Raw genomic sequence first — 103,598 nt, forward strand, 5'->3', positions numbered from 1 at the left:
GCAAAAAAAAAAGATAGCTACAGTACATATATTATATTATAATATAATATAATTATAATAATAATATAATTATAATAATAATAAAATTAAAAAATATGGGAAAGCTACACTATTTTCTCCACGCTTTTTAAAGTATGTTATAATAATTATAATATAATATATATATATATATATACAGAAAAAAGATTAAACGCATTGAATAAACAACATGGATCCTTGGAGTGGCTGTTTGTCCAGGCCCTGGTGAGGTGGTGCAGGTAAATGATTTAAATGGACCGAATCCAGCCCAAACACGAATTAAGGCAAGACTTTAAAAAAAAGAAGACCACTTATATATGCGCGGGAGACGAATTGTTACGGTTAAATTTCGCGCGAAAAGAATTTCGCCTAAAACCCTCCTCTGCCTTCTATTTATCCATCAACGCCTCACTATCTCTTCGTAAAATTATTTTTCAGTCTCTCTAAATCCTAAGAAGCACTTAAATTCAGTTAGTGATGCCGTCAATCGCAGGCTGCAGCTCTTCAATCATGGCCGTCAAATCGGACGAGATCTCTCGATCCAACGGTGAAACTACTCCTCAGAAACGGAGATTAAGATCTAACGCAGATCTAGTGATGCACGAGAGTCCGATTTCTTCTCCTTTGAAGCGGAAATCGCCTCGCCGATGCGTCGATTCGAGCCCTAACACTCCTACTAATGTGAGCTTTTGATTATTATTATAGATCTTAATTTCACTGTTAACGAATTGTTATATGCGTTTTCTGTTTTTGTTTGTAAGTGGTTAAAGTGTTTGATAATTTGCTAATTTTCAGGGAATTGAGAAACTAGAAAAGAAATGCAAATCGCCTGTGAAGAAAGAATTGTCAAATAATCTCAGCGAGAAACCAAATTGGAATCCAAGAGGTTTTTGCTTGATTAATTACCCACTTTTGGACAATAAATTTAAATTAATGTTTAGTTGAGCTTAATTTTGTTGTGGTTTAATTGTAGATGTAAAGCAAGTAAGCGTTGTGAAGGAGGTGTTGCATGTGTCGACAGCACCATCTAGTGCTGTGTGCCGTGAAGATGAGCAGAAAAGGGTCTTTGATTTCTGTAAGGCGTGTATAGAGCAGGAAAAGGCTGGGAGTTTGTATGTGTGTGGGTGCCCGGGGACTGGGAAATCATTGTCGATGGAAAAAGTGAAGCAGTGTTTAGTTGATTGGGCAAAAGAGGTAAGTAGAACTGAATTTATTGTTTTTAGAATAAATGATTTGGTTTCTTTTGAATAGATGTTGTGAATTTATTGAGTTAGGGTTGATTTTCTGTATATTGACATAAGAAAACAACATGGATGCTTGTAATCTCCCCTTTGTGCTGTGGTCTTTCCTTGCCTTTTTGACCTTTATACACCAATGAATTACGGTGCTTTTTACGCCAGTTTATTATTGTTTGTAGAAATGAACGAGTGGAAGAACTTAGGTCACTTAGTTTCTTGAACTCAATAACCGAATTATAGTAATTAATCGCCTTATAATGTGCGCTCCCAATGCTTTTCTTATTTTTTGCTTGTTGCTGTGCGTTTGCTTTTTCCTAATTGTCAATGCTCATCAAGTTATTATCCTATCAGGCTGGGTTTCAGCCTCCGGATGTACTGACCATGAATTGCACTTCATTAACAAAAACATCTGAAATCTTCAAGAAGGTATGGACGGACAGTTCTTTCCACTGAATGCAGTATAATAGCATATAGATGCTACCATGTTCGCTTATTAGCTGATTTGTCTTCTCAGGTGATGGAGAAAAACCAGCCGGGGAAGAAAATCAATGGATCTACCTCACCTCTACAACATCTCCAGAACTTGTATTCGCAGCAACAAAAGTCACTGGGCTCCAAAATGATGTAAGAATCATGTCATCGACACATAGGCTAATAAATTGCCATCTTTTTCTCAATTAAATGGGGGAGTGCAATTCACTGTCAAATGTACAGAATATACTGGTCTCAGTTATCCTCATGGACATGTAAAATGGGCCATGACGCATGCAAAATCTATTTGAATTAATGCGTTTTGCTGCATAATTTATTGGATTATACATGACTAAACTTCACCTGTTGCAGGCTTATAATTGCTGATGAGTTGGATTATTTAATAACCAAGGACCGTGCTGTCCTCTATGATCTTTTCATGCTTACAACTTTCCCATTTTCTAGATGCATATTGATAGGTAATATTCGTCACAAATTACTTATCTAATGGTTCTTCGCTTGGTCTTTTGGGTTTTAAGTCTGCTTACCACATTCAAACCAGAATTAACTCTTTAACCTTTGCTTTTGCAGGAGTAGCAAATGCCATTGACCTAGCAGATCGCTTTCTTCCGAGACTTAAGTCATTGAATTGTGAGTTCATTGGTTGCTTTCTTCAAGTTGATGAATTTTTTCTACATCCTCGTGCAGATGCTTATCCTTGATTCAATGTCATGAAATTAAGTTATTAGCATTTTTCATTTCAGCATTGATTGTTGTTCTGTTCACTCACTTGTCACTTACTAAGCATGAATTTGGGTTTGGTACTTACTGGTGGGTTCAAATGTGCATTCTTTCCTGTGGCAGGCAAACCTATGGTTATAACTTTCAGGGCCTATTCCAAGGATCAAATCCTCAGAATACTTCAGGAGAGGCTACTGGTAATTTACATCCTTGTGTTTCACTTTTCCTATATGCATGAGCCTGCTTTGTGTAACTCACAACAATACCTGCGAAATTTATAGTTTTTTAAATTATATGGATACATTGCTGACATGTAATAACTGTTGCTCTGCATCAACAGGCAGTGCCACACACGGTTTTTCACCCACATGCAATGGAACTTTGTGCCAGAGTAAGTCCCTTTTTTTTGGGTGCACTTTTGATGAATTGGTTTGCTTTTATACAATAGATCAATAGCCTTTCTTGACTTCTAACAGAAAGTTGCAGCTGCATCTGGAGACATGCGTAAAGCCCTTTGTGTTTGCAGGTCATTTTTTTCTCTCTTTTATCTATTTATTTAATAGTCTTCTTTTGCATTTATATTTCATGGCATAAGGCTTACCCTAATTCAAATTTCTGATGCATGCTTTTCCCAGTCGGGGCTTTGGAAGTGGCAGTGTGTATAACCTTTTTTAATTCTTTTTTTCAGGAGTGCAATTGAGATTCTAGAAGCAGAACTTAGAGAATCTACGAGCATTCTACCTTCTGATAAAGAATTGTCTCAACAAAAGACAGCTCCAGCTTGTATTAAAACACATGAAAATGACATCGTAAGTGCTTGCTCATATTGTCAATACTCTTGCATCAATTTTCAAGCATTAATTTTCATACATAATGCTATTAACTTATTGCAAGGCCACCTCATATTGTCAATACTCTTGCATTTCACTATGTAAAAGACTGTTGTGTTCTTTTCCAGTCTAATCATGCTATTGACTTGATAGTTCCAAATTAAATTAAGAAATTATCTTCTTAAAATTTTTTTCATGCTAAATGTCTCCCTGAACTTGTTATAGGTGAGGATTGATCATATGGCTGTTGCTTTATCAAAAGCTTTTAGGTCACCAACAGTGGACACCATACAGTCCCTCCCTCAGCATCAACAAGTAAGTTTGGGCCAGTAACTTTGTAATTATTGATTTGCAGATATCACTTGCATGATATATATGAATTTAACATGATGATTCTTTACCCGCTTTAGTACAGTGTAGTTCCTTTTGATTCTCATATAAAAAATGCAACCCATTTAGATTTCCTCTTTTCTTTGGGGGACCTGTTCTATTGTTCAAGTGTCAAGATTCCAGTGTTTAATGACATATGAACTGCAGATGATACTGTGCGCTGCTGTGAAGTTTTTCCGTGGAGGAAAGAAGGATACTACTGTAGGAGAGGTGTGCTTTCTTTACTTAAAATAATGATTAAGGAACTTCTAGCAGTTGTCACTGGTATTGAACTTGTCACATGGATACAGCTAAACAAATCTTACATGGAGATCTGCAAATCAACAATCATACCACCGGTTGGGATTTTGGAATTCTTGAGCATGTGCAGAGTTGTAGCTGACCAGGTACAGACAGAAAAATGCGTGTCAAGTTTTAGTTCATTCCTGAGTATTTTATTTACGTGAAGCAAAATCATCACTCATATAAAAGTGTGAATAGCAGAAAGGAACTAAAGCACATCATTTTTACTGAATAATGAGATTCACCAACAATGGCATGATATTGAGAACATTGTGCAGGGGCTTCTTAAACTAGGGCAGTCTCGTGATGATAAATTAAAGAGAGTAACCTTAAAAGTAGATGAAGCAGACATCACATTTGCATTGCAGGTATGGATTAAAAAAGAGAAGCTATTTATTTTTATTAGCTTATGCCCCCCCTAATCTTCATTTGGATTCTTATCATCTTAGCATGTGTGTTTGGTCAGGGAGTCCGAGTCTTCCGGAATTGCCTTCAGTGATGCTAATAATTGACGAGTACAAGGATTCTCTCTCTCTCTCTCTTCAACTTCATATTTGGTCGCTATTTATCAGAGGACTCCACCTATTCCAAGGTATGTAGCTGTTGATTTTGCGAACGTGATTTTGTAGTTCATTGTTTCTATAAGTTTTCATCGTGTATTTTTCTTTCAGAATCATGTTAAGGTGAATGCATGACTGGAGACATGCAAAGAGCTAAGAGAGATAGCAGACCTGGATTGCGTAAACCGTTTTATTTTCAACCAAAATGAGAGTTGCCATTTACAGGAATATCGACAGGAAAAGGACTGATTCAGTACAGATTTATAGTAGTATGTAAATTAAGTCACTGCTTTTACAATAGCTGTATTACATTTTATGACGTTAGTGGAAAGATTTTTTGATTCTGACCCCCCCCCCCTGCAATAACGAAGGGAAAAGCTTCTTTTTTTGTTTTATTGTACATATAATATAATTTGTTTTAAAGGAATTAAAATATTTAACCAAATACATTTCATTATTTAATAAAGAAATTCTAGATTAAAAGAAATCTGTTTTAAAAATACCATGACATGCTACGATCATCATCACAAATACTAACTCAGATTAAAGGGTTTGAAACAGATAAAGGCAAGTTTGTATTTAAGTCTTAAAAGTATTTTAAAAAAAAAATTAATTTTTTTTCATTTTAAATTAATATTTTTTTTATGTTTTTATATTATTTTGATGTGTTGATGTTAAAGATATGTTTTTAAAAAATATATTTTTTTAATGTATTTTTAAATAAAAAACATTTTAAAAAACAATTACAACCACACTTCCAAACTCTATGAAATAATTAACTTTCAAGGAAAAAAAAGTTGTTTGTTCAATATTTTATTTTTCTTTTCCTTACATGAATAAGCTCTAGCTTAATTTTAAAAAAGAATATCAATTAAATATAGGAGTATAAAAACTTCAAAAAACTCAATAAACTTCAAATTAAGGTTGCGTTTGTTTTTCATAAGCTTGTGTTTCGTAAAATTTTGTTTGTTTTTGTAATTCAAAAGCACTTTTGAAAAAATTTAAAATTTTTTTATTTTTTTTTGCTTCAAATTGATATATTTTTGGTGTTTTAAATCATTTTGATACGCTGATATCAAAAATAATTTTTAAAAAATAAAAAAAATATTATTTTAATGTATTTTCAAGTAAAAAACACTTTAAAAAACAACCGTAACCACACTTTCACCGAATATTTTATACATATTTTTTGCTATACATAAACTTTAATTATAATTTTTACCAAACAAATATCTAAATCTAACTAACTATAACTAATCATATTTTTTTTAAAATTTATTTTTCTAAAATTATAATTATAAAAAATACCTAAAAAAACAAACAAATATCTATTTTAGCTTGCACGGAATTTTATTTCTGTAACATATACATAAAAAAATATTAAAACTCTCAAGTTAAAATCATTGTTTTTACCATAATTCAGTGTAAACTTTACCGTATCTAGCTCATTAGCTTTTTAGGCGAGGCATTTTAGTAATTTACCATAAGGTTCTTATCGAGGAACAATAACATCTGTCAATTAATTCAAACTTGCAAAGAAAAGAAAGACAAGACGCCCTGCTTTGAATTCTCTGCCGCCATGGGCGAAGTCTCTCGGTTTACCTTTTCTCTCTCTGACAAATGCTCTTTGAAGCCCGTGGACAAAACCCTTGCTGTTACTCATCGTCTGCTTCCGCTAAATCTCCGCTTGCCTGCAACTTCCCCCGTTAATCTCAACGTTAGACTCTCAATCTCAAGCTCAAGCTCGCGTGGCTGTACGCTCAAATGCTCAGCTTCAACACCTGGTACCTAATTCTCACTTTCACTCTCTAAATTGCTTTGTTTTGCTTGTAGTTATTTTTGTGGCTTTTGATGAAATGATGGAAAAGACAATGAATTGTACTGTTTGGTTGTCAAGAAATGGAGGGAAAGGAAACGAAATTTAGCAAATTTGGCGGGGCCTGAACTCAGATGGTGGGAAAATCTATGGCCTTCAGTGAAGACACCCTGTAATCCAGAAAAAAGATGGTGGCTTGGGGTGCAGTGACTTGGAAACTTTTGATTTGAGTCTTTTAGCCAAGCAGGAGAGGAGGATTTGACAACCCTTCTTCATTGTCTGTTTGGGTTTGAAAGAGAATACCCTTCCTTATGCGTCGTTGTTGATTGAAAATTTTGGATGTAAACTATCTTTTACTTGGGCAAATTTTGGGATTCGCAGCTGCCTAACAAAATCAAACTTTTTTGTTCTGTCACGATATTCTCCCAACAGCACAAGCTTTATGCAGGAGGGGTATTAGTGTTAATTGTTGTTGCAGCTTGCGTGGAAGATCAGACGAGTACCATGTGCATGCGTCTTTTGAATGTGTTCATGGAAGAGTTACTTGATTGGTTTCATCTCTGAGGATGGTGCCTGCTTATTTTTATGCTCTTAATGTAATGCAACTTTTCCTTCAGAATCGGGATTTCTTAGATCATAATTGTTTGGAATTTTTTTTTGTTACCTTTCGGTTTATTTGGGTGAAACAAAATAATCTACTCCATGCCAAACCTGTCAAAAATCTCCCATCCAACAGGAATTTTATGGGTTCTCATGCTTCTGAGTTTCATGCAATGGTTCTGTTTCACTCTCAACCAAGTAAGTAATCATGTATCTGCTGTCAATGATTGGCAGCCGCCTTCAGATCCTTATATGAAGATGAGTGTTGATATTTTCAAGCCTGACAGGAGGAGGTGCTGGGGTGTTTTTTTTTTCCTTTCTTTTTGGAAAGTACAAATGTGAACTTATGGCAAGAAGGTCACTTCATGAAGCCTCTGTCTTGGATCCAGCAATTATTGATGCTTATTCTGTGAAGGAGGATTTGGTTTTGCTGCTGATTGTGGTTTTCAAGATCCAATCATCTGGAATCTCATTCAAGTGATCCATGCAATGCAATAAAGGCTCATTCATTGGAAGATTTTCTGATCTCTCTGTGATTTATAAGGATATTAGTGCTATTCTCAGTAGGTTTCTTCATTCGCACTTTATCCTTTCTCCTCCTTCTAGCAGTAGAGCTGCTCATCTTTGGGTTAGACATGCTAACACTGTAACCGATTGTATTAATTGGATGGAAGTTTTGTCCAATGTTCCTTACCTCTACGGTGTACTATCTTCTGACTGTACTAGTTATTTATTAATTTTATGATGTGGTCATCGTTTTTCTTCTTCTTCTTCTTCTTCTTAAAAAAGAAGAAGAAGAAGTGAGTGCTAATCGTTATGTTTGAACTCTTTCCAGATAACCAGGTAGCAAGATTTCAAGAAGCTTCAATGAATGGGAATTTAATTCCTCTATACCGATGTATATTCTCAGATCACTCAACTCCAGTGCTTGCTTACAGATGTCTGGTTAGGGAAGATGATAGGGATGCTCCAAGCTTTCTGTTTGAATCGGTTGAGCCTGGCTTGGATGCTTCAACAATTGTATGGCCTTCAACTTTCACTGTTGTTATATTTGTGAAAATGCATGTTTATGTAATGTGTTGCTTTTGGTCAACATGTTAGGGGCGATATAGTGTCATAGGAGCTCAACCAAGTATGGAAATTGTGGCCAAAGAAAACATGGTTACAATAATGGACCATTATGAAGGTCGTCGGAGGGAGGAGATTGTGGAGGATCCAATGGAGGTTCCTAGAAGAATCACGGAGGGCTGGAAACCACAATTTATTGATGAGCTTTTTAATTGCATTTTAAAAGTTTGTTCAACTTAAAATATAATTAAAATGTTGTTTTTTTTAGTACTTTCTAATAATTTTGATATATTTATTTAAAAAAATAAAAAAACATTTTAATATATTATCAAATAAAAATACCTTTTTTAAAAAATCATCATCACAGTCCTAAAAACACACTAATTTTTTCGAACCATAGCAAATGAATTGCGAAAGCATAAAAACAGTGGACTAATTTGTAAAATTAGTGAAGATGAAAATCCCTTGGATGCAATTTGAATTTAAAGAAGGGAAAAAATTATAAACGACCTCGTTTTAACCCTCGATGACAGAGTTAAACAAAATTAAACAGAATCGCGTCTCTCCTTCTCCTGTTTTTCTCTTCTCTCTTCGATCCTGTCACCTCCAATCCCAGAAAAGAAAAGAAAAAAAAAATGGAGTCCCTCTTGCGATCCTTAACGGGTCAAGACCCAAACCCGGACGACTACAGAAACATCGACTTCTGGTCAGACCCAGAACGTTCAGGCTGGCTAACAAAGCAAGGAGACTACATAAAAACCTGGCGTCGCCGCTGGTTCGTTCTCAAACAAGGGAAACTTGTGTGGTTCAAGGATCGAAACGTGACACGGGGGTCAATTCCCCGTGGGGCGATCCCCGTGGGCAAGTGCTTGACCGTGAAAGGTGCAGAAGATGTGCTTAACAAACCTTATGCGTTTGAGCTTTCGACGAGCCAAGAAACAATGTTTTTTATAGCAGATTCGGAGAAAGAAAAAGAAGAGTGGATCAATTCGATTGGGAGGTCAATTGTTCAACAATCTCGGTCTGTTACTGATTCTGAGGTTGTTGATTACGACAGCACTCGCTGCTGATTACTTTGTTTTTGTTGTATCAAATAAAAAAAAATTAGTTAGCTAAACTCTATACCATGTTTGTTTTTGTTGTTCCTACTGTTGTGTATGTAATAATAAATCTTGGGGTATTTCTTTAGTTTAATTTGAAGGGTTTGCATGATTGATTGTGGTGTTTCCTTTAATTTTTTTGCAATTGAATTTGGATACTTATTTTGTGACTCAACTTCGTTGTTTGATTGTCATTATTGAGTGCATAGGTGATTTCATGAGTGTTAGAAATTCAGTCAAAAAGGAACTACTGGGATTTGGATCTTGTTGATTTGTTTTTAAAAAATTTATTTGTTTACTTGAGAATGAGTGCCTGTGTTCTCTGTTAATTCATTAAAAAGAGCCTGCATTTCTAGTTAGTTTATGATGTCGGTGCTATTCTTTGGTGGGTGATTTTGTGAAGGGATTTGTTTAGAATTCATGGTATATTATTATGCACATGAAGACTGTAGGGCTTTGGTGAGATTTTTGTTTACAATTGGAAGAAATTGAAATACATTACTAGAGATTGGAGTTTGGTTCCTGACAACAACTTTTTTCTGGACAAGTAGGTCAGATTATGCAGACTGATGATGAACTTCTTAGTTCTTCAAAATGCAGTTGAACACTCAAGTACATTATATTACTGATTCTGTTAAATCATTGAAATTCTTTATGTAGGTGTCATGAGGATCCGGTGGGAGTTTAGATTCCTGAAAAGGGTTTAGGAAACCGTGATGATCTAATATACTAAGCTTTATGTGAAAAAAACTGATATTGGAAACATATGCTTTGATCCAGTATGTTTTACAGCTGAACTCATCATCTACCCGCAAACTCTGATGTCCTAGCTCAGACCATAGCAGCAAGAACAACCTCAACTTTCAAGCACGGCAGTTTTGCTAGTTGATTGAATTCAGTTTCAGTCCCAGTAAGCCTGTTACCTGATTGAATCCAACTGGCCTTGCTTGATTCAACTTTGGACTTGATAGGCTTGGGTTTCTGCTGGTAATTTTAGTCCTCTTCTACACTAGCTCTACGCACAAGTTGTGGATCTTTTGTTTGAAAGTACTTGTTCTGCCTTAGCCTTTCTGACATGCCATCGCTGGATGTCCTGGGTAGAGGACTCTGCCGCAGCCATACACAATAAGCATTTGCAACTTTTGTTACCGTGAGGACGTGCAATTTTACCATGGGATTATAACTTGACTTGCATTTTTGCTGATTCATTAAGGCTTTAAGGAGTTAGCAAGCTAGATTGTTGCCAAAAGCTAAATGATTGTTTTTGCCTCCAGATTCTTTGAAGGTAGTTCAAATTTCTTGATCACGTTTGTCCTTCCAAGTGCAGCCACATCTCAAAGCTCCCATTAGGAAGCTCAATGCAGTTGGAAGGTTCAGTAACTAAACTGCAATAGTTTCTTCACCAGGACCATTACTTACTTTATATATACTGTTGAAAGTAGTTGAAGTTTTAAAGAGAACCCAGTATCCAGCAACATGAAACGAGATTGATCTGATAGATGAAGTGCCGTCTATCCAAATTCAAGGTTTCTTAGTAATGGACGATATGTCTACAAAAAAAATACCCTAGGAAAAAACATAAACCCCTACTACCCAGCAATTGAAGTTTTTTTTTTTTTTTTCCCATATTCTGAACCCTAAGATTCTTTACCAAGCACCAAAACAAGGAAAGATCAAGCTAAAAATCCTGGTAAAGATCCTTCAAACTCTCAAGCCCGTTAAGATTAACAGAAAATCAAACCAACAAGCTCTGCTTGATATGCCACGTGTCAAAAACCCACCACTTGATGTTAGATCCGCAACCTTCTCATTCCTTAGCCTTCCCAAATTGAATATAATACAGCCTCCGCGCTCTTTACAGATACTAAACGTCTCTTCTAGTTCAACAAGACCCAAGCTTGTGTTAGCAATGGAGACTTTAACTAGCTTGTCCGCTAAGGTCTTTACAAAAAAACAATAAAACAACTCTATCACCATCAAGATCAGCTCTGCTTGGTCGACATGATTTTGGTTTTTCTCCGTCTCCAAATCTAAAGAGACTACATTTTAATCATTTGATTTTGTTTTGACGCAGAGATGCTCCATTGTTGGTCCTGAAATCTAACCCTGCAACTGATGCAGAGGTACCTTATTTCTTTAATGATTTCTTTTATTTTCATTTCATTGTGTATTTATATTTTTATTTATATCATTTTTTCCTCTGAACAATAAACAGAATTCGTGTGTGTGATAAAAAACAAAACTCATAACTTTCATATATGAGCATGCATGAATGCATAAAAATCTATAGTTAATCATGGATCACTTCCGTTTCCTGGATTATAAATTATCAAGAGGAAACATGACAGGATCTCTTAGTCCGATTTCCCTCTAAAGATACTCACAGATTCAATGTTAACGAAGAGTACTCGCTATAATAGTCTTATAGAAGAGTCAGCTGATGTGAAGAACTTGAAAGTCATAATTGTGATTATCAAATAAAGAAAAGGTGCACTAAATTCTACGTTCCCAAGTGGTATCAAGGGTCCAACAATGCAGTAGTATAAGATCACCCTTCAAGTTTTGTTCCAAATTTGTAAATGAGCCTTGCTCTTGCTCCAGAGAGGTCACTTTTAAGATCAAGATAAGGCTGGAGTTCTTTTTATCATAGCTTAGGAGCTTAATTGAGTTCATTCAAAAAGCTTCATCTCGATTGATTTAAATTTTCAAATAGGTCTTGAATGGCTTCGACACTGCAGTATCCTGGAACCAAAAAATAAGTAAGTTACACTGTTCCATATTCTTCGATCCAAGTTTGTGCTTACTGTGATTTCAAAACAATGATTGTAGCTTCTCTGCTTCTCAGCACCGGCAAAAACTGTTCATGTGAAGTTCTAGTTGCAGAAGGAGTGTGTATTCGGTGAGCAATTTCTCCTAGTTGGGGAAGATCGAATGGTTGGTCTGTGGGATCCATCAAGTGCCATACCACTCAACGGGTCAGAGGGACACACATGGAGTGTTGAGCTGGTAAGGAGGAACTATCAAAAAAGCTATTATACTGGTATTCGATAAGATATACAGAATCTGGATTCTGGCAGGATGTACGCGTCAATTTGACGATGCAATACAGGTTTATTCTTAAAAGAAGCACAGGAGAAATCGCTTGGCAGCCTGGCCCAGACAGAACTTTCAAGACATGGGAAAGCAATAACAGTATGGTGATTGCTGAGGATTGGGAAAATGCTGGAGCTCAAAAAGTTATTGAGGAGCGAGTTATCAATACTCCAGATTTGGAGCCTGTTGTTGCTGTAAATGTTTCCCATAGAGGGGAGGAAGTTACACCTGATTTCAACAAGGATATAATGCTTTCAGGGCTGTTGAATCCTATAACAGATTGTGCAGAACAAAACGTAAAGAAAGACAAGTCGTGTGGAAGATTGAATTTTATTGATTGCATAACCCTAGAGTTTTTGTTTAACAGAAAAACAATCAAATCTGCTGATCACATAACAAAATTCTAATAACAAAACAAGAAAATAATAACATAATTTACTCTTAAAGACTTGGTCTTCATGTAGAAATATTCCAACTAATCTTCTCCTCAGCAACCCTCCTAATCTTTTGCAGCTTTTAAGATATTTTTTCAACACTCCTTATCTAATGGCAGCGGCAGACACCTAGCTTACTTTTTAATTCTTCAAAATTCGCTTTTGAAAGAGCTTTAGTTAACACATCTACAATTTGATCATTAGTTCGACAAGAAAGCTGAATAACATCACCTTCTTTCTGGACTTCTCTAAAAAAATACAATTTGATTTTAAAATGCCTAATCTTGCAATGGAAAACATGATTATTTGCAAAAGAAATTGCAGTCTGGTTGTCAACATAAATCCGTGTTGGCTCAAGTTGATCCATATGCAAATCTACAAGTATTTTCTTGATCTAAATTGCTTGATTTACAGCAGTAATAGCTGCTATATATTCAATCTCAGCTGTGCTTTGAGCAATAACGTCTTGCTTTCTTAAACACCAAGAGAACATTCTTGATCCAAAGCTGAAACAATAGCTTGTAGTACTTTTTATATCATCCACAAATCCTGCCCAGTTATTGTCAAAATAGTCATGAAGCATAAAATTATGAAGATGAGAAAATTTTATACTACAGTTTATAGCACCCTTGATATATCTTACAATCTTTTTGGTAGCTTGAAAATGTAATTCACTAGCATAATGCATGAATCGTGAGAGCAAATTTACTGCAAAAGTAATATTAGATCTTGTTGCTCTAAAATACATCAAACACCCCATTAAGCTCTTGTATTAACCTTCATTAACTTTGTTTGCTCCATCATCCTTGATGAATTTTTCCTTCAGATTCATAGGAGTGCTTGTGCTTTTGCATTTATCCATGTGAAACTTTTTCAGTATCTCCCTAACATATTTCTTTTGACATATGAAGATTCCATCATCGCTTTGCTTCACCTCCATTCCTAGAAAATAGGACATCAAACCAAGGTCTGTCATCTCAAATACTTTGAGCATTTCAACCTTGAACTTTTCTATCAGTTTCTCATCACTTCATGTTACAAGCAAATCATCAACATAAATAATACAATAATTAAATTTGTATATGTTCCCTTTACATATAAAGTGGCCTCACTTAGACTTTTAACAAAGCCAAATTTATGAAAATATTCATCAATTCTGCTATACCATATCCTGGGAGCATGTTTAAGACCATATAATGTCTTATTTAACAATTATACTTTTTGCTCTTGCCTCTTGGCTTTAAAACCTTCTGGTTGCTCTATAAAAATATCCTTTTACAGATAATCATTGAAAAAAAAAAAGATTTTACATCTAACTGATAAACTTTCCAACCTTTCTGTGTTGACAATGCAAATAGCATTCTGATTGTATCAAGCCGTGCTACAGGTGCAAAAGTTTTTGAGAAGTCCACTCCAAATACTTGAGCATAACCCTTCACAACCAATCTAGCCTTGTATTTGTTTATAAAACCATCTACATTAAGTTTGGTTTTATAAACCCACTTCAATATTAGGCCTTTTCTATAGAGGTTTGTCCACCAACACTTAGGTATCATTCTTTTCAATCATTTTAAGCTCCTATTTCATTGGTTTAATCCATTCATCATTCTTTACTGCCTCTTCAAACTCTGCAGGCTCACAAACAACAATGTTACTTCTTTCATAAACATCAGATAAATATCTTGTACCTTTGTTTGGCTCATCATCAATACTGTCAACAACTTTCCAAGTTGATGATTCCTCCTTCTCTTCTGGTTCCTTCCATTTCCATTGTTTGTCTTCCATAAAGTTACTAGAATTTTTCCATTTTATGGTTGGAAAATTCTGTAGGCTTTGGATGGATTTCTGTATCCAATGAATACTTCTAGTTTAGCCTTTATATCCAGCTTATCTCTTTTAACTTGTACATAAGTAAAACAAAGGCAACCAAAAGCTTTAAAATGTTGCAGGTTTGGTTTGTATCTACACCAAGCTTCAAATGAGGTTCTTTTTTGCAAAGCATTGGTTAACATCCTATTCAGTAGATACACTGTTGTGTTTGCAACCTCAACCCACAGTTTATTTGGTAGCTCTTTTTCATGCATAATGCATCTAGTCATCTCCATGATGCTCATGTTTTTTCTTTCATTCACACCATTCTATTGTGGTGTGTATGGTGTTGTAAGTTGGTGTTCAATGCTAGATTCATCATAAAATTATTGAAATCTTTCACCAATATATTCCTTCCCATTGTTAGACCTTATAGTCTGTATCCTGTGGTCACTTTGATTTTCCACCCATGTTTTATACTTCCAGAATACATTAGCAAACTCATATTTTAAATTTAAGAAAATAAATCCAACAAAATTAGGAATAATCATCTATAAAGATTTTATAGTATCTACTACCATTTAGTGAAGCTGTTTATATGTTGCTCTTTATGTACTTTGAGGAAAAGGTTTTCTAGCCTGCTTTCCATATTGACAAGCTGCAAAATTTGTTAATCTATTCTCCAGCCAAGGAACACCTCTCACAAGATTATATCTCTGCATGTATATCGGTCCAGCATGATGAAAATGCCTAAGCCTTCGATGCCACAATTCTTCATTGTCTGTATTTATGGCAAAAGCAATCTGCTCCTCCTTTATAAGGTTTAGAGCAAAACCTTTTTGTCCCATTTTCACCTTGAATACATTGTTGACTTGTTGTCTTTGATCAAGCACAATTTGTCTTCAAATATGACTTTGTAACCCTTCTCCATAAGTTGTCCAAATATGAATTTGAAACCCTTCTTTATAAGTTATCCAACACTTAGCAAACTCTAATCAATGTTAGGTATATATAAAACATCTGAAATGTATTTCAAACTTGACAGGCTGTTTATAGCAACAATTCCTTTGCATTTGACTGAAATATAATCACCATTTCTAATTTTGACTTTGGAAATAATAGTTTTTTCAAGCTTCTTGAACAACTTCTGATTATTTGTCATATGGTTTGTGCAACCACTATCAATCAGCCATGAATCACATGATCTACTGCTTGTTGCAAAGCATGTTGTAACAAACAATTGTTCCTCTTCATGTTGTTCAGCAACATGATTTGTTTTTTCTTTATGTTGTTGTGATCTGCAGATTATTTCCACATTTCCTACATTTAATATCTGGTCTCTACCAACACTTTCTCTGCTATATATATATATATATATATATATAGTAAGGACATGGTGGATATGATTTCACCTTGATTCTGTCATTTCAACTTCTTTTTTTTCTTGTTGAATCTCTTGTCTTTTTCTCCTGAGTGTTGAGCCCTTGCACAAATTCCTCATGTCTCATCAATTTTCTTTGCCTTTATGCCTGTAATGCATTTACCAATTCTCCTAGGGATATATCGGTTAAGTCTTTTGACTTTTCTAATGAAGAAATCCTTTACTTATATTTTTCAGGCATGGTTACCAATATTTTTTGCACAATTCAGTCATCAGGAAATTCCTTTCTTAGCAATCTCACCTTGTTTATTATGCTTAGTAACTTGTCAAAATAGTCTTTGATGCTTTCTGTCTCCTTCATCTTTTGCATTTCTAATTCTCTGATTAAGTTGAGTATTGCATACTTTTAGTTCTTTCATTGCTCTGGTATTTCTTTTTAAGATAGTCCCATATATCCTTTGCAGACTCCAAATTCATGATTTTTGTGAATATTGTGTTTGACACAGCAGCATATATGCAGGCTTTAACTTTGAACTTCCTTATCTTCTTTTCCTTGTCAATCTTTAGTTGAGCTACTGTTGGATTTGCAGATAAATCAGGAACAATATAATTTTCTTCTACAACCTCCTAAAGATCCAATGCTTCAAGATGAATTGTCATTCTAATAGCCGCAACTTCATAGTTTTCACCATCAAACAATGGTGGTGAACCATGTGAGATGGTTGAATTAATTTTCATTGCTTTAGTGTTTTTTTTGGTTTTGTATTTGTGGTTTGGTTTGTATTTTTAGGTTCTCTTAATTCACAAGTCCCTCAAGATGATTTAAGCTTTGATACCAATTTGTTGAATCCTATAACATATTGTGCAGAACAAAACGTAAAGAAAGACAAGTTGTGTGGAAGATTGAATTTTATTAATTGCATAACAAATTATTAATAACAAAACAAGAAAATAATAAAGAATTTATTTTTAAAGACATGGTCTTCAAGTAGAAACTTTCTAGCTAATCTTCCAGCTAATCTTCTAGTCAGCAACCCTCTTGATCTTCTGCAGCTTTTAATTAAGGCATTCTTTCAACAAGGTCAAATTGCCTCAGCAGAAGATCAATCAAACGGTAAGTATGTGGTCGGCAATGGTTTTTCTTATCCAGGGGAGGGCACATCGTTAAAGCAAACATAAAACGTGAGGCACCAGCAGACAACAATAAATGCACAACTCTTACTAGCAAGAACACAGTAACAATGGAGGACAAAGAAGCCTTGTTGACTTATGAACAAGGAACTGTTTTTGTACCTGGTTTGAATTCCTTCACAAGCAGTTTCTACTGAAGAAGCACTTTCCAAGGAACTGGCTCCAATCTTTTCTGAAACCTTCATTGGAATCTTACAAGCTAACCCTAGAATGTGCCTGGGGTAACTTTTGGACGAACCAAAATTTTATCATTCCCCCCCAAACCCCTGCTTTTGGGAGCGATAATCCATGCATTCTCCCTTTTTATCGGGACTGAATTATGTAAATATGACATTTGTTTGAATTGTGATCATATTGAATAATGCACTTGCCACCCCTCATTAAAGCAGCATGATTGCTGTATGATGTGTTAACTGTTATGCTACTGAATTTGCTGCTCGATGGACACATGTTAAGGTTGTGGACATCTTGCTGCTGAGATCCAGTCAGCAATTCGTTAACTGGCCATTCCAGAATTTTCAAGAAATTGAACTCCTGTTTTTAGGGAGTCCACCTAAATTTATGTCGTCCTATATTCTAAAAGATCTAGCTCTATGACCCAAGGACTTGACTTCCTATCCAGGGAGGGAGTTCATATGCTTCAACAACAGCTGCGTGCCTAAACGGCTTGAAAAAACTTCCTATCATTTCATGCACCGGAATATCCCTTTCTCCTGTACTTCTAGGAGAACATTTCAAAATGTTCCGGCTGCTGGAATATGAATGCTTTCTGTTATGAAACATGATCTTCAGTCAGTACTGCTCCACTCTGGATCAAGTTCAAATCTTAAGGTTGATCGAAGAGGGCTTAGCTCTGTGCATCGCTATCAAATCGAGGGGCAGACTATTGCACCACTTTCATTTGTCATTTGCAGAATAACACAACCCATTCAACAAATTGCCCGAGGGTTTGCTCATTGATTTCGAGCAACTCTCTACTCATAAGCAAATTAAGAGACAGATAATTAAGGTGAAACGTGATATAACAATATTAATCTGATGAAGGCATATGAGCCTGTATAGAGCAATATCAGACGCGGGAAGTCAGTTTTCTAGTCCCCTTTAGTGACCTCCTGGAATCTTCTGATTGTTGAGATCTATTCACGTAACACGGATTATGAAGTCTACAAGCGATGCAGTTCATCAGCAGATCCTTGATGTCCTCTAACCAACATCCTAGATGAAGGTTGCACTCGGTCAAAAGGATTGTACCCACAAGCGTGCGTACTGAGAGCTTAACGGTAAGTAGTGTCATGGCAGTCAGTGAGGCCAAACTTTATTGGCCATTTGGTGGCCTGTGGAACACAATGAAATGGTACAGATACATGGTACATACAAGTCATCCATATCTTGCATGTCGATCCAAAATTACCTGTCAGTGTCGTGTATGCCTCTGAAAATTTTGAACCCATCATAGCACAAGTATCTATGGTAATTTTCACCCGAGAAATGATAAATAAAAATAAAACCTCCAAGAAAATTATGAGTCATCCAATCCTGATCTTAATGTAGGATCCAATAATGGACTGACCATCGGGTGGTTCAATTTTAAGCACTTGGAACTTGCAATAACTACACCAGCATGTTAACAGTAGCAAAAAGGGATCGAATGCCACCTTAATACAATGAACCAAAGTCAATTTACTTTCTACCTATCATAGATAAGAGAGATTGCCTTTTCCCTAAATGATGTTAAACTGTTTTACAAATCCATCCTTTTGAAACAATATATCATCAGACATTCTGTTCTGTCAAGCTGCAACGACTCAGATTTTGATGCAAAATCTCACAATAAAGTCCAGGATCAACCCTAGCACCCAAAACAAAAGCCATTCCCAGTCTCAGAAACCATTATAAGAATGACCTGGTTGCATACTAGCAGGAAAATTATCTCTCTGATTTACACCTGTGATCATCTCTTTCTCTTTGACAGTCAGAGGCAGGCAATTTGTCCGCTCGTCTCTTATCTTGCTCTTCTCTGAATTAGGACTTTGATTTATTCCTTCTTGATCTGTTTTCTTCCCTCGTATCATCATCTTCTCTTGACCTTGGTTCAATTTCATCACGATCATGCCTCCTCTATCTCTTTTCCTCCCTTCTGTAATTATCTTCTCTCAGACTTTGGCTCAGGTAAATCATCCTTGTGCCTTTTCAATCTAGTTTCATCTCTCTTATAATCATCTTCTCTTGGCTTTGACTCAAATTCATCATCTTCGAGCCTTCTTAATTTCTTGTCTTCCCTTCTGATATAAACTTCTCTCGGCTTTGTGCAATTTCATTATCATCATGCTTTCTTGGTCTCTTTTCCTCTCTCCTATCACTTTGTGTAGGGTGGCTCTCTTACTCTGAGGGCCTATCGTAGCTAGATCCTTCCTCGCTCTTCCTTGGGCCACCAAACATTTCATGTCCCCATTTAGAACTTTTATCTTGAGAACCCCAACCTGTGTTTGCAGCTCTCTAGATACAAAAGGGAAGGAAAGCATAAATACGTGAGCCAGCTATTTTAAAAAGCAAAATGAGTTGCAAGAACCTAATCTGCACAGCAAATTCAATGACCGCATCCCACAAAGTAATTTACACCAGTAATATTTTTTGGGTCCAAAAATGAACTAAAATCACAAATAATAAAGCAGATAAGAGGATCGAGCGATAAGTTCCAAATCAAATAAACAAATACCCAGCCAATAAAGAAGGTATGCAAACAGGAAGCAACTACAACTTGAAAAATTAAGATTAAAATTTTTATTAAAGGATAAAATTAAAATTTTATAAAAGAGGCAAGAAAAAAATGAAGAAAAACAATCAAGATCAAATTTGAAAAATTAAAAAAAAAGGAAAAAATTTTAGATTAAATGATGCAATTAAAAAAAACTTATAAAAGGACCCATGACAAAAATTAAAGAATCAAAAGAATGAAAATTGATACTCAAATATGAGGATTGTCTTGAAATTTTAAATATCATGCATGAATTCCGAGGGAGAAGAAAGAAAAAAGATAAAGAAAATAGCTCCACGACAATCCATCCAACACAATACAACACGTGCTACCTATGGAGGAAGGGGATGCCGCGGGCAATCAACTGACATGGTGGAAGTAGATTTTCAACCACCGAATTACTCTTCACACACCTTCAAAACTCCTTGGCACCTTTCACGCACTTCCATGGGGTGGGCATGCGCCTGACATGCTTGAATTTTTAATATTTTTTTAATTACTGTAAAAATCAATTTATCCCTCTACTTTTCTGATTATAATAAAAAATCTCAGATAAAAATACAAAAATACCCCCCAAAAAAACCTAAATTAATTTTGTCACCAAAAATAATTTAGTAAATTTATTGTGCTAAAAATATAAAATATCTCACTTCATATATATAAATTAAAAAAATTATTTTAATGCATTCTCAAACGAAAAACATTTTGAGAATAATCTTCACCACTGTCCTAAATACCCCAAGGGAGTTTAAGAAGAATTCAAAAAAACTTCGGCTGATAATTGTTGCTCGTGGCGCAGTCAACTAGTGATGCCTCCAATGAGTGTTTAAGATTATGGTGCAGGGTATTTTTTTAAAAATAATTTTTTTCTTGAAAATACATAAAAATAAATGTTTTTATTTTTTTTATTTTTAACATCAGCACATTATAAACAACTAAACAAAACATTAATTTAATATTTTTCAAGTCAAAAAAACTTTTAAAAAACATTTAAAAACATAAACAAAAATCATGTCAAACACTCATTTAAATCCAAGACATCAATAACATTTCTCCTACTTGTGTCCCTAAAAAAGATATTTTTAGTTTTTTTTTTAAATGGCTAGATTAGAATTTATCCATAAGTGGGGTATTTCTGTTTTTCGTTTTCTTTTCAATTTCAACTTAAAAATATTATCAAACTAGGTTACATGTAATGAATTCAGATTTTTGATGATGAATTTAGAATTAGAGGAATGGAGCAAAACTCTTTCATTTACTTTCTCATGTCTCGCCATAAATTTAGGCCTAGCTTTAATTGATTTGGATCATGTATGGATACTACGGAGGATCAATTTACTTAGGCTCGAGAACATGGATTCTCACGACTCTGACCCTCTATAGACCATTTAAAGGTTAAATCAAATCAATTAAAATTTTATGGATGTTCTTGTGATGCACAGATCAAATATGTGCGTGCAAACTAGTACACTACACTAAAGCTTGTTACCCCTATGATTTTTATTTTTTAAAAGAATTTATTTTTTATTTTTTAATTGATATTTATTTTATTTTTATTTTTATTTTTATTTTTATTTTTTTCATTAAATTGCATCATGTTTTTAGAGATTTTATCCTCATTTTATCTTTATTGTTTTTACATGTTTTTTTATTAATTTGTTTTCTATTGATCTTATCCTTAGAACATAAATTGGTTGAGAATTATGTTTCTTAATTGAATCTGGATAACAAAATTTATGGAATATGACTTTTAGAGATTAAACTAAGTTTGAGAGGTTAGCCGAGTTTGCCTTGTTTTTTTTTAAATTGATTTTTTTATTTTTATTTTTTTTAACTTTTGTTTTATATTTTTGGCTTAATTCACTTTTTCTAACTTTTGTTTTCTATTGTTTTTCGTTTTGATTCTATTGGATTAGCCCTTAACAATTTTTTTCTATTTCACCCCTACTATTTTTTTAATCTATAAATTAATCTATCATATTACAAATAATTTTCAATTCACTTCTACGATTTTTTTAATCTTTCAAGTTTGGTCATAATTCTTTTAATTGTAATTTTTTTTGTTGGGGATATTTTTGACTTTTTTTTTTATCCTCGTTGGGTTTTGTCCTGTAAGATTTTAAGCTCATTCTTTTTTTTTTGTTATTCCTTTTTTTTTTACAAGTTTTTTTATTAATAATTTTTTTTAAAGATTCCATCATTTCAAAATTAAATTGAATGACATTTAAGTTTTTTCATTGAACTCGGATCCATGATTTAACAAGTTGCAAGTTTTTTTATATTAAACTAGGTTTATAAAGTTTTTTTTTTTTTAAGGTGATGTTTTATGTTTTTTTTTTAAGTTTGACTTTTTTTTTCATTTTGTTTTTAATAAGGTTAGATTGTTTGATAATTCGAAGAGGCTCGAGAGTATGATTTTTTTTATCAGTATATTATTATTATTATTATTTTCTGCATTATTTAAATTGTTATTTTAACCGATGATTTAGGAATAATTTTTTTTTTAACATGTTGGTTTTTTACAAAGCGCTGAGAAGATATATAGTATATATTTTAAATGCGCATAATGTTTTGTTACTGTTTTCCGGCAAGAGGACAGGACAAAGAAAAACAAAGATTCAGTAACTGGCCACAGAAAAAGCTGAAAAGTAAATTCTTGTCACCAACGCATAATCCAAAAAAAAAAAACACTTAAAAATCCAAGAAATACTGTGGGACGTGGCAATTTCTCAGCGTACTATTTCCTATCCGTTTATTAAAATCCAAACCTTTAGAAAAGAACAGGCGTACAACTACTATCCGTTATTTATAAATCTGTCTCACCCGTGATCATCATCATCATCGGTTTAGATTTGGGTTCACCACACTTAAAAGGAAAGTCAAGCATATTACTATTATTCTCTCCTTTCCAAGGCATATACCCTCCTCTCCTCTGCTCTGCTTCATAAATAGCAATCTACTTTCCTGTCGGCTACTCCATTATTATTATTAGTATTATACCTCTCACCCAAATGCACACTTTCCTGTCCTAGATAGGACTTTCCTTTCCCTGACTGATCACTGGAATTTTCCAGTTCCCGTTCACCGGAAATGACTTCTCGTCGACTATCGCTCACCTCTTTGCTCTTTCTTTATCTAGTAGTTTCCTCTCAGTCCCTAGACTTTGATGATTTACACAAAAGACACAAACCCAAAATCAAAGGCCCCATCAAGACCCTAGTAGTTCTCGTCATGGAGAATCGCTCCTTTGACCACGTTCTCGGCTGGCTCAAGTCAACCCGACCCGACATCGACGGCTTATCTGGTTCCGAATCGAATCGAATCTCTGCTTCCGACCGTAACTCCGACGAAGTCTTTGTCTCCGACGACGCGGTCTTCATCGACTCGGACCCTGGCCACTCGTTCCAGGCGATCCGAGAACAGATATTTGGGTCAAACGATAGTTTCGCTGACCCGGCTCCAATGAACGGGTTCGTGCAACAAGCGAAGAGCATGGGTGAAACCATGTCGAAAACCGTCATGAGCGGGTTCAAACCGAGTCTTTTACCGGTTTACACCGAGTTAGCGAATGAGTTCGCCGTTTTTGACCGGTGGTTCGCGTCGGTTCCCGCGTCAACTCAGCCGAACCGGTTCTATGTCCACTCAGCAACGTCACACGGAGCCATGAGTAACGTGCGGAAAGACCTTATCCATGGATTCCCTCAAAGAACGATATTCGATTCACTTGACGATAATGGCCTCAGTTTCGGGATATATTACCAAAACATCCCTGCAACCCTGTTTTTCAAATCGTTGAGGAAATTAAAGCACTTGTTGAAGTTTCACAGTTACGAACTGAAGTTCAAATTGCATGCGAAGCTAGGGAAGTTACCTAATTATGTGGTGGTGGAGCAGAGGTACTTTGACGTGGAGTTATTTCCAGCCAATGATGATCACCCATCACATGACGTGGCAAGAGGACAGAGGTTTGTGAAGGAGGTGTATGAGATATTGAGGAGCAGTCCGCAGTGGAAAGAGATGGCTCTTCTGATTACTTATGATGAGCATGGTGGATTTTATGATCACGTACCTACGCCCGTCAGAGGGGTACCGAATCCGGATGGGATTATCGGGCCTGACCCTTATTATTTCCAGTTTGACCGCTTGGGTATTCGGGTTCCGACCTTTTTGATCTCTCCTTGGATTGACAAGGGTACTGGTAAGTGTTGAGTTCTTTGTTGTCTTGTTCTATTGTTTATTTTGTTGCTATTAATCTTGTTGTTTAAGGATTTTTTTGTTTGTTTGTTCACAAGAAGTAGTAAATAATAGGGTGGTTTGGATTGATTATTGCTGTTGATGTGCAGTGATACACGAGCCAGATGGGCCAAGACCAGATTCACAATTTGAGCATTCTTCAATCCCTGCAACGGTGAAGAAGCTGTTTAACTTGAACTCGAATTTCTTGACAAGGAGGGATACATGGGCTGGTAGTTTTGAGAATTACTTTTACCTTCGTGACACTCCGCGTGATGATTGTCCAGGTTTGGCATCGATATCCTTGTCTTTAAATAATTAGTAATGTTTTGTCTTTCTTTTGAACAACCAAGTTACTTTGTCTTGTAGTCAATGAAGCGTTACTGCGCTTAATTTGATTGCTTGAGGCTTCAAGTAGGATGCGGCCATTCACCCCTGTTTAATTTGGCAGTATTTGTATTTGATTTGGTGCTATACTGCTTTTGTTTGATTTGCCTATTTCAACGTTTAATGGGATTCCCACTTATTTTATCTGCGAATTAGTTTTCTCTCCATGAAATCCATGGTAGTATTCTTCTGACAGACAGAGTCAAGCGACGTGCAAATATGAGAGTACACAGTCTTCTGTTGTTTTCTTCATTTTTTTTTAAGCGGATCCTTCTTAACTTTTATGTCTATAGCAATAATAGAGGTTGGAGACTGAAGATTAAAGCCTTTAGGTTAACTGTTCCATTTAGGCTTGTAGAGATAGAACCCAGTCAAGAGTGAAGAGACGACCCTGTTATCTGTTTCAGGCTATGTAGATGGTCCAAAGATGTCGACACACATCTCCACTGTGGCATTTCAAGGACCATTGGTTCATACAGAAAATCTCTTCTCAAAAAAACATTATCTGGAATTCTTGGTGTGTTATCTTACATCATATGATTCAAAATTAATCCTGAAATCTGTACACAGAAACCCTGCCAGACGTGACAACATCATTGAGGCCATGGGGACCAAAAGAAGATGCAAGCCTCTCTGAGTTTCAAGTTGAGATGATCCAGCTTGCATCACAGCTCAATGGCGATCATGTACTGAATGCTTACCCGGATATTGGCAAAAGCATGACAGTGGGTGAAGCCAACAGATATGCTGAGGATGCAGTTAGGAGGTTCCTTGAAGCTGGCAGGGCTGCTCTTAGAGCTGGAGCAAATGAATCTGCTATTGTCACAATGAAACCTTCCCTCACCAGCCGAGTTCCAGCGGGGGATAATGGTCGCTACCAGAAAGCCTATTAATTCGGTTCAAAAGCACCATTTTAGATATGAATTTAAATACAAATACACAATTACTGTGTCTGTAAGCATTTATCACTGTGTGATATAGAAGAAAGCTGAAGTATATAGTCTCAGATGTATTATTTCGTGTAATTATAGTTTTAGTAGATGCTCATGGAACTCTAGTATTGTTCCTATCTACATTTGGTATTATAGTTGGTTTTATATCATAAAAGCATCAATTTGATGCGTTTTTAAATTAGAAAAAAGGGTACTTTGCACACTCAATTTTCTCTTTGTTTTCCAGTCGAATCCGATTATCAGTTTTCTCAAGAATGACAACTGTGTGCCTTGATGACTAAGTGGTCACGAGTTCGAATCTCATAATTCCTATTATTTGATAAAATTAAGCACAATGTAATGTGAGTCTGTGCAAGTTTCAAGCCCAAAAAGCTTTTACTTGAGGGGTATGTTAGAGAATAATATAAATCATATTATAAGACATCACATAATAGCTTAAACTATTGGATTGAGATGGTTCTTTAACAATTATTTGGTATTAACAACTGAGGTGATGATCATATTACGGCTTTCACTTCAATGGACTTGCAGCATGTCATATAACTCTACATTTCTCTAGCTGAAACCGCAGACGAGTCTTTGAAGTATAATGCGCAGCCACTCGGCAATCCACTCCAAATATGGTCCTACCAGAAAATAAAAAGAAAGAGAAATGAAAAGAACTGGCCACAGGAGTAGCTACCATTCAACATGCTGTCTATACGCAACTAGCAAACTACTAGCAGTCTTTATCTTTCATCTCCTGCTTGCACCAGCCAACCCTTTCTCCCAAAATACTAATGGAGGTCTCATGGGAACAAAGTGTTAGACTCTATCAACACCATTGACCTACTTTTCTCGGCTTACTTGGTCTTTGCGATGCAACTTGGCTTTGCCATGCTATGTGCTGGCTCAGTCAGGGCCAAGAATTCCATGAACATTATGAAGAAAATTATTTCAAAAAGCTATTATATTGAAAAAACACAACTTATTTATTGTTATTGTTGTGAATATAAAGTATATATAATATATAAGACTTTCTATTCCATATTAAAAAAATTAGACCTTTATCTAGTGTTTATATAATAAACTTTGATATAGAATTGTAATCAACAAGGAAAAGATAGTGGGCTCACGCGCATAAGGTTGAGTCGAGCAAAAAAAAAAAACCTCTAATAGCCTCCTTGCGCGCGAGGCAACACCTGTACTTTTCAAATCTTTTATCTCCGGCAATAATTTATTTTTGGCCCTTGAATTATTTCCTAACAATCATAGTTTTAGTTTAAAATTTTTTTAGCAACTACAACTCTTTAATTTCTTAACACTTTTTTTATTTTTTAAATTGTTGTAACAGCTTTTTAATTTTCTAATTTATTTTCTACCTAACTGTTATATGCTAGCAGCCTATATATACCATGTACTTTTATAATCAAGGTGTGCTGTAAAAACCATAGTATTTTCATGTGTTTGCAAAGTTTAGAAAATATAATTAAAGGCAATATCTATATACACCACAAGTTTTATTTTGTTTTTATTCTCAGTGTATTTTATTATAACACTTATTACCTCTTTGTCTTTGCTTTTGCATTTGGCGATGGAACTAATTCTAACCCTTTCATAGGGACACCCTTCTTTGCTATCAAATATATTCCCAATACCTCTTACGACTATAGTTACTTTCTCTACCAATGGGCTTTTACTATAGCATTTGGTAAGCCAGTGCCAATACGTGTGCACAATGCAACTCTTGTGGTGCTTGGGACATTGTTACTGTGGTTTGGCTGGTTTGGGCTCAACCCTGGTTCATTTGGTAAGATTCTTGTGGCCTACCCCAACACAAACAATCAAGGTAACGGGACCAGTGTTGGCCGGGCTGCATTAACAACTACATTGGCATGTTCGCGCGCCGGAATCACAACCCTATTTGGCCGGCGATTACTAGTAGGCCATTGGGATGCATTAGATGTTTGCAATGGATTGCTTGGTGGTTTTATTGCAATTACTTCAGGATTTTCAGTTGTGGAGCCATGGGCCGCAATTGTATGTGGGTTCTGTGCAGCTCGGGTCTTGATTGGGCTAAACATCGTGACTCTAAAGCTGCAATTTGATGACCCCTTAGAGGCAACTCAGCTGCATGACGGATGTGGTGTGGTGAGACCCTATGGCCTTTTTTTAGGTGGTGGATGGGGTCTGACTGGATGCCAAGTGATTGAGGTGTTGGTGATTGCAGCCTGGGTTAGCCTAACAATGGGACCTGTTTTCTTTGCACTTGACAAGCTTAAGATGCTGAGGATATCAATTGATGAAGAAGTAGCAGGCCTTGATATCTCTAGTCATGGAGGCTATGCCTATCCTGCGCACCCGGAAGAGAGCCATCCTCGCTTCTGCGCAGATTATATGCGTATCCAAGATCAAAATCATTCATGATTCAATAACACTTCTCCACTGCATCATTGGCTCTTTGGTTTGTTGTTTTTCTTTTTCTTCCTTTTTGGGTGAAGTCGAGTGTTTCTGCTCATCGATTCCTTTTCCATTTAAATTGTTTCTCCTTTAGGAAAGACAGCCTACATTTTCCTTTTGCAGGTATAGCTTTGTCGAAACTTTCCCGAGCACCTACTTGTTTACTTGAAAATCAATCTGCAGCGTCGTATGCTCCCTGACGCTTGCCCTTATTTAGGGACGGCAGCAGTAACTAGGACGGCATCCAAAACGGAAGAAATAATTAGAACACTAAATAACCTTTCTAAAAGAGAAGTAGAATAGCTATTAAACCCGGCCAATGAGAAATAATTAGAACACTACATAACCTTTTTTAAAAGAGATGTGGACCTAGAAAACATTAATTATAAACTAAAAGGGGAGGGATTAGGTAGTGTTCAAATTATTTATATAACATTATTTAATAGTGCTTTATTTTTATTTTTTTTATCAATGTTTTTTTTATTTAAATTTATTCTTTAATATTAGATTTTTTTTCTATTTAGTTATTATACTCTTATAACATGAATTTTAGGTTTAACGAGTTAACTCGGTTGACTCAATTTTTTTTCTTAATTGTTTTTTTCCTTTTAATTTCATCCTTTAATATTGATTTGATTGTGAATTAAATTTCATAATTTATTTTGTTTACTTTTTATTAGGTTATCTTGATCTCATGATCCAAGAATAATGCTTAACGGATTAACCCGAGTTGACTCAAGTTGTTTTTTGTGTCTTTTATTTAATTGATTTTTTTTCAATTTTATCATTCAACATTGGGTCGATTGAGAATTAAGCTTCATAATCTGTTTTCATTTGTTTTTTATGAGAATATCTTCATGAGCTAGTCGGGGATTAGAATTTATAATTTGTTTCGATTTGTTTTTCATGGAGTTATCTCAGTCTTATGATCTAGGTTGCAAGTTTGACATGTTAACTTGGATCATTTTTTTAGGTCTTTCTTTAATTGATTTTTTTTCAATTTTATTATTTAATATTGAGTTAATTGGGAATTAGGCTTCATAATTTATTTTGATTTGCTTTCTATAGGGTTATCATAGTCTCATAACTCGGGTCATAATTTTGACATGTTAACCTGGGTTGTCTCAGGTTAATTCAATATATTGTTATTTTAATATTAAGAAAACATCATCTTGAAATTTTATTAGTCAAATATTGTTTTCATAAGTTGTATAAGTTGTTTTTTGAGTAGTAAAGTCAAGTGAGTTGTATCAGATAAACTGTCACGTAATTTTTTTTCTACTAGAAAAAAAAACATTAGTAACATTTAAAATTTTTTTTTGATGTTCAAGAAAAATTTAACTTGATCCACAACGAGCAAGAATCATTCATCTAGTAGTTACTTAACTCGGACAAACTTGGTGAGTTAATCCAAGAGGTCAAACCTGAATTGAATTTCAAATTAAATCTATTTTATTATTAATATGACAAAACCTGATTGACCTCCGGCCAATAAAAATGATAAACTACTCTCAAGTTACCCAACAACTTAATACCCAACCCCCTTTTACAAGTTAGACTCTCAGGTCAGTCTGAAAACCATGTCAGAGAATAACATGTATACAAAAATAATATCTATTAAAATATATATAAAGGTAGAGATTGTTAATACCGTTACATTCCCAAACAGCTCGGTTTGACACGCACCCACTAGAAAAAAGGAACATGAAGTATCCAATTTCATTAGTAAAATCTCGAATCGTCTCGTAAATAGCTCTAGTCTCTGGTTTGATGATCCTGTTTTTTCTACATTTAACACATGTATGATATCAACTGGGTTGCATCGTACACCATCTTATTTTCTGGCAATGCGGATCTGTTATTAATGAGAGGATTTGATTACAAAAATCTTGTTTTCAGAGCTCTAAATTGGTATAATCGTTCATTCAATATTACATCTCGGAGGTGTCTGAACTCGAAGCAGTTAAAGACATCTAAACAAAACTTTTGGGCAAGGCCACAAGTCAATGAACAAAATCATAAAATTACTAATATAACATTTCGCTCCACCAAAGTGTTACTTGCTGATATCGATCTGGCTAATACCTTGCAAATTGTCGCTTTTCATCTCCATCACTCTGCCTTCCGTAAGGATTGCTCTCATTGAAACCATTTCGGCTTCCTTTGTGTGTTTTCTTCCTAAACTTGGAAGCATTGCTTTCCATGTTTAGATTCACCTTCGGTGGAGAAGAAAAGCAAAATGAAGCAGCAACAGCCTGCAGATACCCAACATTAGCCATTTCATTGCTCCAAAAAATAAATAAAATTGTTCGTGCATGTAATCGCCCTTCTAGAATGTGAGTGACAAGAATGGTACCTGCAGATCGAGTCGGTGGACATTAAAGATGTCCTTCATAGAATGTGAATTATAGGCTAACATGTAAGATCTATATGCATCTTTAGCTGACTTGTTCAAATAGTAGTTGTTGGCCACCAACTTCTCCTGAAACAATCCAGTAGTTCTATTTAAGTTCTTTATAACTTTAGTTACCGGGATGAAACATGCAACTGTGAAGAAGTAGGACAGTACCAGCTGAGACTGAACATTTGCCAGCTTCTTCTGATCAAATTCATACTCTTTGACAGGGACTTTTGCTGCCTAGAAGAGAGATGGTAAGTTAAGAGTACACAAAAGGTGATTACAAAAGCAACGTTTAATCTTTATGAACACTCTTTTTCAATCTGATAGAAGATTTCAAGTATTCTTGCTTTTCAAAATTCTAATGCTGTGCATCCTACTGCATGATGAAACAAAACCAATTATTTATTGCACTGAGGTGGTGCCCTCTTCATAAAATAGAAGAATTGGAGATGTGTAAGATAAGCAGCTGTGATGAATCTCCTACATACCTTCAGATAGCGCAAAAACTGTAGCTCTTCTGGAATCAGGAAAAGCAAGGCATTTCCTTTTGCACCTTCCCCTCGTGCTGTTCGACCAACCCTGTGGATGTATTCCTGAAAGCAGTAAATTCAGAGCGCATGTTACTGAACATGCATGAACAAGAACATTGAGATATTAACTGAAACATGCTAGCTAGAAAGTATGAGCACCTTGGGTTCATCAGGAGGATCAAACTGCACAATCCAGTCCTACAAGCAGAAAAGGAAAGATAAGGAATAAATATTAGCCGACCTACAAGGAAATACAGCTTTCATGGTCTGAATAATAAATTATTTTTTTATGTGGAGGCCTTTAAGTGAGCAATTTACAAATTTTGAAGCACGATCCTTTCCAAAATCCCCAAAACCCATGTCGAGTTCAAACAAATCCAAATGCACCGTCTTAATTGAAGGTAATTTTGCAAAAATTTCAAATACACAAGTCAATCAATTAATCTAAACACCCACACCAAGAAAAGGAAACTTCCAGAGGGTGTCTTAATGGGAAGAGGCCAGGGAGATATCGATAGATGAAAAAATAATGTCTACAAATATTATTTCAATTTTCAACAACAACAATCACAACCCTCCCCCAACAAAACAAACACGACCCACACAAGCTTCTAGGGGCATAGATCCTAGAAGAAAAGCCTTGGTGAACAAAAGACTCATACCACAGCAGGAATATCAAGTCCACGAGCTGCAACATCAGTACAAAGCAAGATGCCTTTCTCTGCTTTGCAGAAATCAAAAAAGGTAGAGGTTCTTTTCTGTTGCTTTTGTTTTCCATGGATATCAAAGCATTCCACCTGAATGTATCTGAGAAGATCAGCATGAAACTTGACCGAGTTACATGAAGAGAAGAAGACCATCACTTTCTTTGACAAATTTCTCTTCAAAAAGGAGTACAAAAGGACAAATCTCTTGGCACTTGGCACTACACAATAGCCTTGCTGCAGACCTTCATTTGTGACCTACAATAGCAGACATCTTGTTAGGTTTAAAGCAGAGAGCTTGTTCTTGCTTATACATATGTTTATATGTATGAAAACAATTAGAGACTTAGACGCAACAGCATATCTACCTTCGTTCTACCATCATCCACATCAATATATACAGGAGTTGTCTGAAATGACAACCGAGCAAGGTCCTCCACCTGAGATGGAAATCCAACATCAGTTGGATCAACTAGAAGAAAAAAAAATACTGAATTTCACTATAAAATAAAAGGAAGAAAAAAAAAGCTGAAATTGTGTTACAATCTTAATCATTGAAATTCTGATTAAAGAGAAAAGGCAAGGAAAAGCATGAGTAGACTGAGCCAACATCAAAATGTGATGCCTTGAGAAAGATACCTTTTTAGTTTGGGTAGCTGAAAATAAAGCAGTTTGCCTAGCCTGCACATTGATTAGTGAACTCATCAGCTAAAAAGCATTAGATATTGCCAAAAAGAAATCTAAATTGTCATTGCAACCACAAACAGGAGCATAGCTCATTGAACACAACCACGTCACTGAATCTCATATGAACTCAAGTTTTAGCTAAGGACATATAATTAAGAAAAAAAATTTGCCGTTCAGTTAGCATTGAAAACAACAAGTCGTTGATAAGACATTTAATGCAAATACACCAAATACTATAAGAACAGCTTAGCAACTTACTACAAAGTGCTACTACTAATAATGTATGGAAAACATAGAGTGGATCAGTATAGTTAACATAAATTGTTTCACAGATTCCTTTGTGTTATGAACATATCTTTTTTACTTCTGAATCAAAAATCATACATGCATCCCAACATAATTACCGAAACATAATTTACCTTTGGTAGAAGCTTGATAATTTGCTTCATTTCTTCCTCAAAATTTGCCTCCAATATCCTGTCTGCTTCATCAATCGTAAGGCACTGCAAGTTTGAAAGGTTATTTAAGAATTAGGTAACGCTCTCAAGCAACTAATTTTACTACAGGGAGGAACATTTATTGATAAGATTTCTACGTAAGTCTTATACTGGCATTTACTAAACAACTAATATAGGCAATTACTAAACAACTAATATAGTCATAAGCTATTCAACCCGTGGTATCGGTTTGAAAGTAAAACAAGTTAATCATCATCTATAACAAGGTTAAAGCTTTATACAAGTTACCTTTAGATTCTTATAGATAAATCCCTTCGTATTTTGAAGATGATCAAGAAGTCGACCAGGGGTTGCCACTAGTAAATTTACCCCTTTAACAAGGCGTTCCGCTTCTCCTCTTCTTGCTGCACCACCAATAACCAAGCCAAGAGTCTGAGAGTGATACTTGAGAAGGTCTTTTGCCACAGCATGAGTCTGCAGGTTTAAATGTTGGATTAATCAAAAGAAAACAACAACTATCCAGAGCAACAAAATCTTCACTTTTCCAAACACGTTTTTTTCCTCCTTTCAATTGTGGCAAGTTGAGACCAAATTAGAGCATAATACCAATATAAAGTCACATCACTTTCCTCCTAAGCCAAAAGAAGGAAATTCAAATTGCAAAATTCATTGAAGCAGAGTCCATCAGATATGCGATGCATTCTGCCAACTAATTTACAATTTAAATAAAAGATGATAATCTTATCATTTGAATTAACTCAACCATCAATTACAATTTATCAGCAAGCATAATGTATATGTTGTACAAAGGACAGAGATCTTTTAACAGAAAGGGATATGTAAACCAGTAAATTCCATTTTTCTACGCCTGCTTTCATAATGACATGAAGAGAAAAGAAGGCAACAACTTCTAGTCCATAAATAATCCTAGCTCACAGATAATTTCTACAGGCCTCCTAATTGAAGATTTATAACATGGAATAAAGCCTGGTTTGACCAATACTATCTGAAAGGGAATAATATGATACTTCACAGGGAAGCGTCTGCGGGACAAGGATTATACGCATTTCTTTACCTGTATTGCAAGTTCTCTTGTCGGGCAAATAACAACAACACCCGTTCCATTGCGAGGAGCAAAATGAACATTATGTAATAATTCTACCGCTGGTATTAGAAACGCAAGAGTTTTCCCAGAACCTGTCCTTGCAGCACCAAGAACATCTTTTCCTACTAGGAGTGGTGGAATTGCCCTGGCTTGAATCTGTATTTGCAATGATACATCAGATATAAGAAACTTTTTATGCGCAAAAAGGGCAAAGAATGCAGACATCCTTAGGAAATTACAGTGGACAGTATATCCTTCCTCTAGACAGAGAGCAAGAAGATCTTTATATATAGAAGTCCCATCTAGACAAAGAAACATTACAAAGCTAGAAAAAATCTCACATAGAATTTGGAAAGCTTGAAGTTGTAATAAAATATCTTATGTAATGATATCAGGCTGTTCCTTAGAACTTAAAAAGAAAACAATATACCTGTGTCAAATTCTCAAATCCCATCTCTTGAATAGTCTTACGAGTGGCTTCGGATAATCCCAACGAGTCAAATGACTCCGTACTCATAATCCCACCTCCACTTTTCACCTTCTTCACCGTCTCTTTCTCTTCCTCCTCCTCCTCCTCCACCACCTTTTCTTTTTCTTTCTCTTCCTCTTCACTTTCCTTCTTACTCTTCTTATTTTTATTCTTCTTCTTCTTATCTTTCACCTCCTCAACTTCCCTATCCTCCTCCTCCTGCTCCTTCGCTTCTCCTCCTTCGATTTCATTGAGATTTTTCTCTTGTGCTTCTTTTTTTGCTCTGTTTCGCTTACGTTTCCTCTTCTTCATCTCTTCCTCCTCTGCTGATCGATTATGCTTCTGTTCTGCCATGGCGGCCACTGATTTCTGATTCTAGCTAGCTAGGGTTTTGTCGAGGGAATTGGGAAGACGAGTGGACATGGGGTTTATGGAATTTAGCATCTACAACTAAACCCTTCAAAAGTGAGTTCAAAAAGGACTAATAAGAATGGACTGGCCTTTTGGGATCATAAGTTTGGGCTTGGTTCTGGGCCACGTAGTTTTGTGGGTCCATTTCCCTTATTACATCATAATCCGAGAATTATTTAAAGGAAAAATAATTACTTTTTATGGTAAGCTTGTTTTGCAAAAAACATTTCTTTCATAGAATAGATTATTTTTTATTCATGATTTATGAATGATGATAATAAAAAATATTGCAATGTTTGTGATAAAAAATATGGTGGTGATAGTATAAATAATGTTTATTGTAATAACAAGACAATGCTGATAATGATAATAATAATAAAATGATGGTTATTTTAATAATAAGATAGTGGTGATAGAAAAAGTAATAATAATGACGGTGATAATTATGATGATAATAATAAAGTTATAACAATTGTTTTTATAAAATGATTGTTGTCGTGTAATAAATCAATGATAAAATGATGGTTATATTAATAAAAAAAATGATGAATGATGATAGATAGAGGTTAGGTGGGATAATGGTTGGTGGCTATGGTATTGGTGATGATGATATTTGTAGTAATGGATCAATAATAAAATAATAATTATATTAATAATAAAATGGTAAATAATAGTGGTTGAACATTACAATAAAATAATAATTACGAGATAATATCAACAATGATGATGATGTTGATAGGTGAATCATAAGTTAACATTCCACAAGAATAAAATTAAAGAAAACTTGTGACATCATAAAGTTTTTGGATACTTTTTTTCATTTAGCCTTGGAGCATCACAATATAATGGAAAACCTTAGATAAAAAAACGGAAGACAGAGAAGAGGCCTCATCAAAAAATCAAGGAAAATGAATGTAAGCTAGAAGAAGGTTTCACCTTTTCTCTATATATAAATGAGAGAAAACCTTCGAAATTAGCATCACACAGCCTCCAAACGTTGCCCCCACTTCTAGGACATCATTTACTATTAACAAAATCACCATGAAAGTTAAGCCTGAGTTATGTTTTTGAAAACTCAGTCTTGAACAAGTAAAAGTAGGTAATTACAAGATATTTACATATCAAAAGTTACTGTTGAATGCATGTACAGTCATGCTCACGCCAGTGCATAATCAGCTACTTCACATGAGAATCATAGATCATATATACAGGATCTGGAACTACAAGGGCCAACTTATCGATGTACATGAATAGCCTCTTGCAATCCTGAATCATAATCGAGGATAAATCAACAACATCAGCGTTGTCTGTATAGATCCAAAGGTCACCAGAATTGACCCTTTTAAGACTACCGCGACAGAAGGGGCACGATTGAGACCGCGGGAGCCTGGGATGAAAACAGAACAACATATCAAGTTACTATAAAAGTTGGGAAAGGCTAAGAAAACATAGGCTCACAACAGCATTGATACTGTGAGGACACTTTTAAAATAAGAAAACATAGGCCAACAAACCCTTCAAAGACGTAGTAGACCAGTCAAGGACCTCCATTCCTGAGACTGGAGGGTTGGCCTAACAGCTTTAAGATGGTTCAAAAGTTCCAAACAGGGAATGCATGTGCAACAGAAAATTATGTGCAGAGAAGTGATAAAATTGACCCTTTTTCTAAGATGTCCATGAGTATAAAAAAAAACTGCAGAAAAATACGATCATTTATCAAGCAACAAGCTCAGGTGGTTCTATACAAGTTAAAAGGATTCTTCTGTCTTGTGCAAGATGAGTCACAGGGTGGCATCAGATTCTTATAGACCCAAAAAAAGATCAGTTAAAAGCCCACAAACTTGCGAGCAATTGTTCAGCATCACAGGTGCACTGATCTCTACTCTTACATCAATGTGGGGTTAGATAGGTTTCACAAGTGAGTTTCGTAAGAAGGTGAAAGGAAGAACAATCACCAGATGCATCAAGTCATTGTCCAAACTTCAATTTCAGGGGAAAAACTAAAGATACATCCACATATTTTTTATTTTTTGTTGCAGTAAAGATGAGATATACAGAAATTGTCTGGGACCCATAGATAGAAGACAGAACGCTTACCAATCCTGATAGCACCTCAAACACAAAGAATGACTGCAATTAGGCAATACAACCTTGCTGTTCATCTCCAGGCAAATCCCACACTCTTCTTCCCTTTCTATGTCGAATTCTGAGAGTTTCCCCTTATCCCCCAACTCATCATTTCTTCTATATCTCAAAGTACATGCCTCTTTCTGTTTCCTATCTTCCACATCTGTAATTCCTCCTTGAAGTTGCAACAAAGAAGGAAATATCACCGCTGTTCATCGAAAACAAAACATGTGAGCTTGAAATTTGCTTCTACAAACTGAGCATGTGATTCCATCAAAATTTAAGGGTCTGCGAAAAAAGTTCAAAAAGTTTAACCTTCTCAGAGTATCACTCACCATAAAATTCTCCAATGCTAGCTTTCCTTTCTTGAACAGACATAGTGGTTTTCCCATCTGCATAGGTCTGCACCAATCACCACACCGTCACACCCCAACAAGAAGCTGTAATATTATTACTACATTTTTGAAGGTGATGAAGTGAAGAACAATCACAACAGACAAATTAAATAGATAAATAACCAGGCAACGAAAATGGAAGGGCACATAAAAGGGGTATGCTGACAAAAACTCAAACAATTCTATAACAAGCAAACTGAAATGAGTACCGTGGAAAGGAACGCACAAGATAAATAAGAATTCTTAGCAAACCCAGGGCACCAGCAAGATTACAATCTGTCCACTGGACGAGAAAGAGAAAAATTTGGGCTGCTGGACTATATGATAGTCGCATCTGAAGACGAGCTCCATCATTCTCCCTCGGATGATCTAAAGCACTGCATTAGCAGGATAGCATGTAAGCCACACAACAATAAAACTTGTTCACTCATTCTTCCCTTGCATGAAAAAATGAGAGAAACAATGATCAAAGACAGGAAATTGTTTAGACCAATAACAATCAACATTGCTCTCTAATTAAGATAAGCACGTTCTATCCAAATAAGCCCTTACAAAAAATCAGGTCTAAATCTAAGAGATGATGCAGTAAATGTCGAAAACCACAGTAACAGTATGGCCGGGGTTAAATTTATGACTACAAGTTTTATTAAAATTTACGTTCTTACAGAATAAGAAACACTGGTTTCTTTCTAGACAGTCTGAATCAACAAGCAGTAACGTGCCTGCTTTGCCAATCTTAAGGTTTCTACTTAACAAACTAGCTTAAAGACAAGAACTAAAATCAATATAACTAATATCGATCACAGAATTGAATAGCGGGCCACATTTTGCTAGAGAGAAAAGAAACACAAGAGACTGAAAACTTCATCTTTAATAAATACAAACTTAGATGCATCTTCTTCTTTTAACAATAATTGATGGTTGATGGCTACTTGTTTTAAAATCATTATAACTATAAAAGAAAAAAAAAATATTAGGCTACAAAAAGTGAAACATCAATTTCCCAGAAAAAAAAATCTTATTCTTCTGTTTTAAACATGATTGATCGTAAGTTTATAGGATTTTCACAAGAGAAAACTAGAAAAAAAAAACATTTGTTTTCTCGTTGAAACACAGTCCCTTTAAATCCAACTTTAAGACCATAAATCAATTCACCAATTAAATAAGATTCAAGAATCATCGTAACTGCATTTTCTTATAATTCGGAAATTTCTTAATCTGGTTTATTCTCAACGGAAGAAAAGACAACAAGGTTGTATCCAAATTGCAAGGTATACCCATCACTAATGCAGTAGAGATTGAAAGCATAAAACAATTACGCCTCCAAAAAGTTAAACCTTACAAAAAAAAAAAATCAAATAGAAGAGAGAGGGGGGAGGGAGAGTACAGAGTATTGGCGTGCTGGATGTCAGCTTCGAGAGCTTTGAGAGAATCCTTGAAAGACAACTTTCCCATGCTTAGGCTCACTACTGTTATTTTCTCGGAAACCAATTCTCATCAAACAAACAAGAAAATAAAACTCCCCTCCGTGATTACAATTCTGTCTCGAAAAAAGTTCCACGACAAATCAGATAACTTAGAAAAAGAAAGCACACGATAAACCCCACTTGGCAAAACCGCGCACTCCGGCTCTTGTCTGTTATACTCCTCAAAAGTCAAAACTAGACGCAGCTCTGGCGTATGAGTCTATTTACTACTTTACCCTCTTCCGTCAGATTTGTCCCTTTCCTTTATTTCCAAGTACCTCGCGGAGTTCGTATCATGATTATACACTGTGTTTGTTTTTTTAATGGAAAATTAAAAATATAATAATGATTATTTTTTATTTTAAAATATAATAAAATATTTATTTTATTTTTTCAATTATTTTTAATATTAATATATAAAACAATATAAAAAATAAAAAAATTAATTTTTAAATTAAAAAAATTTAAAATTTTAAAAAATACGATTTTAACCACTCTCTGAATAGAACGAAGCTAAGAATTTATATATAATTGAAATTGAATATATTTTTATTAAAATTTGAATTTTTTTGTTTTTATTTATATTTTTAAATTATTTTAATATATTAATATTAAAAATAAATTTTTAAAAATAAAAAAATATTATTTTAATATATTTTCAAATAATAATATTTTCAACCATCTTATACATTATCGTAAGCTTTTCGAGATCAATGATGGTTACTTGAGACAGGAGGGTGCCTTTGGAAACTGAAATTGCAGTTTGTTCTCGATAAGTATTGGAAAGCAAAAGCACAGTCATGAACTGATGACTTGTCAAATGTTATGAAATATCTATTAGGTGATTTAATGGTAAGAATTTAAAATTAAAAAAATTATTTTTCCTATAATTTCAGATTTAAGTCTTATAATTGCTAATATTAATGACTATTGAAGATTTACCTAGTCGTTAATTTTAGGACCTGTAGGAATTAGTCAAGGTACACACAAGCTGGCTCGGACACTCCACATGAATAATAATAAAAAATAAGTATAAGGTTTGGATTTTATCGCCAACTGTTTAGGAAATTAAAAGAGTTATCCACCACCTAGTTTTAGGATAAGAAATTGAATAGCATTATCGGTCCACTTAAGCCCGTGATATAATATAGTAAGCACCTACATGTTGACTGAGATAAATATTAATATTAACGTTGAAGTTTCTCGTATTGTTCACTGGAATGACAAAATCAATACAAAGAACTGGTTCCTCGGCCGATCTTGCGCTCTCGAAATGTACATTTCTTCCGAAGATACTAGGTGCGTGAGAAATTTCATGACTTCTGTCGCACCCTCACGAGAACTCGATGTCACGGCGATCCTCTTCGAAAGCGGGAATTAATTTCGGGGTTTTTGTTTTGTGAATAAGGAAGTCGCCACCTAATATTATGGTCACTAGGAACTCTAACTGATCTTTCAGAGATTCTAAGGCAAAAGACTGGTTGCGTAAAGGGAAGGTTTTAGCACCCCAAGTACACCCTACCTAAGGTAAGCTGCTTGATGTTTGGTTTGTCTTATAATTGCTATGTTTGGTTTGTCTTATAATTTGAAATGTCCCCAATTATAATAAAGGCTTTTTTCAAGGATTTGTGATTAAATAAATAATCATGACTTATTATTCCTAGAAAAGTATTTTGGATATTAACCACTTGGGGTTTCTTTATCCAAATATTAACAGCGAATAATAACAAGTTATTCCCAATAATATTTTGGATATTCATCCATTTTGGATTTTTTTTTATCTAAACATTAACAGTGAATAATAGATGAATTCCCTCAAAAATAAGATTTTTGTATTTTTTGGAATATTGGCCATCATGCTTTGGAATTTACGAACATGTTGTAAAATCCAAAATGCAGGAAAATAATTTTTTGTGTTTAAGAAATCCATGCTAAAACACATTTTCTTTTAAACTTGGAATTTTTTTTTTTTTTATATAAAAAAAGGAACGTTCCAAAACAATGTTAGGGTATAGGCCGTATGCAACACACAATAAAATATTTTTTTTGTTTTTTTCAGATATATATATATATATATATATATATATATATATATATAATACAAAACCACAAAATAAATACACGAGAAAACCAACGATCTTACTCATTTTTTTTTGGGCTGGGTCCAATTCGGCCCATGTGGCTGGGCTGAACCCAGCAGGCCTAGTCGGGTCACTAGCCCAAACCAGTGACCCGGCTAGGCACAAAGGCATGCGTGAGTTTCCTCACGCATACATTGCCTGGTTGCTGTTTAAGTGAATTATAATTCACTTGAACAGTAACAAACGTAACTAAGAATGCATGCAAAGCTGGGAATAACAGACCTAGAGGCGGAAACGAAGAAGCTGCAGCGGTGTTGAAGGCGTGCTGGCTGATCTATCAGTATTCTCGTCTGTTTTTTTAGCCCCTTTTCCTTCTGTTCTCTATTTGCGTCTGTCTCTTGTGTTTTTCTCTGCATCTTCGTCCCTCTCTCTGTACTGGTTTTAGCTCCTCTGTTCTCCCCTGTGTCTGTAGATTTGTTTGCAGAAAATGGAGCAAAGACCGAAAGGCAGTCCCTGCTTGCTTTAGCTTTTGATGATCTTAAGAAACCTTAATCTTTTATGTTGTTCCTTTCTAATCTCCCTCTCCTTCCTTTCCTCTATTCTCTCTTCTGCCTCTATGTGTTTTTTTTTCTGCCTCTCTTTCTCCGCCTAGTGTCGCCTGCCTCTCTCTTGTTTCTCTTCTCTCTTTTTCCTCTGTCTCTTTCTCTTTTTTTTTTCGTCATCTTCTTCTCCCAGCAGAGGAGGTTTATATAGCCTAAACAACAGCTCTATTTAGGAAACAAAATACACTAATATAGGATGTAAATCTCGGCTAATTTCCAATCAAATAATGCAAATGAGAAACTAAAATATTATAATTCCTATTGTATGATTCCAACAATTACTTTCCAGTGATTAAAGGGTGGTACAACTCCTTTCTTTCCTTCCTTAGCTTGCACCGTGAGGCACCAACTGTTTCCTTTGGAATGAGGCAGAAAAAACATGGTCTGCAGCTCTCAAAAATCAAGCGAGAGAATCATGGAAACCAGCAGGAAGTTGCAGAGAAAAGGAAAGAAATCAGATGGGGAGGGGTGTATGCTACAAGGTCTTATTTCCTTATCCAGCGTGGTAGAATTCCTGTATTTCCTGATGATCCAGTCCCCTCTTCAATTTCTTAAAACCCAACCAATTTTCTTTTAATTTCATCTTCAATTAAACCCCTCATTTTAGAACTTTTCAATGCAGTCCTTGATCCAAAGAAAGTCCTTCAAATTGGCCTGTAATCCCTCGAATCAGACCTGAGAACTTGGGTTAAACCCTTCTCACGGCAGGATTCTCTACCTTCACATTAGATATTCAAATGGGAATATCTTAAGCTTTTGATATTGAAATCAAGAGATTCAAAAACCCAAATTCATCTACGCGTACATGTCTACAACTTTCATGAAGGATTCAAAGTGAGATAAATTCATTTTGAGGAACAGAATCTAGCCGCAATCTGATTGGTCAAAAGGATCTCCTAATCTGATTCGAAAACTGACTATGCGGAGCATCCCAATCTGACTAAGAGTCTGACATAAGAACAGCGAGCCTAAGACCCAATATAGGTCAATTCTTTAACATTTCATGAATGACGGAATATAGCTAGGATGGTCAGATATTACACGAAATCAAGTCAGAATCAAAGTCTAAGTTGGAACAAAGTTGGTATTACAACAGAATTGCGACAGCAGCAGAATCAGTTTTTTAGTGCAAATTCTGCGGGATTTATCCAACCTTAAAGACTAGATAAAGAGGGAATGAATTTAGCATCATGAAGACTCCTAATTAGCCTAAAAAACCTAACGATTTCGGCAGCAAAGAGGAAGGATAAAGAGAGCAGAAAACAGTTGAAACAAGGTTCGAAAAACACTTTTTTCTTCTTTGCTTTTGTCAATCTTCCAGCAAATATGAGCTAAACTTTTGTATTGGGTTCAAAAGAGGTACACACCATCTCTAGCATGTGGGGCCAAAAAATGAGTAACAACAGATGCCCCCTCTTTACAATGTTTTACGAAGCAAAACTCCTCAATGTTTTGCATAGTAAGCTTGTAAATAATAAAAAAAGTCTTCATTGCTTGTTGAGTGATCCACTCATCCAAGGACTTCACTTTTTTTAGAAAATGATCTCGTTATCATGGGCGACCTAACTTTTTTGAAGAAAATTGGTCTATTTTCACAGGCGACCTACCCACAGACACTCACACTAGTCTCTTTTCAGGGGTGACCAGCCCACACACACTTACCCTGGTCTATTTTCACGGGCGACCTGCCCACACACACTCATTTTGGTATATTTTCAGGGGCGACTACCCACGCACACTTAACCTGGTTTATTTTCACGGGCGACCTGCCCACACACTCACACTGGTCTATTTTCACGGGCGACCTGCCCCTTTTTTTTTTAAGAAAAAACTCCACGTTTTTTCTAAAAAAAATGATCTCAATATCGGGTAACCTGCCCATCTTAGATTTTTAGAAAAACTCATTAGCTAGGTTACAAGTTTGTCATGTCAACTTGGGTTGATCAGACCTAATTTTTTAGATTCTTTTTTTACTCCATTTCATGATTCTGTATTTAATGGGTAATAATTGAATTACATCGTTTGTTTTATTCTAAATTTTTAGGTTATCATGATAACTTTTTTTCTTAAAAAAATTTGTTCAACTATTGTTGATGTTTTTTACTGTATAATTTAAATAAAACTAATTTATTTAACTCAGTAAAGTCTGTAAGCAGTATCGGGAATTTCTTTTTCTATTTCAAAACATGGTTACAGCACATGAAGAATATTTTTTTACCGTGGGTACAAACCAAATCCTAGAGCAATGGCAAGAGGCAGGCAAGCTCAAGTGAGGGGTTCTGACTGGATTTGTGCAGTCAAGCTAAAGGACCAAGATTCAAAACAATAGGAAATACTTCTCGTACGGGATAACACCATCCTACATAATTCGGATTGTGGCTTAAATAGAGGTTGTTAAAAAAATATAATTTTTAATTATTTTTATATTTTTGAATCATTTTAATTGATGTTAAAAATAAATAAAAAATTAAAAAATATATTATTTTAATATATTTCTAAAATAAAAAATACTTTAAAAAATATCTTCAACTATATTTCTAACTACTCGAAAAAATGTACTCTAACCTCTATAATTCCCTCAAGGTGATCTTGGAACTAAAGCAGGTGGTATGGCCAATTCCGTAGCTCGAAGTTTTTATCCAATTAATTAGTCGCTATATTTTTTTTAAAATATATATATATTTCTTCAAAATTGTATATAACAGTTTCATATTTTGAAAAAGGCAGTACGATCATGATGAATTACATCTATTCATCACCCATTCTTAGATTCTTTATGGTCTCTCCATTGCATAAAAGGCCCTCTATGCCGTCGCAGCATGTAGTGTTAAACGTAAATTGAACAAGACTTTGTTTGTCGAGAGGATGAATAAAGAAAATGATACTGGTAGCTTGAGTGGTTAACCTGTACGACAATTAGAGGTGGTGGGTTTAAGCTGAGGCACGTTCCTCTTTTTTTTTTTTTGCAGCAAGCGCAGGCGACAGTTGTCTATGTTTTGTTTTTCAAAAAAAAGAAGGGGTGGCCAATCACATGAGTCTGATCTGCTACTGAAAGGCCAAGCACTGGACCTGATCCTTTCCTTTGTTTTCCTCTTATTTTCTTCAAAATTGATTTACGTTTTGATATAATTCTTGAATACTATTATAATTTTTTTTGAATTTTAATAATCTGTTTTCAATTATTATGTATCTAATATAAACATAATAATACCAATAATAAATTGTTTATGAAAAATTCAATTTAAATTGTTTTTTTATTCATAAAATTAAGAGAACCAATTATTCAAGTTAAAAATATTGTCATAAGATATTGTGTTCATTAAAATAAATAGGAAATACTTTTTTCATAACCCAATTTTTGAATTTTTAAAAAATAATAAATAATAAAATCAAAAAATGAATGAATAAAAAATATTTGAGAATTGGGTTAAAACAACATAAATTTAATTTGAGAGTCAATTTGGTAAAAAAAAGTAAAGGAATTGGAAGTTTGGGGATTTAATTGAATTTGAAATTGTTTAATTAATGAAATCAGGGACCCAATTGTTAAATGTCAGACGTTCAGGGAGTAAATTGAAGATAGCCATTTTAATAGGAAAAAAAACCCGGCGCCGTTTCTACTGCTCATCACCTTCTTCAGGAGACCGATTCAACAAGAAGAAATGGCACCAAAATTGAACCACGTCTCCTTCCCACAATCTCGTTTCCAAATCCGTCAACAGTCCTGCATGAGTAGGATTGTTAACGGCTTCATTTACAGGAAGAAATGGCATCAAACCCGGACAACGTTTCTTATCCATGATTTCGTTTCCAGATCGATTAACAGTCCTGCATAAGCAGGACTGTTAAGGACTTTATTTACTCTCTGTGGCCTTATAAAAGGCCAGAGAAAGACGAACAGAAGGGAACAAAAAAAAAAGGAGGAAGGAACGAACAAACAAAAAAGCAAAACACAAAAGAAAATAGAGAGGAAACCAGAGGAACAAGCAAACACAGACATAAAAAAAAGAGAAGAACGAATAACACAGAGACGAGACGAAGAACAGGAGACAGACAAAAAACACAGAGAGCAGGGGAAGAAGATGCAAACAGAGGAAGAATAAAATAAAGCAAAAAAAAGAGACCAGAAATCAAAGAAGAAGGGAAGGAAAAACAGAAGCAGAGGGAAACATTGGTTAACCAGCCCTCACCGTCATCTTTGTCTTCAGGCAGCAGCTCCAGGTACACTCTTCTTCCTCTTCCCCTCTCTGCAAATTCAGTTGTTACAAAAGCAAAATAATTTTCCTGTCACTGTGACCAGCCGGGTCACTGGTTTGGACAAGTGACTAGGCTGGGACAGCTGGGTCCAGCCCAATCTAAAAAAAAAAAAAAAACTGGACTCGGCCTGGGTTTCAGGCCTAGTCGGTCCAATCCCCTTTATTTTACCTTTTTGTTTTGATATCGGGCTGACCGAGCCCTTTTTGGATATTAGAAAATTTCAAAAAAATTCGTGGACTTTTTTGAATTTATTTGTAGGTCTCTTGCATTTTTTTTAAGTATTTCACTGCATAATTGATCTTTGAATTTTTACTGTGAAATGCAAATCCGATATACGATACTTTTTTTATAAAAAAATAAAAAAAATAAAAAAAATACATGCATTGATTTTAAAATTATTTTATTGGCTTATTCACTGACGCCAGAGTCAGGAATACCATATATTTTTTTACTACGTAATATTTACCAACGCTAGAGTTGAAAGTATCCGTTGTTAAATATTTACTAACGTTAGAGTCAGGAATATTGCAAGCAAACAATCATATCATAAACTAACAAACTTTTAGCAATTTAAGACAAAACCAACAATGCAGTCTGCTTTAGGCAGAATGTTTAAAGGGTAATAATATCTTCTCTTTTACGTAACCAGTCTCGTACTATATAATCTTTGTTGACAAGTTAGGATTTTTAATGACCATAATATTAGATGGCGACTCCTTAAACAAGATCTTTCTGTATTAAAGAATAAAATGTCTGAAATTTATTTTTTTTTATTTTTAAAACCGTCAATGTCGAGTATAACAATTTTAATTATAAAATTTATCTTGAAAAACAAAATTTAATCTACATTAATAAATTTAATAACAATACTAAATAATTCTTCAAATATAAACCTTTTCTTTTAGGTTTGCAAAAAATTTGGTCCTGTCAGCGTGGCGTAAATCTATAAACTAGTGTGTGTGTAAATTTCCGATGGCGAATTACTTGACTCGATGGATATGGGAAGGGACCACTGACTTGAGCACGAAATCAATGTTGAGTCAACAATCATCGGGAGCCAAGCGAGATCGAGACCCGTCGTATAGGTTGGGGGAAAAACAAAGCCCTTAGGGTAGGGGGCCGTCGTGCCTGCGCTTCCTTAAATGCCGGCTAGCTTTCACATGTACTTATTTTGATCTTTCCTCAGCTATATTTATATGTTTCACCATCAATTATATATTGTGGCCAGCACCTGTACAGAGGAGCAAGACACTTCTAACTTCTAGATCTGTATATTGTAGGTCCTCGTGATGGGTTTTCTGATTGATAATTTGGCAGTTAATTTCATCGATTGACAAAGTTATACAGGTTAGAAAAATGGGGTTCGAGTTTCAAAATCTCTGAAGGGACACAATATCAGGTGCAGGGACCCTAGAGTATAATCACACATGAACTATCAATATTGGCTACAAGAGGCCACCTTCGCAGGCAGGTTTCAAGGATCATGCAACTGGTTGAGCAAGAGGATTACTTGTAGACCGATTCTTAATGGTCAATCAAAGCAGTCGATTGGTTACCATTTTGAAAAACAGAAAACATCTATGCGTAAACAATAATTTTTTAATATTTTAATTGAAGTTTGTTTTTGAATTCAAAATTTGAACAAAAATATATATTTTATGAATATACATTAACAATAATTTTTTGATATTTTAATTGAAGTTTATTTTTGAATTAAAAAATTAGATAAAAATATATATTTTGATTCATAAAATATATTTGAAAGAAAAAATTCATAAAATTATAATTTTTGCGTGAAACGATTGACCGGTTCATGCAACTGGATCAACCGGCCGACCAGTTGAGCAAAAAAATTGACAATGAGACTACATTTTAAGTTGTCGTATTTCAGAAGCTCAACATATTTAAATGTCACTATTTTGAAATGCAATAATTATCCTGTCGTGCTTAATAATAGCAATATTTAGTAGATATAGCGTTTTAGAAGCGCAATGTGTTATTTCACTAATTTTTTTTTAAATAATGTTATCTGCAAAAACTTTTAACTTATTTTGCTAGTTTTCTTAACAAAATCAGATTTCTTTCATTTTACAAAATCGGATAGAAATGAACACCCACAAATCAAAGACTAAAGACAAGCAAGCTATGTATATCATGTGACCATGTCAACAATCAAGGTTATGGTTGCCACTACAACATGGGATGGCGCAACCATCAAAAAGGTCAATTTTATGTGCTTTTATTTAATTTTTCAAGTCAGGGTCAAGTCTAGCTTTAAAACCTTGGGGTACATTTCAGTATTTAAAATTTTCTGCAAATTTTATAGGTTTAGGCTTATTTTAGCAGTAATAAAATATTAATCTTTTTTGTTTAGGACTTTACTATTCTAAATACATATAAAAGTAATTTTTTATTTTGAAATTTTTAGGTGGTGGTCCAGTGGTAAGAGTTTGGGACCAAGAGATTTGCTCCCTCTGGGTCTCAGGTTCGAGCCTTGTGGTTGCTTATATGATGGCCACTGGAGGCTTACATGGTCGTTAACTTCAGGACCCGTGGGATTAGTCGAGGTGCGCGCAAGCTGGCTCGGACACCCACGTTAAACTAAAAAAAACAAAAAGACAAGCAAGCTGAAATGAGTAGCATGGAGAGAAACACAGCAGATAAATAAGAATTCCCAGCACACGAAAAGAACAGCAGTAAGGTGATAATCAGTCCACAGAACAAGGAAAGGAAAAAATGGGAGTTGGATAGTCGAATTTTGGGGACCAGCCCCGTCACTGTCCCCGATCACACTGCATGAACAAGAAAAATTGGAGGCAACTGAACAGCGGACAAGATGTTGCTTCGAGTAATTATGATCAACCTAGCTCTCTACTAAAATAAGCAAGAGTTATATCAAAATGTGCCCTTACAAAAATCAATTCTGAATCTAAGAGATATATGCGGATAAGAGTGCTGGGATTACCATCGTTCCGGAACAAACCAAATCTTTGTGGCACAATTAAAAATGTCACAAATTTTTTGTTCATCTTATCAGTTTATTACACGATCAGAATTATCAAAATTACTTAAAGTACCAATCTCCATCATCGAACCAAAGCGGCGCAATGTGGAAATTTATATTGCTTTCAGATTTTTTTGGAAACCTTGATTTCTTAGAATCTTGGTTGCGAAAATTCTTGTCGATCTGCACTTGAAATGATGGAACAGAAGATATCTGAACAGAAACATAATCGCAGCGTGTGGAAAACAAAGCTTTTTATTTATTTAATAACCATGAGTATTTTATTATACAATGCCCTGAATCATACAATGGCATTGAATATTAGGATTATGCTTGCTCTGCTACACTCACACGTGTTAGGTGCATATTCGACTAGCTATCCCGGAGCACTGGGCTTCAGAGCTGAAGCTCAACGAACGGTGAAGAGAGCTTTGCCTGACAGAAATGACATTCATATGAATAATACAAGGAATCTAAATAGCATGCAGTTATGAATGCCGTCCACCATAGCGTCTCTGCCTCTGCTGATAGGAAGTTAAGGCCTCTATAAACTCAGCTTTTCCAAAGTCAGGCCAGAGCGCTTCTGCAAAGAAAAGCTCAGTGTAGGCCAGTTGCCACAGTAAGAAATTGCTGATCCTAAGTTCTCCGCTGGTTCTTATCAATAAATCAGGACATGGATACTGGGCACAATTTGTTTCCAACTCCTGTTCAAGTAGGCTTTCATCGATGTCTTCCAACTGAACAATACCATCCTTCACCTTGTGAGCAATGCTTTTGCATGCTTGTGTAACATCATATTTCCCGCTATAGCTGACTGCCAAGATGAGGTGGAGTCTGCAATTGTCTCTCGTCTTCTCCTCTATATCACTTATCAGTTTCTTTAGAGACTCTGGGAGCCTGGAGGAGTCTCCAATTGTAGAGACTCGAATACCCTTCCTGTGATTAGCAAAAGAAGCATCAAGACCAGTAAATGTGACGATAATAAATCAAACTGATAGACACCTTTCAATGTTTATGTTATTTTCAAATGGCTTTGTATGGCATTTCTACGGCAGTGATGCCATAAACATGAAATAATATTCACTGGTTATTATTCATTTGATCACTCCTCAACATTTCGATTCAAATTCACACATTCATTATATCGCCTACACACAAATCAAGCCAAACTTCTGTCAATCAGAGAGGATCTACGATTAGGTTGACACTAAAACATGCTGTTGATCATATAAAGGAACCTTTTTTTGGAGCAAAACTTTTATCCAGAACTATCTTTGGATAGAAAGTCCAGACCTTATTATATGTAAACTAGACAAAAATATGAAGACACTGGATAGATGGTAAGAGAATGGACTAGCAGATAGAGAGCTACCTCATAAAGTTATCCAACTCGGACTGCAACATCCTTTCAAATAAACTCAACAAGAAAACAACCTCCATCTGCACTACAGCAAGTTAATCCACTCCTCACTTCCCTGTCTTACAAACTCAAATCACAATCAAAGTGTGTGCGTGTGCGTGCGTGCGTGCGTGCGTGCGTGTGTGTGTATAATCAAATTTAAGGCCTTTTACTTAAAGAATTTGTGAACTGATCACTACTAAAATACCTGCTAAATTAAAGAAAGGAAAAGAGAGAGAAGGCTGCTGACCTTAGGCCTAGTCCAATTGTCATAAGAAAAGGCAAAAACAGTGAGCACTCTAATCCCCCACTCACAACACGACTTTACAAGCTCCCTAAGTGACCGTCCACCAGCTTCATGCCCAGCAGATGCTGCTGAAAAACCCCGCTGCCTGGCCCACTTCGCATTGCCATCCATTATCACTGCCACGTGCCGGGGCATCACCTCCCTCCGTAGACCCTCCGGCAATGGCACCACCGCCCCTCCTTTATTTTCTTCGTCTTTGAGAGCCAAGTCATGCTCGGCCGCGAGAAGTAAAGTAGGGAACCGGGGCGTTTGGTCTCTTCTGTTTCGAAAGAGAAAGTGGTTAGCTTTTTGAGGCGTTGGAATATTGTTGTTGTAAATTGGTGTTGGAAAATTCAAGGATTGCATTATCCGTTTTAGAAGTTGAGCAATTAGCACTTTAGCAGTGTTTAAGCAGCGCTTCGCTTATGTTGCTCAATAAACCACTTGCCTGCTTGCTACGAGTATTGGTTTTTATGACCGTTGGTTGCTTCTAACTTGTAATTATAAGTAGAGGCAAGGCAGCATCCAAATCCTGTAAAACGAAACCCATCCACTTGCCAGCCGCTAGCTCTAGATTGGTTTGCCAACGTTAAATGAATGGATTAATTTCTCCCTTTTTGTCTTTTCTTCAAATTATTTGAATACATTAAACGTGTTCTTTTAAATTCGTTTTTGGTTCAACAACTTGTGATTAGAGGCGGAATTAGGGGGAGGCAAGCAGCGTCAGGACCTGTAAAACATTTTAAAATTTTATATTATTTAGTATTTAAATATAAAATAGTATAATATTTTTATTTTAAATAAATAGACTTTTTAATAATATATCTTATCATATTAATTTTGGCCTTCTTTATCAAATACTACTAGCTCCGCCCCTGCTTTTGATACTTTCCTTCTTCATATCCGTTTGAGATTGTAGTAGCGGTGACGGTTCAAAGTACTTTTCGCTTATAAATACGTTAAAATAATATTTTTTTTATTTTTTAAAAATTATTTTTGATATTAGCACATCAAAACGATCTGAAAACATAAAAAAATTTATTTTATGCAAAAACAAATTGAATTTTGAGGGAACGCAGTTTGCACCGCGTTCTCAAACATGCTCGAATCATCACCTCTCTTAATTAAACTCAGGCTTGATGGGAAAAGAAATGGAGATAATTCCAGTGGCGGGTGACTATTCCACGCGAACCTTGTTTAAATTTATTTACTAAAAAAAGTTACAACTTATATCCCAAAATTCTTTCTGCCGAGGAATGATATTATTTGGTGTTTGGATAATGATTAATCATGTGTTCACATCAATATTTTCTTCTTCGAAGCTTACAAAGTATTTGAATGGTGGTAGAAGTCCCAGCACCTGCAAAATAGTCTTTTTTGGTGGGGTATAGAGACTCTCGGATAATAAAGTTAATAACTTTTAAGTAGAAGATTGTAATAAATCAAAGAAATAGTTTTAAATTCTAAGAACAAGAATGTTTGTTCTTGTTTGGTATGATAAATGATTTAAGGATTAAGGTATGAATGCTTTGAGAGTAAAAATTGTGAACCCTTTACCTGGATGGTTTAGAGGGTATTTATAATCCTTGAATCTTGTCGTTTTGATGGAGTATAGGGGATGAAGAGTCATTTTCTTCTAATAGCAGTAATGATAGATAAACATGTTTTACACATTATAAATGAGGTGAAAATGTGATAGGCCTCTAGGAGACTTTTTATACGCCTATAGATGTAGAGAGATGATTATTCCTAACATGAACAGTTCATGTTAACAATATAAGAATAGATAAAAGGAGTTTTATGGTCTTGATATGGGTCTATAATGACCTCTAGTCAATTGGGGCTTGACGCGTATCCAAGCCCATGAGAGATAGGTCTGGCAACTCGTTATACCTATATTTGCTTGGGCTTAGCACGTTGCCGAGCACAAGTATGTTGGGTTTGACAACTCATCTGATCCATGCTCATTTGAGCTCAACACATGGTCGAACCCATGTATGTTGGGTCTAGCAACTTGCTAGACCTACATTCACTTTGACCCAGTATGTGGCCGAACCCAAGCATATTGGATATGACAACTCGTCAGACTTATGTTCACTTGGGCTCAGCATGTGGCCAAACCCAAGTATGTTGGATCTGGCAAACCAAGTATGACTGGGTTGCCTAGGGCACCAACAAACTTGTTAGGGTAAATTTTATCATTACTACCTCTATATTTATGTACCCTTACAAGGGTTTGTGAGGTATGTCTTTTGTTATTATAACTCGAGTCCGACTCAGCTCCACCCTAACAGGTGTACCACCTTTTCTGCTTTCAATAAGTTGTTGGGAATCCTCAAGGTGGAGCTTATGGTTAGAGTATTCAGACACTGTTATATGCTAATCAATAGTGCTGAAGGGAGGCCTTCCATCCTTTGGTTTTTTACTTTTTTCTACTAGGCTAAGAGGGCCTATGAAAGGTACTTTCAAAGGTAAATCCACTCATGTAAAGAAATGAAGGGGAAAATAGGTGATAGTAAAAGTCAATGGTGGCTAGACCTCATAGAGGCTACATTGTTATCTGGGGTTGCTCCCACTTTTAAAGAGTGCCCCCAATGGTGTGACCAATAAGCCTCTTCTCAATGAGGAAGAGGAAATGCTATGCAGTAGGCTATGTCAGCTTTAGACAGAGTACGAAATCAACTTCATGACTCAAAGACTTTATTAGCCTTCTGATAATAGTTAGTCATTTTTTTTTTTTTAGCCTATCATTTTATTCATCATCTAACGTTTTCCAAGAGTAGCTAAATTAGAGTTTAGCGAGTCCACATCATTTATGCCTAGCCACGTGACCACTCTAACACCAAGTCATGCCTTCTTGTTTGAAGACCTTTCAGTCTTCCTCTTAGAGGAATCCATAGTATCTAGGAGGATGGGTATAGAAGAAGCTCTCATAGATGTTGAGGGGCTCCTAACAGCTGCTCTTTCAACTAAAGGTCAGGCATTAAGATATTACAAAGGGAAGTTAAACTATAGAGGGGAGTTGATCTCCAATATTAGAGGGTTTCAAGGTGCCTACTCCCACCTCGGTCATCCTTGATGTTGCCTCTTGCTGGAAGAGATGAAGGGTCTTTCTTGCTTCTGACTTTGATGTGGAAGTAATAACTTCTTTAACTAGCACTCCAGCTTCACTCGACCCAATTCCTATGTTTGTTGGGTCTTCATGCCAGGTGTTTTATACCATGAAGGTGTAGGCTGGGTCTTCATGCCAGGTGCTTTATACCATGAAGGTGTAAGAATATTTCTCTAGACTGAACCTGAATCATGCTCCCTTCTGCTTTCCCAATCTCAATGAGAAGGAGAGAAGAATCATGAAGTCTATCCTACAAGAGAGGTCCACCCTAGGGCCTAGGGGACTGGAGGTAATAGATGTTTTGGAAAGGTTGCTCACCCTTCCCTTTAATGTTAGCACATTGACAGACCCTAACTATTAGTGCCACTTGGTTATAATTGGGCAGATGGCCTTTCAGGTATGAAGAATTATTTTTATATAATTTTTATTTTCTAGTGAACTAGTCTTTGATAGTAATAATTTAACTTATTTTTGTCACTTTTTGTTTGCATAGACCTTCATAATGTGCGCTCATTCGAGAAGTTGATGAACCGATGAGAGAAGGGTCATAAAAGAGGTCATTGAGCAGTATCATGCTGATAGGATAAAGGTATGTAGAATGGGGGAGGATAAGATTGCTCAAGATGTTGAGTTAATGGCTATTAATGTTTTCCATGCTCAATTGCAAGGGGAAACTAAAGGAATAGGCCTACATCTTGAGCTCTACTAGAAAGAAGTTTGGCGAGATGTACAACCGAATAAACTATTTGGAGAAAAAAGTAGTCGAGCTTAAAGAATCCAAAAAAGCCTTGAGGGAGGAGCTGAAGGCGGCAAAAGAGGAGGCACAAAACTCTTGTACAAGGATAGAGACATTGAATAATTTTTCTTAAGAGATCTATGTTGAATATGAGGAGTCTGTCTCTTTAGCAGAGACCATCGGGGATAGGATCTTTTTATCCATGAACAACTTGTATTTCTTTAACCTCTCTATAAGAATGCATGTGGGCTTTAGTGAGTCCTTTCCTAATGGCCAGGTTCCAGACTTCAAGGATATCTTCCTAATGCCTAGGATGGTGTTTACCTTGCCTAAAAGCCAGGACTGGACAAATAGAAATCCTTTTTTTTAGTAGAAATAATTTGTATTGTTTATTTGCCTTGGTCTTGTAGGGTTTTTTTTTTATTGTTTTATCATGTAATGAATACTATAGCTTTAAGCCTTGGATTTGGCCTTAAAGCCTTGAAGATTTATTTATATATATATTGAGTTACATTATGTATTATCTTATTATTTTATAAGTGTGGATGGAAGGCCTTTTGATAAAGTGAAGACCTCTAGGTGGTTTGTGTGGGTCTAACGCCCATACTTCCAAGATTTTTAGGTTGGCATGCTCGGTGGGACTTTTTTAGTCATTGTGTATGGGTCCAACACCCATACTTATAAAATTTAGGGAGACTTCTTTAGGCCTCTTATATGGGCCCAATGCCCATACTTAGAAATTTATTTAAGAAATTTTCTTGGAGAGTTTAGTTGTTGCCTCCCTGCTTGGAATGATGAGGAACTCTCGATTGCAAGAATACCCATAATTCGTTTAGTTTGGCTATCCTTAAGAGGATTGGAGATGTCTTTGGGCATTGCTAAGAGAGTATGCCAACTTAGAACTGCATTAGAGAATGGTGTTATCACACTAGGAAGGTTTCATACCCGTCCTTTGGAGAGTGTGGGGTTATTGCCCTAGGGAGATCATATACTCATCCCTTGAAGATTGTGGGGTTGTTGCTCTAGGGAGGTCACATACCCATCCATTGGAAATAAATTATGGGGTTGTTGCCCTAAGGAGATCAAATACTCATCCTTTTGAGACTGTTTTTCCTTAGGTATTATCTAAAGAATATTGAAACATAATTATTTCAAATAAGATAGTCATAGATTAAAAATGTATCATTAAATTTCAAAGAAAAACATGTATTTTTAATATTGGGCCAATGTCTTATAGTGTAATTCTACAGCTTCGATTTTAAATGAAATGGTTAGAAAACATACGAGGGACTCATAAATAATTTTAGAATGGTCTCTGAATTTTTTCAGAATTTTTGGAAATCATTTGGGGTTTTGTTTAGCAAAACAGGGGAAAAATTAGTGCTAAAAGAAAAAAGTAGGGCATGTTTGCCAAATACTCCCTTATCCAAAAACAGAGGCACAAAAAACACATTAAGGCCGTGTTTGGCAAACACGGCCTTAATAATAAAAAAACATTTTTTTTTCTTTGGTGAAATTGGACATGCCAAACACTCTCTTATGTCTAGAAAAGGCGCATCCTAGCCATGTGGGCTGGGCTTCCTGGCCTAAAGCCCAAACCCAAAAAACATGATCTAGAAATAGAAACAAAGAAATGAAAATCAAACGAGGTTTTTTATTTGAAATTGATGAAGAACAAGAAGAACACAGTGGAAGAATCTACAAACATGGATTCAAATTCGAACTAGAGTTAACAAAATCAAAGGCATAACGATATGTAAAATCTTCATTTAAGCAAGATTTTAAAGTTGGACTATAACAATAATCAACTAATCATCACGATTATTTGATTTTTTTGTGAAAAATCCGAACGAAGAACTAAGGATCAAATGCCAAGTTTTCAATGTTCTTAAGCCATTAGAACCCTAGATTAGTGATCAACAAGCTTATATGCATATGTAAGAACCAACAAATGATAAAAAAAGATATGAACATCAAGGATATAAGGCAATCTTCAATCGATGAACATCAAACCCAGAAATGCAGGTAAACCTAGAAATGTCCAATAGAGGTTTAAACCTAGAAACTAGCACAAAGACCCATAAAACAACCTAAACCTAGCAACCATAGCTTAAGTATGCTCTCATATCTGGCTTAGATCTTCCAACAAACCAAAAAAAGAAAAAAGAAGAAGAAATAAAGAGAAAACAATAAGCAAAACCATATTGCCTACAACAAACCAAAAGCACTTTTAACATTGTTCCATTAACTATTTTTCATATTCTTAACCATAAACAACATGCATTGAGCTCAAACAAACCCAACCAACCACTAACAAAAAAAAAAAAAACAGCAACACCATATTTCAACACATTCTTTCATAAAGCCTTTATTAATCATCTTCAACACTAAAACATGCTAAAATATGTCTCAAACTACCATTTATCATTTCAATAATGATCATGAGCATCAAACTAAACTTCAAACAAAATTTAAAGATGCAATAAATATTAAATCATGGCATAACTAAGCATCTAAAAAATTAAACAAATCATATATTGCATTAAAACTAACAAGTAGCTTTAAGGGTGTCATGACGTGCACATATCGAATGTCGGAGCTGCCTCCTGAATTGAAGGGGTTTTGAGTTTAATCATAAAGTTATTATTTAAGGAAGTTGTCACCTAGTATTATGGTCACTAGAAAACCTACGGTCTGTGAGAGTCTGGGTAAGGGGACTAGTTGTGTAAGGAAAAGATACATCACCCGCAATGCACCCTACCTATGATAAGCTTCATTGTTGATTAATTGCTATTCTAAGTCGTGTTTCTATTTGTTGATCTTATCTAAGGTTCAAGGTAAATCTACCTTCGTGAGGAAGTCTCTACTTTATCGAGTCAAATCCTAACTGTTCTAGGGCCTAAATTTTAGCATTGCATTTATTTTTCACTTTACATCTTTAATACTTGAAGGTATACTTTACAAAGTAATTTTATACCCTCAAATAATAAAGTCTACAACTAATTCCTAATGTTTATGGCTATTAATTTATTTAATTTAATACCGAGAGCATCCATTAAGTTGTAGAATTCATACCCTCATAAACTGGTTACGATATCCATTTTGTATTTTTTTTTTATTAAAATGTTATATATAAAGATCAAAAGCAAACATGCTGGAAAACCAGCAAGTCCATAAACATGTACAAAATTGGTGAGCATAAAAAAGGAACAGGCTCCCTAAGAAAACAAAGACTGGATATAGGCAAGCCAAATGAATAGGCTAACTAACCAGAAAAAAACATCTATGCGAGTTCAAAGAAGGGAACAAGCTCCCTGCAGAAACAGGCCATGAAAGACTAAGAAAATGAAACAAAAACATAGGTTAAGGGAGAAACCAATCCATAGTTGGTGGTGTCTGAAGTAACCCGACAAAAAAAAGAGCCAATCAGAGTAAATTAAAAATGATAGACCACAACCAATGAGGCAACGAACAAGACTAGATGAAAGGAATCAATAATAAATACAAGTAGCCGCAGGAAAGCCAGCAACAACAAAGCTCAGTAGAAGTGAAACCCAGCAGCAGAGAGGCAGTTCCTCAGTTATGAAGCAAAACCACAGCAAATATGACAGGATCAGCAGAACCCAACAAAACATAATAGCCATTTCATTCACCATTTTGTATTTTTAAAACAAGATAAGAATGCATTTTTTTTTGTTTTTTATGAAAATATTGGAGAAAAACTAGATATTTTTAATATCGGGTTGGTATCTTACAGTGTAAGTCTATAACTCGATATTTGGCAAAATTACTGGAAAACACTTGAGGGATCCATAAACTATTTTAAAATGGTCCCTGAATTTTTTTAGAATTGTTTGAACATGTTTAGGGTTTGTTTGGTTAGGCACTAAAATAAGAACAACTTAAAGCTAAAGGGAAAGACAATAGGGCATCTATTTTTTTTATGTTTTTTTATGGAGGAAGATGAACAGTAGCCAGACGACAAGTCATCTGACCTCATATTATTATTTTGCCTAAGAATAACACAAAACAACATCGTTTTGAACCAAAACAAACCGTTTTGGTTAAAACACTCCATTTCCTTTAAATGGAACGATGTTGTTTTAGGAAACCCTAAATTAATTTGGGTTTTAACTCTCTTTTTTTGATTTAATACCTCATTCTTTTAAATTTGTGCAATCAAGCCCTCAATTGAACTTGATTTTAGGAATCAACTCAATTTCACTCATGCATGTTTCAAAAGGACCCTTTGATTTTAGCGTTTTTTTCAACATGTTCCCCGGTCTTAGATATTTTCAATTTCATCCTTAATTGACCCTTCAAACTTCTACTTATTTCAATTTGACCCCTGTTTTTTTCAATTTTAGTCCCTGTATTTTTGTGTGTTTTGCATCTTGATCCTCAGTCCTTAATTTCTTCGATTTGACCCTTAATTGACCCCTAAACTTTGATTTTCTTGTAATTTAACCCCTATTTCATCCGATTAAGCTTGTAAAGATTAAATTTGATCCTCCAAAATTCCAATCCTTTTAATTAAGTCTAGATTAAGCTTTCAAATTTAATTTTTCACCAATTAAGTCCTTGCACTTAATTAATTCTTTTAATTTTGGTCCAAATTAATTCTCAAACATAATTAATTTTTAATTAGGCATATGATTAAATAAAATCAGCCTATTAAAAGTTTAATTAAGTTCTTAGACTTAATTCTTATGCAAATTTGTCTAATATTCACTTAAGTTAACCTTGAATATGTATTGTCCTTCACATTCAGGTCCTTCAAAGGTGCAATTAAGTTTCTAATTTTTTTCAAAGATCCAATTTTGTTCCTCCATCTCTCATTTATGTATTTAAATCCCTCTTCAACCTGTTTTTGCCAACCGAGTCATTTGTCTTCATCCTTTTTTTATATAATTATTTTTAAAAGAAAAGGACAATTGTTTGGGGAACCTAAATTTGGGTTTTGACTTTGTATGATAGGGGTTCTCCATTCTTTCTAAATGTTAATGGGAACAGACACAAACTCTTCTTTGCCTGCACTCGATTTTTCTAAAACTTCAACCTAGACGTCTATAGGGAGATTTACAGGATTGAAGCTTCCTAACTTAGATAAGAGATTTGCCCAATGATTGTCTTCCTTTGGAATATGAGTGATTGAAAACCTTTTGCGTCCAACTTGCTTAAAGAAATAAGATTGGACCTTCTGAAGATATTGTTGCATAGTTGTTTCTCTAGCCTAAGATATTTCTTGGCATTGAACAACCACCAACTAAGAGTCACTATGAACCAGAAATGGGTATGCATCAAAGGCCTTTGCAAGTCGTAATCCTGCTAGAAAAGCTTCATACTTTGATGCATTATAACTGGGATTTACAAGGCTCTCTTCACTTGTATGCTCGAGCCTTCTATCCCAATGAGAGAAGTCTTCATTAGGGTCAGTCTTAAAAGGGATATTCCCATCTATTCAATCACTTCACAGGAAAGGATGTTGACTGTACTACCATCATCCTCCAACACTTGATGTACTCGATGGTTGGAAAGAATTATAGAGATCAACGACTAGGGCATCCTCATATGAGACAATCCCTCTTTATTTTTCAGGGTAAAGATGATAAGCTCATGCCATTGGTTTTGAAAACGAGCAATCATAAAGACTTGTTTCCTATACTTTCTCTTACTTGTGTTGGGATCACCCCATACCTAGGTGCTACCCAAGATCACATTGATTTCGAGTAGTGCCAATGTAGATTGATTGGGTTATTTCCTGGTTTGCTCAGGATGAGAATCCCTTTTCAAGAACTGACAGAGATAGCCTTTAGCTATCAATCTTTTCATTTGTTTCTTTAAAACACACTCTTCTGTTTCATATCTTTTAACCTTATAGAATAAATAATACTTCTTGGACGTGCGAGTACTGGGTGGCGATCTCATGGGTAGAGGGTATTGAAAAAATTCCTTACCCTGAATGGTCATTTATTAGTATTTAAAAGTGTATTTTTATCAAGGTTTTATATCATCATTTTGCACTTGAAGTATCAATAACTCCTTAACTAGAGCATGCTTTATAATAACATGTCCAATAATATAAGATACCTTTAATTTATGATAAATATTCATCTTAAATGCAGGCCCATCACATAACTCAAAGGATTGATTGATGAGTTCAACTACTGAAATTGAGAAGACAAAGAGAGGGTTAAGCTTAGAAAAGAGATGTTGGTTCAGTCTAAACTGGAACACTGTTCAGTCATTGGGTCATATCTGAAGTTGTAGATCTTGGATTTCTATTTGGTTTATATGGCTAGAAAGCTAAGACATAGGCCTAAAATATTCATGGGGAGTGAAAGACTTAATTCTGCTGTCTGGAAGTCCAAATCCTAGCAACAACGAAGAAGTTGGAATCTGTCCTGCAACCAGACACTGTTCAATATTCAGCCAATATCTCGAGTTCTAGAAGTCCAAATGCACCGATTCTTTTTTTGTTGGAAAGCTAAGACAATTTCCTAGAACTTTCATGGGACAATCTGTTCAAATTCTGATGTTAGCAATGATGTTTTGTTCAGACAAGAAGATAAGGATTGTCACCAAGTCAAGATGTGGCCACCTACTCAACAATTAGTCATCAAATCAATAGTTCCAAATTTAGACCTAAAAAAGGAGGCATTTGCCATGCATTTAGGCATCTTGGTTTTCAGATCAAGATCATGTTCTTGCTCTCTCTCTCTTTATATTTTTGTAATGCTTAAGTTTTGTTTATATTAATCTTTTGTCTATGCTTTTCATTTCCTTTCCTTTACTTAGTTAACTTATATCTTATTTATGTTCTTATCTTATTTATTTATGTTTCTCTTCTTCATTATGTTTAGCTAAGTTTATTATGTCAAGATGAAAAGGTTACACTAATGGTGTAAGAATAAGTATAGTATAAACTCAACATGGCCTTTAATGTTTGATACTAACATGTTTTGTATTTGTTATCTTTTCACTCTTAATACTTTACTTGTTAAATGGTTAATCTAGATTTATGTTGTATAACCTTGGTACAACAAATACTTGGCACTTTTATAGCCCAAACCATATGGTATAACCGAAACATGTGCTATGAAAGGAACTTGATTTGTTGTTAATATAAGTTATAATCATGAATACCTGACAACATTTACAAGTTTTAGCATTATTCGAATAAGATAACTAATGTAATCATGTTAACAATTTATAATCCGATTGGAACCTCCTTTGTGTGTGGTTTCTAGTTGAGTAATAAGAGTTTATACTACACTTGTTTGAAATACCATTAGTGGATCCTCTAACCTTAGCAATTGTTTTTATCATTATTTAATCCTTATATCAATATCGCATTTCAAAGCTCTCTTCAACTTATTATTATTATTATTATTATTATTATTATTATTATTTATATAGTTAACCTCCTTGTTACTAGCGTTTAACAATTATATGATCAAAACTAATTTTGTAAATTTTTCTTTAAAAATGTTGATGTTATATCAATTTCCAACATTTTCATTTTTCATTGTTCCCTAATAAATTTTCTTCCCATCATTTTATTCATCACATTATCATCCTTGCATCATGATAACTGTTTCATTCACAATCTAGTTGAACATGTCATTATACAATTTATTCTTTACAACTCTAAAATTAATTGGTCTCATTTAAACACCTTCATACAATATTTATTTCCACATCCAGGTTATTCCATAACTTTTTCCACTTCATGAATATATTCAATACCACAATTTATTTCCTTAACACATATAAATTATATGATCTTTCCCTCTCTAAACCACCTTTAATACACATCGTAATTCATTATGTAATCATGTCTAATTCACATCGTTATTTAATTCACAACATATTTAATTCATGTCGCTCTTTTACTTCCCTAACATTCATTACATCTATGATACATTGCACTTCAATCCACAGAACACCTTTTTTATATTGAGAAATTTCCTTTATTCACTATTCATTCCACTTATTTCATGTTCATTTCTATTATTTATAATTTATCACATAACCTCCCATTATTTTTATACTTACAAGACATGCTTAAATCATTTTTCTTTTCCGTTAAACTTTGTTGGTGTTGATAATTTAATTCCCAATCATTATCCATTACATGTTATTGTTGTTGTCATTTGGTCAGCCAAATAACTTATTAAACAATTTATATGACAACCCCAACTATTTGGAAACAATTTCAGAGAAATGCTTTTAAAATAATTTAATGTACACTTTACCAAAACTTCAACAAAATTTTCCTTACACTTGGACTATACCAAGTTATTGACATCTTCATCAATATCTCAATCCAATACTACAATTATGATCCAATCATCCTGGACCTTATTCTATGTTAACATAGCTTAAGAATGGTATACAAATCAGTTTAACACCAATAATTTATAATATTTATATTTATATCACAAGATATATATTCTTAAGCTATGTTAACATAAAACAAGATCTAGGATGATTGGATCATAATTGTAGTGTGTGTGTGTGTGTGTGTCAGCTCATGGATTTTGATGGGAGTGGAATATTACAGATAATTCATTTTGCTATATTAGAATGTAGTACAATCATGTGAGAATTAAAACTTATTAATGATCGTTCAACTCATTAGATCGATTTTGATAACAATGATAAGCTCATCATTTCCGACCCATGTATAATTCATGCATATACTTTACCTTATAAGATAGGTTCAATATCATGGTAGTTAGACAAACTAACGCCACTAGCCCATTACTAGGTATTTGCCCCATTACTAGGAACTAGTTCCATAAATATTAATATAAAAATAAGAACATACCACATTTAAAGTATTGTCATTACTTGGCATAATGAATTTGTTAAATAAGCTATTAAGGTGTTAAACACCTTTTCCACAACAATATTTGTTCACCTGCTGGCTATCTCACAAGTCAGTTATTTTAGAGTTCTCATCATATACACACACACACACACACACACACACACACACATTAATTTATGTCAAGGTGGTCTAACATGAAGTACACAGTTTCCACCATTTCAATCGGTAATAGATCACAAATCGAATCCCGTCAATGTGGTCAATAATAATTCTTGCATATCAATTTCACCATTGCAGTCAAAAGTAATACATGCAAAGTTTTTCATTTGTTGCGGTAAATCACATCTCATAATGTACTACATATTATTATCTATGCGATTAACTAAAAATTACATTCCAATTCTACCTCAAAGGCATATGCCTTTCATTAACAATAACAACAATAATACTCTATATAATTTAATTACCATTGTAATTCTAACAATTATAAAATCATGTATAAATAATTAAAAAGGCAAAGGAGGGTCAATCCCTTACCTTAACCCTTGTTATCCAAGCTTCTGAGAAGTTGGATTTCTTTTCGAATGCTACTCTTACAACTCCCAACCAAACAAACATTATTATTCACACCATAAATTAAATTGAATCACTAGTATATCCATACTATACATCTTAAATTTTCCTTTTTCTACACACACACACATATAACAATTTCCTCAATATATTTTCCTAATAATAAGCCATACAACTTATTCTTATAGTCTCAAATCTTAAGACCCTCAATTAACAACAATTCCCATCAAGCATTAGAATTTTATAAATTCCAGTTGGTTTAGTCTAATCAACCCAGAACATTGTTTGATTTTTTAGTCATAACTAGAGTTTTAGAGATTGGTTTTAGGCGTGGTTTGTTCTGATGGAAAGCTAAGATACAAAGATACAACTTTGACGAGGAAAGAAACACCCAGTTCTATTGTTTTCAACCCCAAAATCAACCATCACAGTAGAACCTGATATCTACGTAGGGCAGTCTAGACCTTTCCTCGATTTCTAGCTAATATCTGGAGTTTTACAAAATCAGAATTAAGCAAGACCAGTTTTATTGGAAAGCTAACATTCATATCTACAATATTCATGAAGAAACTTATTCCAAATTCCATATTTTTCAAGTTCTAATTTCTATTTTGAAGTCAGGTTATAAATTTGTTTAAAATTTCAGCTTCATGGAGAACATAAATTTAACAAGCAACTAGATGTTCTCATGCATCACATAATTATTCAAAGTAGTCATCTTGCATGTCTTACAACACAATCTAAGTGTTATTATTAATGCAAAATAACATTATTTCCTAAAATAACACAAATACCACATCAATCTAAAGTAACCATTTCATTCTTACCTTAATATGTTCTCAACCAACACTCCATTGTACCATTTGTTCCTCATAAATTCATAACAATGCATTCAAACATATCTCAATCAAATCAATTTCAGAATAACTTTTAAATGTTTATTTTATTCAAATCATTGTAACCATGTTGAGAAACATCAATCCTCAAATTCTTTTCTTGAGCCGAATATAGCATACCTTATTCTATAGGTTTTCGTTTTATATTTCTTCACCCAAATAATCTAAATCACTTACATAAAGTAATTCATAGTTATCTTAACATAAAAGTCAATTATTCCATCTCTTCTCTACTTGGCTGAAACTAATGGCCACCAATTTATCAAGTTCCTCTCTTTAATAAGTGATTTTTCATGATTCTTAAAGTGCTCAAGCTCTACTGCATGATCTTACAAATAATTTAGAATTTCCTTGCTAATATTAATGAATAACCAATCACTAAAATTTTCATACGAACCACCTAGCAATTTATCAATAACAAGTTTTCATTAGTGTTACTACTCAATAACCAAATTTCTCATACTAACACTGTATATTGATCATAATAACATTTTCATCTCTCATCTCATCCTACTTCTTCACAACACTTAGTTTTATTTTAAATACATAATCATATCAAAAAGTATCAATTATATACATTTCTAAGCACAACTTTCACTTAACTTCAACCTCCTATTTATGTCAAAATCACGACATATCAAGAAAACTATTAGAATCATTACCAGAAATTCAACGAATACAAATGAAATTGCTGATGAAATTTTTATGTCGGTATTTTGCAGTGATATTTACTAACCGAATTAATTCCCTTACTAAAATCGTCGGTATATACTGACAGAAACATTTTGTTGGTATGTATCGATAGAAATATTCCGTTGGTATATACCGAGGGAATCACAAATGGAATATAAAGAATTTTAAAAAACAAAGTAGTGTGATGACGTGAAAGTTTTTGTGGATGGTTTTACAGATGAAAATACAGTGGGATTCAAACCAGGATGTCCATACACCGATAGAATTGCTAACGGAGTTACAGATGGAATTATTTTGTCGGTAATTCCATTAGTATTAATTAATATATGACCTGGTCATCGACCCTCCCATCCCTTATTTCTCCTTCTTCTTCCCCCTGCATCTAAATAACCCCCTACTGAAAACAACCAGCCCCCCAAAACATCCCCCTCATCTCAACACAACTCATTGTTCTTTAACTTTTATAGTCATAGCATCTGTGTTCTAATTTATTACGGATTTTTCATTTTTAGTAAGTAAATCTATCTTTTTTTTAATTTTAACACAATTTTAAAATGTCAATTTTATTATTTAATGTTTTTTTAGTATATGTATTTTGTTTGGGTGTTTACTTGTTTTATTATTTTTTCTTAAACAAACTTGTAGTATGGATTTATAATTTTATACTTGTTATGGTTTTTTTTAGATTTTGTAAAATTATTTGTTTATAAATTATGGAAACTTATGTCAAATTACGGACTTAGGTGTGTTGTGATGAAATAAATAATGGCTTGTTTAACAGGTCCGTTTTAAGTTTTGTCAATTTTATTAACAAGTTTAATTTTTGTAAATTAATGTGTATAAATTTGTATGTGCGTAGATAATTGATAATGAATATTTAAAAGAAGTTTGAAAGTAAGTTGGATAATCTTGAGCTAAACCAATATTTTTGCAAATTTATTTCCTTAACGTGGTTAATTAATACATGTTGTCATCATTATTTTATAGAGGTTTGATAGAAGTCATGGATGATCGCTTATAGATGTATTACGATTCACACTAAGGATTGCGAAGGATGGATTATTGTAATGGGGTTTAGAATTTTATTAATTTCGCAACATCTATTTCGAGAAATATTGGTGGAGGCGGTATTAGGTGTCCATGCAGGAGGTGTAAAAATAAAAAGTTTCTTCATCCAGATGTTGCAACGATGCATCTTTTACACAAAGGGTTCATGGAGGATTACCTGTGTTGGTATGCACACAGAGAACTATTTGTTTGTAATGAGAGCATGGTAGAAAGGATGGTTGGGTCAACTTCTAGCGCTAACAACGTGCACGGAGTTGTAAATGACAATAGTAATCCTTACAAGAATATGGTTATGGATGCAATTAGAATGAATCAAGGTAATATCAGTCAATGTCTAATTGTAGAAGAAGAACATAATGCAGACGCGACCAGTTTTTTTTTATCTTTTGAAAGATTCTGATGAACCATTATAGGATGGCTGCACAAATCACAGTAAATTATCGGTCGTTGCATAGGTATTCACCATCAAGTCGGATTATGAGTTGAGTGAGGCCGGTTATGATAGAATTATCGAATGAGCGAGAAGTATATTACCTGAAGAGAACAGGCTGAAAGAGAACTTCTATGCTACTAAGTCCATGATGAAACCTCTCGGTTTAGGATACCAAAAAATTGACATGTGCATACTGCATGGAAAATAACAAGGCATTCACGCTAACAAACGAGGGTAAAACATCTTTTTTTAACTACCACCGTCATTTCTTGCCAACAAATCACATGCACAGAAAGAACATAAATGATATTTTTGTTGGCAGAGTTGAAAAGGATGTTGCACCCCTACATCTTTCTGGTGAAGAATTGCATGACATGGTGTCAGAGTACGATGACATTATGTTTGGTTTCCAATCCGGTTAGCAGAAGTTTCCTGGTTTTCGTTTAACCCACAGCTAGGTAAAGCAAAGTATTTTTTAGGAGCTTTCTTATTGGAAGACCAATCTCCTCCGCCACAACCTTGACATCATGCAAATAGAAAAGAACGTGTTTGAGAACATTTTTAACATGATCATGGACGTGAAGGGAAAGACAAACGATAACATCAAGGCAAGAATGGATATAGCGTTATTTTGTAACCATAAAAATATGGAGTTGGTTTTTGATGGGTCATGGGTCGTAAAGCCCAAAGCAAGCTTCGCCTTAGAGAAGAAAGCACAACTACTAGTCTACCAATGGCTTAAGAGTCTGCGTTTTTCCAGTAGACATGCGTTGAACATATCAAGGTTAGTTAATCTAGAGGAATGCATATTGTATGGAATGAAAAGCCATGACTGCCACTTGTTTATGCAAACACTCATTCTATTAGCTCATTGTGATTTATTGCCAAAGGGGATATGAGATGCACTTACGGAGATTAGTCATTTCTTTAGAGATATATGCTACAACAAGTTGTAGACACATCACATTGAGAGGCTTGAAACGAATAACGTCGAGACAATATGTAAACTTCAGATGATATTCTCTCCATTATTTTTTGACTCGATGGAGCATCTACCTATACATTTACTATATGAGGTAAAGGTTGGAGGCCTACTCCAGTATAGATGGATGTATCCATTCAAGAGGTTAGATATTACAGATGCAATGTAATTATTAATGTATTTTGATTGTTTTTCTTAATTGAAAATATTTGTTTAATTCCATGCAAGTACTTGTTCAATCTTAAGAAAAATGTTAAGAATAAGACGCATGTTGAGGCTTCGATATGTGAGGCCTATATTGTTGAGGAGATCTCAATATTTATATCGTACTATTTCGAGCCTTTTTTAAGAACAAGAATCAACCACGTTCCACGGTATGATGATGGTGGTGAAGTGTCTTTGAGTAGGAACTTGTTAATATTCTCCAATCCTGGACGACCCACACCTAAAAATATTGTAAGGGGAAGATATTTGTTTGAAATAGAATTCAAACAAACACATAATTATATGCTATTTAACTGCGATGAACTGAGACCTTTTATTAAGTAAGTATATATACTATTTAAACTTTGTTATAAATAGACTATTTATCTATTGTAATATCATAAACTCATATATTTTTGAAAACCTTATAGGCAACATCGATAATATTTACTGTCTAATAACTCACAGTTGATCGAATCCCAAATCTTTCGATTACAAGATGAATAATTTTCCACGTGGTTCAAAACACATGTAAGTACTATCACAAACTCATTATCTATCATGGTACTTAATTTCATTATAGAATTCTCGTTTACTATTCATTGTTGTACTTGATGTATAAGGTTTATCAAAAAAAGAAGGAATGCTAGTGCTTCATTGTCTTTACTAAGCCTGGGTTTTGAAAGAAAAGTGAAGTGCAATAATGAGTATTTTATCAATGGATATGTGTCTCATACTAAGAATACGAGCATGGAAAAAAGACATAACATTGGTGTTTGTGTTAAGGGATCGACTTGTAGTGAATTTGAAGTTAACTATTATGGTAAATTAGAAGAGGTCGTTGAATTGCAATATCATGATGAGCATAATAGAGTGTTTTTATTCAAATGTTATTGGTATGACACCACTGACAGAGGAATCAGAGTAGATCCCCACTATAGTCTGGTCGAAATTAACTCAAAAGTTAGACTCTACAATGTAAACGATGTCTTTGTTTTCGCCAAGTAATGCCAGCAAATTTAATACATATACACCCCTTCTTTTAGAAAGGATCGTTCAAGAGTTGATTGGTTATCTATTTTAAAAACAAAAACCAGGGGTCATGTCGAGGTTGATCGCGTAATCCAAAGCGCGGGTAATTAATGTATCTCTGACAGTGTGTACTATTTAACATTAGCAAGGGCATTACCGACGGACTATGAAAATTCTGAAGGGTTTTTTGAAAACTTTAGTGCGAAATTGAAATTTCAAGGTGAATTTACTGAGGGAATCCCTGATGGATTAATTAAAAATAATAATATTTAATATCTTGTCAGTGAGTCTGCCGATAAAAATGTAGTATAAAACCCCGCGAGAACATCTTCAGTTCATTTTCTCCAATTCTCTCAGTCTCTCACTATTTTCACTCTCTCAAACTCTATCATCTCCAATCTTACTATCTCAATCCTCAACTGTCTCAAGATCTTGAAGTATTTCCTCTCAACACAATCAACAGGTATACATGGCAAATATTTTGATGTATTTTTTTCTTATTTTTCTTCTTTTCTTTAGTTTATTAACAATGTATTTTTTTTTGTATTAAATGTAGATAAACTTTGAAATTAAGCATGCGATTAAAGTAAGCATTTTCTATTCCAAAAACCTATATTTGTTTTTCTATTTTATTATCTACATTGCAATAATGTTTTATTATGTTTGTTGAATTTTAATTGCTATTGTTAAATTTATAGTATAAATGTTAATTGAATATATAGGATTAAATTTTATTGTTTTATCTCAATTTTATTGTATATATTGCTTTAATGTTTGATTGTTTTGTTGAATTTTAATTGTTATTGTTAAATTTGTAGTATAAATGTTAATTGAATATATAGGAATAATTTTTTTTCTCTATTTTATTGTTAAATTTGTATAGATGTTAGCTTATATATATGATTTTTTTTTCTATTTTTTATTATTAGAAACATCATATTATCACGTTGAAAATGAGATGAAATTGAATAATCCTTTCTGGTATAAATAAAATAAAATCAACTGGTTTGTGGCATATATTTTGAATATTTGCAGGTTTGAATATTTTGGGTAGTCTCCAGTATAGGAGAGGTGCTGCCAATTTTTTTTTAAAATCAAATTTGAATTTGATTATGTAATTATACATCAAATTTATGTAGATGCATAGAACAAAATCAATTACACGTCATAAGTAGATGATCACTGTTAGTTCTTTAAACAACGATGATGACCCGACCAACAATCGAGTTCATACCCGGCGTGAGGCTTTAAAGAAGAAAGCCCAGGCTCAAAGGCCCTGGATGTGTCATTAGGTGCCAACCAAGAAGAGGTACCTGCATAGCTTCACGACGTTGTCTCTTCCAACGCGGTTCCACAACATAGAGACAGTGTCCCTTCACAGCGGGGTCAATTCTCCCGCAAGTACGAGGCACATTGAATGGACGACCTTTCAATGTAAGTTTGTTTTGATTTGAGTTGGTTTGTGTTTAACAATTTGTGAACAACTAATATTTGATTAATTTTATCGATTTTCAGGTTCATAAACATTAAGGCAGTCCGAGTAATAACATCGGTATTTAAATCGTCGATGAAAATTCTATTGTTTCAATGGAGCCAAGTGTCTAGACATCTTGATTGGAAACCTTATATCAATGCATGGTTTACAAGATTTGAAGTTAGTGTTAACTTAAAATTTTAACTATTTTTTATGTTATATTGAAATTATTGATTTATTTTTTATAAATATTTTTTTATGCACGGAACAAATTCGAGTGGGATATCACAAATGATAATGTTGCAAGGAGGGTGTGGAAGAATCACGCTGCAACTAGGTAACATCGAAAACAATACGATATGTTTTTTTAAAAAATTATATATTAAAATCTAATTTGTTATTAACTCATATAAAATATATTTGTATCATGTAGGTCAAGGGACTTTTGGTATGAAGCACATAAAAAAGCTAAAAACTATGCCAGAGATAATGCTCTACCATGCTAGAATGACGTGGCAGTTTAGAGGGATTTCAGGCTGCCATACATTTCGGAGCATATATGGTCACGGTATATTCAGCACGCGACGTCCGAGTAGTTCACACGACGCTCACAGTCCAGTGTTGATAATCGAAACCGGTGAATTCACGGTTACCACGCACATCGGTGGCTCTGTTCCGTTCATTTCATATGTGAAGCGGATGGTAAGATTAATTTTGAAGATATCTATCTTTAATTAATTTATTGTTATTTATAAATATATTTAACTTGTAGCATGCATTTTAAAGATATCTATCTTGCACCATTTTATTTCTTACAGGCTACGACTCTTGGACGTGAGCCAAGCCCAACGGTGCTTTTTGTGGAGACACACATGGGGAGTGAAGACCTCTAAAAAGAGGTGTAACAGTTCATCGACAATCACGCTTAATACTTCATGGTATGTTCATTCAACCATTTTCTTCTGTAAGTTATTATTTTCTTGAATTGAATTTGATGATTTCCTTTTTAATTTTCAGGAGACATTTAATAACCGGTTGAGGGAGAGATATGGGGATGATCATTCGACCCATCTGGATTTCGATCCAAATTTGTGGATGGAGGCAGGATCGTCTGGTGTACCCGATAGAAATCGGGTGTACGAAATCATTAACACTATGACCGAGAACTTGCAAGCGACCCGTAGTGTCTCAACCATTGAGAGCTCCCAATCAGTATCGAGCACCCAGTCTCAACAGTTTGTGGCCTTGCAAAAACACACAACTTGTCTCACCGAAAAATACGAGCAACTCTCGGCGGATTATGAACAACGACGTCAAATGGTCATAGACATAAGATCACAGATGAGTGGTACGTGTGCGTCTCCTTTTTGTCCGTATGGCCCCGAGAATGACTAGCCTCCTCCTCCAACGCCGCCATTGTTCTACATATGCCACAGACGGAGATATTAATATTTTTTAAAAATATTTTTTAAATATTACAGATAGAGATATCAATGGCTTCAATTCGTTGGTCATTTCCAGAGAGTTGGAAAAATATTACTACATATGCCACAATCACCGATGAAATTAGTCCGTCAGTAATTTATCAATGGGAATACGGATGAACTCAATCCGTCTGTATTTTTCAGAGAGTTGGAAAAAATTTACTACATATACCACAATCACCGATGGAATAATTCCGTCGGCATATTTTGTAAAACCTCTGGACGAAAAATCATAAATTGACTAGTTTCATGTAAAACAAAAAAATTTATAACTCTCGATCGGGTTATCAGAAAATTTTGAAAATTTATGTGGAGCCTTCTAATCTGATGTCTTAGCTTGGGTTAAATTTCATAATTTTTAGAAAAATTCAGAAATTTGACAAAAAAATCACAATTTAACCAGTTTTACGTTCTTGGATGTAAGTTTCAATTCGACCATTAGATTGAGCTAAAATTTTATGAGCGACCTTAAAATATATTGAATAAAATCTTGTTAAAATGTTAGGATGAACGAAGCTCGTAGTGCTAGCAAAAGAAATAAGGACCGTCAAATAGAAGCAAAATGACTCATTAAGCGTAAAATGATTATTTGCCATAAAAAATAAAACAAATCAGCTCTCCCTTCCTTTTATATATATATATATATATATATATATATATATATTGCCGACTAGGTAGAAACAGATGGGGAGAAGAAAGAACATAACAGAACAGAACATGAGAGAAAGAGAGAAAAGTAAGGGAAAAAATAAGGAAATTGAGAGAGTAACCTTGTAAACTTGCAAAGTTCAACTTATAAAACCCTAATCTAAGGTAGAATCAAGTGAAGGAAGGAGGAATTGAGAGAGCGAATTTGGCTAACTTTGGGAGAGAAGAGAAATTGGAAGAAAGTCAATTGGTAAGCTTGAGAAGTTTGAATTTAATGTTTGATTTAGATGTTTTTAAGCTTACTTGATTAAGTTGGGAAGTAATTTAATGGAATTTTACTTTAATTTCTCTTAAATACTTGATTCTTGAACTTAGGTTTCTTATGGGAATTTGGGGGAATTAGAAGGGGAAGGGAAAATGATGAATTTGAAGTGGAATAGAATGAAAACAAAGTTGAAATAACAAGTAAATGAAGAAAAATTTGGGGGAGGAAAAGGAACATCACATTCGGCCAAATGAAGGAAAAGTGGACGAATGAGTTTTGATGTTAATGTTTAGAAAACTATGTTTAATCATGATATTTGAAATATGTAAGAAAGACTAAATGAAGAAATAGCATTAAAGTTAAGAAAAAAAAAGTAAATTCAATTTAAAAGAGAAATGAACTAGTTAAAAGAAAGCATAAAGACAAGATGTTTAGATTGTGTTTGAATATAGTTGTTACATATGTTTAGATAAAATAAATAATATGATGTGAGGGCATAAAGAATAGAAGGATTATTTGATGGAGGAATTATGAACATAAAGCAAGAAAAGAAGTAACTTGATTTAAATATATGGTTGCATGTAAAATAATGATGTTATGTTTGAGAATGAATTTTTATTAGAATGAATTACAAATAAAAAATAAATTATGTGCTTTGCGTTTCAGCACATAAGAAAAATATTGATGGACTAATGATATAATGACATTTGATTGATTCAGGAGTTGTGTCTAGAGCTGGTTATCAGACATGAGGAGTTGGGTCATCACGAGCAAAAGGGAGGTGATTCGTCACCTTATTTTGTAATGATTAGTTTTCCCTAAATATATATGTTGTCTATTTAATTGATGTTAAAAGAATAAAGCAAAGGAATAAATTGAGTAATTATTATGAGAATTATTGGTAATTTATGTGAAATTACCGGGATCATTATTTGGCTAAAAAAAGAGGTTAGCCGGATGCTGGGTAATTCATATGGAATTACTAGATTGATTTTGGTAGCCGAAATGGGTTAGCCGGATTCCTTGGGTAATTAAGAGAATTATCGGGTTTATTGGTTAACAAAGAGGTTAACCGGATATGGGGTAATTCGTATGGAATTACCAGATTGATTTTGTCAACCAAAATGGGTTAGCCAGATTCCTTGCGTAATTAAAAGAATTACCGGGTTTACTGGTTAATAAAGAGGTCAGCCGAATGATGGGTAATTCGGATGGAAATTACCAGATTTATTGGTAACTAAGGAAGGAAAACCAAATTTCCGAGTAATTATATGGAAGTGCTAGAATTATTTGGTAATCGAGATGAGTGAGCTGGATATTTAAGTTTTGAAAAGATTATATAAATTAATTGATTGAGTTAGATTGAAGTTAGAAGTATTAAATTTCAAAGGTTAAGAGTAAATAATTAATACTAGACTAAGATATTGAGTAAATTGATTAATGTGGTTATTGTTAAAACAGGTATACTGCGAGGTGATGCAGATCATTAGATGTAGGAGTTTTCTGTTTATGAATTATCATTTTGGAATGTAATATTTATGTCTTTATTTTCTTTGAAAACTTTTTGTATTGTAAAAGTCAAGCAGAAGATGTGTCATATGTAATAGATGTATTACTTAACTGTTATAAAAATCAAGTAGAAGATGTGTAGTATATAGTGGATGTATTATATATATGTATAGTTGTTAGTATGGCTAAATCATTTTCAAAATGATAAAATAAGTTTATAATATAAAGTAGTAGAATATATTAGATGTTTTAAGACAATATGACTCTTAATCTTAATGTTGTATTCATGTAGTCTAAATGCATATATGTAGTTAGTTAGCATTTATTACTTTTTAGTGATGAATTTGTTTATCTTTCGAATTGTTTTAGTAATACTTTTATGTTGACTTATTAATTGATTTTATGAGACTTGAATATATTGATAAGTATAAGTATTGAGATATTGTTTGATGAATGAGATGTGATCCAGGATGATTGGATCAAGATGGAAATTGTAATGATATATAATAGAAGTGTTTTCGATAACTTGGTACCAACAAAAATAGAGGAAACTCTATCGAAATTTTCAAAAAAAAAATCTCATAATCTTAGACTTATTATTCAATACTTGACATTAGTAAAGAAATGTTTGAGATTTCATGACATTATGATTTGAGGATGTTACATATTTCTAGTGGGTAATTGTTTTTTACGCGTATTTTTCGTATGTAAAACCATTGGTGTTTTTTTTTTACCGACAGAGTTAGCGACAAATGATGGAATTACTGATGAACGATATATCGACAGACAAATTCTATCGGTGAATTAGTCGGTAAAAGTTTCACCAACGAAATGGTAATCTTACACCGACGAAAAAATTATGTCGGTAAAACTGTAAAATGTTGTAGTGAATTAACACATGATTTTATTATATCATTTCATCATCATCATTATGTAACTCTTACTAATCACCTACAATTACCCAACAATTATATAATTTCATAACTTTTCACTTCTTTTTTCTCGTGGATGGTTCTACCAACTTCAAAACACTAACCCTTTCTTTTCATAACCTTCTTTTAATTCTTTCAAAATCTACATTATTAGCATTTATCTTTCATATACTTGTCTAAGAATAAGACAATCAAGTAATCTTCCTATTCTTTTTACCTTATCTATTTCATCATATACTCCATTTTATTTAAATTTCAAATACATGCATTTTATTCAATATCCATCACTTTAACACATGTGGATTACAAGTAATAAATAAGAATTTAAGGTAGGTCTATCTCTCCTCATTCTTTCCTTCCCTTGGCTGAAACTCCCCTACAAGCACAAGCACTTAAATTTATTCTTTATACATTCATAAACGAGGCCATTCATACCCTACACCTCAATTACATCATATCCACATAATTTCTCAATTTCCCTAAAACTCATTTATGAATCATAGCTTAAATTCTAAGAATTTCTCCACAATTCCATACATCATCACTTCTACTTGAATAAAGGAGGTTGAAACCACTTACACAATGATTTTGTAAGTTCTAAATAGCTCCAAGTCGAAATTTTTTCCCATTGTTCCTCTTTTTCTTTCAAACCTACCACCTTTCTCTCTATTTCCAGTCATCACTCTTTCTATCCCTTCCTAGCTCCCAAACAAGTTTTTTAACCTCTATATGTAAGTTTTCCCCTTTTTAATCCCTCACTTCAATCTTTCCTAACCCCTTTCTTAATGAAGTTTAAGAACAAAAGAAAAATAAGAAGAGAGAATGGTAATATTCGGTTGGTGTCCCTCCCTTTTTTTTTCAGCTGGATGTCAGTTTAAATGGGAGGAAAAAGAAATGTTTTGGTTATTCCTAATTTTACCCCTATTTATTATCCATATGTTATTTTACTCGAACTCCATCACTATCACAAGGCCTTATAGACTCCAATCAACCTGAAATTTTAACCCAAAGTAGAACAACATGTCAGGAGATTACCAGTAAAAGTTTAGTTCGATCCAACAGTCGAATTAAGAGTTATAAATGATAGCGTAAAGCTAGTTAACATGTAATTTTACGCCAAAAATTCAAATTTTTATACTAATTTATCTATTTAAATCCTCCAGATCTTTAACTAATTCATTGGGAGATTTCATCCTTATTTATAATACAATTTTTTTCTCAAATTCCATTCCCTTTCAGTTTAAAAACTATGCAATTATATGCGGGCGTCCACCGACAATCAAAGTCATTCATGTGTGGAACCATACATTAATTCATTTGAAAATTATAAAATACTTTTCTAAGTATTTTCACCCTAAATTTATAAAAATCTCCCATATTTATCATTAATTTATCAATTTTCAGGTTATGGGTTTATATTGTACATTTTATGTTCATTCGGTCATATTTCTCAGATTGAGATGTATTTTTAATGCCGAGTTTAAATAGACTACATCGAATTTTGTTAAATTATATCCCATAACATTGCTTTCCCTTTTTATCTCTTTCATTTGGTTTTTATTTGCATTTCTTTGTTATTTATTCTTCCACCATTTTCATACATTTATTTTTAAGTTCACACATGAATATTTTATTTCAAATTACCAAAATCCAAAGTCACCTTTTTAATTCCAATACTCAATTTACTCATTTAACATAATATTTCGCATTATTAGTTTTGTGAATTTTATCCAGGGGTTTACATCAAGAATCCAGGTTCACTATACATCCCGGAAGTACCAAGATGTACAAGGACTTAAAGGAATTTTATTAGTGGCCAAACATAGAGAAAGAAATAGTTGAGGATGAAAGGAAATGTTGCACCCTAGTTTGTTGGGAGGAAGTTGGTGATATGAAGTTAATTGGGCCACAGTTGGTGCAAATTACCTCAAAAAAGTGATAACTATAAAATATAAAATTAAAATGGCTCGGGAAAAACAAAAGAGTTAGGCAGATAATAGGAGAAGCCTTTGAGTTTATGGTAGGCGACCAAACATTTATAAAGATCAGACATTGGAAAAACATCATGCGTTTTGGAATAAAGGGCAAGTTAGCCCCAAGGTATATTGGTCCTTATAAAATCATTAAAATAATTGGTCTTATTGCCTTTCAATTGGCATTGCCTCCCTATTTGGCCAAAATACATAATGTGTTTCATGTGTCGTTGTTATGAAAAGTAGAACTAGATCCTTCCAAAATCTTGCCACATGTTCTCATAGAAATTTATGAGGATTTAACTATAAACATGAAGCTAGTAAAGATCCTCGATCACAACGTAAAAGAACTAAGGAACAAAAAGGTTGTATTAGTGAGAGTGTTATGGAAGAACTCTCAAAAAAAAAAAAGAGACTTAGGAAAGTGAGTTGGAGATAATAAGAAGTACCCAAGCTTGTTTTCCAATACAAGTATGAATTTAAATTTCAGGAACGAAATTTTTTTAGAAGGGCAGAATATAAAACCCCAGAAGTTGAAAATTTATAATAAATGGAAAATAAAAGATAAAATATTAAATGAGATTAAATTTATAAAAGAAAGAAAGAAAGACATGAAAACGTTTTAATGTAAACCCCGTATGAAACTAATAACGTTACTGTGAGACGATAATAAACTCGTAAATGAATTAAAAGATGAAAATGAAAAATGGATATATATGGAATGATAAAATGGTTCCTAGGACTTAGTTGAGAAATTAATATAGTCCATGCAAGGACAACACGTGAAATTTGAATTTTTGGTGTAAAATTATCTCCTGATCAATTTCACGCTAACAAGCATAAGTCTTAATCCAACCATTGGATGAGACTGAGATTTTATAATGAGTCTCCTAACATATTGTTCTACCTCGGGGTAAAATTTCAGGGTGATCGGAGTCCAAAAAATTTGTAAGAAATTGTCAGTAGTTAGGCAGAAAAGTTAAATAAAAACTTATTAATGACATTTTCATAAATAAAGAAAAACGCTGGAAGTTTCAATTCTTCTTCCTTTATATACAACCAAACAAAGTTGTGAAGAGAGAGGAGAATAAAAGAAAATTTAGGAGAGTTCCACACAAAAAAAACTTTCAGAGAAATCAAAGAATTAGACAAGATAGTGAGGGGATAAGAATTTAAACACAATTGAAACAAGAATTAAGAGAGAAATAAAGTGAGGGAAAGGAGAGGAAGAGAAGAAACCCATGGAAAAAAGGGAAGAAAAAGGGAACATTGGAAAAAAATCTTGATTGGCTAGTGTTTAAAATTCATTTTATTACGAGGTAAGGGGTTTTAAACCTAAGTCTATAAGCTCAATTGAAAGGGAGAACAATTCATGCCAAATTTGTGAATTTTAGCCCATGGTTCATGATAGGTGTTATATCCCAATTTTCGGGTCCCCCCCAAAAAAAATTATCGTTTTCTTTTAAAATTAAAAAAAATGAAAAGCAATAAAAAATGAAAAATGAAAAATGAAAAAAAAATATTGGCATCTTAGTAAGAGCAGGCTGGGAAGGGTTTCAAATCCATGGAGAAACTAAGCTGGAGTTTTGGACAAAAATGGAAGCTCAATTATACCCTGGTATACCCAAGACTGAAAGACAATGTAGATTCAAGGTCAAACTAAATGATTATTGGATGAATTTTGTATAAAAATTAAGTCCGAGGACTTAATTAAACTTTTAATAGTGTAATTTGATTTAATCGTGGATCCAATTGAAGGATTAATTAAGTTCAAGAATTAGTTTGTGTCAAATTAAAAGATTTAATTAAGTACAAGGACTTAATTTGACTTTTAATGGGTTAAATTAATTTTTATTAGGGACTTAATTGGTAAAAAAAAATTAAGTTTAGAAACTTAACTTGGGCTTAATTGAGAAAATTAAAATTTTAGAGGATCAAATTTAATTTTTACAAAGCCAATTGGTTGAGAATAAGGATAAAATTGCAAGAAAAATGAAGTTCTAAGGTCAATTAATGGTCAAATCAAAGAAGTTTAAAATCAAGAATCAGGGTGGAAGAGGCATGCCCACTCACATACTGAAATTGATTAAAATCAAGGGTAAATTTGAAGAAATTGAAAGTTTGATAATTAATTGAGGATGAAATTAAAGACATACAAGACCAAGGACTATATTAAAAAAGATGCTGAAAATTAAGGGTCCAAATTGACATGACTAGGGACTTAATCAAAAGAAACTTGGAGAAATCAGACTAAATTGGCAAAATTCGATGCAATTGGAAGTTTAGGGACCTCTTTGTAAAATTAACCAAACAGTGTGTTCATTTTCTTCTTCCACGGGGAGCTGGCTGGGGGTCCTTTCTTGTAGAGCATTTAATGCTCTTTCATGTCTCAGTTGAGACAAAAGGCGATGCCTCTCTAGCATACCTGACTTTGTACTATGTCCCTAGCATGATTCCTGTCGGAGTGTCGCTTGAGAGGCACTGCAATGAGCATCCAAAACCCCTGACTCGGTCAGCCTTTAACAGTCTGGTGAGAGGGTACAAAACCTGTTGGCTTGCAAAGCTTGGTGAGAGAAGGGGCAAAAGGATGAAGATTCAAACCAAGAGGGAAGCTGACATCCCTCTAGAAATTCGACAATAAAGAGGGGGAACCAAACACGAGAAAGGGAGCCCTCTCTCTTTAAAAAAAAAAAAAAGCACGCCTCCTGCAGCAGCCACAACAGACCAACAACCCCATTCCTCTCATCTTCAACCTCTATTATCACACTTCCCAGCCTCTTTCCACTTCCTTTCCATCATCTTCATTTGCACCAACAAAAGACCAACCCAAATATCATTTTATCCCCCTTCCATGGCAGCTCCACCATCAATCAAGGTAGCATCATCGTAAACAGCAACAAAAACACCATCAATCTCTTCCCTTTTTGGCTGAGTCTTTAAAGACAGTAACATGAACTCCAACACCAACCACGTCTAGCAGCAGCTTCAAGTCTAGCAGGACCCAGTTCCAGCAGACCATCAGCGACGACAGTTGTTTTTCAGTATCCACAGTATCTCCACCACCTCATGGCAGACCAGTAACGGCAGCCAAGCAACACCCCCAGGCCAGGTAACCGTCTCCTCCATCTTCATCTTTAAGTGCCCTTTACCTGTTGCAGACATGCAGAACGTGAATGAAGGTGATGAAGGTGGCTGGTCTGGGTCCACTTATTTTTATATAAAAATATATTTTATTGGGCTTTCAGTCCGCTTAACTATTTGGACTCGAGCTAGGAAAATGTTTAGTAAACACACTTTTATATATATATATATATATATATATATATATATATATATATATATATATATATATAGTTTTAGTTTGTTTTTATTTTAATATCTAGCCAAACAAGTCTTTAAAAAATTTTAAAATATTTTAAGGATCATTTTGAATTTTAAATTTGTTTGTGGGTTCCTTATATTTTTTCAATAATTTGTTTTAATATTGGGTCATAGATTTATACCATAAGATATGAATTCGGTATTAAAAAATACCCGATTTTCTTTGAAATTTCAAAAAGATCCAAAACAAATTAAAAAATCTCTCATTTAAAAAAAATATAAAAAATATTTTGTTTTCATGCATACAGCTAGATTCTAAAATCTTTATGCATATTTTATATGAAAAAATAAAAATTGCACTTTCATCATACTTTAAAAAATACAAAAAAAATCAATTAATGAGTATCACAACAAGTTTGCGATTATTTATTAGGATTTAGCCAAATTTTAAAATAAAAACACTTTTCTTACTTATTGGCCTTTATGATAGTTAAGTTTTAACTTGATAAAATAAGAATCTCCTTACTGAGAGAGACTTTTCTTAAGCATTAAACAAACTTTTCTAAGCTTTAAAATGGTTGAATTTTAACTTGATGAGATAAAGATCTCCTTAATGAGGAGGACTTTTCTCAAATCTTAGATAAACTAACGAATAGAAACACGACTTAGAACAAACAACAAAGCCGCTTACCATAGGTAGGGTGCATTAGGGGTGATACGTCTTCCATTTGCACAATCAGTCCCCTTACCCAGACTCTCGTAGACTAATAGGTTTTCTAGTGACCATAATACTAGGTGGTGACTACCTTTTTCTTTTATTTACTGATAAAAAACAAGAATTCATTGTCCTTTCCGCCCATATCTATCCCGATAACCCTAATCTGGAAGGATGATTGTCACAACGTTGTACATGTACGACAATAGAAATTTAGGGGAAATGTAAAATTTGTTGTGATGATAGAGATTATAGTATACTAGATTATAATAGAGGGGAAATTAGGAAGGAATCATGCAGAGAAATCTTATAGTTCAATAGAATCTATAGGGCCGGCCAAAAGAGGACATTATTATACGATGAAATTGGGTTTATTCAAGTTAATTGGGTTTATTCAAGTTAATTGTGTTAAATTAATGCATAAATTTGTGTGGAAGATGATTGTAAATGAATTTAGTAATGTTATATTAAATGGTTGAATTTTTATGTTGTTATGGATTGGAATTCTTGAGGATGATTATTAGATTTAAAGGTAAAGTTGTTGTATTGTGCTTGATTTCTCGTATAAAAGAAGATTTTGATTAAAAATTAAAAATGAATTATGGTATTAAAAGAGGTTGTGGTGCCGACCATTAATGGAAAAAATGAGTTTGATTTAGTATTCAATGTTTTTCCATAATCTGTTCAACATCATGAGACTATAGTTAGAGCATATGCATCGAGTATTATTTCTTGTAAATATATTTTATGCAAAAAAAATGTTTAAACTAGTCGAGACTAGTTGCGTTTGTATTTAGACGACCAAGAAAAATTGCTTAGACTAACTAAAGCTAGTGGGGTTTGTTTAGATGACTAGGATATTTGTTCAAACAAACGAGATATTTGTTTAGACTAGCTAAGGCTAGTAGTGTCTATGATCAGACGACCAAGATGTTTGTTTAGACTAGATGAAGCTAGTGGCTCCTGTCTGATAGATGATCGAGATAGTTGTTTAGACTAGTCGACCATAAAAGGACTAGTGACATCAGAGTACTTGATGACTATGATATTAAATCTTTGTGTGCTTTCAAGAATAAGTATGTGGTTTGCAAAATTTTCAAAATTGGTTTTGTTGACCTATGGGTCATATATTAATACTTATAATATCTTATATTTTGATGATAACAATTAAATGAAAAATGAACTAATGATATGCTTGGATGAAATTAAGTTTAAATAGGTTTTATATGAAGATCACATCAACAAGCATATGGAATTGAAGAAAAAAATCCATCAACAAATCCAAGATGCAAAGCAAGTGAAGACTTAGCTATTAAAGAATATTATTTTTAGAGCTTATTGTTAAAATCTTTATATCTTACACAATAGCAAACTAAAATAAATTCACACACTTCGCATATCATGCATAAAAAGGCTGATATACATTTTAATTGGTACAATTTCACTAGGTTTGAAACTGCCAAAACCAGTTTTAAGTTGAATCAGTCGACCACTTAGGCATACCAAATGAACTGGTTGACAACTGTTCATTCGTGATAAACACTTGGAACTTTGCATGAACCGATCAATCAAATGAAATGGTTATTTAAACCGGTTGACTGCTTTAGCCGTCAGAGACATTCTAGTGGCTATAAACACTAGTTTCTTTTGGAAACACATATATAGCTCTCTTTCATGCAAAATAAAATAGAAATTCTGAAAATACATGATATAGAAGTTATTCAAAAAAAGAAAACCCAACTGAAAATCATTAATCCTAAGATCTCTAAGTTTTGCTAAATTAAATCTTCATATTTTAGCATAGTAGTATAAAATCTTACATTCATTATACTTATACACCTTCAATCATCTTAAGTGCTATTGAGTGAGTTATAGAGATTATAGTTTTTATTTGTATAATCTACTCTTTGAGAGAGTGCATCTTGTTATAAAACAAATCATAATTGTAAACACTTAATATTTTGGATAAACTCTTGGCAATTAGTGAGGTATTGTTACCAAGAAAAAAATCTTAAAAAGGTGACATTTTCAAGTGAAGATATTGCTTGGTGTGGATTTATCAAGAACATTATATCTTTCACTTGGATTAGTAAAAGAACACAATACTCGAGTACGATTGGTACTTGAGGTATGAATATAGGCTTGTCGAATCATGTTAAAAACCGAGTTTGCAATCTCTCTTTCCTTATCTCTTTATTTTAAGCACTTTAATTATATTGTTGGTTATTGTGTTATATGTACTTAGTGTGATTATTTGCATTATTTGACATTATTAGTTGAACACTTAATTCACCCCTTTAAATGTTATTATTATCTTAATTCTAGAACAACATGTTTTTTATGAGAAACTAAATAATGAATTTGTATTCGAACTTTTTTTAGTAATTGTTTAAATTTTTAATGTAATGAATGGTTAAATTGTCAGGTCCATCACATACTAGAGTGGAGCAACATATATGTTTAGTGTATTTTTTGTTTAGTCCTGGTTAATGTATTTATGAAAATTTTGTAATATAACTTATTACCATATTTTGGTTGTATTAGGATGATATTTATATAAATAGAATATTTTAAGATGTAACTTAATTTCACCCTTATTTGATTAAGTTGGAAGTTCAGGAATATTAGTAAGTCTTAGTTATTAAATGTATTTTCTTTTTTATTTCATTTCTTTTAATTACATGATGATGCAAGATAGTTTAATGTAATTAATATTATTCCTTTCCATTATATTATATTATTGATCATGGATATGTGAATTAAAATGATATGTGGTTGGCTTTGGTTTATGATGGCCAGACTGTGTATGTGGATTTTGAGTGTGGTATTACATGTCATAATATTGATAACTTGGTTTCCTGAATTTATGGGCAAACGCTGCTGAAATTTCAATGGAGAATACATTTCAAAAGATAAACAATAAAAATGTATGATTCTGCTCAAACCGGTCAACCGCTTGATGTAATGAATAATTAAAATCGCTATTGTCTCAATCGGTTGAAAAAACCAGTCGATCAATTGATAAACTAGTAAGAGAAATTTAAGAATTATTTGAGGAACCAGTCGACTGAATTTTTGGATTGAATTAATTCGGCCGACCGTTAAGCCGATAGTGTACTATCACAAAAGAAAAACTACCCTATTTTTGCATTATTGAAAAGAAAATTACGTGATATTGCAACAAAAAATTAAGGTTGTTACATTTTATGAGAACTTTCAAACTATCACCCTTTTGTGAGGCTTTTTCTACTTTGATTCCCTATCTTTTAATTTTATTCTTAGTCAATAAATTTGACTCAATTGTCCTTTAATTTGACCAAAAAAGAATGCAATCACTTAAAAAAAGGGTTTGAGGACCAAAACTAAATAAAAGAAAAATTTTGGACAATGAGTCTATAATGAAATGTTAGAACATAAACAGTGTGAGCATAATGTTTTACCAACAACATTTAAAGTTTTGTATAAAATTTCTTATATGTTGGTTTTTTAGAAATATCAAGACATTTAAATAAAATATAACTAGATAATATAGGTTATATTATAATATAATTTTATCAAGGGATTATGAGTATATTAAAAATGGTTTAGACTCTTAAATAATTTTTATATTATTAAAGAAACTAAGGGTGCTTAATGATTCACTATGGAGTAAGACTCATTGCATTGTGGATTGCTATACTGTAATAATGTTTATGCCCTCCGCAATATAAGTGAGGTTCTTTTGATATTATCAAATTGATCGGGATAAAATTGATCATCTCACTTTTTTGGCATGGTGAAAAAAATAAATTACCCTTAAAAAGAAAAAAATTGTTTGGCATCCAAGGGTTGCTTGATCTTTTCTTTTTTTAGAACAATAAAATGACTAAATTATTCTTAATAGCCCAAAATCCTAAACTTTTTGTTTGGGTTTTTTTTCTTTTCATTATGTTTTTTTTTTTATCACATGGGATAAATGATTTAGTAACTTAGCAAATATAAATATTATTAAAAAAAGATAGTTGACATGTGTATTACACACATCAGCGTGTGAGTGTCTCCGTGGGTTTCGAAAGGCACATGTAGTGTTGCCCGTTTGCCAAACACAAGATTTTAGGGCAGCGTTGGAAAGTGCTCTGCGTCCCTTCCATGCATGAGCGGTGTGTGTGGACAATAGACTACTAGTCTGTTGCCATCAACCTTTTCTTTCTTGTTTTCCTCTTTGCCCCTTGATTCCCATGTCAAACCTTTTAATTTTTCAGATCAGCCATTCAACTTGATTTTTCTTCGAATTTAGTCTATGTTTTTGTGATTACTATTTTGTTTTATTGGATTTGATTTTTATAATTGGAATATTTTTTCTATTTCATCATTTTTTAATTTTTTTCGTTTATCATATTTGATCCTCAATCTTTTAATTGCTATTTTTTCTTTTCAATTTAATCTCTCATTATTTTATTTCATTTAATATTAATACTAGATATGATATTCATTCTTTTAATTGCTATTTTTTAGTGTTTTTATTTTATTTTCTTGGTTTATTTTATTTTTAATTTCATCCCTCATTGTTTTATTTCATTTAATTTGGTATCATCTTTGGTTTTTATTTTTTTTAATTTCTATTTATTTTGTTTTTTTTAAATTTTGGATGATTGAGAATTTTTTTTCGTAATTTTTTCGGGTTTACCTTCTATGAGGTTACTCGATCTCATAACCTAAGACACGAGTTTCAAAGATTAACCTGGTTTGACTTAGGTTTTTTGTAGTTTTTTTTTCTATTTTTTTTCAGTTTTATCATTTGATATTATATTATTGAGCCTTTCAACTTTGTGAGTTATGTTGTTTTTCTTTTTATGGGGTTGTTCCAATCTCATATTTCGGGTTGTGGGGTGGTCAAGTTAACCGGGTTGACTCAAGTTTTTATTTTGATTATATTTTGTTCTTCCTTTAATTATTTTGTTTGTCTAGGAGTTGAGCTCCATTGTTTTATTTAATTTCTTTTGTATAGAGTTATCCCGCTCTTATAAGTTGGTGATGTGCTTGACATGCCAACTTGAGTTTTTTTTTGTCATTTAAATTTGTTTTTTTCAATTCACCTTTCAGTTTTTGTTTTACTAGTGATTGATCTTTATTTTTTTATCTCTTTATAAAATTATTATGTTCTTATTTAATTTTTAATTTGTTATAACTTAGTGAGCATTTCTTTTTATATTATAATTTGTTTTTCAAAGTGTTTTTTAAATTAGTTTTCACTTAAAAAATATAAAATTAATATTTTTATATATTTTTAGATGATTTGGTTGGTTGATATTAAAAATAACAAAATATAAAAAAATTATTTTAATTAATAAATATTTTTAAAAAACAACATGACTATCACTAAACTAAACGGACCGTGTTGATCAGACGGGCGACGCGTGAGTGCCTAGAGGCTGATAATGAGCCACGTCAACTCCCGCCACATACCAAACATTTAATACCGTAAATACCCTCACGAGCAAATACAACCCCCCCCCCCCAATCCGCCATCGAAAGACGCTTCTTGCATCAGTAATCGAGGAAATAAAAGTCATATTAGTCAAGGGAGAATTTAGTAAATCAGGTCCGTACAATCAAAAGTCGGTTTTCTAGTTCTCAGATTATCTAATCCCTGCACACCTACGTCGTTGCTGCTTCAAAACATCCTCGTATCTCTGTCGTTGTTTTTTATGTGAAATATCAAAAATGGCCCCTCGGACAAGAAGAATGGCGTTTCCGAAAGTGTTGATTGAGAGAGACACCGACTCCGAGCAAAGTTCTTCATCGGACGATGAAGATGAGTTGGAAGAAGAAGATGAGGGCCCACCATCAGAACCAGAACCAGAAGAGGAGGATTCAACCAAAAATGGATACGAAGAGAGAATAGAAGAAGATTTAAGTTTAAAAAAGAAAGGAAAAGCACCCATCACTATTAGTCTCAAGAAAGTTTGCAAAGTAAGCTACTTTCCCTTAAAGGTTTCCTTTTTCCCTTTCTTTTAATAATGTTTTATTGATGGTTTGTGGTGTTTTAGGTGTGTAAGAAACCGGGACATGAAGCGGGATTTAAAGGAGCAACATACATAGATTGTCCTATGAAACCTTGCTTTCTCTGCAAAATGCCAGGTATGTGCTCATTTTGGCAAGCATTTATTCTATTCAAGTCCTTTATATGATTTTTTGCTGTTAAAGTTGTTGCTTTTTTGGAAATCCTGACAAATTACCATTTGCCAATTTGTCTTTTAGTAATCTGGAATTAGTCCACTAAACTAACTTGTTTGCGAAAATGCTACTGTGATTAATGCTTTTAAACTCGCCGTGTCAATAATTTTGTATTATTTTTGTGACGGATTTTTGTTGAAGTCATTTTTTTTTAATCAATTGTGTGTATTATTTGTGTTGTATGTTAATTCAATGATATTTATTGTCTATGGTAGGTACTGCTCAATGTGTGATTTGATGGTATAAAATGATGTGTTGATGTTGATAGTGTTTTGTGAATGGCCAGGCCACACTACAATGACATGCCCGCATAGAGTGGCAATTGAGCATGGTGTAATCCCAGCACCCCGTACAAGTACTCATAATACAGTGGAATATGTCTTACAGCGCCAGCTTAGACCAAGAATCCTTCCAGTTAGTTGTCTTCTCTCTTTTGTGTTCAGACACCCGTGTGCTCTTTTTTTTATTATTTGTTTTAGGGGTGGGGGTTTTGTCAGTGATGGTGGTACATGTCATGTTTAGAAAAAATTATCATTCCTGAGAGCACTCTAGTCTTGAAATAGTTAGTGATGCAGCAATTTGATGATGGTTTGACTGATTCTGGAAAATTCAGATTTCCTAGCTTTTGGACTCCCTATTGTGTTCAGTTTGTCTTTGAGAAATTTGTATGTTCATGATTGGATCGATCAACATGATTTTTGAGCAGCTCCTTTTTTTGGTGATTTTGAGCTGCTGTTGCATATCTTGGCAGCAAATTTTTCATACCTTGTGTTTTGTGATACAGATAAAACCAGCATATGTTATACCAGATCAAGTTTGTTGTGCAGTTATCAGATACCACAGCAGGCGAGTAACATGTTTGGAATTTCATCCAACAAAAAATAACATCCTTTTATCTGGAGATAAGGTTAGGCTCATGCTATGCATTGTAGTTGATACGAGTTTTTTTATAAGGATGCACTATTTCATTATAATTGTCCTACACTTCATTTATCTCCCTTTTCTGCTTTCTTCTTCTTCTTCTTCTTCTTCTTCTTCTTTTGGGTCTGTTGAAAAGAAAGGACAAGTTGGAGTTTGGGATTTTGACAAAGTGCATGAAAGGATGGTTTATCAAAACATACACACTTGTATTGTAAATAACATGAGGTGAACTCTCATTCATGAAATTTTAGTTTTCTTTTTATTCACTTGAAGCTGTGGGGTAAATAAAGAACAACTTTCACGTGTATTTTCAGGTTTAAATCTACAAATGATGGTATGGTATATGCTGCATCCTCTGATGGAACAATTAGTAGCACTGATTTGGAGACTGGAATGTCATCATCTCTGATGAACCTTAATCCTAATGGCTGGCAGGTAACTTGACTTTATCTTCTATTCGTGCAATGCCTGTTAGTATCTCATGGTTATATTGTTTTTTCTTGAGTCTTATGTTTTGTCCTCTTGAGATTTGTTTGTTAAGATTTGTTAATATGTGGATGCCTTTGGTTTGAATGGTGAACTTCAGTTCAACTCTTCTCTTGTTATAATTTGATGAATGGATGGTCCAGTGTGTTAAAAAGCCATTGTCTGATGTCTGTACTTATGAAGGGTTCCCTGCATGCATGTTAATTGATTGGGCAGAGGTGGAGGAAGAAAACTAAATTTTTGTCATATTTGCTTAATAAACTGATTTCTGATTATTAATTTTGACGGATGACTTTATATGGCTTTTTTGCAGGGTCCAAGTAATTGGAGAATGCTTTATGGCATGGATATCAATTCAGAGAAAGGTGTTGTGCTTGTTGCTGACAACTTTGGTTTTCTCTACATGTAAGGTTCAAGATTTTAGATAACTTTGTCTATATAGAAATATTTAGATATGCAATAGGGAAACAGATTTAAAACAGGTAATTGCGTGAATGGAATGCGTGCTTTATGAACTAGTCATTGAATACCTGCACTTATCACTTAGTTGGACAAGTTTTAGCTATGGCTTCTTCCACCCTTTCAAGAAGCATGCCACATTTACAGCAATCGATATCCAGAAGCTGAACTATATTTATGAATTTGTCAGTTATGCATGGCCCATCAACTGCTGTAATGGACACATGATTCCCTTGTCATCTTGATTTGTTAATTGATGAGCCACCTTTAAGAGGGAATGCTGGTTTACCATATGTTGATAGCAATGCTAATTTTAACTCGTATTTTTGTATGCATTCCGAACTTTGTTCCATCTTCTTGGCATTTCTTTGATGGTGGATAGGTGCACAAGTCATGATCAGTATGCTAGTACTTGGAGGAACATGTGCATCCATAGACAAGCTTGGGATTCATATGGGAGTAACACAATAAAACCTGAAAGAAAATATTTAAAAATTTATTTGAGACTTCTACTTTAGTGCTGCCAGTTTGCTTGAATATTCATTTCTGCTTGAACTCAAAAAGCTAATGAAGAAATAGAAAATGGATGGACAGTGTAACAAGAATCAAGCACCTCGTGGGGGAACTTCTGATGGATTTGTGTGGTTTCGTTATTTTCTCTGTGCCTTCTTTAAATAACTCGCTCAAAGTTGGGTTTTGTGCTTCTTATGGCTTACTCAGGGTGGATACACGATCCAACAGTAAAATTGGGGAGGCAATTTTGATCCATAAGAAAGGTAGCAAAGTTGTTGGACTTCATTGCAATCCAGTTCAACCAGAGCTTCTTTTGAGCTGTGGAAATGATCATTTTGTAAGTTTTTAATGTCATTAGTTATTATACATTTTGTATTTGCTCTTGTCGCTGCTGGACCATCTGGCTATTCTATAAACCTCTGTGTATGCTCTGTTTCCCTGGTTTTCCCCTCTTGTTTCACAGATTCTGTCTCATAGTGGATTAAAAAAAGGCTGTCTGAAACATGCTTGTTTTTCTCAGCAACACATAAATACTTGTTTGTGTGTGGTTTTTGTTTATGTTGTCCTGTTCATACTAGCCTAAGCAATATCATCTTCTCAGGCTCGTATATGGGATATGCGTCAACTGAAAGCTGGATCATCTCTTTCTGACCTTGCACACAAACGCGTTGTTAACTCTGCATATTTTTCTCCATTGTCTGGTAGCAAGATTCTTACCACTTCACAAGACAACCGCCTGCGTATTTGGGATTCTATATTTGGAAACTTGGACTCCCCAAGCCGAGAAATCGTACACAGTCATGATTTTAACAGACATCTGACCCCTTTCCGTGCTGAATGGGATCCAAAGGTGATAGAAATTGATTGATGTGTGTATAACTTTCAGGCTTGCCTTTATTCTTTAAGAATTCAGGGACATTTTTTTTGTTGCAGGATCCAACAGAGTCCCTTGCAGTTATTGGTCGCTACATAAGCGAAAATTACAATGGAGCTGCCTTGCATCCGATTGATTTTATTGACATTAGCACTGGGCAACTAGTTGCTGAAGTTATGGATCCAAACATCACCACCATTAGTCCTGTGAACAAGCTACATCCACGAGATGATATTTTGGCATCTGGCAGTTCGAGGTTGTTCTCTACTCTTTCATTGGTTCAATGGATGCCATGGCAGAGAAACCTTTTTTTTTTTTTTTTTTTTTATCTATAACAGCTAGACCTTTTGTCGTTGAAATTCTGCAGGATGATCCAATTAGCCTTCTTAACTGGAACATTTACATACTCTTTTGTCATGCATCATACAGAAACTATAATGCATCACTTCAATTAATCCTTAGGCCAGCTTTAGTGCCCATGATAACCACATCTTTTCCACAGTGGCATCATGCGATTTAAATATCCACCCATGTGTTTAAGAAACTCTTGTTATTGATATTAACTCCAATTAAGAGCATATTTATGTTTCTCTTCCCATTTGCTGAGTGGCTGATATTTAATTATCAATAATTTAATGGTTAACTTGTTGATGCTCTTATATTTAGTATTTGGATGTATCAATAGGAAGTTGGAAATCAGTGACGGAGGGCTTAGCACTATTCTTCTTTTAATATGATGTTTTCCCCTTGTCTTTTGTGTTCTTAATAAACTACTCTTCCAGGTCCCTTTTCATTTGGAGGCCAAAGGAGAAGTCTGAACCTGTGGAAAAGAAAGATGAAAGCAAGATTATTATTTGTGGAGGTGCTATGAAAAAGCGTAAAGGCAAGTTTCGTGGTGAAAGTGATGATGATTCTGAAGATGATGGATGTGTATCCAAGGGCAAGAATTTTCAATTTAAAAAGGCTGAATCAAAATCAGCTCCCAGACCTCGCAAGGTTAACAAATAAGCTTACAAATGGGAACAATCTGTATTATCTACTGCTGTGGACGGAAGTTTTGTCCCTATATTTGTTGATTCCACCTATAAATCTCTACATGGGTCGCCAAGTAACCTTCATTTTGACAGAAGTGCACTTTAGCAGCAGCAGCAGCAGCAGCGCTCCTCCTTTTGTATTCTGTATAATTGCGAACAAAATGCAATGCAATGTAATTTATGTTTCCTTGTTCTGGTAGTAGTATTGCAGCAGGATTTCGTGATTGCCTTTTGGATCATTATATGATGGGATTTTCTTCATTAGTTTTCTAGGCTGGTATACAGTGCCTGGCAGGTGGGGGCTTCCATTCGAATTAAAAAAAAACATCAAACTGTTCAGTGTTCACTGACTGGCACAAACAACTTTGACATAGTTAATGGAAGTTTTTAAGAGGTAAAACTCAGTATTTCACCGTCAGTTAACTTCTATCCAGCACTCTGTATAATGTTCCTCGTTAAGCTAAACCAACTCGCTCTAATAAACCCTAGGTGGACTGGTACAGGCTGCATCTGGCATTTCCAGACTTGGTAACATAGCATATCTGGTATGTAGGTGGCTCTGCAGTGTTCCTATTATACTCAGGTTGGCCGGCATTGTTTAGAACGTAAACCATCCTTTTCATGCTGTAGTAGCATGACAAATCTTCATCGAGTCATATAAATAACTGATCTTTTGTAAAGGATCAAGGAAAGTTATCCAACACGAGTTACTCTTTTATTCACATTCATGTGAGACGTTTGAATACCAACTGAAAATAATAGGAAATCTACTAGTAGAATTTTTGTAGTTGGTGGGTTAGTTGAACACACTCTGATTTGATTTTGATACGAAACAAACCTAAACAGGAAGATAATGAGTATCCAATCCCAAAAAAGAAACGAATTACTGCAGCGAGGGAAAGCACTTACCCTAAAATCATTAATCTTAGAGTGTAATATTAGAGGCCATAACCCCACAGATCAAAGAGGTATAAAGAGAAACCAAATCAATTATAGCAAAGTAGCATTGAAGGGCACCAAAACTCTACAGTTCTGTACTTGAGGTCGTGGCCTAGCGAGAAAAGGGACTTGTTCTCTTTCTCTGCATTCGGGTTCGATCCTTTCTATACATGCATGTTAACCCCGCGGTGCCTTATCTGCCACCTGGGCTTGCAGGGTGTTCAGTGGGTCCGGGAATTAGTCGTGGTGCGCGTAAGCTGGCTCAGACACCCCGGGTTAAAAAAAAAAAATCCTACAGTTTTTTTTTTTATTTAATCTTTCCGCTGGAAGTTTTATAAAACATTACCAGGATCTATAGCAATTAATCATAGTAATTGCATTATTTAAGGTGTATGAAGCAATCATCCAGCATTTCTGTTATGTACTCGAAACTACCCATTACTATACAATAGAGGGGTCATTGATAGGGTCCCTCTTCTTCTGATAATGCTACAGTTGGCGGGGGCAGAATTCTAAGTAGAAGCAAATTGACAGTTGCAAATCACTTGGGATAATTGCATATACTGGTAGATTACTTGGCATATTTAGCAGATGCAGAATAAATAGATTTAATAGGCTCTTCCTACAATTAAGAGATTTGAATATGTAATTACATATATTCTTGCGTGATTCTATATCAAGAATACAAAGCAGTCTTTCGTGTGTGTGTATAGACACACACACACTACAACGTGTAACAAAGATATAAAAAATACTGTAGAAGTTTTTGTTTTTCAAATTTTTTTTTTATGATATCAGAGCAGGTTAGTATCCACCTGTCTCTTCACTTGTTTACTTAGTAGATCTTCCTATGTCAGAATTAGGGATGGAGACTTCGTTGTTCCTCCTTCATCAAACAATTCTGATGTTAATACAAATCAACGTTTGTGTTCAGTACTGTTGAATGATTTCAATTATCTTCCTTGGTCTAGAGTTGTGTCGTTAGCTCTTGGAGGAAGATCTAAAATTGACAAAAGCAATGTTACCCTTGATGTCAAGTCATCTTAATATAAATCTTGGTTTTCGAATGATCAGATGGTTCAATTATGGCTGCTCAACACCATGGAACCACATATTGCAAAAATCTTTAGCTCCTCAGAATTTGCTGTGATCTATGAGAGGCAGTAAAGGAGATGTATGAGAATTAGAATAATGTTACACGTGTATTTCAGCTGAAGGACATTTCATGTTCGCAACAAGAAGGAAAATCTTTTGTTCAATATCTTGGGAACATGAAAAGCAAGTGGAATGAGCTAGCGATTTACAGACCTCACACTACTGATTTTATAATATTATTGAAACGAGCTGAAAAAGACAAGATTTTCTAATTGTTGGTCAATCTATCTCCTGAATATGAAGATCTTTGAAGTCATATACTTGTGAATCCAGAACTTCCACCCTTTACAAGTGTATGTGCAACCATCTAGCGAGAGGAAACCAGAAGAAGGGCATGAATGTAAACACCAAAACTGACATATCTAAAGCTAGAGTTTGTCCATCAAACTCTAAACGTTTTAAAGACAAAAGAAACAAGGGCAGACGATCTGACTTTAAGTGTAACTACTGCAATAATCTTGGCCATTCTACATACCATTGTTGGGTTTTACATCCAAACCTAAAACCAAAGTTTGCAAGAGATAACAAGGCAGACTAGAAGAGATCTTAAGCATCTGGTTATAAGGCTAATATGGCGACGTCCAACACAACAATCGATGGATTGTCCGATTTTACCTCCAGTCCCGTAACTCTCGTAAATGAGTTTGCAACATATCTTCAAACAAAGCAGAATAAAAATGAAACTAAAAAGTCCTTTACATTTCTTGGAGATTTTTCAGGATTTCTTGTTACTAATAAAAGTGTTTTAGCTGAAGAAACCCCGAGTATTTTGAATACCTTCACATTAGCTCTTACAGTAAGTAAAGTGCATGATTGTTGGGTCATAGATTTTGATGCCATTGATCACATATCCAATGATCGTAATCTCATACTTGACTTTAAAATTTTGTCCCCACCATCTCAAATTTTAGTTGCCAATGGTGATAGAACACCCGTTGTTGGGCAAGGGAAAGTGACATTCTCAAACAATTACGTCTTCTGTTTTATATGTTGCTTCATTTCCTTCTAAGCTACTGTCAATCAAGAAAATTACCATAGTGTTGAATTGTGTTGCTATTTTTCTCTTCTCACAATATCACAATATTGTGTTTCAGATCTAGCCACCAAGAAAACGATTAGTGAGGGATTTTTATTTCAAGGTCTTTATTATCTTCAAAGAGACCCTTGCTTCTTTAAAGAACTTCACGTCAATACTAGTTTAGATTCTGAACAAAAATGACGGCATAAACGTTTAGCTCATCCTTCAGAACCTGTTTTGTCTAAATTATTTCCTTGTTTGAACGGTAATTCAATAAATTGTAATTTCTGTCATCTATCAAAATCTACACGTCTACCTTTCCCTTGTTTTACTTCTCATAATTCTAATAAACCTTTTGATTTAATATATTCTGATGTCATGGCTACAAGTATTTTATTATATTTATTGATGATTACTCGTGATTTACTTAGCTATATCTTCTAAAATAAAAAAATAAAGTTGCAATTGTCTTTTAAAACTTTTGTAATTTAGTCAAAACTCAATTTGCATCCACATTTTAATAAGGGAATTGCATATTACCCTCATTCCAGCATAATTAACAAACAGGGGGAGTCCACATTCAATTTGTTTCCACTACCGCTTTCAGATGATGACAAAAATCATTCAGACATCTGACGCCATAAGCATGGGACACTATTGATTTTGATCCTCAACCATCTGAAACTATTGATACAAATATGACATATGCCGCGCTGTTAGTGAATCTGGAGCTTCTTACAGATGCGATTCAACTTGCAATCGACAGCCACCGTCTAGATTTCATGACTTTGTCACCTATACTGTCAAACATCCAGCAAACAATGCTTTAACTTATCATAGACTTTCTTCATCACACGCTGCCTATCTCAATGCTATATCCAAGAGGTCAATCTCTCAGAATTTTCATGAAGTTAATCAACAAGAGGAATGACAGTAGGCAATGCAGCAGGGACTTCAAGCTTTAAATGAAAATAACTCTTGGAGTGTTATACCACTTCCAAAAGGAAAAAAGGGTTATGGGCTGTCGATGGATATACAAGATGAAATTCAGATCAGATGGCACCATTGAGATATAAAGCATAATTGGTTGCATGAGGGTTCACCCAAACATATGGTGTAGACTACAAGGAAACTGAGTGCAGCACTTGAAGAAAACGGGTTCAAAAGATGTAATGTTGATCATTATCTATTTTTTCAAACAAAATCAGGTGAAAGATTGGTGGTGTTAATTTATGTTGATGATCTCATTGTCACTAGTACCAATCCTATTGCTGTTGCTAATCTCAAATGGATTTTTCATTAGAAATTTTCTTTAAAAGATATTGGTGCTCTCAAATACTTTCTTAGTATAAAAAAAGCTACTTCACATAAGGAGCTATTTTTTAACCAATGAAAATACATTATTTGATAACCAATGAAAATACAGATATGCTTGACTGCAAGCCGGTCAAGACTCCTTTGTATAGCAAATTGCATATGATCATGGATGGTGAACTTTTCACCAATTGCAAATTTATCAAAGGATAGCAGGGAAGCTTATTTATCTTATAATTACACTACCTAATATAAGTCATGCAGTTAACCTTGTGAGCCAATTCATGCATGCAATTATTACAAATCATATGTTGATTGTTAAAAGGATTCTTCAATACCTTAAAGGGTTTATTGAACATGGTTTACTTATGAAAAATAATGGTCACACTCAGGTACTTGGATATATTAATGTAGACTGGGCAAGAAACACTCTTTATCGCAAATTGACCACTGATATTGTATATTTGTTAGGGAAAATTTAGTTTCATGGAAAAGTAAAAATCAATTGGTTGTTGCTTGCTTCAGCACAGAAATAGGATATTGTACTATGGCATCCATTGCTTCTGAACTTATATAGGTAAAGGCATTACTTGAGGATTTGAGTTTTTTGCATTCTCAGCCTATGTCTCTTTGTTGTGAAAATCAAGTTGCCTGCACATTGTGTCTAATCCAATTTTCTATGAAAGAACTAAACATATCGAAGTCGACTGTTATTATGTTCGAGAACAAGTTCAATCTTAGATAATTGCAACTCATTACACTCAAAGTCAGGATCAACTTGTAGACATCTTCACCAAGCCTTTGTCTTCAATTGGATTTCATCGGTTACTTTCCAAGCTTGGATCACTCAATCTTATCGATCCAGCTTGAGAGGAGTATTGGCGAGAGCAAAATTCTTAGCATAAGCAAATTGAGAGTTGCGGATCACTTGGGATAATTACATATGCTGGCAGATTGCTTAGCATATTTAGTAGATGCATAATATATGAATTTAATTGGCTCTTCCTACAATTAATAGATTTGAATATGTAATTACATATATTCTGGCATGATTCTAGATCAAGAACATAAAACAGTCTTGTATGTGTGTATTGTTGGGTTTCCCGAATATCATACACATAGTGGAAACTATAAAACAAAATTATTTGGGAGTCCCTAGGATCCTATTAGACTGATCTAGAGTTGTTTAGAGCTAGATCTGATCTTTTTCAGCTTTAAATAATTATTTAAAAGCTGAGTTGATGCAAACCACAAGTCGTGCAATTGTCTGGCCTTCAACAGTAGTCTACACGAACCACCCGTGAGAAACCTCATAAATCTCTATTTAGAAAAGAGGTATTACTATGCCTAGAGTACTAGCTCTAATTTTATGTTTACGTAGTTTTTATTTCTAACAGACAACCTTTAAAAAATAAGAGGCATAACTTACTATTTATAGGAAAATATAAAAAAACCCTATAAATTAGAAAAATATCAATTTTTCTCTTAAACAATATCCATATATTAACTAGAATAATTTTAGAAATTAACTCAATCAAGTCCTTACTTGATTTTTCTAGGTTTAGAAATATAATCCATGTATTAATTATATTTTAATCCTTAATTTCTAAAATATATTTTAATCAAATCATACTTAATTAAATCATCCCAGATTAATTTTTGACTAATGGTTTTTAATGTGTGTGACCTATTAGGTTCCTAATATGTTGACCTAAATATAAATTATAATTATAATTATAATTAAATAAATTAAAAAATTTAATTTATTATCAATGAAACAATCGATTAATTTATATTTGAAGATCAGGTGCATCGTCTAGCAACGTGTCATGATCCCCCAAATAATAGAAAAGTCATTAGTGGTTTGACTTAACCTTTCAGTGATCGGTTTCTCGATGTAATTAATCTCATTTCATCAATAATGTTCTGATTTAACATGAACACATGGAGTATGTCTGCCATGTTAAATCATGTTTGTTATCTATATAATAGTTATTGATTATTTGAATAATATTTGAAACTCTTTTCAAATCTCATTCCATCTTGGCCAAGGATTTTTCATTCAATACTATTTAAGAACAGATTAAACATTTTTTCTAATTCAACTAGGATGTGACAGTTTCTTAAGCTCTTAATTATACAAACAATTGTTAAAAGCAAGAAAACTATATTATTTCAGATGAGAGATTAAGGCTTTATATCAGCCTTTACACAGCAGGAATAATGGAAATAACGGAACCACTAAAGACGTGGTCAAGCGGTTACAAGAAAATTGAATTAAAAACTGAAGTCCAAAGGATCCGGACATTATTAACTTAAATAGCAGTAACGGTTAATACTAAATCAACACAACAAACTCTCCCTTAAACTGACTTGCAATTTCGTCAGTTTAAAATTGGTGCTGTGCAAACTCCAAGTAGTTCTCTCAGTCTTGTGAATACTTCAAGCGTCAAAGGCTTAGTCATAATATCTGCCAACTGATCTTTGGAACCACAAAACTCTAACTTAACAATTCCATCCATTGTTAAGTCACGAAGAAAATGGAATCTGACATCAATGTGCTTGCTTCTTTCGTGCATAACAGGATTTTTTGATAATTTGATAGTAGAGCTGTTATCACAGAATATATCAGTGCACTTGCTTCGTTCAAAACCAAGTTCATCAAGAATTCTTCGCATCCATATACTTTGACATGCGCAAGCGGCAGCAGCTATGAACTCGGCTTCAGTAGTGGAAAGAGTACCTACTGGTTGTTTATTTGAAGACCATGCGACAGCACCTGAACTGAGTAAGAATGCATATCCTGATGTGCTTTTCCGGTCTTCAGTATCTCCTGCATAGTTGCTGTCCGTATAGGCTTCCAACTTCTCTTCTCCTCCTTTTTGATAAGAGATTCCCAGCTCAGTTGTCCCTTTGATGCAACGAAGAACTCTCTTTACAACTTGTTGATGTAACTCAGTTGGTCGTTCCATGAATCTGCTGACCAAACTTACCACAAATGCTAAGTCTGGTCTGGTGGCAGTCAAGTACATGAGGCTACCCACCATCTGCTTATATGTTGTGGCATCAACACTTACCCCACCTTCGTCTTTTGCAAGTTTGAAACCTGGTATAATTGGATTTTTGACAGGATTGCAGTTTCTCATGCCAAATCTTTCAAGCACCTCATTAGCATATTTCCTTTGATTGATGAAGATCCCTCCTCTATGTTGTACTACTTCCACGCCAAGAAAATATTTCATTCTCCCAAGATCAGACATGTCAAACTCTTGTTTCATAGAGTTCTTGAACCTTTCGAACATTTCTACATTATTTCCTGTAAAAATAAGATCGTCAACGTAAACACTTACAAGAAGACATTTCCCTTCCATTTTCTTTGTAAACAAGGTATGTTCACTCGGACACCTTTCAAAACCTTCTTTAATGAAATAGGACTCCAGTTTGTTGTACCAAGCTCGAGGAGCTTGCTTGAGTCCATATAGAGCTTTCTTGAGTCTGTAAACCTTGTATTCTGCTCCTTTTACTTCATAGCCTTGTGGTTGTTCAATAAAAACGGCTTCGTTGAGCTCTCCATGTAAGAAAGCACTTTTCACATCGAGCTGATACACATCCCAACCTCTACAAGCAGCAAGAGCTAGTATCATTCGAATAGTATCCCATCGAGCTACCGGTGCAAAGACTTCAGTGTAGTCAATTCCAAATTTCTGTGAGAAACCCTTTGCGACAAGCCTTGCTTTGAATTTATCTACTTTCCCATTCTCATTGAGCTTGGTCTTGAAGACCCATTTTACTCCAATCCGTTTGGCTCCATATGGAAGTGTAGTCAGCTCCCACGTTCCATTCTTCTCAATAGAATTAATTTCCAAACCCATTGCTTCTCTCCACTTCGGGTGCTTGACAGCTTCTTCAAAAAAGATGGGATCATTGGAGGCTGTGAGCAACATGAAGTTACTTTCTTCATCTGAGTCAGATAAGCCGTCACCAGTTACATAATCTTGCAAGTAAGCTGGTATCCGTCTAACTCTCCCTTGAGCTGGACTGGAAATGTCTTCGCTGGATGAAGAAATAATTCCAGGAGAATTTGCATCAGCAACTCCAGAACTGTCACCAGTAGTATTGCTGTCACTCTGTGGCTCTTCTTCTGCATTATCATCTCCTTCAAATGCTGGTTGCACATTAAGTTCATCATTGTTGTCAACCAACTGTTCTGCTTCTACATTGTCATGTTCTCGTGCTGGATGATCCGCATGCTGCCATTCTGTTTCTGCATTGTCACCCCACGTAAGAGTTTGATTTTCAGTTTCTATCGTACTCCAATCCCATTGCTTATCTTCTTCAAACACCACATCTCTGCTCACAATGATTTTTGCAGACACTGGATCATACATTCTATAAGCTTTAGATTCCTGACTCAACCCCAAGAAGATACACCGATGGCTTTTATCATCAAGTTTTTGCCGGTGCTTATCATAAATATGAACATGACCAATGCAACCGAACACTTTGAAGTATTCTACTGATGGCTTGAACCCAGACCAAGCTTCCTCTGGTGTCATGTCTTTAACTGCAAATGTAGGACAACGGTTGAGCAGATGAACTGCCCAGTTGACAGCTTCTGGCCAAAATATTTTTGGTACCAGCTTTTCTGCTAATATACAACGCACCATATTCATAATAGTTCGGTTTTTTCGCTCTGCAACCCCATTTTGCTGAGGGGTATAGGCTGCTGTGAGTTGTCTAACAATACCATTAGAGCTGCAGTATTCATTGAAATCAGACGAAGTAAACTCCCCCCCCGATCAGTTCGAAGACAGCATATAACATTTGCAGATTCTTTTTCTACTAGACACTTGAACTTTTTGAACATGGCAAGTGCTTCGGATTTAAGATTCAGAAAATAAGTCCACAGTTTTCTGCTATAATCATCTGTAAATGTGAGTATATACCTCTTATGACTGCTGGACTCGGGTGTAATGGGACCACAGATGTCAGCATGAATGAGTTGCAATTTTTGTGTAGCTCTCCACATACTCTTTCTGGGGATGAATTCTCGATGCTGCTTCCCTGTCATACATACTGTGCAGACAGTAGAGGACTCATGGAGATGAGGCAGGCCTTTCACCATTTGCTTACGGGACAAGATACTCAAGCCTTTGAAATGTAGATGCCCATATCTACGGTGCCATAGATCAGCTGGACTTTCAGATGTAGTCTTGAAGCATGTAGGAATGAGGACTTGAGTTTGCATCTGTGTTTCTCGTTCAGCCAGAAGGATAAACATCCGATTAGCAGACATTTGAGTACTCATAATTAACCCTCGTTTATGATGATAAATTTTGCATTCACCATGTTCCATTAGAATAGCTAAGTTGCGTTCTTGAAGCTGACCAATACTAAGAAGATTATTTCTTAGCTCAGGTAAGTAAAATACATCACCAATCAGCTGACTTGTGCCATTAATCCGAAGCTTGATGTTTCCTTTCCCCATCATAGCCATTTTGGTGTCATTGCCAAGCTTCACAAATTGCCGAAAGGTTTCATCCAGATGACTGAACCACTTCTTATCTCCTGTCATATGATTGCTGCAGCCCGAATCAAGAAACCACATTGTTTCTTTTGAGTTGGTAGGCGCTGTTTGACACCAGGTGCTGTTTGAGCTATCATGTGCTGTGTAAGCCATCAGCAACATTTCTTCTTCATTTATTTCAGCATAATGAGCGCCCTTTTCCCAGCTAGGACATTCATATTGAAAGTGTCCTAGCTTGTGACACTTGTAGCACTCCACAAGTGCTTTGTTAAATCCATGTCTGCCTCTACCTCTTCCACGACCCCGAAACGCATTTCGACCACCGCGACTCCTTCCTCCTTCATATGAAACATTCAGTGCTTGTTCATCATTTTGAAAATGACGATTCAATCTTTGTTCATGAACAAGTAAACTGCTTTGCAATTCATCTATAGTAAGTTGGCTTAAATCATTAGACTCCTCTACTGAACATACCACATAGTCAAATCGAAAAGTCATTGATCTTAGAATTTTCTCAATGATGGTCACTTGCTCCATTGTCTCACCATGAACCCTCATCTTATTCACAATCGTTAATGTTCGAGCAAAATATTCATCCACTTTCTCCCCTTCCTTCATCTGCAGCACCTCAAATTCTCTTCTTAAAGCTTGCAGTTGAGCCCTTTTGACTCGTGTTGATCCCTGATATTTCTGCCTCATAGAATCCCATATGCTCTTAGCACTTCTTTTATCAAGGATAGTCTCCATGATAGTGCGATCAATGGACTGAAACAGATAGTTCTTTACTTTTAAATCTTTGATTTGAAGTTGTTTTTGAGCCTCGGTTGGCACAGCTCCAGCTCCATCTTCTACTGCTGAAGAAACTCCTGTTTCTATTAGATCCCAGTACTCCTTTGAACGAAGAAGATTCTCCATACGCATAGCCCAGTGGTCATAGTGACCATCAAACTGAGGAATGGTTGCTTGAACATATTTATCTGTAGCCATCTCAGCCTTCTCGTTCTCACAAAAGAATAATTCTCACAAAGTGATCCACTCTTGCTCTCGTGTTTCACTCACTCTCGTGTTTCACTCACTCTTGCTCTCGTGTTTCACTCACCAGTTGCCAAGTGATTGACTCTTGCTCTCGTGTCACTCACTCTTGTGTTTAGGAATTGCAATTCCAAACAGAACACTCAACCAAACTCTCTCTGTGTTGAGGCTCTGATACCAAATGACAGTTTCTTAAGCTCTTAATTATACAAACAATTGTTAAAAGCAAGAAAACTATATTATTTCAGATGAGAGATTAAGGCTTTATATCAGCCTTTACACAGCAGGAATAATGAAAATAACGGAACCACTAAAGACGTGGTCAAACGATTACAAGAAAATCGAATTAAAAACTGAAGTCCAAAGGATCCGGACATTATTAACTTAAATAGCAGTAACGGTTAATACTAAATCAACACAACAGGATGATGAATTATCTCTTGACCACTTAAGTACCTCTATATAGTTTATGTTATATTCAATGTTTGTCCTTTTGTTATCTTGATTAAAATAACATGTAACATGATCAAAGTATAACATTCTCTATATAATATGACTTAGTGATCTCAAGTTTAAGGATTACTTACACAACCATCACGTGAGTCTTTCCATAGACATATGTAATCTCTCTATATGAAATTCTCATGCGAGTCAATTCAGTGTACATGTCTTATGACAAGCATCTACATATAAGTTCTAGGTGTATCCTTTAGACCTCAGCTTATGAGAACAACTTTTTCCTATCATAAAAGAAATAATATAATATGTACCAATCTTTCCGACTCTAATGAATGTTCAATATTCAAGACAGCATCGACCAAGAATATTTTAGGAACAATGTTTTGATGCAATAGAAACCCTATAATTATAAAAACTTTATATTTTCTTTGCAAAATATTTTGTTCCATAGATTTTATCTATACTCTAAATTTATTAATATAATATTATATAAATATTAAAGATAAATTAAGTTTTTATTACTAATAAAGATATATTTATATGAATATAATAATTTCATGTGTAATCAAACAATTGACTACAAGATACGGTAAA

General features: G+C 34.3%; 9 protein-coding genes and 2 long non-coding RNA genes across 13 annotated transcripts; 8 read left to right on the forward strand and 3 right to left on the reverse strand.

Annotated features, from left to right (window-relative positions):
- The first annotated feature begins 355 nt into the window (after positions 1 to 355).
- Positions 356 to 4,874, forward strand: LOC7478539 (cell division control protein 6 homolog B). Its single transcript, XM_024611742.2, has 17 exons — positions 356 to 699; positions 814 to 904; positions 992 to 1,212; positions 1,608 to 1,682; positions 1,771 to 1,880; positions 2,100 to 2,206; positions 2,319 to 2,378; positions 2,592 to 2,665; positions 2,809 to 2,859; positions 2,945 to 2,994; positions 3,157 to 3,277; positions 3,524 to 3,613; positions 3,836 to 3,898; positions 3,979 to 4,074; positions 4,249 to 4,338; positions 4,437 to 4,562; positions 4,642 to 4,874. Exons 1-16 carry the CDS (start codon positions 496 to 498, stop codon positions 4,467 to 4,469), a joined length of 1,536 nt encoding a protein of 511 aa, XP_024467510.1. The 5' UTR covers positions 356 to 495; the 3' UTR covers positions 4,470 to 4,562; positions 4,642 to 4,874.
- Positions 4,875 to 6,022: 1,148 nt separating this feature from the next.
- LOC18095060 (anthranilate synthase alpha subunit 2, chloroplastic) lies at positions 6,023 to 8,281 on the forward strand. Of its 2 annotated transcripts, none has more exons than XM_024605611.2 (3): positions 6,023 to 6,314; positions 7,782 to 7,966; positions 8,048 to 8,281. In XM_024605611.2, exons 1-3 carry the CDS (start codon positions 6,110 to 6,112, stop codon positions 8,252 to 8,254), a joined length of 597 nt encoding a protein of 198 aa, XP_024461379.1. In that variant the 5' UTR covers positions 6,023 to 6,109; the 3' UTR covers positions 8,255 to 8,281. The 2 variants fall into 2 exon arrangements, with proteins under 2 accessions (XP_024461379.1, XP_024461382.1); XM_024605614.2 differs by having other exon boundaries at positions 8,059 to 8,281.
- A 249-nt stretch (positions 8,282 to 8,530) lies between these two features.
- Positions 8,531 to 9,228, forward strand: LOC112328225 (pleckstrin homology domain-containing protein 1). Its single transcript, XM_024605621.2, has one exon. The coding sequence runs from the start codon at positions 8,650 to 8,652 to the stop codon at positions 9,082 to 9,084; it is 435 nt and encodes a 144-aa protein (XP_024461389.1). The 5' UTR covers positions 8,531 to 8,649; the 3' UTR covers positions 9,085 to 9,228.
- A 1,464-nt stretch (positions 9,229 to 10,692) lies between these two features.
- Positions 10,693 to 12,540, forward strand: LOC127905017 (uncharacterized). The gene is made up of 2 exons (XR_008058619.1): positions 10,693 to 11,873; positions 11,960 to 12,540. It is a non-coding gene; the product is annotated as an uncharacterized LOC127905017 (long non-coding RNA).
- Positions 12,541 to 22,624: 10,084 nt separating this feature from the next.
- Positions 22,625 to 25,557, forward strand: LOC7478536 (non-specific phospholipase C1). Its single transcript, XM_002299778.4, has 3 exons — positions 22,625 to 23,975; positions 24,121 to 24,297; positions 24,968 to 25,557. The coding sequence occupies exons 1-3, from the start codon at positions 22,868 to 22,870 to the stop codon at positions 25,288 to 25,290; spliced, it is 1,608 nt and encodes a 535-aa protein (XP_002299814.2). The 5' UTR covers positions 22,625 to 22,867; the 3' UTR covers positions 25,291 to 25,557.
- A 1,187-nt stretch (positions 25,558 to 26,744) lies between these two features.
- On the forward strand, positions 26,745 to 28,179 carry LOC18095061 (ammonium transporter 1 member 3-like). The gene is made up of 2 exons (XM_052456104.1): positions 26,745 to 26,763; positions 26,951 to 28,179. Exons 1-2 carry the CDS (start codon positions 26,745 to 26,747, stop codon positions 27,754 to 27,756), a joined length of 825 nt encoding a protein of 274 aa, XP_052312064.1. The 3' UTR covers positions 27,757 to 28,179.
- Positions 28,180 to 29,623: 1,444 nt separating this feature from the next.
- On the reverse strand, positions 29,624 to 34,618 carry LOC7468000 (DEAD-box ATP-dependent RNA helicase 51). 2 transcript variants are annotated; one of them, XM_002298281.4, is made up of 12 exons: positions 34,105 to 34,616; positions 33,645 to 33,830; positions 32,858 to 33,043; positions 32,531 to 32,614; positions 32,064 to 32,105; positions 31,793 to 31,864; positions 31,383 to 31,682; positions 30,880 to 30,918; positions 30,679 to 30,783; positions 30,359 to 30,427; positions 30,146 to 30,271; positions 29,624 to 30,044 (listed from the first exon to the last, which is right to left on the reverse strand). In XM_002298281.4, the coding sequence occupies exons 1-12, from the start codon at positions 34,495 to 34,497 to the stop codon at positions 29,868 to 29,870; spliced, it is 1,779 nt and encodes a 592-aa protein (XP_002298317.4). In that variant the 5' UTR covers positions 34,498 to 34,616; the 3' UTR covers positions 29,624 to 29,867. The 2 variants fall into 2 exon arrangements, 1 of the variants encoding a protein (XP_002298317.4); XR_002980991.2 differs by having other exon boundaries at positions 29,895 to 30,044; positions 30,359 to 30,423; positions 34,105 to 34,618.
- An 845-nt stretch (positions 34,619 to 35,463) lies between these two features.
- Positions 35,464 to 38,711, reverse strand: LOC7467999 (E3 ubiquitin-protein ligase AIRP2). The gene is made up of 5 exons (XM_002298280.4): positions 38,464 to 38,711; positions 37,303 to 37,453; positions 37,017 to 37,083; positions 36,652 to 36,889; positions 35,464 to 35,941 (listed from the first exon to the last, which is right to left on the reverse strand). The coding sequence occupies exons 1-5, from the start codon at positions 38,529 to 38,531 to the stop codon at positions 35,731 to 35,733; spliced, it is 735 nt and encodes a 244-aa protein (XP_002298316.1). The 5' UTR covers positions 38,532 to 38,711; the 3' UTR covers positions 35,464 to 35,730.
- Positions 38,712 to 44,831: 6,120 nt separating this feature from the next.
- On the forward strand, positions 44,832 to 48,555 carry LOC127905273 (uncharacterized). The gene is made up of 2 exons (XR_008059112.1): positions 44,832 to 45,446; positions 46,763 to 48,555. It is a non-coding gene; the product is annotated as an uncharacterized LOC127905273 (long non-coding RNA).
- Positions 48,556 to 48,723: 168 nt separating this feature from the next.
- On the reverse strand, positions 48,724 to 50,854 carry LOC7478535 (cis-prenyltransferase 4, chloroplastic). Its single transcript, XM_002298279.4, has 3 exons — positions 50,136 to 50,854; positions 49,859 to 49,926; positions 48,724 to 49,422 (listed from the first exon to the last, which is right to left on the reverse strand). Exons 1-3 carry the CDS (start codon positions 50,535 to 50,537, stop codon positions 48,975 to 48,977), a joined length of 918 nt encoding a protein of 305 aa, XP_002298315.2. The 5' UTR covers positions 50,538 to 50,854; the 3' UTR covers positions 48,724 to 48,974.
- Positions 50,855 to 86,564: 35,710 nt separating this feature from the next.
- Positions 86,565 to 91,821, forward strand: LOC7478534 (protein DAMAGED DNA-BINDING 2). Its single transcript, XM_002299777.4, has 11 exons — positions 86,565 to 87,009; positions 87,087 to 87,177; positions 87,560 to 87,687; positions 88,058 to 88,180; positions 88,331 to 88,419; positions 88,509 to 88,629; positions 88,994 to 89,085; positions 89,860 to 89,989; positions 90,254 to 90,502; positions 90,586 to 90,782; positions 91,309 to 91,821. Exons 1-11 carry the CDS (start codon positions 86,761 to 86,763, stop codon positions 91,532 to 91,534), a joined length of 1,695 nt encoding a protein of 564 aa, XP_002299813.3. The 5' UTR covers positions 86,565 to 86,760; the 3' UTR covers positions 91,535 to 91,821.
- Positions 91,822 to 103,598: the final 11,777 nt, after the last annotated feature.

Source organism: Populus trichocarpa, chromosome 1 (genome assembly GCF_000002775.5).
Source record: "Populus trichocarpa isolate Nisqually-1 chromosome 1, P.trichocarpa_v4.1, whole genome shotgun sequence".
NCBI classification, from domain to species: domain Eukaryota; kingdom Viridiplantae; phylum Streptophyta; class Magnoliopsida; order Malpighiales; family Salicaceae; genus Populus; species Populus trichocarpa.

Coding starts and splice junctions, on each gene's coding strand:
- LOC18095060 (XM_024605611.2), top strand. CDS start 6,110: ATGGGCGAAGTCTCTCGGTTTACCTTTTCTCTCTCTGACAAATGCTCT. Junction 6,315..7,781: donor ATGCTCAGCTTCAACACCTG/GTACCTAATTCT, acceptor AACTCTTTCCAG/ATAACCAGGTAGCAAGATTT. Junction 7,967..8,047: donor GCTTGGATGCTTCAACAATT/GTATGGCCTTCA, acceptor TCAACATGTTAG/GGGCGATATAGTGTCATAGG.
- LOC7478534 (XM_002299777.4), top strand. CDS start 86,761: ATGGCCCCTCGGACAAGAAGAATGGCGTTTCCGAAAGTGTTGATTGAG. Junction 88,630..88,993: donor TTAATCCTAATGGCTGGCAG/GTAACTTGACTT, acceptor GCTTTTTTGCAG/GGTCCAAGTAATTGGAGAAT. Junction 89,990..90,253: donor GCTGTGGAAATGATCATTTT/GTAAGTTTTTAA, acceptor TCATCTTCTCAG/GCTCGTATATGGGATATGCG.
- LOC112328225 (XM_024605621.2), top strand. CDS start 8,650: ATGGAGTCCCTCTTGCGATCCTTAACGGGTCAAGACCCAAACCCGGAC.
- LOC7467999 (XM_002298280.4), bottom strand. CDS start 38,531: ATGGGAAAGTTGTCTTTCAAGGATTCTCTCAAAGCTCTCGAAGCTGAC. Junction 37,454..38,463: donor ATCCAGCACGCCAATACTCT/GTACTCTCCCTC, acceptor CTGCTAATGCAG/TGCTTTAGATCATCCGAGGG. Junction 37,084..37,302: donor TAAGAATTCTTATTTATCTT/GTGCGTTCCTTT, acceptor TGATTGGTGCAG/ACCTATGCAGATGGGAAAAC.
- LOC7468000 (XM_002298281.4), bottom strand. CDS start 34,497: ATGGCAGAACAGAAGCATAATCGATCAGCAGAGGAGGAAGAGATGAAG. Junction 31,865..32,063: donor CAGCTACCCAAACTAAAAAG/GTATCTTTCTCA, acceptor TTTCCATCTCAG/GTGGAGGACCTTGCTCGGTT. Junction 30,919..31,382: donor GACTTGATATTCCTGCTGTG/GTATGAGTCTTT, acceptor TTCTGCTTGTAG/GACTGGATTGTGCAGTTTGA.
- LOC7478539 (XM_024611742.2), top strand. CDS start 496: ATGCCGTCAATCGCAGGCTGCAGCTCTTCAATCATGGCCGTCAAATCG. Junction 2,666..2,808: donor TACTTCAGGAGAGGCTACTG/GTAATTTACATC, acceptor CTGCATCAACAG/GCAGTGCCACACACGGTTTT. Junction 3,614..3,835: donor CCCTCCCTCAGCATCAACAA/GTAAGTTTGGGC, acceptor TATGAACTGCAG/ATGATACTGTGCGCTGCTGT.
- LOC7478536 (XM_002299778.4), top strand. CDS start 22,868: ATGACTTCTCGTCGACTATCGCTCACCTCTTTGCTCTTTCTTTATCTA. Junction 23,976..24,120: donor TTGGATTGACAAGGGTACTG/GTAAGTGTTGAG, acceptor GTTGATGTGCAG/TGATACACGAGCCAGATGGG. Junction 24,298..24,967: donor TCCGCGTGATGATTGTCCAG/GTTTGGCATCGA, acceptor ATCTGTACACAG/AAACCCTGCCAGACGTGACA.
- LOC7478535 (XM_002298279.4), bottom strand. CDS start 50,537: ATGCAATCCTTGAATTTTCCAACACCAATTTACAACAACAATATTCCA. Junction 49,927..50,135: donor ACAATTGGACTAGGCCTAAG/GTCAGCAGCCTT, acceptor GCTGTAGTGCAG/ATGGAGGTTGTTTTCTTGTT. Junction 49,423..49,858: donor GAGTTGGATAACTTTATGAG/GTAGCTCTCTAT, acceptor TGCTAATCACAG/GAAGGGTATTCGAGTCTCTA.